Here is a 130,263-nt window from a genome sequence, read left to right on the forward strand (position 1 = left end):
TTATCTTTCTGAAATTCTTTTATTCTTGGATGATGATTACTCTGTTGATATTTGAGGGTTATTTATGAAAACCCCGTTAATTTGTGTTGAACTGAATGAAAATGGCTCAAAGGGTTAGCTTAGGGGTACTCGTAGCCTCAAGCACCGTGTGACACTCCAGGACCCATTTTTTGGGGCGTTACAGGATGTAAAGCAAAGGGAGTTAGAATTTATAGTTGGCGATTAGGTGTTCTTGAATGTGTCTCCCATAAAGGGAGTGATGCGGTTTGGAAGGAAAGAGAAGCTCAGTCCCCATTATGTGGGTCCATATTTAATTTTGAAGAGAGTGGATAATATGGCTTATGAGTTAGAATTTCCTTCTTATTTGGGTTCCGTTCACCCGACATTTCATATTTTGATGTTGAGAAAGTGTGTGGATGATCCTTCCTTGGTTGTTCCATAGGAAAGTATTGGTGTTTCGGACTACTAGTCATATGAGAAGATACCAATTGAGATCTTAGATCAGCAATTCCATCGGTTGTGGACAAAGAATGTGGCTTTGGTGAAGGTCTAATGGAGTATCCAAAAGTTTGAAAAAGCTACTTGGGAAGTTGAAGAGGACATAAGTCCAAATACCCATTATTGTTCCTCGTTTCGGATAATCGTGCTTAAGGTATGTGTTAAACTTTACTTCTTTGTTTTCTGTCTTTTTTAAAGGTAAGTGTGGTTGTATTCTGTGTTAAATCATTCTAAGGAATGCCTCATTCCGTTATTCAAGGACGAATGATCCTAAAGGGGGAGGATGAAACAGCTCAAATTTTTGGTCCTTTAAAATTTTTTAGCTTTGAACTCACTACCAAGTCTATGACTCTCCTTACAAGTCGTAATGTGTCATTGCGAGTCTTAGGGACCCAAATCGTAGCTTGGCCAGAATGTTTTCCTGGGGTTTCTGTTGTGACTATAACTAATGGCTACAAGTCGTGAAGACTCAAAATGAGTCGTATAGTCTCATCTGTAGCCAAACCAGTGTGATGCCCAAAGTATTTTGTCCTGACTATGACTTGGACCCTACGAATCATAGAGTCTCTTAGCAAGTCGTGGGGTTGGAGCCGTAGGGTTACCAAAGGAGGGGTCCCTCAGCTACTGTCCAGATTATGACTCGTGGTGACGAGCTGTGGTGAGGCCTTATAAGTCATATAGTAACTTGTAGTCACTGGTGATAATTTTTAAGATTTTTAATTGAGGGCATATTGGATATTTCCCCCTCCCTCACTTAATACCCACAACCATAAAACACCCTTGAGACGTTATTTTCAATACTTTAGCACTCAAAGCACTCTCTCAAACTCCATAAATTCTCCAAGGTCAAGATACTTAGGATTTCCAAGAATTTGGTCATCTAAGAGCTTAAGGGTCAATTTCTCTCCCTAAACCTTGGTATTTCAGGCATGTAACTCTTCCCCAATTCTTATTTTATGACAAAACATGTGTTTTAATCAAGTTTAATTGTATGGATTTGAATATGGGTTTTGATATAGTTGAGGGTTTTGGAATGTTTGGTCCTTGAATTGTTTTCCCATGGTTTTTATGAGTTATTCATGCTTTGAAATTAATGTTTGAACTAATGGGGTACATGGGTATAGGAATTGGAATGAGGGGTCAGGGTTTTCCCCAAATTGATGTTTTAAACTTGGAATTAGTTTTGAATAATTGTGTTCCCTCAACCCACTTATGTAATTGGCTTTAAATTGTGAAATTGTCACTCATCTTGACTTACTCACTCATGATATTGCACTGCATAAATGGTTAGACAATGACCATAGATTTGTAAGGTTGCGTTGGCTTTGTTTGATTTAATGAACAAAGGGAGTCAAGACATTCCCCCAAGATAATAGATTGTTATGGCATAGAGATAAGCTTGCAAGTGTAAGGGTATGACGATACCCATGGTATGCCTTAATATTTGATTCCTTAGTTAATAAATAGGTTATGTGAAACTTGTTTTAAATTGTGCTTAACGGGGGTTATGTAGCTAAGTCATGAAGGTAAGGATCTTGAATAACTTATACTGGAAACTCTTGTTTGCCGCCATAAAGTTTGGTCTTGATGATCGTGTGCACAATTCACACTATTGATATATATTTGTATCTTGGATTGACGTGGGGTTGAGGTATTCCCTTGTCTTCTTTGATACCTTTGGTTCGTGCGGCTAACACATACTAGGGCCCTTTCAATAGGGGAAACTGAACCCATATAGCACGTGGGTGCCTGTTACATGTTAGTGCTCAACCTACTATCTGTCTCCAAACGTTGTATCCCCATGCGATGCAGGCACCGAAGATACTTCTACTTTTTTTGCATAGTGTTAGGTCGATCAGCTCGGTTCATCGGTCGTTTGTGAAGAAGTGGTGAGCTTCCATTCTCTGAAAGATGATCATTCCATCGATTTTCTTTCATAAACTAGAATTGAAAAGTTCACATTAACATTATCATTGACATTGTCATTATCAGAGTCGGGGGCATGTCCCGATGTTGGTTTTTTTTAGATTTGTAGAGGCTTTGTGGATATTATGTGGAATTGATATTGATGTGTGACATCTTTAAATGCATTTAATCTTTTTTACCTTTTCTATCGTGTTAGATGTTTGGATTTCAGCCACTACTGGGTGTGTTATGTACTGTTTGGTTAGGCAATGGGGGTGGTCTATAATCCTCGGTGGACTTGAGATACCCGTTATTGTTAGGCCTTGGTTCGAATCTTGACACATACTAGGCAAATAGATGGGAGAAACATCCATAAACTTACGAATAATACAAATAAAATTCTAAGAAGTAGGTGAAGCAACACTAGTATCTTGAATATGGGCAAAAAGGATATCACTCTCTTGGGACCCCAAGCTATCCTCGGCATACCCGGTAGAGCTAGAGTCAAAATCTTAACATAGCAGTCTAGAATAGAATGATAAAGAGAAATATAATCCATACCCAAGATAACATCAAAATTTACCATATCTAGGATGATCAGATCTACCCAACTCTCACGCTAGCAAAGGTCACAACGCAGGATCGATACACCCGATCCACCTTTAAAGAGTCTCCTACAAGAGTAGATACATGGATAGGCACAACAAGAGGCTTACTAGCAGAATCAAAACCCGAAGCAAAATATGCAAACACACAGGAGAAAGTCTACCCCAGATCAAATAACACATATACGGATCTGAAGCAAAAGGGACAATTCCTGTGATAACAACATCGAAATACTCTACCTCTGGTCTGGTGGGTATAGCATAGCACTATCCACGTTCTACACATGGATGAATAGACCCACACCACCCCCGCGAGCACCATTACCATGCCACGCTCATCTCTTATAGTACCTCTATCTCTCTAAGGGTCACCTCTCAATGTCGATAAAAGAGTAGGCCTAGAAACATAATGAGGACAGTACTTGGCCAAATGCCCAAACTCATCACGCACATAGCAAAATCTAAGGCGCAACTAAATAGGAGGAGGTACGACTGAGCTAGAATGATTGCCCTGAAGTACTAAACTAGAAGACCTACTATCTGAACCATGCAAAGTTGACTGCACTAGTATACCATGATACCCGCGAGAACCTCTAAAATCTCTACCTCAAGGAGTGCAGCCACTGAACTCACCCTGATGTCGCACCCTCTTGGCGCCTCCCTGAGAAGCTCAGAGAATAGACTCAGTCATCTTCGCATGATCCACTATACGCCGAAACAATGCCCTCGACACTACTATCTGGGTAGTATCCAGCTGAAGTGAAACATTCAATCCGTTCACAAACTTCTGAATCTTTTCATACTCGGTGGCAATAAGCAAAATAACATCAAGAAAAGGCATGAAAACGTGCCTCATACTCTGCAACAGTCATGAAGCCCTACTAGAAATGATCAAACTCATCTCTCATCTAATCCCTTAGACTGAAAAGCACAAACTTGTTCAAAAAAGCCGCAGCAAATTGATCCTTAAGTCATTTTTGGAGAACTCAGAGGTATGCAACTAACAAGTGACCTCTACCAATCCCTAACTACGTCTCTCAACTGGTAAATAGTGTAAGTGACCTCGTCCAACTCGAGCGATCTAAGGTTAGCAACTTCCCACGACAATCAATCTAGAAATCATAGTCATCCTCGACCGCAGCACCACTGAACTTGGGTAGACCTAAATGAGTTAATCTCTCAAACCTCTTCTGATCCTTAAAAGACATAATTGTACCCGTAACAATAAGAGGCATAATGAACCTTGTTGGCTGATATCCCACCTGAAGGGGTAACATAGATGAAGGTTGAACCCCTGATCTCAAAATACCATACTCGAATATCTGCACAGAAGGAGGAACAACACTCGGAGTCTGTAGAGTACCACAACTGGAGGATCCCCCCTCGGAGTCGAAGGAACACCATAGGCACGCTCTGGCACAGATGGAGATTCAACTTGGATTGAAGTTTAGTCAAATTAACTTTCATAAAACGTGATAAGTACGGGGAATAACTTTTAGGAGTGCTTGGGACAATTAAGGACGAAGATTAAATTGCTTAGACAATTAAGCCTAAAACTTATTCTATTCATTTATTGTCTTAAATTTAAATAATAAGCCTTAGACAATTAGGGATGATTAAATTCCTTACAATTAGCTTCTTACATGTTCAAAAACTATGCAAAAAATACTAAAAGTTACAATCCTTCTCATATTAATATGATGCAAAAATACATACTAAAATGTTACAACTCACATATTTTTTTAACATGTATTTTTAAAAAATTGACCAACATATAACATCTATCTAGTAAATGATGGTTAAGTAGCTACGAATATTGGTCAATATTGCATGGATATATGCCAATAATAGAAGTAATATGTAGTAAACTATTTAGGGAAATGACAAGCTATGTATGCCAATAATAAAATATGTAGTAAAACCATGTATGCCTTCTTTCGTTAAGCTTGTTCCTCACTACCTAAAAGTTGTTTAATCTCAACAAAGCTACAGTAGAGATTGAATGCCCTAAATTAAATTTAGAAATGGGGGTCGCCCCACCTAATTTTTTAAAATTCTTGTAAACAATATAAAATAATTATGAAAACAGGGTTCGCTCGTTTTTGAATAAACCCTTTGAATTATTTTTCTTAAAATTTACATAGTAGATGGACGTTTACAGTACTAATAAACAGCTCGCCAAAAATGGCAGAACTGTGGTACATGTTTAAAGGGAGTGTCTGTTTTGATGTATCGTGTTGAAAAAGTACCCCTTTCGACTCCAGACTCAATATTCAGTTGGGATATCTAGAGTTTGGAGATAGCAGACTGTCATTACACTCTACAGATAATACAGAATTCAAAAGAAAAAAAATGACACCCCAAAAATCCTTAACAATTCAAAGAATACTGTGTTATCTTGAATGGTTCATATAAAATAATTATCTAACAAGAAAATTCAAGATTGATATCATTTCACATGTAACAGTGGACGTTTATAATATACAGAAAAATCAAAATTCATCCCACGGTTTAGAATAGTGTTCTTGGGAAATTTTTGTGCAACCATGTAAGATGGAGGGTGATAAATCTAGTGAAAAGTGGAGATAAATACCAACAGAGATCCCAACAAACATTTTTAAAAGACGAGGGGATCCAAAATTAAAAATTGGGAACCCTGTCTTTTGACAAGGCATCCGCTATTTCATCCTGTTGCTAAAGTCTAATACTACCTACTCTCAAGTAATATACAAGATCCTCACTGCAAAAACTAACGTTGAATTAATGTATCCCGTGTCAATTCACAGCTTGTCAGACGCAGCAGCTGGAAGTGAATCTATGTAAGTCGACACCCAGATATACCCAGCAATCAAGATGATTTTTACGTCCTTTACTCGGACTATCATGTACAACGGCACACCCCTCAACTAGTTCCCAGAAAATAATTATATTGACGAGCAATCGAATAAAATCTCTCAAGAAGGCTGGCTCTAGGATCTGGAAGGGTCTTCTCCACTGTGTTAGGGGACAAAAAGTGGAAGAATGGTAAGGGCTAGAAGCTGAAATCCATACAATGGGAACGGAAACACCACCAAAGGTATGCCCAGAATCAAGCCGCTGAGGATGATTTTGAAACATCAGTCTTGTTACTGCGGCACATACAATCTGGACATGGGACTGAATATACCGAGTCAGATGGTCTTTTAATCTCAATTCCCTTTGAATCACTATGTGCTCGTATATTTAGCATTTGCCGCTTGAAGCTTTTCCACCTGGAAACAGCAGTGCAAGGGTAAATACATCAATAAAGTCAGATAAAACCAACAACAAACACTGCTATCTACAAAAAGAACAGCCCAATGCGGCCGACTGGCATCTTGTATGTGTATAACAGAATGAGCTTTTCGATGAGTGGACATGGAGAGCAACCCAAAGTGATTAAACCGAAACTATATCTTTTGAAATCAAAATACATCTGATGACACGAGTGTTTCTATTGAATTAAAATACAAAGACTACTAGTACGGCTTTCCTGCTCAAGGAGCTTTAACATTCTAATACACACTTTTACCACCCAAATGGGTTTCAGAAACTCATCAAGTTTCTTTAGAGGCAGTCCAACCAACTAGTGTCGTCTAAATAAAAATCATGCAAACATATCAAAGACTTACCCAATATTTGTGTTATCAAATAACAAAGCTAACTTCCTCTTGTCTGGCCTAATTGTCTTCGAGTGTCCACCATACAAGAATCTTCTATGACCCAACAGAAAGTGGGGAAAATTTCCTCCTTGAGTTGTCACAAATACTTCACTATGAAGACACACAGTATAGTCTATAGCAGCCATCCTGGAAGAGTAATTCTAGAAGCAATAATTTGAGTCAGATGTGCGAAAAAGGTAAGACAAATGACAGGGAGAAGGTACTCAAACAATTCAAACCTGAAATGGGGCGAGCTCTTCGGGGGATGCTAGCATCTCTTTCGTTTGTAAAAGAGGAAACATCTCTAAGAGTGATTTCATGTGTCGCTCTGAGTCATAGATCTTTCCAGAAGCTAAATAAATAGATGTGCTTTTACCAAACCCCATTCCTCGTAACATCAAACCAACCTAATTTAAGTGTGGGAAGAAACTTAGCCACAAAAAGATGAGGCACCAAGGAAAGCATGATACATGATACAAGAAATGAAAGAGCCAATAGGAGAAGGAACCAAAGCTGGAACAAGCTAATAGAAGTATGACAAAAATCATATACCCCTCTAATTATGTAGAATATTAAACTTCCCCTCTACATGGAAAGGCATTCTCCCCCTCTATTACAATATCTAATGATTGACTAAAACTAATAAGTGGCTTTATAAAAGGTAAAGTCTAATTGGTTCTTCAAATTATCAATCTGCCCCTAGATGGATCCTTGTTTAGTTTCAAGTTCTTTTCTTCTCTTAAAGCAAATAAAATTCAATGAAGTATCTTGCATAATTAGATACCCTGTTTGGTAAGTAGAACTATCTCACCCAGATTCGACCTGACATTCCATTTCGTGAGTGTTGCAAGTTAGTTTATGGACTCTCTGTGTAATAGTCCCAGATGCATATACATAAAATCAGTCCCAGGAAAAGAATTACTTTTTGAGAATCAAGGTCATGAACAGATTATGGGAAACAGAGACGCAGGCGGCTTACGTCTGGATATTGTATTTTGGTAGAAGATAATTTGGTGCTTTGGAAAAGCAAGAAATAAAATGTGATTGCTCGATCTATACGGAAACTGAATACTGAGCAATGGTTGTGGCAACTTGCGAACTAATTTGGAATAAACAGTTTCTCAGAGAATTGAAGTTTGGAGAATTCAAGTCAGATGAAACTTGTGTTAGATAACCAAGTTGCTTTTCATATTGCACCAAATTGATGTTTCATGAGAAAACTAAACACATTGAGATTGTTTGTCACTTCATCAGAGGAAAAAAATACTCTCAAGAGACACTATTATAAAATTCGTCAAGTCAAATGATTAGCTCGCAAATATTTTCACCATGTCCCTAACTGGTTCTCGTATCAGTTACATTTGTAACAATCTTGGTACATCTGATTTATAGACACCAACTTGAGGTGTGTTGGAATCTTGTGGATATTGTTGAATATTTTAGGATCTTGTAAAAATAGTATGACTTTATTTACTCCTACAGTTATGTATTTTTATTTTCCTTCCTTTCTTAGAATATGTACATAGAGATCTAAACCCCAATGGATTGAGGGAATAATACAAGCTGATCTTTCTCTTTTTTTACAAGTACATCTTACGCAACTATCGTATCTTCGTTTGAAATGGTTATGCAGCTTACTTATCTTTGCAAGCATCTGTTGCACATCACTTTGTCAAACAAAACTTTTCAGAAATATTCTTTGGTAAAGATAATCTGGCAATGGACTCATTAACTGTTCAAAGCAAGCCCTGAAGATGAAAGGAATACAACCTCGAGAACAAAAGGTTCTACTTTTACTCAAGTTATTATTTCCAGTGTTTCGTCAGATAAGAAAAAAATAAAGGATATGAAAGTCAACTGAGTTGATTATAAAAAACAGAATAAGGAAGTCAACTGAGTTGATTATACAAAAATAGATTAAGGAAGTCAACTGAATGTTGACCCAACAAGACAAGAATATTACCTCTAATGGCGTTAAGGGACACTTTCCATTGATCCTGATTGCTCCTGGATGAATCACTTTACCACGTTTTGTAAATTTTCCCCTCCATCCTCTCTCTCTTGCTGCATCCATATCTATTTTCTCTTTACCTCCACCATCATATATACAACAAGAGAAAGCAACCATATCCTGAACGAAAAAGTGATCAAGGCTAAATACCCTCGGAAGTCTATGCTATGAACTACATAAAGTAAGCATGCACATCAGCTTGCACTAAATGAAAACTAACCTCCTCAAAGCGAAGATGCACAGATATATACTTCCCACTATTATTTGCACTTCGGTCTTTCATCCTTGCAACCAATGTTTGTCCTAAACTTAAAATGGGATTTGAAAATCTCAGGGCTTCGTAGTTTGCCAGACATCTAAGCCGCTGAACTGCTGGGGGAGCATCGAATGACAAACGATTAGCAAATGGGGATATCCTGACGATCCTGCGTTTAACAGAAACAGAACATTCAGACAAAGAAAAAGAGAGAAAAATAATGAAGGCGTGTCACCCAAACAAGGCTTGAAATAGAGATAATAGAATCTAGTAAAATACAAATTAAATTATGTAGTAGCATGACCAACAACTTAACTATAATTAATAGAATAGAATTCTACAGAAAGTATAACATCCAATGAAGTATTGCATTAAAATAGATGCCACATATAATATACAGTAAATGTTTCTCTTTACTCCAATCTGAAACCATCGTTTGAGCTAATATTAGACAAGTTTGAACACTTAAGAAACCATCATGAAAGACTTCAATCACCTACTAAACAAAAAATACCTCAACATCAAAAAGCATGCAAACTTTCCACACCCTGACCGTTTATTTTGATTATTGCAGGTTGGCAATCGCAGGCCTAACACACTGATCACAATCTTGAAGAACACTATATAAAGATCCAAACTTGAAGAATGAAGATTTGCGCAAGTTCACTGAGACTTGCTCATCTTTTTCTTCTTACTCAAGCACTATATTCTTAAGTTTACAAATATAATATAAGATAAGAGAGAAAGGAAAACCAAGTTTGAAGGTGTGTCAAAGAACATTGTTTGATGAGTGTTAGAAACCCAATGGGGGTGTTGGAGAGAAAAACAAATCTTTAACAAAGAAAGGAAAGAGCAGAAAGCATTGTAAAGTTTCATTGATCACTGCCATATTTATACATAAAATCATAACTGAAGAAGCTCAATAAAAGGAGTAAAATAAGCTATTATTATCTCTAACAATTATGGCCTAAAGATCAGCAAATGTAATAAATAAAATTCTGCAAGATTGCAGCCTTATTTAGCTAAATTTAAATCCTACTTTAAAGTTGTATTTTGAATTACAGCAGCAAATACGGCTAATGTCCAGCTTTTGAGGCACTAGTCTTAACACTCCTCCTTGACTCAAGAGCAGTAACACCAAGTCTTAGTCTTTCTTTGAGAAACTCGAATCTTGCTCTAGGTGGAGACTTAATTAAAATATTGGCATTCTGGAAATTAGTTCTGCAGTGCACTATGTTTATGTCTCCATTCTTTTGCACCTCCCTTATGAAATAAAGCTTGATCTTGAAATGACGTCTTTCCATGAGAAACGGGATTATTTACAATTGAAATTGTAGCTTCATATCCACAACGATTTCGGTACTCTTCCTTTATTCCAGGTACAAATCTGCCAGCAACTTCCAAATCCAAAGGGCTTGATTCACAGCTAAAGTAGCTGCAATGTATTCTGCTTTAGCTGTAGATTGAGCCACAACATCTTGCTTTTTTTGAACACCAAGAGAATATTCCAGAACCAAAACTAAAACTGTAACCTGAGGTGCATAAGAAAAACAAAGACAACCAAATATTTTCAGATTTGTTAGCAAAGGTTTGTAACCAAACCAAGCCTCAAACGGTGTCTTCTTTTGCAGAGCCTTAGTTGGCAATCTGTTTAGCAGAAATACTGCGGTATTGGCAACTTCAGCCCAAAATTTCTTTGGCGGCCCTTTCTCATGGAGAAAACACCTTGCCATCTCCATTAGCGTCCTATTTTTGTTTTCACTACTCCGTTTTGTTGAGGAATATAGGGTGCCGTTAGCTGATGCTCAATTCTTGCTTCATTACAAAAGTTATTGAACTTTTCTGAAGTATACTCGGCTCCATTATCTGTTCTTATCACCTGCATTCTGCAACCACTCTGATTTTCCACAAAAGCCTTAGATTTCAAGAATACATCAGCGACCTCAGATTTAAAATTCAAAAACTAAATCTAACAATATCTAAAACAATCATCGATAAAGGCATCAATATAGTACTTAATTCCCTTTAAAGATGGTGTTTTCTAAGGTCCTCCTACATCCGTGTGAACAAGTTGCAGCTTATTTTTTGCCCTCCATGATGAATTCTGAAAAGAAAGCCTTGTTTGCTTCCCATACTGACAAGCTTCACAAGCAGGCAAATTTTTCTTTAGTTGATTTTCTTTCATGAAGTGTATGGCATCATGATGATAATGTCTGAGTCTTCTGTGCAATAACTCGAAATCATTTTCCAACCTGACAACTGTTGCTTACTTCTCGTCTAATAGATTCAAGGAAAAACTCCTTCCTCTCATCTTGACCTTGAACATCTCCTTATTATCAGAATCCTTAATGACACATGCTTTTTCTTCAAACAACACTTTGAAACAAATTTCAAGTAACTTCCTAACACTTAAGAGGTTTTGATCAAGATCAGGAACAAAGAAAATATCAGTTATAAGTTTCAAACCTGTAGGGCTTTGAATTGCAATTGTTCCTTTGCTTTTTCGTCAAGATATTCTCCATTTCCAGTTTTTACTTTGGAAATAACAGATCTACCTAGCTCTTTAAAGAGCTCTTGATCACTGGTCATATGATTTGTGCATCCGCTATCAATCAACCAATTTTCAGAAGTACTTTTACTAGCAAAACAAGTTGCTACAAACAATCGCTCTTCTTCATATTGATTTACAACAGCTTTGGCTTCTTCTTGTTGCGTTTGTGACTTGCACAACCTCTCCGCATGGCCTAGTTGACCACATTTGTTGCACTTGACATCTGGTCTCCACTAATATTTCTGTTGAGAATGATTTGTCTTTTTGCAATGAGGGCAGCGTGGATTACTCCCCGCCCCCCCCCCCCCCCCCCCCGATTGTTGTAATTATTGTCTTGCCTTTGCTTCTGGTTCTTTTTCTTTCCCTCGTATAACTCGTTATGTGATTTAGCTTGAAAAGCACCTTCAACAGAACCTTCTTTCCTCATTATTCTCCTTTGCTCCAATGCCTGCAAAGCTGTAACAAGTTCTGCCAAGGTAATGATTGACAGATCCTTAGAATTCTCGAAAGAAGAGATTGTGGCTTCATATTTCTCAGGAAGTGTGACGAATTTTTTTTTGAACAATTCTTTCATCAGTAAAATCCTTACCAAACAATCTCACCTAGTTAGCTAAGTCAAGTAGTTGATCTGCATAATCTTTTATAGTTTCTAATTCTTTGATTGATCTAAAAGAAAACCTCATAATGAGCTTAATATGAATCTTCAAACTCTTTGTTATCTAATGAACGTATTAATTAAAGTTATATATATACTGATAATGTACGGAATTTTAACATTATTAAGGCAAATTAAATAACTATAATAGGTACTTACTGGATTTTCGGATTTTGGTTACTCTGTTTTCTTGATTGATCTGACGCACTCTCTCTCCAACGTTTCACCTTTAACGTTCCAATCTTAATGTTTACTTTTTCGGACCGGCAGATTCCGACGCCAACGACGGTTTAGGCACGCCGGCAACAGGTAAGGGGTACTATCTCTCTCCCTCGTTCTCTCCCCCCAGTTTCTCTCCCCCACCCCCCCAGTTCTCCCTATCTTCCCCCCTCTCCCTCCTCCTTTTGTCAGTCTCGTCACTACTATCGCCGGCAGGGTTAGGGTTCCCGCCGGCTTGACTCCGGCGCCGGTGTAGGTGTGCATCAGCGGTCAAGCAGGTTGGTACGCAATAGCCGTCTTACAGATTTCGACAATACATATTCGACGATCCGGCGACACTCTAGCACCGAACCAATGGCTTTTTCAGGCGACCTTAATCTGGCAACCAACTATCGACATCAAAATTAACAGAACCAGCAGCCCACAGGCGTACCGGTGACATCTAAACTTTGATTTTAGTCACTTCATACAGCTTGGTTTATTTATATTATTCTGGTTCTTGCTTTTTCTTACTGGTTTCCTTTTCTATTTCTTGTTTCCTGTTCGTGTGATTAAAGTGGTGATTGGATACTTAGCCTATTGGTGGTTTTTGGTTATTGTTATTGTTGTGTTGTTCTGGCTGCTAGGACAGTTAGTGTACTTTGTGAGTGCCTTCGCCTACTGTTTTCATACTGTGGCTTTGTCCGTTTGTTTGTTGGCGAGGGGCTTTATTTTGGTTTTTGAGTAGTGGCTAGAGGGGTTGATGCTGGATTAGGGTCATGTCCGAGGGGGTTGGGGGTGAGGGCTATTTTGGGAGGGGGTGAGGAGGGGAAGGCAGGGGCAGGTGTAGGGTATAGGTCGGGTGTTAGGGCGGGTTTGGTAAGGGGTTTTAGAGGTACGCAAGAGGCGAGAGTAAATAGGTTGAGGGTAAGGTCTTGGAACATTAGGACCCTTCAGGGTAAGTACGTAGAGCTGGTGAAGATTCTTAAGAAGAAGAGGATTAATATTGTGTGTGTTCAGGAGACTAGGTGGGTAGAATCTAAGGCTAGGGATGTGGATGGGTACAACTGTACAAGTTGTGGTACTCGGGGAGTGAGGGGCGTCGAAATAGAGTGGGCATTTTAGTGGATGAGGAGCTGAGAGGTCAGGTGGTGGAGGTTAAGAGGGTCAGCGATAGGCTGATGAAGATTAAGTTGGTCATAGGGGGTTTTATGTTGCATGCGTGTAGTGTGTATGCGCCGCAGGTGGGCTTGGAAGAGGAGGTGAAAGCAAGATTTTGGGAGGATTTGGACGAGGTGGTGAGAAGCATGCCTAGCTCGGAGAAGATTGTCATAGTAGGGGACTTCAATGGCCACATTGGGGTATTACCGGGAGGCTACGACGATGTGCATGGAGGTTTTGGTTTCGATGATAGGAATGGTGAGGGAGCTGTTCTGTTGGATTTTGCGAGGGCTTTTGGGCTGGTGGTAGTGAATTCGAGTTTTCCGAAGAAGGGGGATCACCTGATTACCTTCCGAAGCGCGATAGCTAAGACTCAAATTGACTTTCTACTGCTTAGGAAGGGGGACAGGGTGTTATGTAAAAACTGTAAAGTCATTTCGAGTGAGCATCTTTCGACCCAGCACAAGCTTCTAGTGTTGGACTTGTCTATCAAGAAGTGCAAGAAGAGAATATCCAGGGAGGGTCGACCGAGAATTAAGTGGGGTAGCTTGACGCCCGTTAGTGCACTGGAGATAGGGGAAAAGGTGAGGGGTTTAGGGGTGTGGGAGTGCAGGGGGGACGTGGATGTTATGTGGGAGAGGGCGGCCAGCTGTATCACGAAGACTGCTAGAGAAGTGTTGGGGGTCTCGAGGGGTCAGGCAGGACGTCATAAGGGGGATTGGTGGTGGAACAAAGATGTGAAAAAGAAAGTGGAGATTAAGAAAGAGGTGTATGTTAAGTTGATTGAAAGTAAAAATGAAGAGGAGAAGCGGGTGAATAGGGAGGTTTACAAAGTAGCAAGGAAGGAGGCTAAGTTAGCAGTTACGGCTGCTAAGTCGGCAGCGTTCGAGAGCTTGTATACGGGGTTAGAGGAGAAAGATGAGGAAAAGAGGTTGTATAGGCTTGCTAAGGATAGGGAGCGGAAGGGTCGTGACCTCGATCAAGTGAAGTGCATTAAGGGGGAGGATGGTAGTGTTTTAGTGGAGGATGTTCACATTAAGAGGAGATGGCAGGAGTACTTTCATAGCCTTTTGAACAAGGAGACGGACAGAGGCATTGAGTTAGAGGAGCTGGAGCACTCGGAGAAGAGCCGTGATTTCAGTTACTGTAGGTATTTTAAGGTTGAGGTTAGAGAGGCTGTTCGTAGGATGCGGAGAGGTAGGGTGACGGGGCCAGACGAGATTCCGGTGGATTTTTGGAAGTATGCTGGTGAGGCAGGTTTGAGGTGGTTGACTGTTGTTTAACGGCATTTTCAAGACTGCGAGAATGCCTGAGGCTTGAAAATAAAGTACGATGATTCCATTATATAAAAACAAGGGTGACATCCGGAGTTGCAACAACTATTGGGGTATTAAGTTGTTGAGTCACACTATGAAGATTTGGGAGAGAGTGGTTGAGAAGAGGCTGAGGAGGGTCGTGTCCGTTTCGGAGAATCAATTTGGATTTATGCCTGGTTGCTCGACGACAGAGGCAATCCACCTGGTGAGGAAATTGGTAGAGCAGTATAGAGAAAGGAAGAGGGATTTACACATGGTGTTTATCGACCTAGAAAAGGCATATGATAGAGTCCCGAGGGAGGTTCTTTGGAGATGCTTGGAGGTGAGAGGGGTTCCGATGGCGTACATCAGAGTTATTAAGGACGTGTACGATAGAAGGAAGACCCGGGTGAGGACGGCGGAAGGAGACTCAGAATAGTTTTCGATCGAGATAGAGTTGCATCAGGGATCGACTCTTAGTCTATTCCTTTTTGCGCTGGTGATGGACGTGTTGACGCGAAGTATTCAAGGCGAGGTGCCTTCGTGTATGTTATTTGCGGATGATGTAGTGTTGATTGATGAGACACGGGGGGGGTGTGAATGACAAATTGGAAGTCTGGAGGCAAACCCTTGAGTCTAAGGGGTTCAGGTTGAGTAGGTCAAAGACGGAATATTTGGAATGCAAGTTTAGTGACTTGAGGCAGGAGGACGAAGTAATGGTGAGGTTGGACTCCCAGGACGTTTGTAAGAGGGACAGTTTTAAGTATCTTGGGTCTTCGATTCAAGGGAATGGTGAGATTGACGAGGATGTCTCTAAGCGTATTGGAGCAACATGAATGAAGTGGAGGCTCGCCTCGGAGGTGTTGTGTGATAAGAAAGTACCCCTTATGCTTAAAGGCAAATTCTATAGAGTGGCAGTCCGCCCGGACATGTTGTATCGAGCGGAGTGTTGGCCAATCAAACGCCCCCACATCCAAAAATTGAAGGTGGCGAAAATAAGAATGTTGTGTTGGATGTGTGGGCTTACTATAAGGGACAGGGTAAGGAATGTTGTGTTGGATATGTGGGCTTACTATAGGGGATAGGGTATGGAATGAGATTATCCGGGAGAAGGTGAGAGTGACTTTGGTGGAGGACAAAATGCGAGAAGGAAGGCTGAGATGGTTTAGGCATGTGATGAGGAGGAGCACGGATGCCCCAGTTCGTGGGTGTGAGAGGCTAGCTTTGGATGGCTTCAGGAAGGGTAGAGGTAGGCCAAAGAAATACTGGAGGGAGGTGATTAAACATGACATGGAGCAGCTTCAGCTGACTGAGGATATGACCCTAGATAGGAAGGTATGGAGGGCGCGGATAAAGGTAGAAGGCTAGTGTGAGTGTGGGTTATAGCATGCAGTTAGGAGAGATTTTGTGTAGCCGAGAAAGTAACCCTAGGACTGTGTACATAGGTGGGTGCCCTTTTTCTTATGTCTTAGTTCCTATTTGTCTTATTTCGTGTCGCCAGTATTTTCTCATATTTTGTATTTCTACGATTACTATTTTTATCATTTCTTATTCATGATTTTCTTTTATATCACCTATTCCCCCCCCCCCTTATTTACTATTCTTTATCTTGAGCCGGGGGTCTATCGGAAACAGCCTCTCTACTTGTTTTTGTTGTAATTCTTTCATTCTCTTCATTTCAAATTCCCGAATCAAATTCATCACTTGCATATTCTGCACTCTTTCATTTCCTTGGTATTCCGTTTCGAGATACGCCCAAATTTCTGCAGCGGACTTCATTTGCATAATTCTGGTAAGAATTAAAGGGGATACTGCAGAGAAAAGGAATGCTTTGGCTTTCGTTTTTCTTGTCTTTCTCTCCTTGTGATGTTTCATCTGATTCACTGTTAGATTAGCTCCAAGCGGAGTTACTTCATAATCCTCTTCTACTGCTTCTCATAGATCTCTAGTGCTTCAAGATGAACCGTCATTCTAATTGCCCAAGCTTGATAATTCTCACCATTGAAGACAGGTGGAGTTGGAAAGCTTGTTTCAAAATTCATTTTCTATAAACTATTTAAGATCACAGTTTAAAGAAAGAATTTGTGCTCTTATTCACTCTCTTCTCATAGGTCCATCAAGATGTGATACGAGCCAAATGGCCACTTTAGCTTTTGATGACATCTTCGGAGGCCAACATAAAAGGACTCAAGACTTGGTCACCACGAGGGCACAAGAACCCGTTTTGAGCATGTCATAAAGCAAGGTTGTGTGTGGAAGATTGTGCGGGGACTTACCTTGATGACTATCCGAGAGCTCCAAAGGATTGCATAAGTCGAAGTGTGAAGAGGAGCCTCAACACTACAAAGTCGTTCCTTCCATTGAAGTCCAAACACTCCATGGCCACCCTTCATTAAGGGTATTTTGGACATTGCATATATTGTAATGTGCACACCATTGCCGCCCCTGCATCTTGGTCATTTTTTCTATCTTGTAATAGGCTATAAATAGGATCTTATTAGTTCATTTCCTTAGTTTATGAATGATGAAGAATTGATAAGAAACTTTTGAGAGTGAAAACCGAAACTAGGTTGCAAATTCATGTGTAGATTCACTTGTGTTGCATGTTGGCTTAGAAATGTTGGTGCTTGAAGGGATTGATGTCCCTCTTGTGTCTCCATACGAGTTTGGTGATGTCTATGTAAGCCTTAGGGGTCTTAGAATTTGATACATTCTAGGGTTCTTAGAGTTTATGTATTCCTTTGTCAAACTACCTATCTTTACATTTTGTTGTTATCTTATGTTCTTGTTGTGTTGTTGAATCCGTAGTTTGTGTTCATCCTGTTATTGTTGTGTTGATGGTTGTTTTGCATCTTGTGTTAGGTGTTTTCGTATCATTTGGTATCAGAGAAAGGCTGATTTTGTTCCCACAAAATCAATCTTGGGCTTGCTTGCTTGAAAATTCAAAAAAAAAAAGAAGTGGTTATTCTTGTTTGAGTCTTGGCCAAAACTTGGAGTCTAGATCTAGGAGTATTTTGTGTGTTTTGAGTGTTTTTCAGTGTTAGTTTCTTCTTCACTAACACTAACAGAGTCGATATCCAAGTTGAACTCCTACTTGTGTTGTTGTGCAGATTCAAAGTTTGGCCGAAGTGTTGTTGTTGTGGATTCAAGGTTTGAACATTATTGGTGTGTTGTTGTTGTGAATCAGAAGATTAAAGGTGTGTTGTTGAGGATTTGTGTTTAAAAAGAGTTGTTGTTATTTGGAGGTTCAACTTGAACCTTGGTCTTCAAACCTTTAATGAAGATTCTTGGTGTTCCTGACCAGTCTTCATGTCTCGTGACAAGAACCTTCAATAGTAGTTGTTTGATCTTAAGACCAAGTGGAAGAGTGTCGTCTTTCTTGTTTGTCTTGAAACAAGTCCCAAAAATATACCAAAGAAGTAAGGGGACAAAAAGCTTTCCAAATATCTTATTACCAAAAGGGAGTAAGGGGTATTTTTCAAGACTAACCAAAAGAGGAAAGAGTCAACCACCCTTCAAAAAGTTGTTTTGCCCAAAAGGTGCAAAGAAAGTCAACCTTTTTTTAATGTGAAAAAGGCTCCAAACTTGTTGTCCTCCCCTCCAAAATCGGTTTTACTCTTCCACAAGTTGAAAGTTGAACAAAATTCAAAGTTGGAAAAACAATAATTTTTCAAAATCCGCAACCACTTCAAGGTTGCAACGTCACCTAAATTCCGTACAACACAACAAATTTTAGGTTCAAAAATTTGGATTCTTAGTTTTGATTCTTGTTTCCTTAGTCTCCCTTGTTGATTCCTTAGTCTCCGTTTCTTCATGTCTACATTCCGTGTGTCTTTTACCCTTTTGATCCGTGATTACCACTCAACGCCTCACGCAGTAGAAGTCAACTTACAACACTTGTGATCAAGTGTGAGGTATCCAAAAGAGAGAAGTGTCTCAAAAGTTTCTTATCAATTCTTCATCATTCATAAACTAAGGTAAATGAACTAATAAGATCCTATTTATAGCCTATTACAAGATAGAAAGACAAAATGACCAAGGTGCCCTTAATGAAAGGGGCAGCCATGGTGTGCACACTACAACATGTGCAATGTCCAAAATACCCTTAATGAAGGGTGGCCATGGAGTGTTTGGACTTCAATGGAAGGAACGGCCTTGTAGAGTTGAGGCTCCTCTTCACACTTCGACTTGTGCAATCCTTTGGAGCTCTCTGATAGTCATCAAGATAAGTCCCCACGCAATCTTCCACACACGGACATGTTTTATGACATGCTCAAAACGGGTCCTCCATGCATGTTCTTGTGTCCTCGTGGTGACCAAGTCTTGAGTTCTTTTGTGTTGGTCTCCGAAGATGTCATCAAAAGCTAAGGTGGCCATTTGGCTCGTATCAAGATGGCAATGCTCTTGATACCAATCTGTTGGAGAGAAAAACAGATCTTTAACAAAGAAAGGAAAGAGCAGAAAGCATTGTAAAGTTTCATTGATCACTGCCACATTTATACATCAAATCATAATGAAAAAGCTCAATAAAAGGAGTAAAATAAGCTATCATTATCTCTAACAATTATGCCTAAAGATCAGCAAATGTAATAAATCCGATTTTGCAAGATTGAAGCCTTATTTAGCTATTTAAATCCTACTTTAAAGTTGTATTTTGAATTACAGCACCAAATACAGCTAATGTCCAGCTTTTGAGGCACTAGTCTTAACAGGGGGGTCTTGTTTTGTTGACAGGAAGAAAAAAACACAAAGCAGCCGTGATCACTCAAACATTTACAGGATCTAAGTGCAATGACCCTCCCGGTCATTTTTGAGTTTTCAAGTGTTTTACCTGTTTCGACCTTTCCAGTAGCTTATATATAGTGTTTGTCGTCGGCTGGGATAGGTGGTTTGGTTCCCGAAAAGTTCGATTGCATTTTAGTTGACTTTTTTTGTTTTGGAGCATTTAACTTGTATGAGTTTAATTTTAGTCAACATTCTTGTAAATCGAACACGAATGGGATTTCCGACAGTTTCCTAGCTTTGGAAGGTAGATTTTGAGTTAGGGGGACCTTTGGTGCGAGTTGTGAAGCTTTCGAACTTATTTCGGGTACTTGATTAGGTTTTTCATTGATTGTTAGGTCCGGTCAGCTAAATCATCACGATCACGAGGAGAACCATAACGTTTGCGATGCTCTGGGCCAGTGCGGTCCGACGATCGCGATAGGGTCCTCGCCTTCGCAATGAAGGACCCCTAGCAGTATATAATTTCCTTAGCTTCATTTTCTCCTCATCTTCACTCGAATTTTGATCATCATGGGAGCTCGGGAGCTATTTCTAGTGGGTTTTTCAACTGATTATGTCCGGTTAATTTCATAAAATCCTCCCTCATGTAAATTCCGATTAATTCTATATTTAATTCTGTCCATTTCCAACTCAAATTCTTGAAATTCTTTCTTCAATCAATAGGCTTTCTAGGTTGTTTTAAGCCTCAAAACAAATTTCCTTGTCGCCCATGATACGGGCATGGTTTCCTTACCTTAGGGGAGGGCAATTGCGTAGAAAAATTTTGTTTTCGTCGATGGCCCCGAGGATCGATTTTTGACCCAATTTTAAGCCCAGATAGTAAACCATCAATCTGAATATCATTAATCTCATACTAACGTTCATATTACATATTTGATAGAGTGGTTGTGATCTGAGGCTTATGGAAGGGGAACACATTAATGTGACGATTCTCAACTTGTCATTCGACCATAAGGTAGGTTACGACCTCCTTTTCTTTAGACTTAGCTCGGTCAGACGGTGTATGTTATTAATTTCATGTTGGTTAGGGGATTGACTAGTTAGAATTAGGCCTACATCGAAATTATGTATTTATTGGCTTATTTCGAGTACTTTAGGGTAGCATTTTGCTTAAGCCTGAGTTTAGGATGTTTATTTTAGTACTGGAACTAGATTAGGAATCCATAGTCTAAGTTCAGGGTCTGATTTCGTGGTAGAGTCGGGCTTTTATGGTCCGTTAATGTTAAATTGTATTTCCTTCCGCGTTTTTCCTTATGTTGTGACATTATGGGGCCTAAGACCCGAGGATTAGACTAGGATTGGATCTTGATTGGTTATGGCTATGATGTGAAGGGAAATCTTCTCTATTTCGTGTATACATATTTATACATATTTTTATATCGGTATCTGTACATGCACGCTCATACATTCATATATAAGGATTATAGTATATCTCAGAGGTAAAATACTAATATTCGGCTTTTGAAAGGAATGTACCACTTTTACCACTGATTTTGGGCTTTTGAGAGAATTGTACCAACTTTACTACTAATTTAGCTTTTGAAAAGATTGTACCACATTTAAATTCAGTTTAAGGGACGTTTCCTAATCATTTTCCTATTTTCTTTTCTATAATGAGTCTGAGGCACGATTTCGGGTGTCGCATTTGTTGATGAACTCAAGGGATTTTCGGGCGGCCCAAGGGATGATTCTGCATTTTACTTTTCTGCATTCGCCATATCTTGCATGGCATCTGTTAGAATATTAGTAAGAATAGGAATAGTATATAAAATCCTACATGGAAAAAAATTATAATGTAGTGTTTATAAATAGGGTCTGGATATAATTATGTAACCACACAATTTTCAATAATATTTTTTTCTCCATTTATTCTCACATCGTATCAGAGCCAGGTTGGTGAGAAACTTCAGAAAAGAAAACTCAGTTACCGTGCATCAAATCCGGTGACTGATTTGTGTCATTTTTTATTTTGTGGGTTGTGTGAAAAATACAACACTACCAAGAGGATCGGAAAGCTCAAGCAACAAAAACCCGACCAAGACTGCCGAAATAATACTAGCCACGCGCCCCCACGCACCTGCCGGAATTCTGAATTTCCAACGAGATTTGTGTCACGCACCGACGCGTGAGCCCATCTCCGATCGATCGAATTTTTGAGTTGTTTTTCTTTTGTTGGGGTCGTCGATCTATTCTGACTCCGACCAATTACTCTTTTCCAAATTCCACCAAGTCTTTTAAGATTCCGATCACCGGAACCTAAATTCCGGCGACCTCATATTCTTTTTCGAGGAATTTTCAGACATTCAAATTATGTTTCTTAGGATTTTCAAGTCAAATTTCCAAAATTTCTTTTGGGCATGGTATTTTTGGCTCCAAAAATATTGGAATTGGAAGTTCAAAGTCCTATGATCACTTCTGAACCTTTAATGGGAAGTTCAAATTATTTAGCCTAGGCTTCCTTGGTTGAGTTGTGGTGCAAAGTTAAGTGTCCAAGATCACTTAAAGAACTAGGCTAGTGTGGTGGATGAAAAGGCAAAATCTAGTGCGAAAGATGCGAAAGCTAAAGATTAATGGGAGAAAGTTGACGCTCAATTATATAGTCTCTTATGGCGATCTATTGATTCCAAGTTGATGCCCTTGTTTCATCCGTTCCATACGTATTATTTAGTTTAGGAAAAAGCTCGTGTTTTATACACTAATGACATATCTCGAATGACCAACTTGAAGAAACAAGAATCTGATATGTCTACTTGGGACAAGTACAAGCAGTCATGGAAGAATTTGATACATCTATGCCCATCACTGCGGATGTGGAATAACAACAAGAGCATAGACAGATGTTTTTAGTTCTTACACTTGCAGGACTTTCAACTGACCATGATGTTGCACGTGATCTGATTTTAGCTAGTCCTACGGTTCCTACAATTGATGAGTTATTCTCTCGTCTACTTCATCTTGTCGCGCCTCCCAGTCACAAAGTAATTTCATCAAAGAATAGAAAAACGAACATATCAACCTATGGAAAATCGGCGAAGAGGAGGTCGTTCTGAAAAATCTCGATCGAAGTGTAGTTGTCATAAAGTTGGACACACTCAGGATATATGTCATAGTTTGCATTGTCCACCACCCAGTTATAATCCTATTGCTATAAAGAAATATAATGAGTTCCTTCGGAATCAAGCAAGTAAGCAGACATCTCCACAGCCTAATCGACCATCCAATAATGCTCATATTGCCCAAACAGAATATGATGAGTTCCTTCACTATCGAGCAAGCAGGCATCTCCACAAGTAGCCTCGGTTCCCTGATGCTTCTGTTGCTGGTAATCCTTTTATTTGTGTTTCACCGTCTAGTACTCTTGGATCATGAGTTGTGAACTCAGGTGCTTCTGATCATACTTCTAGTAACAAATCACTTTTGTCTGATATTATTTATTCACAATCTCTTCCTGCTATTACTTTAGCCAATGGGATCCGAACAAAACCAAAAGGAATTGGACAAGCCAAACCCGTATCTTCTATCACTCTAGACTCTGTTCTTTATGTCACTGGTTTTCCTTTTAATCTTACATCTGTTAGTTGTTTGACACGTGCCCTTCATTATAGCATAACTTTTTTTTATGATTCTTTTCTAATGCAGGACCGCAATACGGGACAGAAGATTGGCACAGGACATGAAACACAAGTCCTTTACCATCTTACCTCTTCAAATTTCTTCACAGCATGCTCCGTTACAGACCCTCCAAACTTGATCCACAAACATTTAGGACATCTGAGTCTATCCACGCTACAAAAGATAGGTGCTTAGTTTGTCTAGTTTATCCACATTAGATTGTGAGTCATGTCAACTTAGGAAACACACCCATGCTACTTTTCCACATAGTATTGAAAGTCGCTCAGAGTCTATTTTCTCATTAGTTCATTATGATGTTTGGTGACCTAGTAAAGTCAGTTCAGCCTTAGGTTTTTGTTATTTTGTTAGTTTCATTGATGATTTTTCAAGATGTACTTGGGTTTTCTTAATAATAGATCGTTTTGAGATATTTTCTATATTCAAAAATTTGTGCTGAAATACAAACTCGATTTGGTGTTTCTATTCTTACTTTTCACAGTGATAATGTCTTAGAATACTTATCCTCTCAATTTCGGAAGTTTATATCTCATCAAGGATATTCACCAGTCGTCTTGTCCATACACCCCTCAGCAGAACTATATAGCAGAAAGGAAGAATATGCATCTTCTTGAGACTACTCGCACTCTTCTCATTGAATCTCATGTACCGTTGCATTTTTTGGGCGATGAAGTCCTTGCATCATGCCATCTAATTAATAAAATGCCATCATCTTCCATTCAGAATCAGGTTCCGCATTCCATATTGTTTCCACAGTCACCTCTCTACTGTATCCCCCCTCGTGTCTTTGGGAGCACATGCTTTGTTCATAACTTAGCCACTGGGGAAGATAAATTAGCCCCTCGGGCACTCAAGTGTGTATTTCTTGGTTACTCTCGAGTTCCAAAAAAGGTATGGTTGTTATTCACCGGATCTTCGTCGCTATCTTATGTCCGCCGATGCCACCTTTTTTTAATCTCAACCTTACTATACATCTTCTGATCATCCCGACATTCTGAGGTCGTACCCGTATCTCCAGATTTACATGTACCAACCTTTGAGGAATCGATGATTACTCCTATATCTCCAGCTGCAGTGCCACCACTTACTTCTACATCTCCAGCTACAGTGCCACCATTTCTGACTTATCATCATCGTCCACGTCCAATATTAGTCCCAGATGATTCATGTCATGCGCCGGACACTGCTGCTACTGCGGACTTGCCTCCTCCTAGCCAATCAGTTGCACTTCAAAAAGGTATGCGTTCCACTCATAATGCTAATCCACATTATACTTTTTTGAGTTATCATCGTCTATCATCACCTCATTATGCTTTTATATCATCTTTGTCCTCTGTTTCCATCCCTAAGACTATAGGTAAAACACTTTCTCATTTAGGATGGAAGCAGGCTATGATAGATGAGATGTCTGCTTTGCATACGAGTGGTACTTGGGACTTTGTTTCCCTTCCGGCAGGTAAATCTACTGTTGGTTGTCGATGGGTTATGCAGTCAAAGTTGGTCCAGACAGTCAGGTTGATCGGCTTAAGGCTCGCTTTGCTGCCAAAGGATACACACAAATATTTGGGCTTGATTATAGTGACACTTTCTCTCTCGTGGCTAAAATAGCATATGTCCGTCTTTTCTTATCTATTATTGATGTTCGTCATTGGCCTCTTTATCAGCTAGACATTAAGAATGCTTTTCTGCGTGGTGATCTCGAGGAACTAGTCTAGATGGAGCAACGACCTAGTTTTGTTGCTTAGGGGGAGTCCAGAGGAGTCTAGTAGCCTTGTATGTTGACTACGCAGGTCACTCTATGGTCTGAAACAGTCTCCTCGAGCCTGGCTTGGAAAGTTTAGCACAGTAATTCAGCAATTTGGCATGATTCGTAGTGAAGCTGATCACTTAGTGTTCTATCGGCATTTTGAACCAAATCTATGTATTTATTTGGTGGTTTATGTTGACGATATTGTTATCAACGGCAATGATCAAGATGGTATGACTAAGTTGAAACAGCATCTCTTTCAGCATTTCCAAACTAAAGACCTCGCTAGACTGAAATATTCTCTAGGTATTGAGGTTGCTCGGTCCAGATCAAGTATTGTTATTTCTCAATGCAAGTACGCCTTAGACATTCTTGAGACAAGAATGATGGGATGTAGACCCATCGACACTCCTATGGATCCAAATGTTAAACTTCTGCATGGACAGAGGGAGCCACTCAGTGATCCTGAAAGGTATAGGCGGTTGTAAGTCAGTTTATGACTTCCCCATGTGATAGTCAGTTTATGACTTCCCCAACATATCCTTTTTTGTGAGTGTTGTAAGTCAGTTTATGACTTCCCCATGTGATAGTCATTGGGATGCGATTCGTATTCTGCGATATATAAAGTCAGCTCCAGGTAAAGGACTACTAATTGTGCAGGATCACCCTCTGATAGACGCTCAACATCCGAATATTGTGTTTTAGTCTAAGTTGCTCGAACTCGGGTGCGGTATCTGAGATGGGTGCAAATTCGAGAGTCGAATTCGTCAAAATATAAATTTTAAGACTCGGGGGTGCGAATCCGAGTGTGGATACAGGTGCGGGGATTCGTCTAAAAAAAATTAAATATTATAAATATAGAGTTATAAAGATATTCTAAAAATACTTTTTTAAACAAACACAAAGAAAAATCCAAACTTAAAAACATCAATTCAAAACTAACAGAACAAAAAGAAATGTCCACTATCAAGTTACTTAAGTTAACTAGTCTTCCGCATCTTCTTCAACTTTTTCCAAATCTTCAAATTCTTCGTCAAAAACCACTCCTTCTAATTGAGGCTCATCTATTGATAGCTCGGTTAAATTATTAAATGTATCCTCAACTTCAAACTGATCTCCACCTAAATAAGTTAAAAAGAATGTATACATTAAAAAGTTTTTATAATTGAGAAACTAATAAAGAAAATGTAGACATACCTTCTTTATTATTTCTCTTCCTTACGAGATAGCAACCGTAGATTATAATGTACAAACACTAGATCTTCGGCTCTTGAAGCTGCTAACTTATTTCTCTTGATGTTGTGAATCATAGAATATGTGCTCCAATTTCTTTCACAACAAGAGGAAGAAGCCGGTTGAGTAAGCAACTTGTAAGCTAACTGTTGCAAAAGTGGCGTTGAGACACCATGATTTCCCCACCAAGAAAGAGGATCTTCATACTCCATAGCATCAATCACATGAGGCTCACCAAAATAACCACTCATGCTACAAAATTTTCCATATTCCAATGAAACTTGTTTCATTTGATTAGAATCAAAGTACCTTTGAAAGCACTTTATTCTATTCGATGCAATTTCTAAATCTTCATTAGGAGCTACCCGTTGAATTCCATTCTCTCCTTGAAGCCATGATTGATGATAGTATTTGGGAACCAAAGAATGTGTCATACAATGTAAAGGGGTGTTGCTTTTGTTCCACCTAGCCACTAGAACACCATGAATGAAATCAAAGAAATTTGATTGGCCAGAAATGAAATCTTGCCCCTTATGCTCAAAGATTATTTTTTTAACCTTCTCAATCATTGAGTCCCACATATCATAAATGAGATGTAATTTTGGACCATCTAGATCGGCATCTCTAAGCATATCTACAATAGGTTCCGTAAACTTCAAAAAGTAGTCAATATTATCCCACTTCTCATCATTCATTATAAAGGACTTTATTTCACGAGTTTTGGCTTTAATTCCCTTATCCCCTTATAATTCTTCCATTCATCATCCATGACCATCTTCTCTAAAGAAGATTTCACTTTGCGAATACGAGTCATCATAGTAACATATGAAGCAAATCTTGTTTCACCAACTTTCAATAAACACAAATCTGAATGTTTTTGAAAAATCACATGTTCCATGTCATGATTCATAACAAAGTTTTTCAAATTACTCACTTCACTAAGTAACTCTGAGATCCATTGGCAATTAGCAAAGTGAGATGATTTATCAGACTGTTGGCACATACTTTTCAAAGCTAGATTCAAACAATGAACACAAGGAGTCCAAAATATATGAGGGTATTTTTCCTCCACCATAGTACCGGCAAGTTTCATATTACTTGCATTATCTGTAATGACTTGAACAACATTATTTGGACCTACTCTCTCTATTGCTTCAATAAACAAATTAGCAATATATTCTCCACCCTTCGTGCACCCACTAGAATTTATTGAATTTAAAAACATTGGACCCCCATTAGATGATGCCAATATATTGATCAAAGGTTGTCTTTTAGTGTCAGACCATCTGTCCGAACAAATCGACAACCCTTTCTTTTTCCATGTATCTTTAATTGGTTGCAACTTTCTATTAATGTGAGTCTTTTCTTGATCTAAAAGAGTTGTTCTCAACCTATTATATGATGGGGGAATATAACCGGGGATGGAATTTTCAGCCAAAAACTTCGAATATTTTTTAAAGTATGCAGAATTGGCAAAATTGAAAGATAAACCTGATGCGTAGAACATTCTAGCCGTTAATTTGTCGGTCGTATTCCTCTCATGGATGCCAAAAGATTTTCCGATAGCTCTACTTTGTAAACTTTTTCTTTTTTTATGCTGAAGTAAATCAGTGCCCTCCGGAAGATCTACACAATCAACTTCTTTTCTTGCATTAACTTGAACGGAAGATTTTTTCTTTTCAGCTTGTTCGTGCTCCATCTTCAGCATTCTCAATGTATCACCTTGAACTTCGATACATATTTAAACTCCTTGACCCGATAATCTTAACAGATGTGCTGTAACTTTATTATATGATCCAGTAACTTGTTTATTACAATAGTTACATGACCATGTTCTATTTCCACCACCATTGGGAGCAGTTGAAATTACTTTTACATGATTTCATAGTGGTTTGTCATCAAAATCTACTCCTATACTTTTTGTTGGTCTCATAGGACCTTTTCCCTTTTGACTACCCGATGCAGATGATGTCATATTATTTGATAAAGAATAATCAAATTTTTAAGTTAAAATTTCTTTTGACAGACGTTCTATTTATAATGTTATGGATGAAGACAATTTTAGACCTTTCCCAAACACATAGGGATTAGGATTTATTTATTTTAGTTAATTTGCTATTTTTAGTTATTTTGGTCTTCTGATTTTACTTTTCAATTAGGAATAGTATTTGTACTAAAAACTTTTTACAAAATTATAACTCACGTTTATTTACTAGAAATTAAAAATAAATATAATTAAGAAGTTAAATTTAATACTGTCAAAGTAAAATACACTCACCGATAGATAGTGCTGCAACAGATTATTATTAATTAATTATTAATAGTAAAGGAATTAATTATTAATTAAAATTAGTAAAAAGAAAAGACAAAAGTTTCAAAACACACTTTGACTTGGAAAAAAATAACCTGTCACTGTGTAAACACGACTGCGTCGATGATAAAGTACGACGATGATTTCCAGTACCTTGAGGTGGTACGACGTCTGCGCCAATGATTTCCGGCGACGTCTATGATGATTTCCAGCGACGTCAACGATGATTTCCGGCAACGGCACATCGACAATGCCGTCTCTATTCAGGTGGTAGTTGGTCAGGACTTTTTCAGGTAAGTTGCCGGTTAATTATTCAATGTTTCCAGTTAAATTTCTTCTTTATTTCGGTCAACGTCTCCGAAATCGGTTGACCGAATCGAAGACGGCGGAAGTATCCGTCCCCGCCTCAGTCTCTTGTCGAGACGGGTTCGACGGCAAAACAGTCGAGTCCGAACAACATAGGTTTTAGTAGGAGGTAATTTGGTGTCCTGAAAGAGTAAGAAACAAAGTGTGGTTGCTCGATCTAGTGCTAAAGAAGAATATCGAGCAATGGTTGTAGCAACTTGTGAGCTAATTTGGATCAAACAACTGTTGAGAGAACTAAAATTTGCAGAAACCATTAAGATGGAACTGGTGTGTGATCATCAAGTAGCCCTTCATATCGCATCAAATCCAGCGTTTCTCATTGAGGACTAAACACATAAAGATTAACTGTCGCTTTGTCAGAGAAAATATACTCTCAGGAGATATTGTTACAAAGTTTGTGAAGTCGAGTGATCAACTTGCAGATATCTTCACCAAATTCCTTATCGTTCCTCGTATTAATTACATTTGTAACAAGCTAGGTACATATGACTTGTATGCACTAGCTTGAGAGAGAGTGTTAGAATATGAGTAGGAATAGGAATAGTATATAAAATCCTACTTGGAAAAGGATTATAATGTAGTGTCTATAAATAAGGTCTAGATGTAATTATGTAAACACACAAATTTGAATAATATTTTTTTCTCCATTAATTCTCACAACATCATCCCATACTGCAAGGTATCATACATATTGTTGGCTAATACAAGATTTTCAGGGAAGATATTAATCATATCAAGAACATTAACTTTATCTTAAAAAAAGAAGATATTCATCATCATATCAAGATTTGATCCTATAAGATCTTAAGGCAATTGTTGTAAGCTAGAATATCAGATCTATGATTCTCTCTTTACGTAAAATATTTTATTCTGTACAATCCCAGATTTCATGGGATCTAGGTGATTCTACTCCACAATCTCCTATGTATATAAAGCCATGTATATTACACAGAAATATATGAATGAAACTATCCAATTATCTTATTCCACATGGTATCATAGCTTTAGGCTTATTCCTGACCAATTTTATTTTATTTATCCCGTCTTGAAAAGTCCTTTTTCTATCTTTATCTGCCCAAAGATGGAAACCATTCAAAAACCATGTCTGAAAAAGGGTACTGATCAAAATATTCTAGCCACCGAAAATGTTTCTGCAACCATCGCAAAACATTCAAGCCTCTTACCGGTTGAATAAAAAAAAATACCTAAAATGGGCTCAACTAGTTAGTACCTTTTTAAAGGGTAAAGGGAAATTACGACATCTGCTTGGTTAAGGACCATCTGAAAAAGACCTCATGTTTGATGCATGGGATGAACAGGATGCAACGGCGATGTCTTGGTTAGGGAACTCCATGCTTTCAGAAATAAGTGATAGTGTTATGTTCTTGAGCATCGCTAAGGAAATTTGGTATGCAGTGAAAGAGACGTACTCTAAAGTACATGATGCTGCTTGGATCTATGAAATAAAAACAAAACTTTCTGCAGCAAAACAGGGATCGGAGATCCCTGAATAACTTTCTACAGCAAAACAGGGAGCTCAGGTTACTGAATAACTTTCTGCACCAAAACAGGGAGCTCAGGTCACTGAATATTCTATCTTTTTACAGGGGTTATGGCAAGAAATAGATCATTATCAATATGAGAAATAATGGAGAAGAATATTATGAATTGTGTATCTAAATTATTACATTGAGATTCTATTTATAGATACTACATTAAACTCTTTTTCCAACTTGGACACTAACATCACAATCTTTTTCCAAGTAGGATTCTAAAAACTATTCTTATTCCTACTCATATTCTAACTCTCCCCCTCAAGCTAGTGCATACAAGTCATATGTACTGAGCTTCTTACAAATGTAGTTAATACGAGGACAAATGAGGGACTCAGTGAAAGTATTTGCCAGTTGATCACTTGATTTCAAAAATTTTATAGCAATATCTCTAAAAGTATCTTCTCTCTCATAAAGTGCCAATCAAACTCAATGTGCTTAGACCTCTCATAAAATACAGAATTTGATGCCATACGAAGAGTTGTTTGGTTATCACACACAAGATTCATTTTACTGATTTCTCCAAATTTTAACACTCAGCAACTGTTTAACCCAAACTAGCTCACAAGTGTCTACCGCCACTGCTCGATATTCTGCTTATGCACTAGATCGAGCAACCACGCTATGCTTCTTACTCTTTCAGGACACCAAATTACCTCCTACTAAAATACAACATTCGGACGTAGAACGTCTATCACAAGGTGATCCTGCCAAATCAGTGTCTATATATCCAACAATTTGCTCATAATCTAGATCCTCAAAGAGTAGTTCTTTACCTGAAACTGACTTAATATATCGCACAATGCGAACAACTGCATCTCAATGACTATCACAGGGAGAATCCATAAACCGACTGAAAACACTCACAGGATAGGAAATGTCAGGTTTGGTCACTGTGCAATAATTCAACTTACCAACTAGACGCCTATATCTTTCAAGATCATTGAGTGGCTCCCCTTGTCCTGACAAGAGTTTAGTATTTGAATCCATGGGAGTGTCGGTAAGTTTACAACCAATCATTCTTGTCTTCTCGAGAAAGGCATAGTTGCGTTGCGAAATAACAATACCTGATCTGGACTGAGCAACTTCATACCTAAAAAATACTTCAGTCTGTCGAGGTCTTTGGTCTAGAAATACTAAAAAAAGTGTTGCTTCAAATTAATGATACTATCTTGATCATTGCCGATAATAATGATATCATCAACGTAAACCACCAAATAATTACATAAATTTAGAGCAGAATGCCGATAAAACACAGAGAAATTTATTTCACTATGAATCATGCCAAACTTCTGAATTATTGTGCTAAACTTTCCAAACTAGGCTCGAGGAGATTGTTTTAGACAATAAAGTGAACGACCGCAAACAGCACACCAGACTAAACTCCCCCGAACAACAAAACCAGGTGGCTGCTCCATATAAACTTCCTCTTCAAGGTCACCATAGAGAAAAACATTTTTAATATCCAACCCAAAAAAAGGCCAGTGTCCAACAGCAACTGTGGATAGAAACAGAGATGCAATTTTATCCACGAGAGAGAGTATCACTACAATCACGCTCAAATATCAGAGTGTACTGATCTTGGGTGTATTTATATACCAAAGTGTCGTATTTTACCCATATTTAGCTTAGTCTTAAGAACAAATGCGTATGTTTGCACCTTGTGCAATATTGATATATATGAACTAAACAATGTAATTCGCTTGTTTGAAGCTAAAACAAGGCTGCAAAGAAATCAAAATGATCGGAGAAGCATGCACGAGCACGATATAAAATACGGGGGCAGTGCTGCAGCTAAATGAATCTCTGAGCTGCACAGCTAGGCTCCTTGGAAGTAGGCCCATGACCGCAGAAATCTAGGAGTCGACGGGATTTCATCAAATTTTAACCAACTTCTAATGGGCTTACACTTTAAAGGGGTTCGCCTCTATAAATACCCTAAGGACGACTTACATTCTTGAACTTACAATTTCTGACAGAAAAATAGAGAGCACAAGAGTTTTTATGAGGGTTCATCATTTTGTGACTCAACTACTCCGTATTTTGGTATGATTAGCTAATACCCTTGTTCTGGGGTTACGGCTGGAACATGATTGTTTTAGTATTTTATTCAAATAAATAAAGTTTGTTTCTCATTTAATTGTGCTTGTGTTTTTAAGCTTACTATTTTAGTGTCTGACCAACATTAGAATAAATGGATAATTCTTGTATGAACAGACTATGGGAATAGAAGGATCAAACGAAAAACATGAGGAAAAGATCATCTCTTACTAAAATAGGGTTGATTTGCAACTAGGATAGCAATATACCTAGTTTGCCTTATTTGGTTATGAACGAGATGAAAATATAAAGCATTTGAACTAGAGACTTACATGCCCTGATCAACGATGTAGTTTTGAGACTAGTTCAAATAGGTGATTTAGAGGATGATCATTCCTGGATCGTACACTTAACCACAAAACCTGCAATTCGAGAAATAACATTTATTGAGATGAATTAATGTTATACATAATTGTGGTAAATATCGTAGCCCTGAAATTTCTTTCAATGTTGTTTACAACCTTGCTCAAAATCGCCATTGTCATATTTTATTCTTTTTAGACACTATTAGAAAGCTATAATTTCACAAACCCTCTTGATAAATCATAGCACTTGTCTGAAATATCACTGGATATTGAATTAAGTAAATTGCTGCGTGCATAATCCTTATGGATTCAATATCCGACTCCCAAGGAGCCACTATATTACTTGCTAGACCACGTACACTTGCGTGTACGCTAGGCCGCAATATGTACCCCTTAGCAACATAGCGAACCTTAAGTCGATTAATTTGGCCTTCTAGACCAACTTTCACTGCATAAACCTAACGACAACCAACAATTGATTTACTTGAAGGGAGAGGAACAAGCTACCAAGTATCACTCATATGCAAAGCAGACATCTCGTCAATCATAACTTGTTGCCTTCCTAGATGAGAAAGTGCTTCTGTTGTGGACTTAGGGATGGAGACAGAGGACAAAGATGATATAAAGGCATAATGGGGCGTTGATAAATGATGATAACGTAAAAGGTACAATGAGGGTTAGTATTACGCGCGGACCGTATACCTTTTCGAAGTGCAATCGGAGAAGACACGTATGTGGTAGGTGCAGAGTCACGTGCAGGACGGGAATCATCTGATGTTGTACGTGGACGATAATGATAAGTCAGTAATGGTGGCACTGTAAATAGAGTTGTAGAAGGTATTGTAGATTTCTCAAAAGTCGGTGCAGGTAAGACTAGTGGCACTAAGGTATTGTAGATTCCTCAAAAGTCAGAGCAGGTAATACTGGTGGCACTATGAATGGATATGTAGAAGCAATAGTAGGATCCTCAAAAATCGATATAGGCAAGACCTCAAACATGTTAGGATAATCAAGATCAGAAGATGTAAAGTAGGGTTGAGACTCAAAGAATATGACATTAACTAACATAAGATACCGATGAAGATCAAGTGAGTAGCATCGATATCCCTTTTGTACTCAAGAATAACCAAGAAAGACCCATTTAAGAGTACGAGGGATTAATTTATCTTTGAAAAAATTACATAAAGTGCATCCAACAATGTTACATTACAAAATATAGCCCATTGTACATTACACTACCAATAACGGCCAAATTGTATAGGCCCAAAATATTTTACAATCTATAGCTCAATGCTCATTTAATGCATAATTAATAAAGTGTTTCAGAGTTGTTCATTATTGCTACAACTAATGAAACATATAAGGGAATACAAGTCTATAAAATTCATATACCAAGCATATAACAAATTTACATTATAATTTCATAGTTGTAGCACAAATTTTTTGGATGTTCACCCATTATTGAAGCTCCAAGCTTCAAAATCTGAAAATCAAATTTTCACAAATAAGCTATGTTTCAAGTGGGTATGATTATCGGTTATGTATTGAGGAGCCCAAATCTGATGATTTGGATGATTTGATGCTGTTTTGAAGTGTTTTTGAATGAATTTGGTGCTTGAATTCGTGGAAGAAGACGAAGTCTATTTTTTTGTATACATTTGTATATTGTACTCTATATTGTTATAAATACAATACAATCTTTTTAATTCGATGATTTTCTTATTCCTCTTCATTTTATACACACTTATACAATGTACATTGTTTAAACATTATATATCCATATGGGTATATATAACATTATGCAATATAATAAAAAGATTGTATTGGATATACAACAATATACATATGTATACAAAAAAATTACTTTTCATTCCATGGCCAAATCCACATTGTGGCTATAAAAATGTAATGTACTTTTTTAGGCCACGAAATTTCAATGTATAAATGTTATGTGTATTTTTTTTGTAATTATCCCTCTATCTTTACTGGGTTGAAGTTATGAACTAAACATGTCCTCCCAAAGACACGAGGGGGAAGAGAGTATAGTGGTGACTGAGCAAACAATACTGAATAAAGAATTTGATTTTGAATGGAAAATGAGGGCATCCGATAAATTAAATAGAAAGATGTGATAACTGCATTGCCCCAAAAACACGACAGAACATGGGATTGAATGAGAAGAGTGCGAGCAGACTCGACAAGGTGCCTATTCTTCTTCTCTGCTACTCCATTTTGTTGAGGGGTATATGGACAAGAAGTTTGATGAATAATTTCTTAATGAGTCATAAATTGTTGAAATTGGGAGGACAAATTTTCTAAGGCGTTATCACTACGAAAGGTACAAATAGAGACACCAAATTAATTTGGTATTTCAGCACAATAACGCTTGAATATAGGAAACAATTCAGAGTGATCTTTCATTAAGTAAATTCAAGTACATCTTGAATAATCATTAATAAAGCTAACAAAATAACGAACCTGAGGTTGAACTGATTCTACTAAGACCCCAAATATCAAAGTGAACTAAAAAAAAAACAGACTCTTCACGATTCTCAGTACTACATTGAAAGATAGTTCGACTATGTTTCCCAAGTTGACACGACTCAATCTAATGTGGATAGACTAAACAAACTAGGCATCATCTTTTGTAATTTGAACAAACTAGGATGTCCAAACATTTGTGAATTATGTCCGGATAATCTGTAACTGGACATGATATGGAGGAGTTAGGAGAGATAAGGTAATAGAGACCTTGTGATTCATATCCTACACCAATTGTTTGTCTCGTACTACGGTCATGCATGATAAAGGAGTCCTCAAGAAATAGTATGCCACAATTTAGGACACGAGTCAAACGACTGACCGATGCAAGATTAAAAAGACAACTAGGGACATAAAGAAAAAAATTAAAGTGACAGAGGATAAGGGGTTAGCTAGTCCAACACATTTTTCTTTAGTTTGGTTACCATTGGCTAAAGAGGCAATTGGAAGAGACTGAATAAATAGTATTTGATAGAAGTGATTTACCACCAGAAATATGATCAGAAGCGCCAAAGTCCACAACCCATGAGCCAAAGGTAGGAGATTGTGCAGTTGAATCTACTGGTAGAGATATCTGCTTACTTGCACGATGCTTACTTATACAATAATGAAGATACTCACTATATTCCTTTTTTAGATAGAGACCCATTGATTACCTGTGGTGTTAGACTGAGCAACATAAGCATTTTTAGGTGGTCGATCATGCAAAGAATAACATATTTCATGAGTATGTCCAAGCCTATTATAATAACTACGATTCGGTCGAGAAATGTCGCGTGTGTCCAAAACAACCTCCCCCTCGTCAATTCTTCATAGACTGTGACTTTTGATTTTCTAATCTCCTCATTAAGGGTTCACATTTACTCATAGGACTAAACTGAGAAAAAAAATTGAAAATATGTTGCCAAAATCTGAAAAATAGGTGGTCAGCCGCCGGAGAATTAGATTTGATTGTCGGAAACTGATCACAATCAAGAGATAACTATATGGACAACCTCTGAATGAAGAAGCGACCTCACCGAAAAAAAAACTTGCTGAAGGAAAAGCTATAAAGTCACCAAAACTAGGGGTCCGATGATCGAAATCTGGAAAAAAATTAGAGGACTACGGTCGGAATATCTGGGTGACCTAACAGAAAAGAAACAAACTTAAAAAACGATAAAAAAATCTCTCACGCTACCAGCGTATCATACAGTTCTCATCGAAAAATACACCTCCGGCTAGCGCGTGGGAGCACTTAACTTGGAGTTTTCCGACGGTTTTAGTCAAGTTTTGGTTGCCTGAGCTTTTTGATCCTCGTGGTAGTGTTGGATTTCGCACAACACGCACAATACAGAAGATAACACAAATCAGTCACCAAAATTGACGCACGGTGCCTAGGTTATCTTTTCTTGAAGTTTCTCACCAATGTTCACATTTTATCTGAGAGGTAAGTCCGTGTTTAAATTCAAAAGGTGGTCCGCTTACATGGGGTACCTGTGTCCATTATTTCAGACCGAGAATCTCAGTTCCCTTCTAGATTCCAGAGGACATTTCAGGAGGAGTTGGGTATCCAGGTTGACCTTAGCACCACATTTCACCCAGACTGATGGCTGTCAAAGCAGACTATCCAGGTTTTGAAGGTCATGCTCCACACTTATGTGTTAGTTTTTGGGAGTCAGTAGGACCAGTTTCTACCTTTGGCGGAGTTTGCATATAATAACAACTTCATTCGAGTATTCAGATGGGCCCATTTGAGGTGTTGTATGGTAGGCGATGTCGATCTCCTGTTGGTTGGTTTGAGAGTTCTGAGGCTAAACCTCGTAGCACAGATTTTCTTCGCGAGTCATTGGACCGAGTTCGGGTGATTCGGGACAGGCTACGAGCAACTGAGAGTAAACAGAGGAGTTATGCTGACCGCAGACATTGTCCATTGAGGCTCAGAGTTGGCGATAGAGCCTTTCCCATAGCTTCTATAATGTTGTTTGTTATCTTTTGAGATGGGTGGTTTGGTTCCCGAGGATTTTATAGGGTTTTAGTTGAGTTTTTCCATTTTGGAGTTTTTAACTTCTACGAGTTTGACATTAGTCAATAGTTTTGAAAACTGGATTCGGATGGGAATTATGACGATTTTGCTAGCTCCGGGAGGTGGATTTTGGGTTTGAGGGACCTTTGGTTCGGTTCCCGAGGCTTCGAACCCGTTTCTGGAACTTGGTAGGAGTATGACTTTTAGCTAATTTGGTCAAGTGTTCACGTTGGTCAACATTTTGTCCGGACGACCTCAGTGGGCCATTTCGTCGATTCCATTGAGTGTAATTTGGAATATTCAATATCGGCACCACGTGCTATGCAACATAACCTAATCCGTACAAATGAATCATTATACATCATGTGCTATGCAACATAACTGTGTAATTATTATGCTAAGCCAACCTTGTGCAAGCGGACTATCTCTCGGATTATGTTGCATCATGTGCTATGCAACATAACCTAATCCGTAGCTTTACCTTTAGCTGGGTAAAGGCGGGAAGGAGGGTAGCCGACTTTCAGTACTTTCTGCCAAAAGAGAGATTTGGAGAAGAAAAAATTGGTTGAGACACAGGATGATAGGGCGGGTAGCCGACTTTCAGTACTTTCTGCCAACTAGATGTCAATACTAAGTAAGATCCTCATCGCATAAGTAAGAAAGTTCAGCTACAGAGGGTAAAGAAAGGGGCGTTCAGCCACTTAACCGTAAGGAGGGGGCCGGACGAGAGTTCTAATAATTCTCCTCCTTCCGATGCGTGAGCGTCCCATCTTTTTCTTACTTGAATGAAGAAAGAAAGAACCTCTCTTGTCGGCCCCAACCAGCAGTTCGCTTTCCATTTCCGAATACCAAAGAGCGATTAAGAGAAAAGCAGTGTGGAAGACTTAAAAAGAGGATTCATTCTTCTCTTCCCTCTCCTAATTATAAAAAGATTCTCGCTAAATAAAGGCCATGGCATATCCAAAATTTGGATCATCACATATTTGGTTATATACATGGTATTTAAAATCTAAGTTACATGGTATGATATGAAAATGGTTGGTCCCAAATCAATCATATGTATACTATATAGGATTCATTACGTAAGCAATTTAGATATTTTATCATGATTGTCAAGCTTACATCGATATTTTATCTCCGGCAGAAATGCAAGGTAAGGCTGCGTACAATATATCCTTCTGATCGGGTCCTTCCTTAGACCCTACGCATAGCGGAAGCTTTCATGCACCGGGCTACCCTTTTTTGTAATGCTTAAGTGTATTGTTGCTTTATGTATTTAGTTAGTTATATGTGATGATTTTGTTTTCCTTTTTTTAAAGTAAGGACAGGTATATTTGTCAATATGAACGATTGGTGCGTGGAATGAGTTGATAATATATGGATGTAGCTTTTGAGATCCTACAGGTACAAGATAAGGCTTCCGGGACATTTAACCCTACCTATGAACTGCTCATGAACCTAATTTTGGGTCATGACATAGACATACACTCTATTTCTTTGTCATCCAAGAGGGTGGACAAACCTAAACAATTATCAAATCCTATGTTGCTCATACTCTTCAAAAATGTCGACGAATGTGTGTCGGATCCTCCAAAATAGTGTATTTTTCAACGATCCAATAGGGGTGTGGCAACATTTTTGGTGTCACTGGACTACTAGTTTGGCAAACCAAATAGAAGACCACTTCCAAACTAGCAATAACAAGTATGCTATATGTCAATCTCTGTTATTATCATAGGAAAGTTATTTCTTAATTTGAGATTCTACAGGTACAGGATAAGGTTGTTTGTGACAACTCAACCCCTTGTTTCGAGAATTTACGTCAAGTTAATATTAACATTTGGGACTTGGGATGGTTTGTGTTGTGACATGAGGGGCTCAAGTGAATTTCCACACACTTGGAACCTTTTTTCTAGTTGCAGATTATCAATTGGCCCACCACTATCGTGGAACTAGGCTTATGATCGTGAAGGGTGCTGGCCAATTTATTCTTCACCACAGCCGACAGTCGGGAGTAAAAAAACCTAGATCACGATAGGATCTAGGGTTTGACCAGGTTCTTCGACTGTTTGCGAACACAAGAAGAAAATCGTGAATGCAGAGAGGTCAACAAGGTAGACTTCCGTGATCGTGATACTCAAGACCGTGATTGCAATGGATAACAATTACATAGGTTCCCAATCGCGATGAAGGGACCTAGGGTATAAATAACAGATTCTCATGAAACAATAGCTATTTCTCATCATTTTATGGCGAACTAGCTACCACCTACTGGATTGATCGAATTCTCTTAGAACTTCAAGGGAATGATTCTACACATTCCCATTATGATTGGCAAACTAATCTATTATTTACGTTTAATGTGATTATAAGTATATCTTTTAAGGTAGAAACATGGAGAAATTATGAGGAATTGAAAAGTTTAGCCCTACGACTCTTCAACCTAAATCATTGATTTTAAAGGGAAAATATTATCAAAATTTGATTTGATTAGTGTTCTGGAATCATATCGCCAAGGAGGATATGTTGAAATTTGATTTAGTTACCGCAGTAACTTGTAGCATAATAAGTAGGGGTGGGCATTCGCTTTGTTCGGTTTGATTGTTGAATATCGGTTCAGTTTTTCGGTTTTCGGATTGACGAAAATGACAACCATAACCAAACCAAAATTATTTCAGTTTGGTTCGGTTTTACAAATTCGATTCGGTTATTTCGGATTTTTATTTCGATTTAAAGATTAAAGTAGTGAGTATTTAAAATTGATGATTTTTCTAGAAAAATAATCCTTTTTTAAAACCTATTTTTTATTCCCAAATATAATTAATTCAACATGGATGAAATAACCTCACCGAGTCATCACCGTTGGCGTGACGATAGTGGCCGCACTCCGCAGCGACTGTCGTAGGCGATGTTGAAATTTCAAATGAACTGACGAACTGAGGATGGATAAACACCGCTGCAGCCTTCACGTTAATGTTAGGGTCAAAAGCAAAACGTATATTAGGATTTAGGATTACTAAATGATTATAATTTATATATTTATATGTTATATCAAATTATATTATATTTTTAGTATATTTACATATATAATAAAATAAATATATAAATTATAATATATTATTTATATAATTTCGATTTTTCGGTTTATCCGAATTATTTTTTTGAAAGTCCGAAAACCAAATTGTTTAACCAAATTTCTAAAATTTGAAATCGAAATCAATTCGGAAAACCAAAAAAACAAACCAAAATTAAATATCGTTTTGGTTTTCGATTTTTTCAGTTTAAACCAAAATATGCCCAGCCCTAATAATAAGTTGCTAGTTTTAGGAGAATTTGAATTTTAAATTCCCATTAGATAGATTAGTTTGTTTAGATATTTTAGTTTGTTTAAATTTTGAATTATGCAAGTTTTATAGTAAGTTTGGCTATTTAAAGCCCTCATATGCTTAAGAAAATTATTAAACAAGTGGTTTGGTGAGTGTGCGTTTGTTTTATAGATTTGTGTTAGCCCAAGTATTGTATGGGCTTTTTTCAATTAAGTTGATAAACCCCATAATTTTGCTTAAAAAAAATGCTTAATAAAATTATTGAAAAGTCATTTCAATTCATTGAGAGTCATTTAATCCCTTTTTATTGCCCCATCTTTTAGAAAAACCAAAGAGGTATCAGTGCTTCATTGATCTCATGAGATCAGTGAGTTCTTTTGAAGAACTACCATACCATTTTTAACTCATCAGAGCTATTTTCAACCAGACTATTTCAACAAATCTTTAACCTATTTGAAAAATGGCAAGAAGCAGTCTCTTGAATGCCCCAAAAATTTTCCCTGGCGAAAACTATCAATTTTGGCCAATGAAAATGAAATTATATTTCAAAACCTATGCTTTATGTGATATTGTGAAGGAAGAAAAACACTTACAACAACATTTTGCAAATCCTACAATTGTCCAGATGAAAACACTTTCAAACAAGACAAGATCATTGATGGTGCTTTTTAAGCACAAAACGAAAAGAAGAAAAAGAAAAAAGAGAAAGATCAGAATCAAAAAATGTGCAAGTTAAAAAAGAAAAAATTACAATCAACTGTCAGAGCACAGATTAAGGAGCAGTTTTTTAAATTGCAGTAACTAAAGCCAAGGAATAATGCATGTGAAAGTGTGTATTGGCCTCAAGAATTATCTCCTCTAAACATATCAGTGAAACCTTTCAGGTAAAGGTGAAACCAATAGCCGAGCACAGGGGAAACCGAGCAAATTAAATTAGTTTTATTGAAAAAAAGTGACATCATAAATAAGCACCTACTAAATGTCGTGGGTACAACATCATATGTATGGAGTGTTAAAATTTGATTTCGTTATCGCAGTAACTTTTAGTATAATACGTTGTTGGTTTTAGGAGAATATGAATTTTAAATTCCTATTAGATAGATTAGTTTGTTGAGATATTTAAGTTTGTTTGAATTTTGAATTATGCAGTTTTTAATTATAAGTTCGGCTATTTAAAGCCCTCCTATTCTTAAGAAAATTATTGAAAGTCATTTCAATCCATTAAGAGTTACTTAACACTTTAACCCTTTTTTGCTGCCTTATCTTTTGAAAAAGCCAACAGAATCCGTTGGTGGTGATGGTTCAGAAATTCCGACCTGCTAACCCAAGTTGGCTTTTTTTGGGTCAACCTCTGACGGCGAGTTTTGACTTGCTCTAAAAATTAAGAGAATGTTCACCAAAAGATTTTTGGCCATTCTAATCCATTTTTGTGTAATTTGAGGTGGTGATCTGGAGATTGAGTGTTGTTCTGCTTTATAGGGAAGGGTGCTTGAGGTGTGAATTTGAGGTGAGACGTTAAGCTTTGATGCTTGCTTGTCAAAACCTGCTTTGAAATTGTGTCTTGCCTGCCTTGTCCATGTGTTGGGACAACCGGGAGCTTGGCAAAAGTGGTGTTCCTTGACCAGCCACAAATGTATTATTTTGTGAAAAATACAAAAAAAAAACATTTAATAAGTGAATTGTGTTGCGGCGTGGCCTTGGGCCATGGCGCTGGAGCAGCAGTATCATTCCTTTATTGCTGTGATATATATATACTAAGGGCACACGCATGGGGCATAATATATTAGAGGACTCTACATATTGATATAGTATGTTTTACGGGCATTATATATATGTTGTAGTGGACTGTCAGAGTGTTGTGTTATGGTTGATTTTCAAAAAAGGTAACATCAACAGAAATAAGGTACCGCTACTGCTGGAGATCAGTTGAGTAGCATTGGTATTTATTATGTACCCTCGGGTAACCTAGAAATACATACTTGATAGCATGAGGAGCTAACTTGCCTTTTCCTAGAGTAAGGTTATGGACAAAGTACGTGCTTCCAAATATACGAGGTGGAAAAGAGAACAAAGGTAAGTGAAGGAACTGAATAGAATGTGGCACTTGAGCCTGGACTATGTTGCTCGGACTCTTCAAAAATGCCGAAGGGTGCATGTGGGGAGTCTGAGAAACATAGATCCTGGATAGCTGAGGAAGGCAAATGAATTATAAGATAAGAGGATGTGAGAACTGCATCCCTCCAAACACGCAATGGAACATGAGAATGTATGAGTAGGGTGCGAGCAATCTCAAGGAGATGCTTATTCTTCCTTCCAGCTATCCCATCTTGTTGAAAGAGTGTGGACAAGATATTTGATGAATAATCCCATGACAATTCAGAAACTACTGAAATTAAGAAGATAAATATTATGGAGCACATCACTAGGAAATGCATAGACAGAAGTCCCAAATTGATTTTGGTTTTCAACATGGAAAATCTGAAAAATGGAAAACAACTCAGGTTGATTTTCTATTAAGAATATCCAAGTGCTTCGAATAATAATCAAGAGAACTGACAAACTAGCGGAATGTCATGGTAGAACTAATCTGACTAGGACCCTAAACATTTAAATGAACAAAAGTGAAAGGAGAATTTGCCCGATAATCAGGATGCGGAGGAAAAGGGCAATGAATATGCTTATCAAGTTAACATGATACACTCAAAATTGGACAAGTAAGAGAAACCAGGTATAATTTCTGAAGCTTTGAGATACTAGGATGTCTCAATCGCCTATGCAATATATCAGAGGAATCAGCAATAGGACAAATTGTGGGCAATTTAGGACAGATAAGTTAATAAAGTTCATGTAATTCACATCAGGTACCAATCAACCACCCTGTACTGCATTCCTGTATGACGAGCTATTGAAGAATGTCACTAACAGCTGAGTGTTTGGGATGAGCTAATAGGTATGAGATTAAAATTACAACCAAGAACATGAAGAACTGGATTCAAAGTTAAGAAAGGAAGTGGACTAGATTAACGTATTTCGGTAGCCATGGTTTGTGGATAAATAGTAAAGAAAAGAGATTACTACCAGAGATGTGATCAGGATGCACCATACCTGATGACCCAAAGACTTATCGAAGAAGATTGAAAAACACATGTGCCACTGTTACTGGTCTGAACAACAGAAGCACTCTTAGAGGATGTCTACTTACATACCTTGTTACGAAGAAAGTCAATATATTCAGGTACAGAAACCATCCGACCATTCAAAGTATTGGATCAAATTTTCTCATAGGTGTGACAGAAAATCAACATAAGTAATCAAGAGCAAGTAACCCAGGAACTGCTGATTTTAATGGACAGAAGAGAGAGGGAAATTTTAAAGCTGAATCGAAGAAGATTGAAAAACACATGTGACACTGTTACTGGTCTGAACAACAGAAGCGCTCTTAGAGGATGTCTACTTACGTACCTTGTTATGAAGGAAGTCAATATATTCAGGTACAGAAACCATCCGACCATTCAAAGTATTGGATCAAATTTTCTCAAAGATGTGACAGAAAATCAACATAAGTAATCAAGAGCAAGTAACCCAGGAACTGCTGATTTTAATGGACAGAAGAGAGGGAAATTTTAAAGCTGAATCTGGTGAATCATACGCTTCAGCTGAACCCCAAAGTGCAAGTTAGAGGTTGCCGGAAAAGCTAGATTGTCGCCCGAGTTCGCATAGAATATCTGGTTGGACTCCAAAAAGATGGGTGATCCCAAGGACAAAATCTGAAATCCGGAAAGTGCCGAAAGAGGGAAATATGCCAGAAAGACTATTGTAGTCGCCAAAGTAGTGTTCTGGTGATCTGAAATTGCAAAAAGTTACACTGGCGGTATTGGTATGATTGGCCGAACCCTCAGGGAGAAGAGATCTGCTTTAAAGAGTGGCTGGAAAAGGCATCACGTGTCCGATGTGTCACCTGAGCCTATACTGCTAAGTGGTGCGTGGTGGCTCCGATATGGACTTGGCTCTTTCTATGAGCTTGTAGTTACCCCTTCAGCACTCTCCTGGTGCTGCTTTTGATATGAATACAAGATATAACCTTTATCACAAAAAAAAAAAAAAGAAATAATCTCCCGAAATGATTTCCTAATAATCGTAAGTGACTTGCATAATGCATGCATAATTTTAACACATTCAGGCGCAGGCCATGGCCTCAATTTTGCATCATGAAACACACCCATTCTTTTTGTCATTACAAGAAGATGAGACAGACTCAAACATAAAGAAGTGTCAAAGGCTCTCACAGCAATAACATTTGGGCATAATCTATTTATATGGAGTTAATGTGGAAGTGGAAGTCAATGGGGAAAAAGGACAGCAAAAAAAAATGAGGCTCACAGTTCATATCATTAGTCTAACTAGTTTGGTAACCTAATTAGGAGACATTTCCAAACTAGGAATTATAATGAGTTTGCTTATGTTTAGCACTGACAGATATTATCACAGAGAAGTGATCTCTTATAGTGATAGTTCTCTGTTAGTATTGCTACTTAATGAAAGCTGCTCAAACCAGGAGGGAATAGAAGAGACAAAGAAAGAAAAAAATATATAGAAGCTCACTTTTCTTCAAGCAGCTTAGGATGAACTGTGTCCCCATAGTAGTAGATGGAGGACCATGCCTTGATCCTGAAGTTGTACACCTTGGTCATATTGTTATCAAACCGTTCCATAATAAGATCAGGAACCTTGTCCACCACCCTTACATCATTTTTTAGGGTTTTAACAAAAAATTCTTCATCATAAATATCGCTGAATTTGCTGTACATACAAAATGAAACATTTTAATATCAGTAATGAAAAAGTAACAAGCGTATATTTTCCTCCCACCCCCCCAAAAAGGTTAATAGATTCTAGGAATAATTTCAAAGACTCCCTTCAGGTTTCATTTCGTAACACTGACATCTATTGTGGTTTACGATATTAAGCGTACGTCCCTTACTTTTAAGTTTTTGTAACAATTCTATTAACCTATTTATGATTATTGATTTAAAAAAATGTTATATGACCACTTTACCTTTTTAATATTATATTCTCCTAATTAGTTAGTATTATTAAAATATCTCAGTTATAAATTCATTAAGAAATCCTCATCTACACATACCAACTTATTCACGAGTGGCTTCATTTTCCGGCAATAACCAGAATGATTTTATCATCCCTCAATTTTTGTTCTTTAGAAAGCACATTGTAAGAAGTATCAAAAACAATAGGATCAATAAAAGGCAATGGTTTTTTCTAAATTGAAAGAAAAAACAGAAGATTAAAGATTAGGCTATACAAATCACATACAACTGAACTTCAGGTCATGATACCTACATGGAACAATCAGTTCCACTAATCATCTGAGAAACCTAAATATCGTTAATAGTTTAGCAATTGGCTTTGTATCACCTGGTTGATATGGGCCAAAAGACCTCAGATCCTTATCCGGAATAGTCTTATGTAACGTTCTGGGACAAACACATTTTCCTCAGCCAGTTCTTCTGCGAGGTTGCTTGGAAAGTTATCTTCAGATCATCATTGGCTGCTGCCAGTCAACCACTATTAACGACTTGCCCAGCCGTAATAAACTAAGAGAGTTAATTTTGTATTATAAATGAATTCTTTAACTAAGATGCTTTGATAATATTAATTAATTAGAAGAGTATAATATTAAAAAGGGTAAAGTGGTCATATTGTACTTTATTTTATTTTTTGATGAAGTATTATAAATGGTATCAAGAAGATGCATATAGCAAAATAGTTACAAAAGAGAGATTGTTAGCTCTGTTACAAAGAGACTTATGCTAAGGATACAGAGCCTATAAAGTCCCAGAACTTCAAATGAGAATTTAAAAGGAATAGAGTGACACAGCTACACAAATCTAAAAGATCTCTAGCCTTAAAGAAGTGGTTTGGAGTTAATATACAGAAAACATCTTCTATTCCTTTCATTGCAAACACACCAAAAAATACAAGCAGGTTATTTTATAGATTTGTTGGATGGATTTATCAACTTCCCATGAAATCCAACTAATGCAGGCATCCTTGGTACTGTGAGATATGACCCAACTAAAGAAAATTGTAATGAACATGCTCTAAATATCAGCAGTCACTCAGCAATGTAGGAGGAGATGTCGGTTGGTCTCAAACTTTGTTGACACATTAAGCATCTACTAAGATTGTCTAGAGTCAAATAGGCTTCATGCAATGCTATCCAACTGAATCATAAGACATGAGGGTGCTTTAATTTTCCAGATACGTTTCATTGCCAAGTGTCCACCATTTCATTTTGAGAGCACAAAGTTCTACACCCTGTCCTCACTGTATAATGCCCATCTGATTTTGTCCGCATCTTGCTCATTTATTAATGTGCAACTCTCCAATATAGCAAGCATATTAAATAAGTCTTCCAGTTCCCAGTCTTGGAAGCTAAGTTGCTTGGACTCTTCACTTCTGATGCAGCATCCGTGTCGACACATGGGTGTGGGTGTGGAATCCATACACAATTTGGTCAACCGGTTTTGGGTACTTTGACCAAAATCGATGGAGAAACTCTTGACAGATTCAATGATTTCTGTAATTTTTTAAAAGAAAAAAAAAAAGAAAGAAAAAAGCTAAGGTGAAATTGAAGAAATTGGAATATCTTCTTTATAGAAATTTCAATGGCATTCCTTTCCTTTTATCTCCTTATTGGATTCTCCTCTTGATCAATATTTCTCCTCAGGATTTCCATGTAATATCTCATAATTTAGGCTTTATTAACTCTATTTTTAGGTATTTGAATAATTTTCAGCCGAATCCCCGCACACGCATCCATACCTAGATCCGTATCCCTACAACAACAACAAAAAACCCAGTGTATTCCCACATAGTGAGGTCTGGGGAAGGTAAGATATACGCAGTCCATACCTCTACCTCTAAAGAAGTAGAAAGGCTGTTTCCGATAGACCCCCGGCTCGAGACACGGAATACTACACAAAAACATAGTAAAGCATAGAACAAGATGGCATAACATAAATACGACACCCACAAGTAATAGAAAACAGAGAAAAGTAAACAGATTCGTAATAAAGGATGAAACAAGGTATCATAACAAGAATAATACCCCCACCAAGTAATTCCCTACACTAGCGACCCAAATTGACCCTAGCCTTGTGCCCTAATTCGCGTCCTCCAGATCTTCTTCGGCCTAATCATATCATCAGTGAGTTGCAACTGCTCCATGTCCCGCCTAATCACCTCTCCCCAGTACTTCTTCGGCCTACCCCTACCCCTACCCCACATAAAACCATCCAAAGCTAGCCTCTCACACCTACGAACCGGGGCATCCATGCCCCTCCTCATCACGTGTCCGAACCATCTCAATCGGACTTCCCGCATCTTATTCTCCACTGGAGTCACACCAACCTTCTCCCTGATAGCCTCATTTCGAACTCTATCCCCCCTAGTCAGCCCACACATCCAACGCAACATTCGCATTTCCGCCACCTACATTTTTTGAATGTGGGAGTTCTTAATTGGCCAACACTCCGCTCCATACAACGTGGCCGGACGGACTGCCACCCTGTAGAATTTGCCTTTAAGCTTGGGCGGCACCTTCTTATCACACAACACCCCCGAAGCGAGCTTCCACTTCATCCATCCCGTCCCAATACGGTGCGAGACATCCTCGTCAATCTCACCATTACCCTGAATCACAGACCCGAGATACTTGAAACTATCCCTCTTACATACCACCTGTGATTCCAACTTCACTACCACCTCATTCTCCAGCCTCACGTCATTAAACTTGCATTCCAAGTACTCTGTCTTGCTCCTATTCAACCTGAACCCTTTAGACTCGAGAGTTTGTCTCCACACCTCTAACTTATCATTCACATCCCCCCGCATCTCATCAATCAAAACTACATCATCTGCAAAAAGCATACACCAAGGCACCTCTCCTTGAATACGCCGCGTCAACACATCCATCACCAAAGCAAACAAAAAGGGACTAAGAGTAGATTTTTGATGCAATCCTATCATGACAGTGAAATGCTCTGAGTCTCCTCCCGCTATCCTAACCTGAGTTTTAGCTCCATCATACATGTCCTTAATTGCTCTGATATATGCCACCGGGACTCCACTCACCTCCAAGCATCTCCAAAGCACCTCCCTGGGGACTTTGTCGTATGCCTTCTCCAAGTCGATAAACTTCATGTGCAGGTCCTTCTTCCTTTCCCTATGCTGTTCCACCAGCCTCCGTACCAGGTGAATTGCCTCCGTCGTCGAACGGCCAGGCATAAATCCAAACTGGTTCTCAGAAATAGACACTATCCGTCTCAGCCTCACCTCGACCACTCTCTCCCAAATCTTCATAGAGTGACTCAATAACTTAATACCCCTATAGTTATTGCAACTCTGAATGTCACCCTTGTTTTTATAAAAAGGGATCATAGTACTCCATCTCCAAGCCTCGGGCATTTTCGCCGTCTTGAAAATTTCGCTAAACAATCCAGTCAACCACCTTGAACCAGCCTCGCCAGAAAACTTCCAAAAATCCACCGGTATCTCATCAGGCCCCGTCGCCCTACCCCTTCGCATCCTGCGAACAGCCTCTCTAACCTCCTCTACCTTGAAACATCTACAATAACTAAAATTCCGACACTCCTCTGAGTGCTCCAGCTCCCCTAATGAGATCATGAGGATCCAATCTCTAAATCCGTACCCATATCGGACACACACACCCGAGTACGAGCAACTTAGCTTGGAAGTGTCTTCTAAAGATGGAGCCCAAGTGTTGTTGATTGGAAAATTTAGGTTGCTTGATATTGAGTAGAGAGTTGGACATTCATACTGAAAAGTGGTGTCACCTATCCATCTGTCTTTCCAAAACTCAACATGCAAGCCACAACCAGCTCGGTATTTACAATGCTGGTCAAATTCTTCCCAGAATTTAGCAATGTTCTTCCAAGGGTCAACTCCTAATGGTGTTCTGGAGACCTTTGTGCATCAGTGTGACTGAATTCCATGCTCTGCAAAAACCACCTTTTTCCATAGTGCTTGATCGTCCCTATTGAACCTCCATAAGCAGACATCTAGTTTGGATGGCCAAGTTCTTGATGCCTAAACCACCCAGGTGCTTAGGGAGTGTGACTTTTGGAAACATGACTAGATGAAATTTGCAGGACTTCTAGTTTCCTTCCCATAGAAAGTTCCTTTTCCTGTTCTCAAATGATATATTCAATTAGAGTTGCCATATTCTTAATGTCAGTCAGGCTTAATGCATTTCACTGATTTACACAATCATATGAAATAATCAAGAGTTTTTCACCAGTAACAGCGTTAGCATGCTTCGACACACTTTCTGAGTCGTACAGTGATTATATGTGCATTTATGAAATAACAAAAAATCACTGGCCCCCTGAAAGTATTATTTAGAACAATAGAAGAGAAAATCAACCTTGGATCCCTCCAAATGCTATGAAAGTGGAAATGTGGAATGATCAGGGTCGCATTAAGATAGCCTGCCACGGCAACAGCATTGCATATCTAGAAAACACAAAAGCAACCAGAGGTAGGCATGGCATTCACTGAAATGAAGCTTCAGCATTACAAGAATAATCATATTAGACAGAGTACTTACTGATGTTCTCTGCTGATTCAGACCACCATTTGCCTCAATGTAAATGTATCCATTTGATTCAGGTAAACCTAAAGATATTCTGTACAAGCTTAGTTGACACACTACCAAAGATAAAAAAAATAGATTTACTGTAGCATCTATAAAATTCTGCACACACCTATGATTATCCCAAAAACTAACCTGCATACAAGACACCACTTACTACAGTATATAGATATATACTGCATAACCAAACATTAATGATAACTTTCATTATGAGGTAAGCAAAAGATCTATTAGAAAGAAAAGAAATCAGGGTTGCTCAGTAGCTGTCAGAAGGAATCAAGCAACATATAGAACTAATATGCATCAGCAGGAATCATGACAAGAATTCCACTATTGCATCAAACTAGCAGCAGACTTTAGATGCAAAAAGGTTTTTTGATATAGTTCTCCGTGATGAAATCTGAGACATGTTTTCTGCTCTATCACTTTATAGTATCACTCTCACAGAAGAATCTGAATTCGGCAATTTAATTACAGTAATCAACGGACTCAGTGACAGGAAGAGGACAGATGTTCTCAGCACAATTTGTCCTACTTCTGCTTAAGTAAACATCTTTCTTTCTGATCAAGGTGATCAACTGAAGGTTGACCAAGACATTAAAATACATTAGTAATTGATGCCACAATAATGAACACACTTCTGTTGGATCCTTAGAATCAGAAAACAGATACTCCTAATTAAAGTTCCCCTGAAGATCTAGAAATTATAATACTTCTCATTCAAGAAATAGATTTAGATGGGAGTGGGAGCAATGAATGGGACACCCTATGCTTCCAACTTGAGCTCTGTGCGCGTAATCAAACAGTTATGAACAAAAACTATGATAACTAAATTGCATTCTTTCGCATAATTAGATAGTGGATGCACAGGGTGCTGCACACAGTTTCCCAATGAACTCAAAAGTGCAAAGATCATAAAAGAAATTATATAAGTATGCAGAGCCCCTAAAGTGCAAACAACTATAGTTTACTCTGATATTCCTCCAAGTTTAATACTAAAATCAGTAACGCAGTCAATCAACTACCTCTATTCCCAACTAATAGAGAATATATATATCCCCAAATGCAACTGTAACCCAAAAATTAGAGTTAGTGAACCGAGGTCTAAAATTTTAGATCTTTACATTGTTGACATCAACTAATTTAGATGAACAAAGATCCGATTTCATCATAACTACCCTTTTTTAAAAAGAAATGGTAGAATAACAAGTTACTCACTATTAGGAAGGCATGCAATGGGATAATCACAACATTAAAAATGGTACACCTGATGATTATCAGGAAATAAATTGCAAAGAACTAGGAACTAATTTTATTTTTGGAAGCTTAGTTCCAACGAGCTTGAGGTTCTTGAGGCCTTAGCTTTTTAGTTAAACTGGGTCTGATTCGCTGATAGGAACCATTTTTTAATAGAAAGGTAAGAAGTTTAATAAATAAGTACCAAGAAGGTAATGTAATGGTAAAAGAGAGGATCTTCTCCTTCTACAAATTAAAGGAGTACATACGAGCAGATAAGGAAGCAAATTTGAACCATTTTCTTCTTACACCAAATAAAATGCTCTTAGACTTTTTGATTTTATAGAGGACACGTGAGCAAATAAGGAAGCAAAGTTGAACCATTTTCTTCCTACACCAAATGAAATGCTCTTGAACTTTTTGATTTTATAGAGGACATGTGTCCTTTCTTTCCACAAAAGCATGTACTATTCCTCTTACGGCAAATGCTCCAAAATATGCAAATAGAACTGTTTCCAAAGCTGTCTATTGTTGTCGTTTAGAGCTAACTGTATTCTCCAGGTATGATCCAATGTTCTACAAAGAAATTTGGGAACATAAACCAAGCTACCACATGAGATTGCAACATAAAGAGAAAAGTGATTGATAGATTCCAAAGTCTCCTCACATATATAGTACCTATTCCAAAGAGTAATTCCTATCTTATGCAAATTGTCTCGAGTTAAGCACGCATTACGATTTAGAGCTGCAATCAACTTGAACCATGCTGCTCTGGGAGGTGTTATCGTCCTCCAAATCATTTGCCGAGCCAATTATCAGTGTACATCTTCCCACGCACCATCGCAAACTATTTTAACATGCATTAACAGCGAATTTGCCATCATTCTCCCCTATCCAAATCAAGGAATCTTCTACATTCTCATCAAAATTGGTGTAAAAATTGGATCTTGGGTCTAACTCAACCTTAAAAACTAGCTCATGAGGGGAGGATTGTCCAAGTTCATATAAGGAGACTAATTACCCATTCTTTATCCAGTGTGGGATACTTAACACTGCCCGCACGCCCAGACCTCATTAACTGAAGCATGGACAGTATAATATGGGGGCCCAACATCAGTGAACAAAGATTTGGGATGGGTCTGGCTCAAATACCATGTAAAGAATGGATCTTGGGCCAACTCAACCTCAAAAGCTAGCTCATGAGAGAAGGATTGTTCAAGTCCATATAAGGAGACCAATTACCCATTCCTTTTCCAATGTGAGATACTTAAAAATTGGTATCTGGCAGCTTCAATATATTAAGCTCATTATGGAATCAAACTCCCGATCATCAAGAATTCTTCTCAGATTCAGATTCCAGCGACTAATTGAAAAGCATTCAGCCACTGTACACACGTTATGAAGCACAATTTCGTAGGTGTCTGGGAATACCTCCTTCAACAGCAAGTCACGCAGGGCACATCTTTGTTATTACATCCATTTCAAACCTTTACTATGGCTTTGACATAGTATTCATTCCAAAGGCTCCTTATATACTTCCATACAGAATTGCCATATTGTTTTCTCACAAAATTTGTGCCCCGTTCATTGCATTTTGCCATACTTGGTGATTATAGCCTCCTTCCATAACTCCTTATTGTCATTGAATCTCCAGTTCCACTATAAGAATAAACTTTCATTTTGTAACTTATGTTTTTAAAACCCAAACTTTCAAGTTCTCTTATCACATGTGATTGTGTTCAATTTAACTAAGTTGCTTCTTATTCTATTCAACTTCTTTTCCACGCATAGGAAATAAAGACATCTAGTGATACAAGCCGAATCAGTTCCAATATTTTGACATCTATGCTTCAAGGACAACACCTAAGGATCCAAGACTTGATCATCCTAGGGAAGCAAGTACGTGTTTGGATGATAGTGTGGAACAGTGTGGCACACGGAGGACTTATATCTAATGATACAATCAACGGGCTCATTGAGCAGCATCATGTTTGGATGATAGCTTGGAGCATAGGAGGTGCATTGCTAAAAGTGTCAATTGGGCCGGCTTGTCATATATGGTCACTTTTGGGCCCATTTTGTAATAAATAGCCCATGTCTAAAAATAGTTCACATGTATAACCCTCCAAGTCATTTTCGGCATTTCCACACATCTTCAACGTTTTGAGCTTTCCTATAGCTGTCTGTGACTTGCTGGAGCTGACAGTTCAATTACCGGGCAGTTCGTTTGGTTTTTAGACTCAATTCCCTGTTTTGACGTCTTCACTGATAAAGATTGGCTATCGGGCGAAAACTTAAGTTTACCGACCTCGTATGCCAATTATGACAGCTCCATCATCTCTAAAACGTCGATTTTAGGCTATGGGGACCTTTGGTTCGGGTCCTAAGGATTTTGGACTCATTTTGGGCTATTGGTCGAAATTTGGGTATGGCCCCACTTTTCGTCGAAACAACCCCGAATGGAATTTTTAATTGAGTCATTGAGTTCGGAATGTCGAATTTGATAAGGTAGCATAGTTCGTTTGCGTTCACAGAATTTCAAATGAATCCCCAGGCGTTGGTGGAAATTTGGAAAAATTCCAAGTTTTAACTGGCGCATCCGCTAAAGCGGACCTTTGGTCGATTTAGAGAAGGCCGCTAAAGCGGTCAACCGATCGCTTTAGCTGCCAAGGCCCCCACAACCAGGTCACTTAAGCGGTGGTCTGTCCACTAAAGCGGATGCCGCTTAACCAGCAACCTGCCCGCTTTAGCGAAAGACTAGGCCCAGCCAAATATCGCTTTAGCAGTGACCGTTTAAGTGGTCAAGTAGCCGCTTAAACGGCACCTGGGAGGTTAATAAATCCCCGTCTTGCCACATTTTCTCTCCATTTTTCACAAGTCTCAAGAGCTAGAAATCTTAGAGTGGGGAAAATTGGGAGTGTTCATTGGAAGATTTTTTTGGGTGTTTGTGAACTCGGATTAACCATTTCCTCCTCAAAATGTTAGTATGTTTTCGTCTAATTCTTGGTTTAACTCTTCAATTTAGTCCCAAAATCCCTAGAATCTTGTTGAGTAGATTGTGGTATCGTTTGAGCTCAGAATTTACCCATTTTTTAGGGTAAATATTCCTTGAGTATAGGGGGATATGTTCACGATTTTAAAAGTGTGATTCCGCAAGCGGGCCTCGCATGAGATTTTGACTTGATTTTGGACCCGAAGCATAAAAATGCAATATGGGTACGGTTGTTCTCGTATTGATGAGTAGATTACCATTTTGATAGAGTGGACCTGTGAGAAAGCTTCTCAGAAGAGGAAATCATCGATTAAGTAGATTTCATCGGGCTTTTTTTTGGTGCCTAGGTAGGCTAGGATTACGTTTCTCTTAGATTGGGCTTTATTATAGTATCCATATACTGTTGTGCTAGATTTGGATTGGGAATTAGGACTTAGAGATATATTTAGTGTGAATCGAAATATTAGTCGATATAGAGGTCATAATTAGGCGTAATTGACTTAGCTACTCGTTCTTTGGTAGAATGGTTATTTTAGGACTCAATAAGGCTTATTTAGTATCTTGTAGTGAAATTTGACACTCTAGTCTAAGTTGGGTAGAAACTGCCTTAGAGTGGATTATCGGGGTTAGAAGTGGCCCCCTCCGACCCACCTTAGGCCAAGATTGCTATTAGTTCCTTGTAGACTTAATAGGCCTTGTGTATTATTCTAATTGCATTATTGAGCCCGAAGAGGTTTTAGGCACATGATGGTTTATTTACATCGATGCTTGAGAGATGATAGTTCTGGTTCAAGTCCAGCCACTTATGATATTAAGACCAGTTCGATTTCGGCATTATCGATGATATTATTTCTGGTTCAAGTTCGGCGATTTATGATACTGAGCCCGGTTCGATTTCGGCATTATAAATGATACTAGTTCCCATTCAAGTCCGGCATTGAGAGATTATTTATGACGATTTGGGACCGGTTCGAGTCATGTGTTTACGGTATGGGAAAATCCACAGTTATGATTTCGAGACACGGTTAATTATAATAGTTCCTGTTACTACTCTTCCTTGATTGCATGCTCCGGGCTTATGGGGGCCTGCATTAGGTTATTTACTTTATTGCATCTTTTGGGCTTATGAGGAGCCCATTATTTACTTTATTGCATCTTTTGGGCTTATGAGGGGCCCAATTATGTAGTGATAGTTATGTTTTCTGTAGTATTATTATTCCGGTTATTTACTTTCATTATTTGGAGCGTTATTCCACGTTTGTAGTCTTCTCTTGACTTAGCTTATTTATCTCGCATTTTATCGTATTTTTATTATGATTTAGCACAGTTGGTTGATAATGCCTACTGAGTACCCGTATTTTTGGTACTCATACTATGCTTCTGTACCTTTTTGGTGCAGATCCAAGTAGTAGTTGCTACCGTTGATGTTGTGATTATATTGGTTAGAGTTCGGAGACAGGGTGAGCTCTCGAAGCCAGAGTTGACCTTTTCTCCATCTTTTGTTTTTGGATAGTCTTTCTGTTTCGAGACTGTTGTATATTTGCCTTTGATAGTACTCGTATTTTTTAGATTAGAGGCTCTTGTACCAACTATACTAGGTGATGGGATGATATTACTTTCTCTTATTTCTCTTCATTTATGTAATTGTCTTTGTGTTTATGCCTTGTGATTCAGTTACTTGCATAATTTCGGCATTTATGCCATATTCCACCAATTAGCCCATTACGTGTAGTTCTGGCTACGATTTGTCTTACCTACTGGTAGGGTAAAGTAGGTGCCATCATGACTTGTGAAATCGAACTATTCCTCAGAACGCATCTCAACCATCCAAATTCCAATTTTTTTTCAGGTTCCAACTTCTTAGTTTCAATTCTTGATTCCTAAACTAATTAACAGCTAGTATTTGATCTACTTAGTTTATTGATTAGTCTTTGAGTCCATTCTTTCTCTATCCTATTTCTTTGTGTGCTTTTATCTTTTGTTTCCTAGTTTAACTTCTTTGATTCTAGTTCTTTAGTTTTAATTGAGTCGACTGTATTTACTTCGGTCCATTTCTTAAGTGTACTAAGGACCATGGGTGAAGCAACCTTTGATACCATCTTGGAGGCATTCCTAGGGATGCTACAAGATGTAAAGAAAATGAGTGGAACATCGTCACGCATCTGAAGATTCAATGACACATATGGAAGGTTCGGTGGCAAAAATGGAGAACTGATTCCATAAACAAACTCCCTCAAGCAGACAAAACACTTTTACTATCACTACCCTGAGAATCATTCACCATAAGTGTGCTCCAAGACCTCAAGATGTTCCCTCACCACAAACCGATATGAACCAAGCTCCATAAAACATTGTTCGACCACCCCAAATCCAATTATGCAAAGACACTTTCCATCTTAGGTCCACTAACCACGATACTAGCATTTTACCTAGTATCACTCCTTCTCTTGTGCAGGTTCACAAACAAGTATGTCAAAAAGAGGATGCAAGAAGAGTGCCTTACGAAAATATGCTTGAAGGCCTAAGGGAGTTCTTACCAAAGGATTCCAAACTTGGAAAGTGTGATGGCAAGTCGGTAAAAGATTTGGATTTGAGGTCGAATCTTTTTCAACAATAAGAGGATGATACAACTCGAATTAGTTCCAATCTTTCAAGATCTACGCTTCAAGGACGACACGTAAGGATCCAAGACTTGATCATCTTAGGGAAGCAAGTATGTGTTTGGATGATAACTTGGCACACAAGAGTAGATTTATCTGATGATACAATTCATGGGCCCATTGTGCAACATCATGTTTGGATGATAGCTTGGAGCATAGGAGGTGCATTTCTAAAAGTGTCAATTAGGCCACTTTATCATATATGGTCACTATGGGCCCTTTTTGTAATAAATATAGTCCATGGCTATAAATAGATGGGATTTTCCTTTTCTCGAACTAAGATGATTTTGGATGGGTTTACACTTGAGAGTGTTTATTGAGCTTGTTGGGAGCTTATTGACTTGTTTGGAAACGTTGGCTGTGAGGGAATTCAATTCCTCTCTCGGACTTCATAGGAGCTAGGTGCTTGATTAGGTTTAAACGTTGGAGGTCTTTGGTTTAATATACCTTTGATTGCTTATGTTTCCTGTTCTTGTGTCTATCTATTTATCGTCTTTTCTTTCTTATCTTTTGATTTTCATAGCTTGTTCGTCTTTTCCGTATTTGTTTCGTATCATCTAGGGGGTAGGAATCTAATCAAGTATACTATTTATCAGGGTCAACCTGCCACCAAGAAATATGCACTATTTTTCTCCGGATGCCAGCTTTTTTCTGCACTTCTCAACTACCCCTAGCATATGTTAATATATTTCCATTTTGCACCCAAAGGCATCCCAAGATAAGTAGCAGAGAAGTTGTCCGTGTTGCATCTTAAAATGCCAGCCAGATTACTGATGATATTGTCAGCATTTACAGAAGAAAGGGAGCTTTTGGCCCAATTAACATGTAGCCCAGACATAGCCGTGAAGCTAATAGGAGCTTTCAAATGCAACATTTGTTCTTCATCAGCTTTCATAGAATAAGGGTGTCATCACCAGAGAGAATGTGTGACACCTCAACATTTCTAAGGCATACTTTCCATTGCAAATGAGCCCCTTCTCAAGAGGCACTACTAAACAAATTGATATTTCATTTTATCGTAATTCTTTTCCAATTGCTTTGTCCATATATTTGTCACTCGTGCTTATAATTTATAGTCTTGAACTAGACATGTGTACTTGTATATTTCTCCCTTTGTGCTTTTTATCGTTAAAGCCCGCGCTTTATTTGCACTTTGTGCTTAAAACCCCAATGGACCTTAGAGCTTCTTTGCACTTTTTGCTTTTGATAACACTACCTCTCTCAAGTCATAAATTACAATCTTTCTTTAACCATTTTGATGCCTGATCGAAGGGGAAAAACAGTAGTCTCTGGTTCTAATAAAAGTAGACAAAAGATATAAGATTATGCATTTGCACATTGTAGAACATACAGCAGTAACCTGAATGTTGACTTTGTGGAAAACAAGAAATTCAAAGGGGAAAAAGGAAAGAGTACTTGAGCATAAAAAACATGAGTGAGATAACTTCAGTTCTCAGATTCTCTACCTCTTGAGGACTTGTCAATGCATGGTCTCCATTCACCACCTTTATAGGAGTTCTTCCATATTGTCGATATCTACAGGTATTGAGTACTTCATGCAAGCAGCATTTAGATAATGAAAGAAAAAAGGTACACAAATTTACATCACACAGGAAATACATTTAATGATCAATTTTGTGGCCATCATGACAGCACCAAATATAACGTGGTCAAGCCCTCTTTACAGGAGATTAAAATTAACATATTCCATTATGCATTCATCAAAGGAGGTAAAGGTACAAGGAAACATGAAATAAATGTCATAATTGAATATCAGCAACCTGGCTTCATTAGGACATAAGTTGGCTTCCTATTTCAACTCACATGATCAAGAAACAAACCAACTATCTTTATGCCCTTCTTCATACTTTCCCTACAAAGAACTACCTTCCCAAATTCTCAGTAATTAGCTGTCATGTCTGATAAAGTTTTTCACTCAAAAATCAACTGCTAAAGAAAGGGCGTTAATCTTGTCACTCATATGTATCCCTAACAATAATCAGCCCTTCACGGACGCCCTATGAAATGTTATACACAACCGAGCTCCATGTATAACCAAAGCACTGGAGTTCGAACTAGAGAACACTCATTCAATTTAAACAACTTCTGCTGCCTTGCATTTTAACTTTTGGACTTGAGAAATTAGAGGGAGAAGAGAAGAGAATTTGTCTCTTGATTATTCCCTCAAGTTAGTGGTTTTAAATAGTGTTACAGAGAATGTAAATAAAGAAGAAAACTAATAAGAATTATCACACAATATTCTAAGTGCCTAATTGTGGGATTTGAGGATATTCCCACCTCTACACTATCTAAATATAGAGATATTCACTAATCATATCATATTTAACACTCCCCCTCAAGCTGGAGAAGCTGGAGCGTATAAGTCATATGCTCCTAGCTTGCCACAAATATAGTCAACTCTGGATCTTCGAAGTGAGTTTGTGAAAATATAAGCCAATTGATCTTTTGAGTTGACAAAACTTATGGAGATATATCCGAACTCAATCTCCTCTCAAATGAAGTGACAATTTATCTCAATGTGCTTCGTTCTTTCATGAAATACGGCATTAGAAGTGATGTGTAGTGCAGCTTGGTTATCACAAATCAATTTCATTGGTTCAACTCCTCCCATCTTCAATTCCTGGAGAAGTTGTCTCAACCATATAAGCTCACACGTAGCCAATGTCATAGCTCGATACTCCACCTCTGCACTTGATCAAGCCACAACATCTTGCTTTTTAGTTTTCCAAGATATTAGATTACCTCCTATTAGAACACAATAACCTGAAGTGGACCGCCTATCAGAAGGAGACCCACCCCAATCAACATCAGAATACCCAAACAATGTTCCTTGTCTTAATACAATAAACCTCGTCCTGGAGAGCTTTTGGTATATCGCAGAATGCGAATCACTACATTCCAGTGACTATCACACGGTGATTGCAGAATCTAGCCAAGTATACTACCAGCAAATGAGATGTTTGGTCGTGCGATTGTAAGGTAGTTGAGTTTGCCAACAAGTCTCCAATATTTGCTAGGATCTTTTAAAGGCTCCCCTTGTCTTGGAATAAGCTTAGTATTTGGATCCATGGGAGTGTCCATATGTTTGCAATTCAACATACCAGCATCTTCCAAAATGCCTAAAGCATATTATTTTTGCGTAATAGCAATACCAACACCAAACTATGCCACCTCAATGCCTAGAAAGTATTTTAGCTTGCCCAAATCCTAAGTCTGAAAGTGACTTGAAAGGAGTTATTTGAGTTGAGAAATTCCTTCATGATCATCACCTGTGATAACAATATCATCTGCATACACAATTAAAAAAAAACATTTGCCATGAGATGAATGCCTATAAAAATGGAGTGATCAGCTTTTGTTCGAATCATTCCAAACCCTTGGACAACAGCTCAAAACCAACCAAACCATGCTCTAAGAGATAACTTGAGACCATAAAGAGATCGGTGAATTCTACATACTAGTCCAAACTCCCCTTGAGCAACAAATTTTGGTGGTTGCTCTATATAAGCCTCTTCAGCAAGTTCTTCGTGAAGGAATGCGTTTTTTATGTCTAGCTATAAAAAAAAACAATGTTTCATTGCTGCTATAGATATGAGAAGACAAACCATCTTGAAATCGGTGAGAAAGTATCTCCAAAGTCAATGCCATAAATCTGAGTGTATCCCTTGGCAACTAATCTCGCTTTGAGACGATCAATAGTTCCATCTAAACCTACTTTAACTGTGAATACCCAACGGCAACCAACCACGGTTTTGCCTTTCGATAAAAGGAACAAGCTCTCAAGTACCATTATCATGCAAAACAGTCACCTCTTCAATCATAGCTTGACGCCAACCTGGAGAAACATTAACCAATGTTTCTGCCACAGTCTTACGAACTTTGACAGTGGACAAGATAGTAATAAAGGCATGATATGAAGGTGACAAACGATGATAGCTTAAATAAATATAAATAAGAGCTTACTTGGGTGAACAACAGATGCAGATGAAGGGTAACAATTCCTATCAATCAAGTCAACATCCATGATGTTCCAATTGTGGTAGAAATCACAGTGGTCATTGTTACGGAACAAATAGGGCTTGTTATACTTGTGGTGAGCAGGGACATATCGCTAAATTTTGTCCTACGGGAGATTCAAGTACTGGTCAAGCTACTACTCAGGTGCACAAGCCCGAGCTCAGCCGGCTAGAGCCTCTTCGCAGGGTGCTTATGGACAAAATCGTCAGGGTGCACTGTTGATTAAACAAGGGGTGGACCATCGAGATTCTTCCCTATGGCTAGACAAAATAGCGAGGCATCTAATGCAGTAGTCACAGGTATTATATTGTTAATTCTCTTGAGGGATATTCCCTTATTGATCTTTGTTCTACGTATTTGTTTGTATCTCCATATATTGCTTTATTCTTAGAAAGAAGAGTTGAGACTCTTATTGTGTCATATATGGTTATGACCTTAGTAGGAGACACTTTATCAGTGGATAGAGTTTATGGAGATTGTAAGATATTTGGTTAGTGCAGAGACACCATAGTTGATCTACATTATGTGTATGGACTGATTGGCATCATATTATCCTTTGATTGATTGTTATCCTAAACTTATACGTTTCTATTTTCCTGAAAAACCACCTTTAGTGTGAAAGGGTATGACCCGTGTGACTCAAGGATAATATTTTATGTAAGGGCACGTCCAATGGCTGATCATGGGTGTTTATGTTTTATTGCTACTGTCCATGATGCATGAGCTGAGAATGTTACTATTGGCAGTTTTTCTATTGTTCAAGAATTTGTTGGTGTGATTACCTAAATTGCTCATAGTTCATCTTGTTTTTCATTTGTCCGTGCAAGTTAGATTTCCTCACTTATTGACGTTTCTTATATCATTGTTATGTTCAAGGACGAACATTATTTTAAGTGGGGGAGAATGTAACAACCCAGACTTTTAATGAGGGGTAAATGGGTAATTTAGCATATATTATTAATATTAATTAATAGAATTAAAGTGGGCAAGCCAAAAGACAAAACCCTCTCCCTTATTCTTGGGGATGCACATTTTGTTTAAGGAGTAAAAGATTCGGAAACGTTTTTTTTGGTTTTCAGAAGAAGCAACATCTTCAGAGTAGAAAAGAAGAAAATTAGGGCAATTAATCTCCTTACTCTTGGAAGAGAATGAGACAGCGACGTAGAATAACATTAGCGAGCAACACCTGTGAATCATCATATTTATAAGGTATGAGTTTTGTTCGTAGCTCTTTAATGTGGAAACTCTTGCCTACCATTGTAATAGATATAGTGGTGATTGGAGTAATGATTAGAGAAATATCTATCCATGATGTGATAATGATTGCTGGATAAGTAATTATTAGCCAATGATGATGATGGTGGAATTTTCTTTTAGCAATTGGAGGTTGGCCACTATTGGCTACTATGCGGCTATATAGTTGCTATTGAAGTGCAAATTTCTTTTAAAAAATTTCCATGCACAATTCAACTATATGAGATTAGGAGTTAATTTATTGGATAGATGATTTATTAATGGGTTGTGTTATACAGATAATTTTATCTTTAATTCTTAGTTTAGCTTCAAGTTCGAAAATTAGGGATATGAGAATTGGTCTCGACTAGCATAATTAATATCGTCAATTAATATTTCTGCATAGATTGAGGCTATTGGAAGTTGTTTAGTTGGTGTTCTACGTGTCACAAGGTTGAGAAATTTGTCATTAGCAAGGTAAGTGAGACTTTAAGCTTTGGGTGCTTGCTTTTCAAATTTGTTTTAAAATATATTTTTATTTGCCCGGTCCATATGTTGGGACGAGCGTGTGCTTGGCAGAATCGACGATCTTCAAGGCCAACCGCTTATACTCTATGTTTAAGAATACTAATTCTCTCTTTACAAATTATTTCGAGATGTGATATGATTGTGTACTGTGAGATTGGGGCATTGTGTATGCTTCTTAATTCCATTGGGGCATTATGTATGCTTCGTTATTCTATTGGGGCATTGTGTATGCTTCCCTTGAGCATTGTGTATGTTTCCCTAAGCATTGTGTATGCTCCTAATATATTTGGTGCATTGCGTATATTGCCCGAAACTCCGATTGTTGGCTAATTACTTTAATTACAAATTATGATAAGTGCTTTGTATGAATTATATTGAGGTATATGGTTTTTTATGAAGGATTGTTGGGCTTCGTTGGTCACCTCATTATGATATAATTCCTGTATGTAATAACTTTATGTTCTTGGTGTTGTTGTATTTTCTAATACTCATCCCAGGAGTACTTAAAGTAACGAGCCAATGATCTTACTGAGTTATATTTACATATAGCTCACTCCTTACTTATATGTCTGCACATACTACCTCGCAAGGTGAAACTAGTGAGTGACGGTTCCTTCGTAAGGATTCTATTGCTAAGGTGCGCCTTCGCATTGTTCGTGGAGGCTTTCGTTTCAGCTTTGACTATTTAGTTTATGCTTCTTTTCATTGGGTTTGCATGCTTGAAGTTTGAACCCATGTAACTCTATTTTAGATTCTCCATGTCTAAGTGTGGGATTTGGGACAAAGAATTAGTTTTCGAGTGATTGTTGAATTTATAGTTTGATTATGAATTTTTGTTGAATGATTATTCATTATTTATTGATGCGTTGGAGTTTCACATACCCTATTTTAGTACTTATTAACTGGTAAAATGTAAGGAAGATTGGTTCTCCCAGCAGGTGGTGTTACCGGGTGCCAATCACATCTAGGGTTATTTTCAGACGTGACACATCTGATCTGCATCGATACCTTAAGCTACTTGATGTCACATTCTTTGAATCTCAACCTTACTAAAACATCATTTGATCATCCTGATATCCCTGTGGTCTCAAGTCTTATAGCTTGTTTGGTCAAGCTTCTAAAATCAACTTATTTTGAAAAGTGCTCATTTCAAAAATGTTTTCAAGAAAGGCACTTTTGATGAGAAACAGTTTGTGTTTGGCAAATTAATTTAAAAAGCACTTCTAAGTAGCAAATATTCTTTGGCCAACCTTCTTAAAAGTGTTTTAAGTGTATTTTTTAAAAGTGTTGTTTTTCAAATAAGAGCTTTTAGGAAGAAGCTACTTTTTTAAGCTTATGAAAAACTTCTACTACTCCCTAGAAGCACTTATTTTCTCTCAAAAGCTTGGCCAAACACCTCATCTTTAAAATAAGCACTTCAAAAAAAAATAAGCTTTCCAATTAAGATATTACCTATTCTGACTTTTGAAGGAGCTATGATGACTACTACATCTCCAACCATAGTGCCACCAATCCTGACTTATCATCGCTTTCCGAATCTATAATTAGGACCAGGTGACTCATGCGTCAAACCCTACACCTACTGCGGACTTGCCTGCTCTTAATCAATCGATTACACTTCAATAAGGTATATAATCCACTCATGATGCTAACCGCTATTATACTTCCTTGAGTTATCACCATCTATCATCACCCTATTACTATGCCCTTGTATCATCTTTGTCCTCTATTTACATTCCTACAACTACAGGTGAAGCACGTTCTCATCAAGGATGAAGGCAGGCTATGATTGACAAAAAGTTTGGTTTATATATGAATGGTACTCTGTTAGCTTGTTTATTTTCTTACAGGTAAATCTCCTGTTGGTTGCAGTCAAAGTTGGCCAAGATGGTCAAGTTGATTAGCTTAAGGTGCCTTATTGCCAAAGGGTATACTCAAATATTTGGGTCAGAATATAGTGATACTTTCTCTCTCGTGGCTACAATAACATATGTACGCCTTTTTCTATCTATAGTTGTCGTCCGCCATTAGCCACTTCATCAGTTGAACATTAAGAATGTTTTCTCCAAGGTGATCTTAAGGAAGAAGTCTATATAGAGCAACCACCAAGTTTTGTTGCACAAGGGGAGTCTAGTAGACTTGTATGTCAGTTGTGCAGATCACTCTACAGTCTGAAACGATCTCCTCGAGCTAGGTTTGGGATGTTCAACACATTACTTTAGGAGATTCGACATAACTCGTAGTGGAGCTGATCACTCAATGTTTTATCAGTATTTTGCACCAAATTTGTGTATTTATTTGGTGGTTTGTAATTGATGATATGATTATCACCGGGAATGATCAGGATCAGATCACTAATTTTGAAGCAACATCTCTTTCAGCAATTTCTAGACTAAAAACCTCAATAGACTAAAGTACTTTCTAGGTACTGAGGTTGCTCAATCCAGAGCAGGTATTGTTATTTATTTTGCAACGCAAGTATACATTAGACATTCTTGGAGAGATGGGATGGGATGTAGACCCATTGATACTCCTATAAATCCAAACGCTAAACTCATGCCAAGATAGGGAGAGCCACCAGGTATAGGTGGTTGGTTGAAAGTTGAATTGTCAAGGATTTGACATCTCTTTTCCAGTGAGTGTTGTAAGGCGGTTTATGACTTCCCCTCGTGATAGTCATTGGAATGCAGATGTTAGTGCTTCATGATATATAAGGTCAGCTCCTGGTAAAGGACTATTCTTTGAGAATCGAGACCATAAGCATATTATTGGATATACCGACGTTGATTAGGCAGGATCACCCTCTGATAGACATTTTACATTCGGATATTGTGTTTTGGTATCAGGTAGTTTGGTGTCTTGAAAGAATAAGAAATAGAGTGTGATTGCTCAATTTAGTGTTAAAGTAGAATATCGAGCAATGGCTATAAAAACTTGGGAGCTAGTTTGGATCAAATAACTGCTGAGAGAACTAAATTGTGGAGAAGTCAGTTAGATGGAATTTGTGTGTAATAATCAAGCAGCCCTACATATCGCGCATCAAATCTGTGATTCCATAAGAGACTAAGCACATTGAGATTGACTATCACTTTATCAGAGAAAAGATACTCTTAGGAGATAATGTTATAAAATTTGTAAAGTTGCGTGATCGGCTTGCAAGTATCTTCACCAAGTCCATCATCGGTCGTATTAGTTACATTTGTAATAAGATCGATACATATGGCTTAAATGCACTAACTAGACAAGGAGTATTTGAATATGAATAGTACATAGAATCGTTCTTGGATAAGGATTTGTAATATAGTGTTTATAAATACAATGACATTGACACAATAAAGAACAAGCCAAATTCAGTTAGAGTTACAGATCTAGACAAAACTCTCCAAAACAAGCAATTCTATTAGAACGAAAACAACCAAAGATTTTATTGAGCTGACTCAATAATTCTCCACAAAACCAAAAGTTAGAAGAATTAAAAAAAAAAAATAAGACTCTCTTTAGTCCCTTTTACCTGATATGTCAAGTTTCAACAAAGTCTGAAGGGCCAAAACATCACGCATACAGTCATCCAAGTCATTTTCAATAAAAATCACACATATCATATGTCTAATTCATAACAAATCAGCTTTACCCAAAATAAGAGAGGCAAAGGTTCAATAAAACTAAGAAACCGAAAATGGTAAAAAGCTAACCGCATCAGCAGTGGAACTATCGGACTCCATTTCTGGTCGGAGATTACCATAAAGCTGTGGGCTACGGTAAATGGAGCCAGGTGCATAATGTGGAGCTGGAAGGTTGTAAAAGGAAACAGTATCCATGTATAAAAGAATTCCGGAGATGTAAATGAATGGGGCAAAGAGAAAAATCGTTTGTCTTTGAAGAAGAAAGGAGAGAAAATGCCAAGCAAGATGCTGGGGAAGGGTTTTCGGACCGACAAAACGAGGAGGGGGTTTGGAACGGCGGTGAGGCGACCGAGAGCGGGGAGATGATGGTGCTGATGGGCTGCTCTGTCCACTGCTCGGTAGCCTATTATATGCGTGCATGTCTTGTTTTCTGCTGTCACATCATACATTACATACATACACAACTTACGTCGGATGTATCGGTAGCGTAAGGGGTTAGAGGGGAACGGGGATAAGTAGGTGTTTGATTCTTCGCGCAAGAGAACGACCAACGCACAGGCATAATAAAGCGGAGAAACGGGTGCACGTTACATGAGTGAGGAAAAGGATGAGGGTATTTTGACAATTCAATTAAGGCCAACATTTACATGCCATTCAAAATTGACATTTTTCCTAGCATGGCAAAAAATTGTCTTCTTGGCTAAGCGAATTTCACAAGTTTTACCCGTTCTGAAGCTAGCTAGAGCTAATTAATTCTTTTTCCTACAATTTTGACGCATTACATAAGTGGCGGGATTTATCCGCATTCCTTACAGAAAATTATACTTCTATTTATATAAGCTTAAAATTATTTTTCATGTCATTGAACCCCTTCAACTAGTTCTTTTGTTCACATTTTTCAATTTTGAACTACTTTAATTAAAATGTTGGCTCCGTCATTGATTACATAAAACATGGGAGATTGTGGGAAAAATAAGCTAAAAGAGACATAGAGACATATGAAAGTTAAATTAACTAAAAGGAGACACATAGCTAGTCAAAATCAATTAAGTGAATTTGGGACCTAATTATAATTTGTAAAATATTGAAAATAAGTATCACAATATTAAAAATTATTTTCTCTCTTCATATTTCAAATTTTAAACTTTTTATTCCCTCCTTTCTCTTTTTCTTCATCTTTCTTTTTTTCTTTTTTTCCTTCTCACCTTCTTCATCTTTTTCCTCCTTAACGTATTTGTCATTTTTCTTCATCATTTTTTCCCTCCCTTATCTTCTTGTCGTTTTCTTTTTCTTTTCCTCTAAGTGTTTTTCTTTTTATCTTCATCTAGAATTTTTATCTTTTTATTTGTGTGTTTTCATCTTCATCCACTTCTTCATTCAAATTTGATTGTCAGAATTTTTAGATAATATTGGGTGAAAAAAGTTATAGCCATCGAAAAATAATTGATAGTTGTTAAGCAATTGAAAGGTGTTGTTTAAACAATCAAGAGTTTTTTAAGCAAACGAAAGATGTTGTTTAAACAATTAAGGATTGCTTAAACATCTACTAGTTTTTTAAAGTGGTGGGGATGTGAAGGATAGGAGGTGGTTTGGGGTCCAGAGGGAAAATATTATTTAAACAATCGGAAATTATTTTAGAGGGGAAATATTATTTAAACAATTGAAAATTATTTCAGCAAACGAAATATATTATTTAAAAATTTGAGAATTGCTCAAACATCTGCTCGTTATTTGGAAGTGGTGATGATATGGAAGAATGGAGGTGGTTGGGGGGGTCGAATATAACTGAGGGATGTAGAAGGGAGAAGGAGAAAAGTAATGAGATGTTTGTGTATATTAAAAAATATACGGGTGTTTGAAAATATATGTCAATATCACTAATTAAAAAAGTGTCCTTTCTACTATATACTTAAGAGTTGTGTCCTGTATTCTTTATTTTTAATCTTAAAAGTCCTTTTTAATTCCCCCTCTCGGGATTGCGATACATATAAAAAGACAATACACCAATTTTGTGATACATTAATAACTAACTTGGAAAATTTAATTTGTTGATATAAGGCAGAAATCAAGAAATTCCTTAATATAATGCGAAAATAAAAGAATGTATCTTTGTTTGATTAATTTCATTCTATTACGATTTTAAAATAATAAATTTATTAATTTCATTAATATAAGATAAAAAAATGTATATCGTGATTATATAAATTTTATTTTATTTTATTATACTTTAATTAATAAATTTATTAAGTTGATGTTAATAAATTTATTAAGTTGATGTATCTATTATCAATGTGGTGTATCCAACAAACTAAAGATCTAGATACATGTATATACAGCTGTGCATTATACATTTATATGTATCATGAACACGTACTAACCTTCTAGATGCATAAAAAAATTGACGATTATTGATAAAAGGATGGATACAAAATAATCATAGCATATGTATCATAAATACATAATAACCTCTTAGATAAATACAAAATTTCAAATTTATGATACATGGTGCACATAGATATATTTATATGTATCAAGAACAATATAGTTGTGCATATATACATTTATATGTATTATGAACACATACTAACATACTAGATACATACAAAATTAATAATTCTGATACACGCGAATGCAAATATATTTATATGTATCATGAACAAAAAAAATACATTATTTTTTTAACTATGATATATAAGCCAGAAATACATTCATATGTATCATAAACATTAAGTTTCATATTCCATATGTATTAGTAGACTATGATATATTGGATTGCAGATATATTCATATGTATCCTGAACATATAATTATATTCGTTTTGACTATGATACATATACACAGAGATGTGTTGGTATGTATTATAAATAAATAATATCATTATCACGATTCAATTTCTCAGGTCGTGAAGACACGTACTTTAACCCATTAGTATGTAAGTCAAATCGTAGCCCGATATGACATGTAATGGGCTAGTTGGTGGAAAGTATAATGAATACCGAAAATTTAAGCATATCAATAGATTGTAGGCGATATCATATAAAAATAATAGCGCGCGCACACACACACATATATATATGTATATATGTATATATATAAGAGAGAGAGAGAAAGAGTAAAAGAGTATCCAACAACCTAGTAAGGTTGATACAAAAGCCACTAATCAAAAGAAGGAGATTACTAATAGTGTCAATATACAAATAGTCTCGAAAGAAAAGACTATCCCAAAAGTAATAGAAGGAGAGTTAATAAGCTTCAGCTCCAAAAGCTCACCATGTCTAAGACTCTAGAACGTGTTGGATAGAATATCAATGGAGACAACTAGTACTAACAAGAAGTATAGTATAAGTACTAAAATAATGGGTACTCTGTAGGCATCTTCACCGACTAAGTTAAATCATAATAAAAGCATAATAAGATGTGAGGATATAAACTAACAAGAAACAATAGCAAACTGAAAATATGCTCCGTCTGACAAATAATAAATAACAAGGTAAGTAGTATAAAAAAGAATACAGGATAACTACAGCCTGGGCCTCTATAAGCCTAGAAGACACAAATAAGAGAAAGATAATCTAATCGAGATCCCATAAGTTTGGTAAATGTAATCAAGATAAAAATACTGATAATAATAATTGTAAAGCAACCAACCACCTAGTATGTAAGTCAAACCATATATGTGAATCATTTTGCACCATAAACACCGAACTCAAATCGGATCCTCACTATAATAAGTGAATTATAAATGCTGGACTCGAGTTGAACTCTAATATCATAAGTGAATAGTAAGTGTCAGACCCAAATCGATATTTAAATACCATAAATAAATAATAATTGACAAACTCGAACTGGTCTTTAAATATCATAAATGGATAGCAATTGGCAGACTTAAAACGATTTTTAAATATCATAAAGGATAGCAATTGTCAGATTCGAACCAACCTTTAAAGTAAATACAGGTTACCAAGTCTAGTTAAAATTGAAAAGATTTCTTAATCATCCTAGGGTCCAAAAATATATGTAAAATATCAAAATAAGGCCTCCTAGGTCGACAAGGAGCAAATTAAGATATTTGACCTTAAAGAGGATTGGTAGAGCCTGCTACTAAATCCCAAAAGTTCATACTAAGGTGGTTTCTACCCAAAATAAGAATTTTGCTCTTCATCGTCATACTCTTTCATTATTTTAAATGATTCCACAGACAAGATATTATCTAAACATAATGTAGAAAAGTGTTTTGGATGATTGACCTCGATATCCATCTCTTCTATCCTTTCTTTTCCCTCATTAAATGCCCTAATGTCTTGACGTATGTCACATATGATATCATCCGTTGTGTCTATACGATCCTACATTAGTTGAAGAATAGCTTCAATGTCACTCTTACTAGTGCTTCATTCTTCCTTTTCTTGACCATAAGACCTGTCATACTCATAAGAAGAACTAGAACTTGGGTTAGCGCAATAGGGGGAGGGAGAATTTGAGCAATCACTCTAATGTCCATCTTGACCACCACATAAATAACAATTATACTCCCGGTAGGATGGAGATGGTGCACATATCTCTCTCCGAAGAGCATATCCACAATCTTACCAAAATTGAGGTCCATCACAATATGGACATAGATCATTAAGATAATATTTCCAACCACCAAGATCATGTTCATTCCATGATGCCATATAAGAAATAAACAAAAATAAAGAAAATCTACCTAACACACAAAACAAAGGAAATCACAAACAAATATTTACAAGTTCGAATTTAAGCAAGTAAAGTAAAATTCCAAACCATCTCAATACGCCAAATTGTTCCCCGACAACGACGCCATTTTTGATAACACTCAACTTACACGTCAAATTAGTGTAAGGCGGTCGTCGTCAATATATTTACCCAATTTTGGAGTCGGGTTGAATCCACAGGGAACAATGTGAGTGACGATTAAGCTAATTTGAAGCTATAGCTACAAGTTTAATTCAAACAAATGGTACGAAAATATAAAATTAAGATGGGGGTTTTGAATGTATCAAGTAATGTTGTCACTTCAATATTAATGTTTGTAAGCAATATAAATAGGAACCCAGAGATATGTTCACCAAGGGTTTCGGGAATTGACAGATACTAGGTAATGCTAGAGATTCTCGAAATAATTAGAATAGCAGAATATCCTTGACGATTATACTATCTAACTTATCTCTCGACCTCACCAGACAATTTATTATCTAATTCTCTCGAACTTAGATAACTTATCGATTTCTAATAGGATGTTATCTCAGGTAGATTAATCCAGTTACGACATTAATCATTAAACAGAAGGTTGGTAGCTTCCGAGTCCCTGTTGATAATTCACGTCCTCTAGTCTATTTCTCCATTATAAACAAATAAAACCTAAGGCATAACCTAATGTTTGCAATAACTAGATTTCAGTTAAAACAATAGAATTTCAAGATGTTCCACTACTCTTTGAATCCGTTAAACACCTAGTATCATATCAAACCCTAATCCATGGATCCCATAATCCCGGCTAATAGAATTAGCCGCTCATCATTTGATGAACGAAATCACAAGTTGAATTCATAATGATAAGGATAACTTACGATTAGATGGAAAACAACAAGCAGTTTCTTTGATTAAATCACAAGGTAGAAACCTAAAAATAGTTGATAAAAACAAGAAGAATAATTGATGTAAGAGAGCAATGTTACGTGCCTCTCTTCCCTAGGTTAATTGTCTGATAAATGAATTATGAATTAAAAATCCTAAAAGATGCTATTTATACTAAAGTCTAATTAAGGAAATAAAATAACAAAATCACAGCTGGGCTCGAATTCAGGTGATAGCATATTGGTGTTGATCGTCAGGCTTCTGACGGCGTCTTAGATATGTCGTCAGAAGTCGTGTCTTCTTAACCTATTCTGCTTTACTCTGATGATGTCTTCCGATAGATTACTAGAGGGGTGACGACGTGTAGAAAATATCGTCAGACCTTCAGCTTATTTCACTATGTTTTGCCCCACTTGATGGCATCTTATGACATCTTACCACACTTATGACGACATATTGAGAATATCGTCACCTTCATCCAGAACTCTTCTTCACTGTTCTTTCTGACGCCTTTTTCTGGTAGCTTACCACATCTGTGACGGCTTGCAAGAAATGCCTTTAGACTCATATCAGCTAACGTGTACCAGATTTTACTCTTTTGCTCCATTGTTATTTATTTCCATGCATCTTGACTTTCCTACAAAATCTTAAGAAATAACATAAAAAAGACCAATAATTACTTAAGAACTTATAATTATTTCAAGTTAAAAAGTCTTAAATATTCTACCGAAATTTAGCACATCACCCACCGTAGGCTGAAGACCACCCCCTTAGCCCAACCTTCATAGCACAATAAATAAATACAACGAAAGCCAACCAAATAGTAATAAGAAAAATTGATAAGTCAAATGGAAATTTTAAGAATCTAAAGCAAACAACCATCAATCCCGATACTTGTCTACAAAAGCCTCTTAAACCAGAAATACCATCTATGTCAGACATGGCCCTGGCTATGAAAAAATAAAATCCAAATATGCTAAGAAATAAGGAAGAAAGTGAAATGATCAGGCCTTTCGAAAGATGGAGGCTCATCACTTCACAATAGATCCACATGAGTACCAAATCACCTAATACTGCACAAAAGCAATAGAAAAGTCTTATGAACCTTCATGATGTAGCATCCAGAGATGGTCAGTGGGGCAAACACTTGTATGCAACTCAAGGGAAAGAGATAAAATAATGTTCTTGCCAAAAATCAGTCAAAATCACATGCACAATATTTATATACATACATATATAGGATGTTGGGATAGGAACAAGGGTTATGAACATGAGAGTTTAAATTATTAGCCTGAACTATGTAGCTCGTTCTGTCCTAAAGGTACCCACGGGCTATATGGTTCCAGCTCTCCCTGCTGGAAGGGCCCTAGTGCGTGTTAGCCACATGAATAAAGAAAAGTCCAAATACACCAAGGTGACAGCCATAAAAATATAGTGTGTATCCAGACATGCGATCATATAGACCCCAACATCGGCAAACATGATTTCCAATGTTAGTCCCCCCGGACTACACCTTCACGATGACCTACACAATTTTCTTTAAGCCCAATTTAAAATATTTTGCACATAAACCCAACCATTAACTAGAGAGTCTTTTATTAAGAAATTTACCAACTTGGTATAGTCATACCAATATGCTTGCAAGCTAGTTCAATTATGCCAAATCAGTCCACGTAACCATTAGACTCCCAAGTTTTGTTTAAAATCCAAAACTAAACTCCCAAGTTCCATTTAAAATCCAAAACTATGGCTATCAAGGGCATTCTAAAATCATTGTTATCCATTTATCCTTTAAGGCAATGTAATGTTTTCAAAGGAAAAGTTAAACATGTGAATATTCACATTTAAAACCAAGATTGTAAAGTGGGTTGAGGTTAATGCCATTATCAAGATAAATTTTTATAAATATGGGGAAACCCATGTTCTCCATTCCAATTCTCATAACAATGCACCCATTTAGTCCCAAAACCTATTAATTAAAGCATGGAATGCATATTTATACACGGGGAAAACAATCTAAGTAATATTCATTCAAAATCCCTCAACCCAATTCAAACCCATCAACTAAAATTGCATGAATAATGATTAAATAAATTTCACGATGTAAAATTCATGTTAGAGAATGAGAAACATACCTAAAATACCAAAGAATTTGAAGAGAAATCGAAGTTTGGATCTTGAATAATGAATTCTCTTTAAAACTCTTAAGCTTTCTTGGGTTGGGAGTTAAAGAAGAAAAGAATGAAGTTTGATCTTTGAAAACTGAAGAAAAATGGTCACTTTGATGTTATAAAGCCATTTAAGGGGTAAAATACCAAAAGCCTCTCACCCCAAGAAAAAAAACAAAAACTGAATGAAAAATACAGCACATCGCTATCGCGGAAGCTTACTACCTTGGAATCCCAAAATAGCCCTGAACCTCTTTCAAAAATTCTAAAACGTTTTCAAAACACCCTTTTAACATTCCTTAACATAATTCAAGTTAAAAATTAACATTACGCCTATGGGAGGGTCAAAAATAAATTTGTTAAAATTTTTTTACAAGGTCTTAGATTACCCCCCTTTGGATCATTCTTTCTTGAATGTGGAGTTAGGACATTCTTAGCACGATAACAGCAAGAATATGTCAGAAATAATGAAAAATTCAAAATGCGATAAGAAGGCATATGAAAATCATACCTAATCATTTTCCTAGAACGTAAGGAATAAGAACGAGTACTTGGCTTTTATATCCTCCTCAGCTTCCCATGTTGCTTCTTCCACATTTTTTTTTCTCCAAAGAACTTTCACTGAAGCTACATCTTTTGTCCTCAATCTATGAAGTTACCTATCTAGTATCTCAATTGGGACCTCCTCATAAGATAATATTCAAAACACCAACATCCTCAGTAAGCACTATCAAAAAAGGGTCACCCACACACTTTTTCAACATAGGCACATAGAAAACAGGATAAATAGAATCCAAACTCGCTTGTAAGTCTAACTCATAAGCGACATTCCTAATTTTCCTCACAATCTGATACATACCAATGTAATGAGGACTAAGTTTCCCCTTCTTCCAAAACTTCATAACTACTTTCATAGGAGAAACCTTTAAGAATACACAATCACTAACTTCAAAATCCAACTCCCTCTGCCTCACGTCCGCATAAGACTTTTGGCGACTCTAAGCAGCCTTAAGCCTTTCTCTAATCACTTTTACCTTCTCCATGGATTTGTGAACTATGTCATGGACAAATAACATAGTCTTACCTACCTCAAACCATCAAATAAGAGACCTACACCTTCAACTATAAAGAGTCTCGAAAGGGGTTATTTGAATGCTCGAATAATAACTTTTGTAATAAGCAAACTTAATTACAGGCAAATGGTCAGCCCAGTTTACCTTAAAATCAATCACATTAGCTCTTAGCATATCCTCCAAGGTCTGAATAGACGTCTCCTCTTGTCTATCTATTTGAGGGTGAAATGCAGTGTTAAGGTTCACCTAAGTACCTAAACCTTTCTAAAACAAATATCAGAAGTGAGAAGAAAACTGCGTACGTCGATCTAAAATAAAGGACACTGGTGCCCCATGCAGCTTGACTATTTCATGAATGAACAACTTAGCATAATCCTTCCCTGAGTATTTAGTCCTCACAGGCAAGAAGTAAGCAGACTTAGTCATTCTATCCACAATGACCCAAATAGAATCAACTGATTGCAAGACCACGGAAGACCTATGATAAAATCCATATTGATGATCTCACATTTCTGCATGGGCAATTCTATCTCTTGAGACACACCACCAGGCCTCAAATGCTTATCTTTAACTTTCTGACAAACCATACACTTAGCCACAAAGTTCACCATATCTATCTTCATATTATTCGACCAGTATATTCACTTCAAGTCATGATACATCTTGTTTTGCATATAAATGACTATAGAGTTTTTTCACAAGTTTAAATACTTTCAAAAAAGTTTTTAAACTCGAGAATAGAGTTGCCACTTAATTTATTCAGGAAAATTAAGAAAACTTTTTAAATTATTTAGATGATCCAAAACAAAAAAATCATTCAAGTGTCAAAATTTTAGGTAAACGGTTCCTATTAATACTCTTTAAAGGTTATTAGGCACCAAGAGTATCCACTAACTTGCGGTTATCTGGACTATTTGAAAATGATTCTTTTGACTAACTTAAGAAAAGAAAAATTGACTGTTAAAAAGAAAATCGATTAGGAAAATACTTTTTAGTTTTATGCAAAGTCAGTTTTTTAACGACTTAGTAGGAAATTTAACTAGGTATGAAAGAACAAATAACAAATAAATATAGAGAAAGGGAAAAGGGAGGAAATAAGTGATTTAGGCTCTTCAACCCAAATCCATCAACCCTGTCCTAATCTAATCAGGCTTTTGGCTCATATTCACCTGTCCTAATCTAAATATAGGCTTTGGCCCATAACCTGTCCTAAACTATCTTTTTGGACCTTTTGGCCCCTAGTCGGCTTCACCTATATTAATTCACAACTTTGGCTTCAAGGCCCAAATAAATAAATAAATAAATAAAACAAAGCAATGACATAATTGAGACTTTTGAGTCTCTTAGAAACTCTAAGAGTGGGTTTTTGACCCATCCATCATCTTCTTCTATCTTCTTGCACCGATATGCCACATAGACAACTTTTGAACTTTCTTTCAGAATAAATGGGCCTTATTGGCCTATGTACTAAATGCAAAGAGTCTGATTAGACTCCAAGATGGGTTCATGTAAAGAAGAGAAAACAAGAAAAATGAATTACTATATCACATACAAAGTTTACAAATATTATGAGAGATACTCATACATTGATTCATGAAAAAAAATATCCAGGTCATCCAAAGAAATAAATGGAAGATTCTCATGATTCAAAGCAAAACAAAAGCCTAAACAATTAAATTTTTAGGGGGATCAAAGAGAATGAGGTAAAATAAAGGTATGAACTGGATATCTTAAGAGATTTATTGAATAGGCAAAGGGAAGGGACAATACAGATGCCAATTCAAATAAACCAAAAAACTAACAAATTGTAAGCCAAGAAAATCCTAGTTTATTATAAGAGTTATCGCCTCATGTCTAAGGTTTGATAAAATTTAACTAGGTTCAGGGTCGGAGGTAATTGGGTTGGGTGGTGGGCTGGATTGGGTCGGAGGTTATTGGGCTGGGTGGTCAGAGATGGGTAGGATGGTTTTTGGGTTGGATGAAATTATTATTGGGTTGTTAAATGTTGTTGTTCCTTGTTGAAATGGGTTTTGCTGAATCAAAAAGAATTGAAGGGGTTTGGGTCGAGCTGGGTCAATTAGTGTTAGGCTGGGTCGGTAGAAAAAGAAATAGAGAGGATGGGTTTTAGGTTAATTTAATTAAACAACTCCAATCAAATTAAGATTTAGTCATCTTATTTAAATTTTGATTAAATGAAAAATAAGTTGGTCACTTTGTATCGCAATTGTGGCCAATCTAGTTTTAATTATGATCAAATTCAATAAGTTGGCCAATATTAAATTATAATTCAACATAAATTAATACCAAATTTAATCCCTAGCTTCTTGATTTAATAAAATCAAACACATATTTATCCAAATAAATTATTTTTAAGAAATTATATTTAAATTGAGATTTTAATTATTTAAACTTATTTTCAAGATAATCCCCCCTTGATTAAAATTTTATAATCCGTAAAATAAATATTTAAGCAAAAAAATTACGTAATTTCTCATAACTGAATACGATAATATATAATCGCTACTTAAAATGATAAAATTATCTAGATAAATACTTTGAAAAATTTTATTCGGATAAAATAAATGTTGTAATTTTATTTGACCATCGAAGAAATTCAAAATCAAACTTAGTTGTGGAGGGCAAAAATCACGTTTCAAAAATTGCCCTCTCCCTTTGGTGGGGTGGATGGAAGTAACCCTAGACAAAGTGATTAGATGTTCCAAATTTTTTTCTGACCATAAATTCATTTTTGAAGGAAGTTGATTTTCGCACGATTTTTGAAATTATGGTCGGACCTCGGTGTCGGGTTTTCTACATATCTCAGATTACATGAGAATTCAGGCCACTTGTAGTTCATAGAGCTTGACTTAAAATATGATTTTAAAAAAAAATTGATAAGCTATCTTGGTTTTGGAGTTTTTGATGAAACCAAAAAGCTGGGGAATAAATAAATTTAGGGGAGGTTGGAATGCAGTCTAGTTTTCAAAATAGAGCCCAGCCTATATATCCCCGAGACTCGGGGAATCAAATTGCTTTTAGTTCGACTCAATCGATAGAAAAAATTGTCTTTTATTTAGACTATCTTTGGCTCGGGATAAGTGACAAGTTTATCAAGTTGCGAAAAAAGGGCTTGTAACCTCTTCACCATGAATGTGGGATCCTTCATATCCATAGGCAAGAACTTACCTAGACAAAATTTTCAAAAATCTAAGTATGTTCTCACCCGAATTTGAAAGAAAAAGAAGGTTACCCTCGGTATGAGTTTAGAAATATTCCGAAGGCAAGATAAAAATGGAATATGCCAGAATCCCTATATGCGTTCTAATAGAGGTATGGTTTGATGGTGGTGGGGATCATCCTTTAGCTCGCATCTAAAGAGTTTGACGTCCCTCTCTAGACTATGTCCCATTTTGCTGCCAAGAAAAAATTCCACGTTGTGCTTCGTCCTTTTTGGAGTCGTCCGCACTTGTGGTTTTGATTTAAGATTTTCATCTTCTCGGATGCTCTCGACAATAACTCAAACAATATTGTTAGTAATAAACACAATTCACGAAAGAGGTATATAGTTTTTTACCATACCTTTATGGTAGTTGTTATTCAAAAAGTGATGGCGTCCCCTCATGTACCTGTTTGGGGGCAATAACTTGAAATAATAAACACAACAACCCTCTTGGTTGTTGAATAAAATCACTCCAAGGTGGGGTGGCCCTTTTGTACGCCGATGACATTTTATGCAGAACGGTCCCTGCAATCGTGTAATCTTGCTAATGCGGCAACCCCTTTGGTAATTTATAATGCTTTTTGTATATGGCATGATAATCTCTTTGGTTATAGACAATTATCCTTTGCATATGACCTCGGGTAAGTCTTGTGCATCTTTGGTATCGATACGACTTATAGATTTTCCTAGAATTGTCAATCTTTGGTTAACCTTGTACATTATTTGATGTTGGATACGAGGTGACTCACAAATATCCTTTGAATTTCTAGATTTCACGTAATAGCATACATTATCTGACCTTGGATAACATATGGCTTACATATATCCCTCTAATCGCTAGATCTCAAGTATTCTAGCACATCATCCGACCTTGGATACAATATGACTTATAGATATCTCTCAAATTGCTAGTCTTCAGTTAATCCTGTACATAATCGATCTTTGGATATGACGCAGTTTATAGAACACCTTTGGACTTATTAATTTTATAATCTCACATATTCTCCGGTAAGGATTTTGTTGCGACTTATGGATAATCTTTAGACTATCGATTTTTGAGTAGCCTTGCACACTATCCGGTTAGGATGTCACTGCAACTTACGAATGACCTATAGGCTATCAACTATTAGGTAATATTGTGCACTATCCTATTTCAAATAATATGAATTATAGATGATGCTCAAATCACGTGTTTTTGAAGCATTAAAATAATGATTCATAAAATGATGAGATATCCTTGACGCCAGAGTATTCTATCTTCACATGTTAACAACTATTAAACACCATAATATCCTTGATGCCAACGTTTATGACTAGCGTGTCCGCAGATATTAAATGCCATGGTATCCTCAACGCCATCATTTGTCTCATATGTCAACATATATTAAATGCTGATGATATCCTCGACGTGAGCGTTTGTGTCTCGTGTGTACACATATATTAAATGCTGATGATATCCTCGATGCTAGCATTTATGTCTTCCATTTCAACAAATAGTGGTGCTCTAAAGCATCTTCCAATGCCAAACCTTATTGTCTTACATGGCGACCAGTTATGGAGACTTAGTTGAATAGAATAATGGCCCTCTTGGCAATGAATTGATATGAATTGGCCCTCTTGGCAATGGAATAAAATGAATTGACCCTCTCAGTAATGGCATGAAATGGCCCTTTCAGCGATGATATGAAATGACCCTCTTGGAAATGGCATGAAATAGCCCTCTCGGCAGTGAGATGATATGATATGGCCTTTTCGGCAATGGCATAAAATGACCCTCTCAGCGATTAGATGATATGAAATTATCCTATTAGTAATGGCATGAAATGGCCTTCTCGGCGATGATATGAAATGGTTCTTTCGGTGATTCGAAAATAGTTTCACCTGAGTCTGTTTGTCTGTGTTTTGCTTTCTACATGTACCTGTACTCAAGGTAGACTATTAGTAGACACAATTTCGCTCTCACTAGCAACCAAGTCAATCTTTATGATAGTTTAATGACAAATACTGAGCATCATAATTTGAATGACTTATTCCGCTATTAATATTTTCTTTTTGAAGAACTAATTAAGTAGCAGATCCACCGGATGCAAGTAAATGGGGAAAAATCCTTATTTGGGGTTTACTCAAATACCATTTGGTTCACTTCAAGGCGAATTTTGAGGATGAATTTGTGCTCTTCCTCCTATTGAGTGATCTTTTTGATTGTTCTATTTATTGTGCCAACCCTTTGGAATGCACATGCGCTCAAGATAAATATTTAGTAGACACAAAGTCACTTTTGCTAGCGACTATTTTTTGGAAAATTCTAAATACGATATTCCTAGAGAAGATAAGACCCTATGTTTGTCCTTCATGGACTCAAGAAATTAGATAGGCAATTCAAAAGGTCCTCGATAAATGAGTATTAAATCTATTTTTGGGGCTATTAGAAAATATCATTCTTTAGTATTATATGCTCTGGTGTTCCTCGCAACTTATTGCAACTCAAACACATATGCAAGTGCACGTGACCATACAAGTAATGAAGTGAGTTAGACAATCAGATATCATTCTCACAAGGACTAAGCAACTAGAAATTTAATCAACTTTTAGTTTTAGACAATGAGTATTAAGTGTTGTAAAGTATCAAGATGATTTTGAACTTGAGAATAAAAATATAAATGAATTAATTAGAAATAAAAGTTTATGACTAAATCAAGGCAAGTAACGGTTGTAAACAATAATGATAAGAATTCTAGGGTTGAGGCTTTTCGAATAATCATACAAATCTCCATTCTTATAGTAGTCTAATTCGTTATCGGGTTGTTGGTTCGCAAGGGGTAGGCAACGATTTTTGTTTGCCGACCTGAAATCTTCTATCTAATGAATATTACAGTTGCAACTCCCGTAGAGATACAACAATTTTTCTAGATTCATTAAGTACTCTTCTTGCAATTGAACCAAACAAGGCTTCTAAGTATATCCCTATCCTAGATGCTAATTTAAACCCCTTATTTTATAAAAGGGTAAGAACCTTGATCCTTAATTTCCTCATTCTAATCTATGATTCTTCTCCCAGATTCATATAGAAATATAAATTTATTCTAATGGCAGCCAAGTATTAAAATAGTAAGCTCAAGACGTTAAGAACAACCCGGGTGATAATCCAAAAAGAACCTACTATAAAGAATATCAAAGACTAATCATGTTCTTGACCTCAACCCTAGAACAAGGGTGATAACTCTCAACTTACACCTCAAATTAGTGGAAGGCGGTCGTCTTCAATATATTTACCCAACTTTGGAGTCGGGGTCAAATCCACAAGGAACAATGTGAATGGATATTAAGCTAATTTCAAGTTATAGCTCCAAGTTCAATTCAAACAAATGGTACGTAAATATAAAATTAAGATGGGGGTTTTGAAAGTATCAAGTAATGTTCTCACTTCAATATTAATGTTTGTAATCAATATAAATGGGAAACCAGAGCTATGTTCACCAAGGGTTTCGGGAATTGACAGATACTAGGTAATGCTAGAGATTCTCAAAATGATTAGAACAACAGAATATCCCTGACGATTATACTATCTGACTTATCTCTCAACCTCACCAGATAATTTATTATCTAATTCGCTCAAACTTAGATAACTTATCTCTTTCCAATAGGATGTTATCTCAGGTAGATTAATCCAGTTACGACATTAATCATTAAATAGAAGGTTGGTAGCTTCCGAGTCCCTGTTGATAATTCACGTCCTCTAGTCTATTTCTCCGTTAGAAGCAAATAAAATATAAGGCATAACCTAATGTTTGCAACCACTAGATTTCAGTTAAAACTACAGAATTTTAAGACGTTCCACTACTCTTTGAATCCGTTAAACACCTAGTATCATATCAAACCCTAATCCATGGATCCCATAACCCCCACTAATGGAATTAGCCGCTCATGATTTGATGAATGAAATCACAAGTTGAATTCATAATGATAAGGATAACTTATGATTAGATGGATAACAACAAGTAGTTTCTTCGATTGAATCACAAGGTAGAAACCCAAAAATAGTTGATAAAAACAAGAAGAATAATTGATGTAAGAGAGCAAAGTTACGTGCTTCTCTTCCCTAGGTTAATTGCCTGGTAGATGAATTATGAATTAAAAACCCTAAAAGATGATATTTATACTAAAGCCTAATTAAGAAAATAAAATTACAAAATCACAGCTGGGCTCGAATTTAGATGATGGTATATTGGTATTGATCGTCAGGCTTCTGATGGCGTCTCAGATATGTCGTCAGAAGTCATGCCTTCTTAACCTATTCTGCCTCACTCTGACAATGTCCTCCAAGGGTTTACCAGAGGAGTAGCGGTGTGTAGCAAATGTTATCAGACCTTCAGCTTATTTCACCATGTTCTGTCCCACTTGACGGCATCTTCTGATAGTTTACCACACTTGTAACAACATATTGCTAATGTCGTCACCTTCATCCAGCAACTCTTCTTCACTATTCTTCCTGACACCTTTTTCTGGTAGCTTACCACATCTGTGACGGCTTGCAAGAAATGCCGTCAGACTCATATCAGCTCACTTGTACCAGATTTTACTCTTTTGCTCCATTGTTATTTATTTCCATGCATCTTGACTTTCCTATAAAATCTTAAGAAGTAACATCAAAAACACCAATAATTACTTAAGAACTTACAATTATTTCAAGTTAAAAAGTTTTAAATGTGCTACAAAAATCTAGCACATCAACACCCTCAACCTAAAATAATTGCTTGTCCTCAAGTAACTACATAACACCATACTACGATGCTTAACCAAGAGACACATAAGATACCTATCACAGTTGATTATCCAGTTTATCTCAAAACTCATGTCACTCTCCACGTTCAATTACTTATAAATCCAATTGTGCATATCAATGAAGATTAACAATGTGACCCAAAGGAATCAAGATATGGCATCAATTCAGCAACAATAACCATGCATATGTACAAGCTACACTACCCAAACAAGTAAATAGATAGCAATGCAACCGATATGTCCTTACAATAAATAAGTCCCTCCTCACTCATATATGAAGCATGTTAATGCGGGGACGGTCAAGAGACACTCATTCTCAAAAAGAAATTCCAACCAATGTGTGTCAAATACCATATGTTTGCCCTTATTTTCATTGCCAAGGTGTCCAGACAGGTAAGTTAGGATTACTATAGGTCTTTTCTTTGGCTTGTAATGTAGGGTAAGGGCTGGTATGATATTCAATGGTGTTTAGAGTGACTAAGCCTCCTTGGCACTACGTTAACTTTTGGGGTTCACTTATTAACCTTTTTGTTCTTTTTCTCCTTTTCTCTTTTTCTTGATCACACATTATTCAGGATGGATGTGGCTTTTCTTTTTCATTCTTTTTCTTTTCTTATTCTTCTTCCACACCACCCAGCTTTTTATTCTTTTTCACTTATTCTTTTTCTTTTATTCTACCTTTCTTCATACTCAGTTTACATCATGCACCCCTATGATAGCCACCCTCAACTTAGGTTGTTTACCTAAGTCTAGGTGCACAGTGTCCAAGGAGGACCTGGGCCAAAACAAGTTCATTATGATCTAAACGAGAAGGTGATAGGTATCATAGAAAGAAATGGTCAATTCAGGCTCAAAATAGGGATCAAGAGATATCATGCATACAAAGAAGGTCATTTAGGCAAAAAGTGAATTAAAAATCAAAACAACCTATGATCCTTTCCTAACCCTTATCTTTCAACCAAGGTAAGACTAACCGGGCAAGTTCTGGATTTAACACACAAAGGGAACTAAGTAGTATCTCACACGCACATGGCACAAAGGTGCATCACAAACTACTACCTATCTGGTTCATGCAATTGTTTAGCAGTGGATATCATGTCACTAGTACTAATGCCTAATAAGATACACAGTGGTCACACATAAATGTATATCACATAGTTATAAAACAGACCAGCGAAGTGGTGTTTATCAGTCTAAAAAATCAACAAAAATATGTCAACTACTCTACATACTTATTTTTCTCCAGTTAACCACAACACATCACAAAACAAACACAGTACGCCTAAATATGCTGGCTCTACTAGGAACAAGACTCTGGGGAAAAGAGGCACGACAACAAAAACCCCAGGAGGACATCATCACCCACAAGTAGCTCTACCCTCAAATTAAAATCATGCAATGTCTCTAGTGCTTCACACCAAAACAAGAGAGTTAGAAATATACCTGTGGCACCATGGGTGCGAAGATCTGATGTCAATCACACAATACTAATAAAAACAAAAAAATACTTTAGGTTGCCTCCCAAGCAGCGCCTGGTTTAACGTCACGGCTCTACTCAGTTATCTTGACTACTCAAACTTCGTCAAGATATCTTGTTCATAATTATTTATATCTTCACTTGAAGGATTTGAAACGTCGGTCCAAATTTTGATCAATACATCTTCGGGGTGTGTTGGGTAAATGTGAGGGCATGATGAGGAATGTTCTATCATGCCACTTCAAAGACTTGAACTGCGTGCCCAATTTTGCTTCAAACTTTGTATGGGATCACTTGGCAATGGTGAGAATCTTAAATAGCCACTAAATGGACATCGATATTTAAGCTCCTTGGCCTTCAATATTGGGGTTGTATTATACCCTTTTGGAATGACAAACTCTAAAATGTAAGAATCTTTCTCCTCATTTTCAAAATTCATCATTTGCTTGGGTGATTCGACTTTCATCACATCCACTAAGCATAATTTTGAAAAGTGATTCGAATGAGGAGTAACCCTCAATTTCGGAATAACTTCCCTATTAGTATTTTTACCCCATAATGGACTAGAGTCTTCACGAGGGTTGTGCTTCATTTCTTCTTTTGACTCTAATAACATTTCCTCATCCTTGGCATCTTTATTAATGAATGGTTCGGGTGGTTGGGAAATCACCAAAGGTTGCTCAAAATCAAGCTAATCATCAACATCGGATTCCTGCTCTTCATCCTCACACTCTTCCATTATTTTAATTGATTCCGTATACAAGATATTATCTAAACATAATGTAAAAGAGTGCTTTGGATGATTGACCTCTATATCCATCTCCTCATGAATGATTGGCCTTATGACTTGATGCATATCACATACGATATCATATGTTTCTTTCTAGAGATCCAACATTCTTTGCAATATAGCTTCCATGCCACTCTTTCTGGTGCTTCGTTCTTCCTTTTCTTGACCATGAGACCTGTCAGACTCATAAGAAGAACTAGAATTTGGGTTAGCATAATAGGGGGAGGGGGCATTTAGGCAATCACTCCAATATCCATCTAGACCACCACATACAGAACAATCATACTCCCGATAGGATGGAGATGGTACACGCATCTCTCTCCAGAGAGCATATCCACAGTCTTGCCAAAAGTGAGGCCCATCACAATATAGACATGGATCATTAAGATAATATTTTCAACCACCTAGATGATGTTCATTCCACGATGCCATAGTAATAAGTAAACTAAAATAAAATCTACCTAACAAAAGAAATAAAAGAAAACTAAAAACAAATATTTACAAGTTTGAATTCAAGCAAGTAAGCTAAAATTCCAAACTAACTCAATACGCCAAATTGTTCCCCAGCAAAGGTGCCATTTTTGATAACGCTCAACTTATACCTCAAATTAGTGTAAGACGGTCGTCGTCAATATATTTACCCAACTTTAGAGTTGGGGTCGAATCCATAGGGAACAATGTAAGTGGCGATTAAGCTAATTTGAAGCTATAGCTATAAGTTCAATTTAAAAAAATGGCACAAAAATATAAATTAAGATGGGGGTTTTGAAAGTATCAAGTAATGTTGTCACTTCAATATTAATGTTTGTAATCAATATAAATAAGAAACCAAAGCTATGTTCACCGAGGGTTTTGGGAATTGATAGATACTAGGTAATGCTAGAGATTCTCGAAATGATTAGAACAACAGAATATCCCCGACGATTATACTATCTAACTTATCTCTCGACCTCACCAGATAATTTATTATCTAATTCTCTCAAACTTAGATAATTTATCTATTTCCAATAGGATGTTATCTTAGGTAGATTAATCCAGTTACGACATTGATCATTAAAAAGAAGATTGGTAGCTTTCAAGTCCCTGTTGATAATTCACGTTCTCTAGTCTATCTCTTCGTTAGAAGAAAATAAAACCTAAGGTATAACCTAATGTTTGCAACCACTAGATTTCAGTTAAAACAACAGAATTTCAAGATATTCCACTACTCTTTGAATCCGTTAAACACCTAGTATCATATCAAACCCTAATCTATGGATCCCATAACCTTGGCTAATAGAATTAGACGCTCATGATTTGATGAACGAAATCATAAGTTGAATTCATAATGATAAGGATAACTTATGATTAGATGGAAAGCAACAAGTAGTTTCTTCGATTGAATCACAAGGTAGAAACCAAAAAATAGTTGATAAAAACAAGAAGAATAATTGATGTAAGGGAGCAATGTTACGTGCCTCTCTTACCTAGGTTAATTGTCTGATAGATGAATTATGAATTAAAAACCCTAAAATATGCTATTTATACTAAAGCCTAATTAAGAAAATAAAATAACAAAATCACAGCTGGGCTCGAATTTAGGTGACGACACATTGATGTTGATTGTCAGGCTTCTGACGCCGTCTTAGATATGTCTTCAGAAGTCGTGCCTTCTTAACCTGTTCTGCCTCACTTTGACGATGTCCTCCGATGGCTTACCAGAGGAGTGGCGGCGTGTAGCAAATGTCGTCAGACCTTCAGCTTATTTCACCATGTTTTGTCCCACTTGACGGCATCTTCTGACGGCTTACCATACTTTTGACGACATATTGCGATTGTCGTCACCTTCATCCAGCAACTCTTCTTCACTTTTCTTCCTGACGCCTTTTTCTGGTAGCTTACCACATCTCTGACGGCTTGTAAGAAATGCCATCAGACTCATATCAGCTCACTTGTACCAGATTTTACTCTTTTGCTCCATTGTTATTTATTTCCATGCATCTTGACTTTTCTACAAAATCTTAAGAAATAACATCAAAAACACCAATAATTACTTAAGAACTTACAATTATTTCAAGTTAAAAAGTCTTAAATGTGCTACAAAAATCTAGCACATCAAAGGGTATTTAGCCACTCATGTTTGAATTAAAGATAAAAAACAAGTAATTAATCATACCCAAAATTAGTATTGAGGTAAAAAAGTTCAAAAGAAATAATAAGAACCCTAAAAGAAAGAATTCTATGCTTTTCCGCCACTGCTATACTTGCCCAAAAGTCATTGGAATTGTCCTCACGTGTTCTTTTTATACTTGGAAAAATTTCACCATATCTGAAGCCTTGACGCGACACATCGATAATCGCGTCAACAAAGCCATCGCGTCACATCTACATCACGTTGATGCACTAGAATTTGCCTTTAAAAATCAGACTAAGTCAAGTTCTTCACCACATGACGCGACGCCTTTATATCGCGTTGTCTCACTAGAATTTGCTCCACAAAATATGACTAAGTGCCAAAACTTTACACATTAACGCAATGCGTTGACATAGCATCGATGCATTGGAAGTTGCAGATGAAATATTTTTGAAGGAACAGAACTTACGCATCAATGCGATGCATTGACATCGCATTGATGCACTGGTAATTGCTCTTCAAATTTTGGCTAAGGCACACTTTTTAGCAGTCGTCGCGATGCGTCGCGATAGCGTCACGTCACTGGAATTTTTCTCCAGTTCCTCCCTTTCTTTTCGTCAATTCTTATCTCCTTTCTTTTCTCCTTGCTCTCATGCATCTACACATGTTTTTGAATTTGATCCGCATGGTCTTTCGCATCTTCATGATATGTATCCAATTTTCTTCCGAATCCATGGGAAAATTACCCTGTATCTTTAATCACATCGGTTAGCCACGAAACATAATTTAGCTCATAATTCAATATAATTAGCACAATTTGCATTGTTAAAACAAGTCCAAATATGGGTAAATAGTGGTGTTTGGACATATAAATACACTGAAGATTACCACCCCACACATAAAACCTTGTTCATCCTTGAACAACTTTAAGCAGCACCATTATCAAACATTCTAATCACAACCTAAGAGTCATGCTAGTGTTAGGTGCATGAACACTTTATTTCACACCTCATCATCCCAACAATAACATTTAATTCATTGGCAAACTTAATAAAAGCACACAATCAATTAACTCAATAAGTAATCCAGACTTTAATCCGCATGCACCCTCACAACAAGAAAGTTTTCCCATCTCACTCATAATTTAACAATTTTATTCAGGCGAGGAATATCAAAATTCAATCACTCGCTCTCAATAAAGAATTCATACATAATAGGTGATGAACCATAGGCTTGCCCGTAATGTATTACTCCACTAATAGTCGGATGTTGAAATGTAGGATCAATATGTCTTTTTATGGTTGTAATGCAGGCTAAGAGACAGGTTGGAACTATTTGGGAAACAGTGACTAATCTTCCTATGAACTTTAATTCATAACCACCTTCCATCAGAATCACATTTTGTTAACCCAACTTTTCATTTCATTATCTTTACACGTCCATTGTTTCACCCCAATCTTTCTAAGCACATGAACACCACTACGGTAGTAGTATTTTTCTTTTTACATCATAATTCAATTTTTAGCTTTTCTTCGTACCCCAATTCTTGTTACGCACCCCTATAGTAGCCACCCTCTACCTATGAAACTTGCCTTAGTTGAGGTGCACATTGCCCTTAACGGACTAGGGCTAAAATAGGTTCATTGTAACACAAAAACTGGGTAACAATAACTGAAATTTTCATCACATATTTTTTTCTAACTCCTAACCATCAAATTAAATGCACAACGAACACTTCTCAGGGGCTTCACTTTCACCTTTTTTCTTCTTAGTATTTCCATTCCCTCTTATTACAGCATCTGTATCAAAGCACTTAGGAAATAAGGATCGAATTAAGGTCTATCAAAGAAAGGATTCGGCTACGGATGAGTCTACCAAAGAAATCAGGCTATAGGTTCAACGGGGATAACTAAGGTTATGCACAAGGGTAGGTAAATAAATTCTTTACAATTTGGTTAACAAAGAAATGCCTAAATCACTTACTACACCTAACACCCTTTATTTTGTTTTGTAAACACACCAGGAAAGTTCTGTCATTCCTATACATGTAGAATATAAAGAAATACTCACTTACTCGGTACATGCTAAGAGTCAAATTGGATTCTTATGGTTTTCGATATTACACTTTATCGAATTCAACATTTAGCCAATCAATTCAAACTACACTTGTTGGGATTTAACATCTAAAAACATCTCATTTTGTTTTAATACAATTTCATTTATACTTAAATTAAAACATTTTTCCCAACACACCGCATTTTTCAAAGGTCGCAATCAGGGTCCTATCATTTTCTCAGCTTCTAAAAACGCACTCCCCTTAAGATGGTCGTCATCCATCTATCATAGGGGAAGCCAACTAACTGTGATGTTGCATAACGAGAATTGTCAAAAAGGGCACACATAATACTTATAATCTAAAAATTCCCGCAAAGGGTGAAAATAGAATACTATAAATAAAGCAAACACTTTTATACTAAATTTGCCAAAGAGGGCAATCATCTTGCCAAAAAGGGAAATATTGTCAACTTACATCCGAAAAAACATAAGAACAAAAATAAAAATTGTCCAACCAACACAACAAAAAACCAACATTATTCAGCTCTTAAAAATAAAAGAGATAAAGATGAAGAAAATCACTAACCAACCACCCCACACTTAAATATAGCACTGTCCCACTGTTAGCAATATGCATAAGACAAGGTGGCATCATACTCCCTGCTCAGTCAAACGAGACCATGGCCATCACATCAACATCAGCATCAACACCATTATCATAACCAAAGTCATCACTAAAATCTCCATCATCAGACAACTCCTCGTCTTCAGATTCATCATCAGAGTAAGCCATGTGCCTCTCCTCATTTGTGGGGACGTCACTATCTACTGGCTCATCAAAATCTGGGCCAATTCACAGCAAAGTCCGAGCATGAGGTCCTAATGGATAGTCCAACTCAACCGTACAAATCACCTGTTGGGTGGCTGGACGTCCCCCAGTCCTCAACTGCAACATAGTCAGCCCATACAGATGGGCTGTGATCACATCAGTACGAGATTGATGCTCAGTCATAGTCAAATTCACATCATGAGGAGCTTGTCCCTTGGTGCGAGAAATATTCAATGGTCTATCACCAACAGATGGTAAATAATCTACCTCCTCCTCGGCCACACCTTGTTGCCTTAAAAATCTGGTCCGCATCCCTTTGAACCCATATCTACAACCCTCTAAGAATTGAGCCTTCATCATTGCTAAAAAATAATGACACTCACATTCACATCCATATTATCACACATCAAAGAATAAATAAGAAACACTTTATCATGAGCCACCTCCGTCATATATTTCTCATGAATAAGACAATCATAAATTATTCTGGCCCATAAATGTACCTCCTTGTTTAGATGAGCAAATGGAAGTGATACATGCATACCTCCCTTTTTGTGGAGAATCCACCTCTCCGTAGATTGAGTGCCGCATAGAAGATGTCGGATATGCTGATATAGTAGATTAATGATCATTCTTTTCAGTGGCTCTGGATCCGCAAATGGTGCACCTAGCAACTCATTAATAGTATTCGCAGTGAAAGTTATCACATGACCACGCACCTCATCCTCAGAATCTTTCGAGTTCTAATTCACATAGAATTCCCAAACTAGGCATGCACCTGGCTGCTCAAAGAGAAAATTCATGTGCTGGGCCTCTATCTTTCTCACCATTGATGGATATTCTTTCATCAAGCTTTCCCTATTAATGAATTAATCGGCTGAATATTTTGACTCTTTATGTTGAGAGTTCTAGTTTCGTTCTGCAGCAACCACAGCCTTAGTTCTGAACCTCTTTTGACCCCTAGGAACTATGGGGCTGCAGGCACCCGGTCAATTTTACGACTCCTCTTATGCCTAAGATCATATGGTCCAGCTGGACTCTTTCCCTTGCTTCGTTATTGATGGCTGATTGAAATTGTACCTATCAATAATAATAGCCCACAAACATATAAAGAAAGTACCTTAAAAACTAGCCACCACTAAGTGTGAAATTTACCCCACACTTAATTGCTAGCATAGGTTCATATCATCATTTATTCAACATTAACACACAATGACATTTTGAAGTTGGCATAATTCACAATCTCAGCTCAATGACTAATGAATAATTTTCCACAAAAACACCTCCAATTATGACTATATAACCTCTCTTTACTAACACTAACTTCAGTCCCTCATAGCTACTATTAAGGTGTTGTGAAATTGAAATTCACCCCACACTTAGTTGTTATCATATAGTGAATCAAACACATCCCAAATTATTGAAATTCAACACATAGCACAGCAAAACACTCAATTATCAATCAATTTAGATCTCAAACCCTTAGAGTAACCAAATCAATTAAATTATGAATCCAATTTCATAATGCACTTGCTTTCCACGTGAGAAATATCAAACCAACAATAACCTCATGTCATCATCACCTCCTAATGTTATCGCACAAGTTTGAAAATTAACAATTAATGAAAGTTCCAATAAGTTAAACACAACCCTTGAATATGTCATTTTAACTCAAACAAATTTTCAGATCATAAAACTTATAACAATAGTAAAGCACATGGGTTCATAAGACTAAAAAAATAAAATAAAAACTTACCTGGTATTGGTTGAAAAGAAGTAAGATAAAGTTGATGCTTTTTGAAATTTGACAAAAATTGACTACACTCTAATGGGAGCAATTTTAGGTCTTGGGGAAAAAGAGGGTAGCGTAGCTAGGGTTAGGGAAAAAGAGTGGAATGGGTTAAGGTCATATATATAGAAGTGACCCAAAAATGAAGAGTCGACGCGACACGTCATATATCGTGATGGATAAGCGACGCGACGGGTTGAGTTCTCAATAATTTACTGGATTTTTCTCCAAAAAATTTATCCAAGCGTTATCTAATGAGCATCGACGTGACGCATCATGTAATGTGTTGAAGCTTTGAAGCGACGCATCAAGATCGTGTCAGTTTATTAGAAATAGCCTTAGAAAATTTTCTAAGTGTGGGCTTGATGCACATCGATGAGACGTGTCAAGATAGCATCGGTCCACTGGAAATTGCATCCAAAAAATTTTCTATGGCTAAATTTCCCATACTTTAATGCATATTTTCTTTCTCTTTACCTTTTTCTCACCATGTATCACCTATTTACTTACTCAAAGGCCCATGTTCATCATCTTCTTATCTTCTTTTTCTCCACTAAGTTTTTCATTTCTGCACATCAATCAAAAACAACAAAATCATGTAAGTTAAAGTGGGTTGCCTCCCACCAAGCGCCTTATTTTTGGTCGTGGCATGACTCATCTTTTGTATTCTTCTTTTTGTTCTTAAACTACTAAAAATTAAACTACCTATTATAGTACATTTGTGGGTTGCCTCCCACACAACGCCTTATTTTACATCGTGGCATGGCTCAACTCAATACTACTCATCAGCAAAGATGATCGACTCCTTGTGCTTATCTAGATGATCCACCCTGTAATGCTTTATGCACTGTCCATTCACCTGGAATTTTTCCTTCTTCTTCTTCTTATTCCACAACTCCACAGCTCCATTAGGTGTATTTGTACCACTTCAAAAGGTCCAGACCATTTCAATCGCAATTTACCCGGGAACAACTTAAGCCTTGAATTAAACAACAAAACAAGTTATCCGAGTTCAAACACTCTCTCTTCAATTTATTTATCATGCCACCTTTTGGTCTTCTCATTATATAGTTTGGCATTTTCATAGGCATAAAGCCTAAAATCATCAATCTCATTCAGCTGCAATAATCATTTCTCCCCCACGGTTGTCATCTCAAAATTTAAATTTTTCACGGTCCAATATGCTTGATGTTCTAGATCCAAAGGTAAATGGCATGCTTTACCATAAACCAAGCGATATGGAGACGTCCCAATGGGCATCTTGTAAGCTATTTTGTAGGCCCAAAGTGCGTCATCCAGCTTCTCCGCCTAATCTTTTTGCTGTCCATTCACAGTCTTCTGTAGTATCTACTTATTCTCCTGGTTGGACACCTCAACTAGTTCACTTGTTTGGGGATGATACACAGTAGCAACCTTGTGCCTGATACCATATTTAGCAAGAAGATTTTTAATCCAGGTGTTGATAAAGTGCATACCTCCATCACTAATTATCGCTCTAGGTGTACCAAATCTGGAAAATATATTCTTCTTCACTAATTTTAGCACCACTCTTGCATCATTAGTCGAACTAGCCATAACTTCCACCCATTTAGAGATGTAGTTAACCACTACAAGAATGTATAAATTGCTTTTTGAAGGTAGAAATGGGCCTATGAAATCGATCCCCCAAACTTCAAAGACTTCAACTTCTAAAATATTATTGAGGGGTATCTCATGACGCCTAGATATAGTGCCTACCCTTTGACATTAATCATAATTCTTCACAAAAGCAATTACGTCCCTAAATAATGTAGGCCAGAAAAAACCTAATTACAACACTTTTCTAGCAGTCCTGTCACCCCTATGATGTCCACCATAAGGAGATGAGTGATAATTTTCAAGAATTTTTGAAAATTTAGCCTCTGGGATACACCTGCGAATAAATCCATCTGGACCTTGCTTAAAAAGATATGATTCATCCCAAATATAAGCACGTGAATCATGGAGCAATTTTTTCCTTTGTTGTGTGGTGGCATCAGAAGGGTACACCTCATAAGTATCAAATTCACAATATCAGCATACCATGGGAACTCAACTGCATCTAAAGACAATAATTTTTCATCAGTAAACTCTTCCTTAATTCTAACAGAGTCATCAATAATATGGTTTTGACTTTTTAGCTGTGACAAGTGCTCAACTACTTGATTTTCAGCTCTCTTTTGATCTTAAACCTCAAGATCAAATTCTGGTAGTAACAGAATCCACCAAATCAGTCAAGGTTTTGCATCCTTCTTATTCACAAGATACTTAATAGAAATATGGTCAGTATGAACAATGACCTTAGTGCCAACTAAGTAAGATCTAAAATTGTCAAATGCATACACCACTGTCAACATCTCTTTCTCTGTAATCGTGTAATTAACTTGAGTATCATTGAACACTTTTTTAGCATAGTAGATCAAGCAAAATACCTTTTCTCTTCTCTGACCCAAAACTGCTCCCACAAAAACATCACTAGGATCACACATCAGTTCAAACGGTAACTCCAAGTCTGGTGTAATCAAAATAGGTGCTTCAATCAACTTCTTCTTTAGTTTTTCAAAAGCTGCTTGGCCATAATCCCCAAAATCGAACTTGTCCTCTTTGTCCAATAATTTGCACATGGGGCTTGCAATCTTTGAGAAACCTTGAATGAACTATCTATAGAAACCTGCATGTCTCAGAAAGCTTCGCACTTCTTTGACTATGACTGGATGTGGCAACTTTTCAATCACTTCAATCTTTACCTTATCTACTTCGAGTCCTTTACATGATACTTTAAGGACTAGGATAATTCCTTCCTTAACCATAAAGAGGCATTTTTCCCAATTTAGCACCAAGGTTGTCTCTTCACATCAAGCTAAAACTTTGTCAAGATTCTGCAAGTAATTTTTAAAAAAATTACCGTACACAGAGAAATTATCAATGAATACCTCCACAAAGTATTCAACCATGTCGGAGAATATCGCCATCTTACAATTCTAAGATATAGCAGGTGCATTGCATAGGCCGAAGGGCATGCATTTGAATGCGTATATGCCATAGGGACAAGTGAAAGTGGTCTTCTCCTGGTCTTTCGGTGCTATGATTACCTGATTATAGCCAGAGTTCCTATCAAGAAAATAATTATTCTCTTGTCCTGCCAATCTATCCTGCATTTGGTCAATAAAAGGAATAGGATAGTGATTTTTACGAGTAGCTTCATTTAATATCCGATAGTGAATACAAATCCTCTAACCGGTCACCATGCATGTGGAGATCAACTCATTATCATCATTAGTTACCACAGTCATCTATCCTTTTTTTGGTACACAGTGCACTGGACTCACCCATTTGCTATTAGAAATTCGGTAGACAATACCACTATCTAATTATTTAATCACTTCTTTTCTAACCACCTTCTTTATCACAGGATTCAACCTTCTATATTGCTATACTCTTGGTCTGTGACCCTCTTCCATGTAGATGTTATGCATGCAAAATGCTGGATTAATTCTTATAATATCAGATATTTGCCAACCAATCGCCTTTCTTCTCCTCTTTAGAACTACTATGGCTTCTTTTACCTGCACATCTAATAACCCTGCAGATAAAATAATAGGCAAAGTATATTGATTACCAAGAAAAATATATTATAAATAAGGAGGGAGAACCTTAATCTCCAAGTTAGGAGCTTCTTCAACTGAGGCCTTGGGTGATGGACCAATTGGCCTAGTTAATGGCTCGAAAGGCTCTTTGTTCGTCTCAATCACTGCCAAATTCATAACTTGGACCAATTACAATGCTTACATATCCCCATAAAGATCATGACCCATCAAAGTTTGCTCTAATGGATCATCAGACAACAGCAAATGCCATTCCAAAGCAAGATCAATAACTGATATAGATGACAAATCCTCATATATAACTGGCAGTTTCAGCACCTTGTACAGATCAAAGACTTCTACTTTATCATGCGCTCACATTGTCATTTTCTCGGCTGCTACATCAATTAGTGACTATCCCTTTTCTAAGAAGGATCATCCTAAAATAAATAAAACCACTGGATCTGCCTCAAAGTAAAGAATTACAAAATCCACCGGGAAGATTAAAGATCCTACTTGCAATAACACATTTTTAATAATTCCATCTGACCTAGAAAGTGATCGATCTGCTAATTGTAAAATAATAGTAGTGGGTTTGGGACTCCCAAGACCTATCTCCGATACCACGATGTAGGCATAAGATTTATACTAGCTCCCAAGTCACATAATACCCATGCACTAATGGTCTGTCTAACGGTAATCTGTAAGGTAAAACTACCTGGATCCTTAAGCTTTATGGGCAATTTGTTTTAAATCTTGGACGTACACTCTTGAGTAAGTGCAACTATAGCATATTTGGTCAACCAATTCCTATTCACAACTATGTCCTTCAAATATTTTGCATGTTTTGGCACACTCTGTAGAATGTTAATAAGAGGAAGATTCACTTGAACCTGCTTCAAAAGATCTAAGACCTTCTTGTAACTCACTTCCTATTGATGCTTTCTTGCCCTTTGAGGAAGAGGTAAGGAAAGAGTCTTCTTCTCTACATGAATTTCTTTACTTGCTGCTTTTTCTTTAACTTCTTTCTCTGCATTGTCTTTAGCACCCTCATCATTAATTGTGGGACTACCCTGCTCCTAAACTATTTTCTTAGTTTGGACTCCACTCCTTGTTGTAACCATATTTACCTTCTTAGGATTTATCTCTGTATCACTAGGTAATTTTCCTTAAGGTCTTGTATTCTGTGCCCCTATTATTTGACCCAACTGCAACTCTAGATTTCTCATAAGAAATTATTGACTCTTTAACTTAGCTGCAAACTGTGCCTGTTGAGTCTTAATTTTAGTTGTAAATTACGCTTGTTGAGCTATAAACTGCTTCATTAATTCCTCCATATTTCTAGTTTGAGTAGTAGTAGCTTGATTGTTCTGAGCCAGCTATTGATTTGGTTGCATTTTTCCCTTGTACTGATTTGCATTCTGTGCCTAATTTCCACTCCATGAGAAATTGGGATGGTTCCTCCAGTTGGGATTATACGCGTTATCAAAATTTTGTTATTCCTGCCAATTTGCATTTCCCACATAGTTGACAAAATTTGGATTAATAGAACATACATCTGTTGTGTTCTTACCACTTCCACAAACCTCATACCGATAATTCACCTATTGGACTACATTCACTATGGCTGCTGGTTGTGTAACACCTAACTTTATGTTATTAAGCTAAGTAATCATATGATTTTGCATGGCCGCGATCTGTGCCTGTAATGTAGTAAATTGATATACCTCCAATACCCATTCAAACTTTCTAGAAGTACTCCTCAAATTTGCATGCCAGTCAGGGTTACCTTATGAAATCTAATTCAGCAGTGTGTACAATTCTTCATATGTCTTCTTGAGATCCTATCCACGTACTGCTGAATGCAACAGAATTTTTGTATTTGGCTCTAGTCCCTCAATGAAAGTATGTACAAGAACATCATTTGAGTGATAATGGTGAGGGAAATTTCTGAGCATAACCTTAAATATCTCCCAATCTTGGTAGATATTCTCTCCTTCTTTCTATCTATAACTTAAGATCTCGCTCCTCAAGTATGCAGTCTTCCCAGATGGAAAGAATCGAATAAGGAATTTTTGAGCTAAATCTTCCGATGTAGTAATGGAGATTTATGGTTCAGCATGTAACCACCTTTTTGCTTCCACCATTAGAGAGAAGGAAAAGAGCATCAACTTCACATAATCAGAACTCACCATTTCAAGAATGTAAGTATCGCTTATTTCTAAGAATATCTGTGCATGCTGTTGTGGATTTTCATGTGTAATGCTATGAAATTGCCCGCTGAATTTAGTAATCACACCATATTCTGCTTCAATTTAAATCGACCTCCTAGTTCGGGCTTGAGAATTCTGCTCATCACATTGTTTGTGAGTGGGATTGCCTCCTCACAAACAGGTCTAGTAGCTGGTTGAGTAGGAATAACTGGAATAATAAGAGGCAAAATATTTTTGATATTTGGATCAAATGGTTCATTTCTTTATTTAGGCATTCTTCACCTTTGTTGAAAGATCTGTTCTGGTTCTGCAAAAGGCTCTACCAATTCTCTATTTCTCACCAGTCCTAGATTCATCTAAACCTACAAAAATTCAGTCGCTAAGATCATGTTGTTAACACCTAAACTTAATATCAAAAACCAAAAATATAGCAATTTACTAATTATATTAGTCCCCGGCAACAGCGACAAAAACTTGTTGCGACTCAGACGTACACGCAAAGAGCACATGATCGTACAAGTAATATAGTGATTTAGACAATAAGATATCGTTCCCACAAGGACTAAGCAACTAGAAATTTAATCAACTTTTAGTTTTAGACAATGAGAATTAAGTGTTGTAAAGTATCAAGATGATTTTAAACTTGACAATAAAAATATAAATTAATTAATTAAAAATAAAAGTTTATGACTAAAGAAAGGCAAGAAATGGTTGTAAACAATAATGATAAGAATTCCAGGGTTGAGGCTTTTCAAACAATCTTACAAATTTTCATTCTTATAGTAGTCTAATTGGTTATCGGGTTGTTGGTTCGCAAGGTTTAGGCAACGATTTTTGTCTCCTAACCTCAAATATTCTATCTAGTGAATATTGCAGCTACAACTCCCATAGAGATACAATAATTCTTCTAGATTCATTAAGTAATCTTCTTGCAATTGAACCAAACAAGGCTTTTAGGTACATCCCTATCCTAGATTCTAATTCAAACCCCTTATTTTATAAAAGAGTAAGAACCTTGCTCCTTAATTTTCTCGTTCTAATCTATGATTCTTCTCCAAGATTTATATAGAAATATAAATTTATTCTAATGGCAGCCAAGTATTAAAATAGTAAGCTCAAGACGTTAAGAACAACCCAGGTGATAATTCAAAAAGAACCTACTATAAAGAATATCAAACAGTAATCATGTGCTTGACCTCAACCCCAGAACAAGGGTATTTAGCCACTCATGTTTGAATTAAACATAAAAAACAAGTAAGTAATCATACCCAAAATTAGTATTGAGGTAAAAAAGTTCAAAAGAAATAATAAGAACCCTAAAAGAATGAATTCTATATTTTTTCGCCGCTACTATGCTTGCCCAAAAGTCCTTGGAATTATGCTCACGTGTTCCTTTTATACTTGGGAAAATTTTACCAGATTTGAAGCCTTGACGTGATGCATTGATAATCATGTCAACAAAGCCAACACGTTGCGTCAACATCGCATTGATGTACTGGAATTTACCTTTAAATATCAGACTAAGTCAAGTTCTTTACCACACGATGCATTGACATCGCGTTGTGTCACTGGAATTTGTTCCTAAAAAATATGACTAAGTGTTAAAACTTTACACATCAACGCGAAGCGTTGACATCATGTCGATGCACTAGAAGTTGTAAATAAAATTTTTTCTAAGGCATAGAACTTACGCATCGATACAATGTATTGACATCGCATCGATGCATTGGAAATTGCTCTTCAAATTTTGGGTAAGGCTCACTTTTTACCAGTCATCGTGATGTGTCGAGATAGTGTCGCGTCATAGGAATTTTTCTCCAGTTTATCTCTTTCTTTTTGTCAATCCTCAGCTCCTTTTTTTTCTTCTTACTCTTGTGCATCTACATATATTTTTGACTTTGATCTACATGGTCTTTCGCATCCTTATGATATGTATCCAATTTTCTTTTGAATCCATGAGAAATTTATCCTGTATCTCTAATCATATCGGTTAGCCATGAAACATAATTTAGCTCACAATTCAATATAATTAGCACAATTTGCATTCTCAAAACAAGTCTAAATATAGTTAAAAAGTGGTTTTTTGATATATAAATATGCCCAAGATCACAACTCACTTGGGGATTTTTTGAAAAAGATTCCTAACTTTGCGTATTGATCCCTGCATCCACAGAAAAATGATTAGTCTTGAGTAAAAGTACTCTGTGTTGACCTCCTTCGATCCTCAGTTTTCTCCTTGCCATCTTTTGGGTACTCCATCATGTTGGTAATTTCACCCCAAATCCCCGTTCCAATAGATGCATAAACAATCACTATGCAAAAAGATTTGAATAGTTTTTTTAAAGCAATCTTAGTTTTAGAAACTAGTGTCAAAAATTCTTGTAGAAGCTTTAGAAAATCTCTGCCAATCATGTCATATATTAGCTCAACGAACGTCTTCCTCATGGTTCTAACTATATATGATGTTTGACAGAGAATTGTTAGGGATTTAGTATCGTTGGGGCTTTCTATCAGAAGTTCTATCGTAGCTGAAGATTTAGTCTACCCAGACTTTGTCCCAGTTGGTGATTTCCAAGACTTGATTTTGACCTCTGGTGCTAGGGGATTCAGCATCGTTGAAGACTTTCTCAAAATTTTTTCCCCAGTTTAAAGTTGTTTGATATGATCTCAGCTAGAGAGGATCTGAAGTCTTTGCAGGTGATACGAGCCAAATATCCATCTTGGCTTTTGATGACAACATTAGAGGCCAAAGCATAAAAACTCAAGCTTGGGGGTAGCCTAACTGAGAGAACAAGTGTTGAAGTGTGAAGAAGAGCTTCATTACGCTCCATGGACATATCTCATTAAGGGACTTTTTATCATTGCTTTGGAGCATAAGAGGCACCTATGGAGTGTAGGACTTCATTAAGGGCCTTTTGGTCATTTCATTATGTAATTGATTAGACTAAGACTATAAATATCTCTCATTAGGTTTATTTTCTCTAACTTTAATGATATTTGGGAGAAATACTCTTTTGAGTGTATTTTCAAGTGTGGGATCACTTGTGGCAAACATGGAATCGTTTGTATTGGTTACTCATTTAGAAACGTGGATTGCTTCGGGATTTCGGTTCCCTTGAGGTTCATGTGAGAGCTTGGTGTTATTTATATGAATCTTAGGGGTCTTAGGGTTTGACACACCCTTAGGTTCTTATTGTTTGTATAATCTTATGTCAAGTTACTATCCTTCATTTTATTGTATTTATGTGTTTTTGCTTTTTGTCATCTTACTCTTGGCTTTGCCTTATTCACTTAGTCTAGTTATCTCTTATTATTATGTGTTTGTGGCTGATCTTATATCATTTGATATTAGAGCAAGGTTTGATTTTGTTCCAAAAAAATTAATCTTGGAATTGTTACTTAGAAAATCAACACAAAAAAAGAGCCAAAATCTAAAAATAAAAAAATAGTGTTGTCTCATTTTTTCTTTTGGACGAATTTAGATCTCGATGATTTTGTGTGTTTTGATTGTTTCTAGTGTTACGTCCTTCTTCACTAACACTAAAAGAGTCTAGAATCGAATTTGAGCTTGAATGTGTGTTGTTGATGTTTGTTATAGAGGATTCAATCTTGAACGTGTGTTGTTGATGTTTGTGGTTCAGATTTGGTCTTAAAATCATGGTATTGTTGTTTGGGAGTTCACGTGTGCTTGAAAATTTAAAAATCATTCAGTTTGGAGGTCATTAGCTTAAGGTGCACTTTTGAGTATTCTTGGTGTTCTTTACCATCTTCATATTTTTTTGAAGAAGATTCTTCAAAAGTGGTTGTTTGATTTAAAACAGAGTGGAAAAGCGTGTGGTCTCTTATTTGTCTTGAAATCATATCCCAAGAACATACAAAAGAAAAAAAGGGACAAAAGAGATTATTACTAAAAATGAGAAAGGACATATTCCAAGACTTACAAAAGAGGGAAAAAGTCAAAAGGCTTTCAAAAAGGTGTCTTACCAAAAAGATGCAAGGGAAAGTCAAAGTCTTTTGAATTTGAAAAAGGCTCCAAGTTTTGTTTTTTCCTCCTATAGCTAAATCCCACTCTTCCAAATTGAAGATTGATCAATACAAGTTGAAAACATTAAATTTTTCAAAAAAATTTTACCAACCAAAGGGCCACGTCATCAATCCGTACAACTCACCCTTAGGCTCAAATTTAAGATTCTAAGTTTCTTTTCCCTGTTTCTTTAGTTTTATTTCTTGATTCTAGTACTAATTCATAACTAGTAATCATCTACTAGGTTGTGGATTAGTTTTTGAATCTGTTTTCTTTGTGTTTACGTTATTTGTGTACTTTTATCATTTTTGATTCGTTGTAGTTTCTTGATTCAATTTCATTCGTAGCTTTGTTTAATTGAGTCTCCAAACAAGAATCCTTTCTGACCTCAAGCCATAATTGGTACCAAGTAATCTTATTGGAGTATAAATGAGATACTACACTTGCAATGCTAATTGAGTGACTTTTCAAAAGTGTGAGCTTGAGATCTTTGTGAGGTTGATTTACTAACCTTAATGTGTTTGTTGTTTTTGTTTTAGAATTTTTGCTAGGTACAATCGCACCGGGAGATGATGATTAAGGTATTTCGGGAGAGGTAAACATGCAATCTTTGATGGCAGCCTTAATGAGCATGAAACATGATGTTAATAACAGATTTAAATCACTTGAAATTAGAATGGAAGGTTCACTTTCAAGAAGAATGGACACCTTGGAAGTTCGTCTAGACTTCACCCACTCAACTCCTAAAAACTACCATGCCTCATCTAGTGGGCATGCTCCCAACACCGCCCCTACTATAACTCTGAAAACACTTTACCAAATGTTTAATACGCTTAGACAAGTACACGAACCCATCAACCAAACTCCTACGTATCCAAACAACTGAAACCAAATCAACCAAGAAGCTTTACAAAATGAAGAACCCAAAGAAATATCGAGAGCCCTACTTAACTGAAGCCAACTAATCTAAATTGATGATGTGTAATGTGAGGATCCTTATAGAGGTGAGGAGTTAAATGAAGTGGCTCTCTTTGTGGAATTTATGTGAAATAGAAGAGGAGCTCAAAGAGGAGGACATAGGGGCTGAAAAGAAAGGTTTGGTTCGATTATATATGGTAGAGGAAACTTGGGACACCATCTCCAAGCTCAAGAAGGTCATCAATGGGATCAAGTAGGGAATATGGGTAGGGACATGAGTGTCAACTCCATCAAGACCACTCTTTCTGCATTTAATGGAAATAGTGACCCATCTATCTACCTTGATTGGGAACTATAATGCATTAGGATATCCTAACTCAATGAGTTAACTCCACATAAGAAAGTCGCCCATAAAAGTGATCAATTTGAAGAATGTGCATCTACTTGATGGGAGACAAAAATATTGCAAAGAGAAAGAAATAACAATCCTAACCTTCCAGATTGGGATAACTTAAAGGCACTTATGAGATAGAGGTATTTCAGGAAAAGGTTCAAGCAAGAACACCTAACAAGGCTCTACAATTTGAGGCAAAGAGATAGAAGTGTGAAAAAATATTATGAGGAGTTTCAAAACTTGAACCTTCATATTGATATTGTTGAACCCCTAAATCATTGCATATCTCAGTTCAAGAGTGGTTTAGATTATGAAGTTGTTTCTCAACTAGTTGTCCACAAGTTTGATCGAATGGAGGACCTTGTTGAAGTGACCATTGAGGTTGAAAGGAACAATAATGACAAGAAGACCTTTGATAAAGGTTACCAATCTTGTATTTCCTCCAGGTAGAAGAGAATAAGGATTACTACAAGTCCTTATAAAAGAAGCTCGTTGATAAGAAAATCCAAAGGTATCAACCACGGCACGAAGGTAATCCATCTTCTACTCCTAATTCTAAAGATGTTGTTTGCTTTAAATGTCAGGTTTGGGTCATAAGGCTAGTGAATGCCCTAACTGAAGGAACATTGTACTGGTCGAGGGTGGTCCTTACTTTGTTGGGGGTAAAGTGACCCTAAATAATGTTGGTGATGAAATCCATCAAGAGGATGATGGCATTGATGGTGAAAATAAATTAGTAGAGAAAGAACAAAGTGTGTTTGTACCTTGTGGATTGATGATGAAGGTTCCTAGTGAAGATGTTTGGCCTGTAGAAGGAGATTTCTTGAATTTTAACCTTATGATTAGGAGGGATAGGAATTGTGAAGATGGGGAGCCTCGGGTTCAAATGGGAGAACTTAGTGCCAAAACCAAGCACTTGTTATTCTCTACATTCTTCCCTAGCCCTTTACCAACTTCCAAGTTGATGCCTAAGAGGATGAGTTTTCATGGTGTAAGTTTAGAAAGTAAGAGGGAAAGTACAAGTCTTTTCTCTAAAGGTATGTACCTATCCCCTCCTATTTCTAGCTTTCCTTAGAATTATGATGACATTTACCCTAGAATAGACTATGCTATAAAGACATGTGATTTCAAATCCTACCTAGATGGTATTGATTTCTTGTGGAATAAATTGAATGTGCATGGTATGTATAGCCTTCCTATTTCGGGTGGCAAGTCTAATTATTGTTCCAAGAAGAATCTACGGTTTTCACTTGATAAGTAACTCTTGTTCCTTGTTTTTTGTCACTCTTATGTAGATAGAAAAATTGATTCTTTTTTGGAAAGGTGTTTGGGATTTTGTGATTGGAAGGGTATTCTACATTCCAAAGACCCCTTGATTTTACCCTTAGTTTTTGCAACATGTGATGATTTGCTTGGTAATTTTGTTAATGGGACTAACTTAGGGGAATTTCTTGATACTTTTCGTAGCCAACTCTTTTACACTTTGACTATTGACTTTTCTTCCACTATTTTGAAAGATGCTTGGTTATATATGAATTGTGTACAGCCTTGGCATGATGCTATGATTTATGGTACTAACCCTAACCCTCATTCTATGCGGATATTGTGCTTGTTTGTCCTTTATTTAGTTTTGGAAGGTGTAGATTCAAGGTCAAATCCTTTTATAGAAGGGGAGGATGACATGAGCCAAATAGCCATCTTAGCTTTCGATGACAACATTGGAGGCCAACGCATAAAAACTCAAGCTTGGGGGCTGCCTAACCATGAGAACAAGTATTGAAGTGTGAATAAGAGCTTCATTGCACTCCATGGCCACCCCTCATTAAGGGCCTTTTTGTCATTAATTTGGAGAAAAAAGGAACCTATGGAATGTAGGTCTTTATTAAGAGCTTTTTGGTCATTTCATTATGTAATATATTAGACTAAGACTATAAATAGCTCTTATTAGGTTTATTTTCTCTAACTTTGATGATATTTGAGAGAAATACTCTTTTGAGTGTATTTTCAAGTATGGAATCACTTGAGGTAAATATGGAATAATTTGTATTGGTTACTCATTTAGAAACATGGATTGCTTTGGGATTCCGGTTCCCTTGAGGTTCACGTAAGAGCTTGGTGTTGTTTATATGAATCTTAGGGGTCTTAGGGTTTGATACATCCTTAGGTTCTTATTGTTTGTATAATCTTATATGAATTTTCTATCCTTTATTTTATTGCATTTGTGTGTTTTTACTTCTTGTCATCTCACTCTCGGGTATGCCTTTTTCCCTTAGTCTAGTTCTTTTATTATTGCATGTTTGTGACTGATCTTGTATCAGCGGGTCTTCATCTTTTTTTTTGATGATTATCTTCCTGTTGTGATTTTTTAAGATTCTTTCTAAAATTCTGCCCCAGTTTCCATTTCCTGGGGTTATATGACCGAGCAATTGGGTCGCCTATGTATGCCGTTGAAATAGAAATCAGGTCAAACGTAGTTCAGGACTACACTAGTGGTATATAGAAAAAATCTAATTCTTTGATTGAAGTCGACATAGGCCGCCTACATATCCCTTTCTTGGGAATTCAGGTCATCACGTAGTAGTTCATACATAAAAAGAAAGGATAAATTCTCCTAAGAGGTTGATCGAAGCCGACATAGGCCGCCTACATATCCCTTTCTTGGGAATTCAGGTCAAACGTAGTTCGTACATTAAAGGAAAGGATAAATTCTTCTAAGGGGTTGACCGAAGTCGATATTGCCTGCCTACGTATCCTTTTCTTGGGAATTCAGGTCAAACATAGTTCGTATATTAAAGGAAAGGATAAATTCTCCTAAGGTGTTGACCGATGCCGATATAGGCTGCCTACAAATTCCTTTCTTAGAAATTTAGGTTAAACGTAGTTTGTACATTAAAAGAAAGGGTAAATTCTCCTAAGGGGTTGATCGAAGCCGACATAGGCCTCCTATGTACACCTTTCTTAGGAATTCAGGTCAAATGTAGTTCTTACATTAAAGAAAAGTATAAATTCTCCTATGGTGTTGACCAAATCCGGGCTTAGGCTGCCTACGTATCCCTTTCTTGGGAATTTAGGTCAAATGTAGTTCGCACATTAAAGGAAAAGAAAAATTCTCCTAAGGGGTTGACCAAAGCCGACATAGGCCGCCTATCCCTTTCATGAGAATTCAGGTCAAATGTAGTTCAAACATTAAAGAATAGGGATTCTAGGCAGTTACATATCATAAAACAAATACTATATAACGGCGATTACTAATAAACGAGGGAAACAAGAAACTTGCGAACTATGTATGGTCCTTGCCAATTTGGTGCGAGCTTGCCTTTGTACTCTTCTTGGTGAGGAATTATGTGTTTGAGAACCAACTACCCAACTTCAAATATTTGAGCTCTTACTTTCTTGTTGAAGGCATGGATCATCCTGTGTTGATAAAACTGACCATGACACACGACAACCGTTCTCTTCTCATCAATCAACATAAGTTGTTCATAGCGAGAGCGAACCCTTTCTTCATTACTTAATCCGGCTTCTTAAATAATCCTTTAGGAAGGTTTCTCAACCTCGATAGGTATCACAACTTCATTCCCATAAACAAGTAGATAAGGGGTTTCCCCAGCATTCTTGATACCAAACGGCAGTACCCAGTAATGATAAGCACCTCAAGGCTTAATGAAAGCTACCTTTTTTGCATTTTCTTTATCTATTAATATTTGATGATACCCAGTGAAACAATCCATGAAAGACTGCATTTCATGCTTCACATAATTATAGATGAGGATGTGGATGTTGGGTAGTGAAAGATTATCTTTAGTATTGGCTCTATTCAAATCTCTGTAGTCAACACAAATTCGGATCTTGCCATTTTTTTCTGGTACTGAGACACTATTGACCAGCCATGTTGGATATTTCCTGACCTCCACAACCTTAGACTGAATTTGCTTCATCACTTCTTCCTTAATGTTGAAACTTAAGTCCGACTTGACTCTTTTCATTTTTTGCTTAACTGGATCAAACTTGGGAATGATTTGTAAATTTTGCAACACAATGTTAGTGCTCAATCCCATCATATCTTTTTAGGAACAAGCAAATATACTTATGCTAAGTGAACACTAACACTTGTCTCTCTAATTTCATCATGATAGCCCAGGTTGACTATTCTAGTTTCCTCCAGGCTGGCTTCTCTTGACTTTTAAGCTCCTCCATATATTTAACTAACTACTCCTCATCACCTTCTTTCTATTGATCATCATTCCCATCTCTCTATTCGTCTAACCCTTGACATGACATGACATTGGCAGGTTTTGAATTACTACTATAGAAACAAAACATGTTAGATGATAATAAGATAATAAAAAACACTAATACACTAATATAATCATATTTGAAAATAACTTCTTAAATAAAGGGTGGCCTTTTCATTGAAATTTGGGAAATGAATACAAACTATGTCTCATGACCTGCACAAATACGGCCCCATGCCTTTTTGAAAGTAGTAAAACACAAAAAGAGAATTTGAGACATAAATGGGTGGATAACGGGGCCTTCTATGGATCATCATTAATTTTTAAAACTACTAGTAACTGCCCTTTTATCTACCACGATGGGCGACGAATTATGAGTGGAGTGGAGGTCTAATTTTTCAAAGACTCTCCTGGTGCAACCTTATTCACCCTACCAAGATTGTCATCTTTTGATATCTCACGCACAGGAAATGACAGGTACAAGAGTGGCAATAATTTAGACAGACTCATCTTTGACTTTTCTTCAATCTCATCCTCCTCTCTTGGTTGGTATCCTAACCCATGCTTAGATTATTTTTTTGGGATCGTAATGGGCTCAATAATTCCTTCCAAATTCTTACCCAATACACTTAAGGCAACCATGACCTTATCTATCTTCTTCTCTCTTTCTGTCTTTTTGGGATTTTTTGAATCCACCTTAGTAATAGTTTTGCTAGATACCCATTCACCTTTATTTTTTATCATGCTAACCTTGGATCCCCCATGATTAGGCAATGGATTACTGGTGATATTTGGTGTCGGCGCCTGAAGAGTGATAATCTTCTGATCAATCAAGTCTTGGATCTTGTGTTTCAGGTTGATGTAACTTCAGTGTTATACCCGACCGCTCCTGAATGATAAGCATAGACTTGATCGGCTTGAAATAATCTATAATTTAGATTGGTAGGTTTTGATGTAATAGGCTGTAAATAACCAACTTTTTTTAATCTCCCAAAGAGATGGGTACGACTTTCAACCAATGGAGTGAATTTTTTAGGAGGTTTCTTTTTGAGGTTTAGACGTAAGGGGTTATACTAGTTTTGGTTAGTGGTAGGAGGTACTTGATGATAGTTTGGAGGCTCTTGGGTATTTATTTGGTTGTTTGGAAAGGTAGCTTGAACATGATATTGATAATTTTGTTGTGGAACTTGGTACTTGGGGAGCTTGGTATTTGGATTGGATATTTGGAAGTGGAGCTTGGTATTGGGATTGGATATTTGGAAGTAGAGCTTGGTATTGGTATTAGACATAGAATAGAGGCTGAAAACTTGGTGATGGTGGAGAGGAAAGAACATTCCTAGGCTTGAATTTCTTCTTCAATTTATCAATAGAATTAGTAGAGACCGCGTCACAACCTCTCTTTTTTTCTTTAGGAATGCATAAGATCCAGATAATGTTGGGGTTTTGACAATTTTTCCTATTCGAATGCCTTCCTCAAACGATTTCCCAATCTTTTCCAAACCTGCGAAAGTTTCCCGGACCGTAAATACCATTCTGGTATAAAATTCTCCCTCTTAAACGCGAGAGAAAACCAATACTATTTCTTCCTCAAACATGAGAGATTGTACTTTAGCATCTTTTTTTCTCCAATAAAAGGCATAGTCTCAGCAATACTCATCATTCTTCTCTTTAATCTGATCTAGTAAGTATCGGCTATCTCAATGTAAATGTAAATCTATCGAGAAACCTTTTAGCCAACACTCTCCAGTTAGACTATCTTTTCAGTTCTTGAGAAGTGAACTAATATAATGCTTTGCTGCTTAAGCTTAGGTTGAATAAGCGCATCAATAATGCCTCATTTCTTCCTACCCCAACCATTTGATCATAATACCTTAATAAATAGGCCATTGGATTTTCGATACCATTGAACACTTTGAATTTAGGGACCTTATACCCTTATGGTAGATCTACTCTGGGGTGTACACACATATTATCATACCCCAAAGCATCATTATCGCCTTCCCTATGAGATTTCTTGATCCTCATAATCTCTTCATTCATGGACAATAACTTCTTTTCATATTCAGTCCTCCTCTCCTTTTTCTTCTCCTCGCAATGGTCTATCTCGGGATTGGGAAAAGGATTGTAGATGTCAGGGGATATGATGACATGAGAAGGATTTAGAAGGGTAGCTTGATTTTGAGGATGAGTAGAGATTGGGTGGTAGGTGGGGTGTACATCTTGGAAATTGAGAACATTTTGTAGAATTTGAGAGTAGTTTGGTGGAATCTGAGAGGGATTTTACAGATTTGGAAATGAGTTTTATGGATTTAGAGATGGATTTTGCGAATTTGGAAGAGTATTTTGTGGGTTTGATAAAGGGTTTTGGGGATGTGCGAATGAAATTTTTGGATTTGGAAACAACTTTTTTGGGGTCAAGGATGAATTTTGTGGATGGTAGGCAACTGGATTATTTTTTCGATTGGTATTTTGGATAACATAAATTGGATGATTATTAACTATAGGATCTGTGGGTAATTAGGAAGCGGAGGCAGATGATATGTTATTTGGATGGTTCCCGATATTAGGTGTACTGAGAGGAGGAATTTGGAGTGGAGTTCCATGTCCTCCTGAGGCGGGAGCATTGACAGTGACGGCCAGATTAGCCAAATCTCTAGTACAGTTCATCTCCTCTCGAAGCATTTCTGATTTTCTCTCAAGTTTAGCAATCATCTCACTTTGGTCCGTAATCACATTGTCCCTGATGGTCAACACATTATCTTCGTCGCTTCGAGTCACTTTTGAATTATGGTCAGAGGATGGGATTTTATGAACTTTTGTTCGAGTGAAGTAAGGATGTTCTGCCAGTTTGTTTCAACACGGAGTAGTTTTTTGTTATTAGTAAAGTAAAATAACGCAAAGGCAGATATGTTAGTTCCCATATGTGATAAATAATGCAAGATATTTGACAAGAAGTAACCATATAGAGTTGTTTGCCTCATAGGCAAACTGATCCACGGGAGAATAGTCGATAAATTTATCTTTGATTCAAACAAACACACATAAACACATAAGGCAGTATATCACATAATTATAATAAACGCATATCCTAGTTGGGGTGACTCTTTTGAGCCAAGGGTTGGCCTAGCGAATTTTGAAGGAACGATATGCTTCTTAAAACCAATCCATTATCCCCCAAATCTACATAGATATATATAAAGAGGGCACAAACACCTACAAAAGTAATATAAGAGAGATACAATTCTTTAGGGAAAAGGAAAATAACATGAAAGAAAGAACAAGTCCCGCACAGGGGATAGAAAAACTAGCTCCTGGATTCTCATTCATTGAACTTCGCCTTTAACTTTGTCCACTTCTTGTCATAGGCGACATTTGTTGATGATCAAGAGATTCTCATATAACTATGCTCTATACTCATAGATCATTAGTCTAAGAAATCATACAGTAGTCCAAATTGAAAAACCTCTTGCTTTCTCAATTGGTGGATCATTGAAGAATCCTCACATAAAAGCAAATAAAGTAAGTCTTCCCCTACCCCTAAACGTAATGGATTGGATTAATCAAATATATATTTCTTCAAAACATAAATATGGTTCGTCTGTAATTGACTTGAGGTCAATAAAAGCAGGGCAATTCTTCTAATGGGCCCAATACACCCTCGAGTATTGGGTCATCCTTGGCTTATGCCTAAAAGAGGGTTTTGGTTTTTGCTTTATCCTAGGTGTCTAGAGTGGGTTTGGACACAGGTTCCCAAGCGGACAACTAGGATTTAGAAATACAAACAGCCTTTGACCGCCTAACGTGCCGGTAAACTATCATATTCCCAACACTTGATTTGTAGTTGAACAATAGGGGTCGGCACATCCAAGAAACCCCAAAACAGTTTAATAATCATCATGCGGGATTATGCCTTGAAATACAATAGTTAAATTTTGTAGAGTTTAAACATATAAGAACATAAACAGTTTAATAATTAGTCAAAGAAGCTAATTCAAATATTTGGTTAGAACCTAGTTAAAGTTCCTCAGCAGAGTCACCATTTCTGTTTTGTGGAGAAATGACTATTGAGTTTTTTCACAAGTTCAAATACTTTCAAAAATGTTTTTAAACACGAGAATAGAGTCGCCACTTAATTTATTCATGAAAATTAAGAAAACCCTTTAAATTACTTAGATCATCCAAAACAGAAAAATCATTTAAGTTTCAAAATTCAAGGCAAGCAGTTCCAATTAATACTCTTGGAAGGTTATAGCACCAAGAGTATCCTCCAACTTACGGTTATCCGGACTATTTGAAAATGATTCTTTTGACTAACTTAAAAAAAGAAAAATTGATTATTGAAAAGAAAATCTATCGACAAAATATTTTTTTGGTTTGTGCAAAGTCTGTTTCTTAACGACTTCGTAGGGAATTTAACTAGGTTCAAAAGAACATATAGTAAATAAACATAGAGAAAGAGAAAAGAGAGGAAATAAGTGCTTTAGTCTCTTAAGCCCAAATCCACCAACCATGTCCTAATCTAATCAGGCTTTGGGACCATCTTCACCTGTCCTAATCTAAATATTGGGATTTAGATCATAACCTATCCTAAACTATCTTTTTAGACCTTTTGGCCCATAGTTGGCTTCACATGTATTAATTTACAACTTTGTCTTCGAGACCCAAAAGAATAAATAAATAAATAAAATAATAAAACAAAGCAATGACATAATTGAGACTTTCGAGTCTCTTAGCAACTCTAAGAGTGGGTTTTTGACCCATCCTTCATCTTTTTCTATTATCTTGCACTAATATGCCACATGGACAACTTCTGAACTTTCTTTTGGAAGAGATGGGCCTCATTTGCCCATGTACAAATGCAAAGAGTCCGATTGGACTCCAAGGTGGGTTCATGCAAAGAAGAGAAAATAAGAAAAATGAATTAATATATCATCTACAAAGTTTCCAAATGTTGTGAGAGATACTCACACACTGATTCATGAAAAAAAATATATCCAGGTGATCCAAAGAAATAAATGGAAGATTCTTATGATTCCAAGCAAAACAAAGCCTAAACAATTACAGTTTTAGGGAGCTCAGAGAGAATGAGGTGAAATAAAGGCATGAACTGGACATCTTAAGAGATTCAATGAATAGGTAAAGGGAAGGGACAATTAACAGATGCCATTCAAACAAACCAGAAAATTTACAAATTGTAAACCATAAAAATCCTAGTATATTATGAGAGTTGTCGCCTCATGTCTAAGGTTTTAAAAATTTCAACTAGGTGCAACCAGATTCAACTTTTACAGATTGGAGAAAAGAAAAGAAAGAAGAACTAATTTAAAGTAACACACTACTAATCAAGTAATATGAACCAAGGAATAATTTAGGAAATAATTTCAATCCCTTCAAAAGACAAACTCGAAACAAATTAGGATTTTTATACTGTTAATAGAATGAGTGAAAGGACCATGACATATGGTATCTGAGTCGACATGACAACATATAAATTAACTATCCTAAACTATATAATCAATATCAAACTAGTGCGTTAAGAATGCAACAACTAGAACTTGAAACGATATGACAAAAATCGTGAGTTATATTTTTTGACCCTATTAAGAAATTGAATTAGAAATCAAAAGCCAATAAATGTCAATAAAGGAGAAATAAAGCAACAAAGGCATTCGAACAAACAGGAAAAAAGAGGAAAAATAAGGAAAGAATCCACTTATGTGAAACAATTAAAAATAGAAACTTTAAGTAAGAGATATTAAACAAGATTAGAGATATTAAACAAGATTCTTCTTCTTATTTTTCCTATGGTTGTTAGGATACATTAAACACTTCGCGTTAGCGAATCAAGACTAGCATTACGATGCCAAGAAAATACTAACCTATCAGTTCTAATTCCCATTGAAGTAAGGGACCTGTATAATGTATCCTTCATCCTTTCTTGACATTTTTTTTCCAATAGGAATTTGAGGAACATCTTTACATGCTCTTGATAATTCGAAGACAAGCATGAAACAAGGCAAGTAATGGGTGAATCTGTAGCAACATCAAACTAAGGCAACAAATGAGACTTAAAATAACAAAGGGTCAACTAAATTTTAGTAAAACACAGATCACAGTATTTAACTCTAAGTATAATAAGCCGGTGACTAACAACCGGAGATTGCAAATACTTTGAAAGTAATACCAGGACACAAATTGTGATACTAATGCATTGAGCTTCCAGTTGAATTGAAGAACAATAACTCGAGATAAAAAAACTGTGCATCGAACAAAGTCAAGACTAAGGCAGTGTTTTAAATCTTGCCATAAAAGTTTATCAAATGATAATGACGCCTTAAACAACATATCTATAGTGGGTAGATTCTAAAAGAAATAATAACAATTATCCAACAACATTGCCATGAGATGATAAACTCAAAACGATCGAATTGAAACATAAGACATTAACAGTGGAGTAAGAAACCATGTAAATATTGACAAAAATTTGCATAGTAACAAAATTATAGTGAATCCTGTGGCCATCATAGCCTCTACAACACACAAATCCCAGCACACAATAATAATCCTACTACTCAAGCAATATTGCTACTATATAATAATCGAGAAAACAAAAGAAAATAGGGACACTAATATAGGATGAAGTATTACCTATTTTGGAGCAGCAACATAAGACTATAAGCTAAGATCAGGATCTCGAACACCACCGAAAAGCTCCGCGGCTACTCCAAAAACTTTCAGCAGTCCACGACATTTTTTGGAAAAGTTTTTATGCTAAGAAAAAGACAAGATTTCTTGCTCAAAAGTTTTTCACCTTCAAGACTTGGTTGTTTTTTTATCCCAAATGAGGTATTTATAAGATGAATTTTGGGAACCCAATTCTATTTCCACTGATGTTGGAGGAAAATGAAAAATAAGAGTATTTTTGAGTTTTATAATGGGAAATTCGAATTTGAAGTTGACGATAGGAATGAGCTATAGAATAGTACAAAAATGATACAAAATGATTTGCTACTGAGATTTTATGGTCATATGATTCGTTGTTGCTAGAATCATGGGTCAACTTTGGGTTTATGGGTTCACTAATGTTGAATTGCTGAATGGGTCGAGTTCTGTCAATGTTGGGTATCGTTGGTTGCCAAAGTCAAGCTGGATCAGGTTTTGCTATTGTTGGTGTTTTGTTATTTCCTGGTCGTGTATTTGGCATTGTTGTTTGTTGTTAAAGAAGTGGGGATAATGGTGGGCTGGATCGGATCGGAGGTTATTGGGCTGGGTGGTCCGCGAAAAAGATGGGTAGGATGGGTTTTGGGTTGGTTGAAATTGTTATTAGGATCTTAAATGTTGTTGTTCCTTGTTGAAATGGGTTTTTTTGAATAAAATAGGATTAGAGAGGTTTGGGCCGATTTGGGTCAATTAGTGTTGGGCCGAGTCGGCAGAAAAAAATGGAGAGGATGGGTTTGGGTTAATTTAATTAAATAACCCTAATCAAATTAAGATTTAGTCATCTTATTTAAATTTTGATCAAATAGAAAATAAGTTGGTCAATTTGTATTGCAATTGTGGCCAATCTAGTTTCAATTATGATCAAATTCAATAAGTTGGTCAATATTAAATTATAATTCAACATGAATTAGTATCCAATTTAATCTCAAGCTTTTTGATTTAATAAAATCAAACACATATTTACCCAAATAAATTATTTTTGAGAAATTATATTTAGATCAAGATTTTAATCATTTAAATTTATTTTCAAGATAATCCCCTAGATTAAAATATGATATTTCATAAAATAAACAAAATTACAAAATTTTTCATAAGTTAATACGACAATATATAATCGCTACTTAAAATGTTAAAATTATTCAGATAAATACTTTGAAAAACTTTTATTTGGATAAACAAATGTTGTAATTTTATTTGACTATCGAAGAAATTTGAAATTAAACTTAGTTGTGGAGGGCAAAAATTAGGTGTCAACACATCTTAGTTGAACCTGGATGAACTGTATATCTCGGCTCATGAGCCTCATCCAGAATCCTTTCTCGCAACCCATTCCCATTAGGAACACGCAACCTTTCTTGATACCTCAAGATGCCTTCTCCCCCAATCTCGAAAGCCATAACCTTTCGGTAGTGCACATCATCCTTAATCTTCATAAGTATGGGATCCAAAGCATGGATCTACTTCACCTTAGTACCAAGATATGATTTAACCACTTCCTGAACAACCACTTTTCCATTCTTAAAGTCCAAGAGACGAGCTCCCAAGTTAGCCAACCTATGAATATCCTTCACCAACCTTCTTTTCTCTTTATCAAAATGAGATAAACTTCCCATAAACAACCTGCTATGAGTATCTCCAACCATATTAGATTTACCTAAATGGTAGTGAAGGATTATGTCATAATCCTTAAGCAATACGAGCCACCTTATCTTGCTGAAATTTAATTTCATCTATGTAAAACACATACTGAAAAGCTCTTATGGTCCAAATAAATATCCACATGCACCCCATACAGGTAATGGATCCAAATCTTCAAGGCAAAAACCACAACCGCCAACTCCTAATGGTATTTTGGAGACCTTTGTGCATCAGCATGACTGAGTTCCATGTTCTGTAAAAACCACCTTTTTCCATAGTTCTTAATCATCCCTATTGAACCTCCATAAGTAGACATCTAGTTTGGAAAACCAAGTTCTTGATGCCTAAACCATCCAGGTAATTAGGGAGTGTGGCTTTTGGAAACATAACTAGATAAAATTTGCAAGACTTCTAGTTCCCTTCCCATAGGAAGTTCCTTTTCTTGTTCTCTAATTATATATTCAATTAGAGTTGCCATATTTTTAATGTCAATCAGGTTTAATGCATTTCACTGATCTACACAATCATACGAAATAATCAAGAGTTTTTCACTAGTAACAGTGTTAGCATGCTTCTACATACTTTTTGAGTCATACAGTGATTATATGTGCATTTATGAAATAACAAAAAATCACTGGGCCCCTGAAAGTATTATTTAAAATAATAGAAGAGAAAATCAACCTTGGATCCCTCCAAGTGGTATGAAAATGGAAATGTGGAATGATTAGGGCCGTATTAAGCTACCTTCCATAGCAATAACATTGCATATCTAAAAAGCATAAAAGCAACCAGGGGTAGGAATAACAGTCACTGAAATAAAGATTCAACATTACAAGAATAATCATATTAGAACCGAGTACTTACTGATGTTCTTTGTTGATTCAGACCACCATTTTCCTCAATATGAATGTATCCATATGATTTAGGCATACCTAAATATATTTTGTACAAGCTTTGTTGACACACAAACAAAGTTAAAAAATAGATTTTATGTAGCATCTATAAAATTTTGCACACACCTATGATTATCCCAAAAACTAACCTGCATACAAGACACCACTTACTACAATATATAGATATATACTGTATAACCTAACATTAATGATAACTTTCATTATGAGGTAAGCAAAAGATCTGTCAGAAAGAAAAAAAATCGTGGTTGCTCAGTAGCTGTTAGAAGGAATCAAATAACATATAGAACTAATATGTATCAGCAGGAATCATGACAAGAATTCCATTATTGTATTAAACTAGCAGCAGACTTTAGATGCAAAAAGGTTTGAAACCATAAAATTTTGATATAGTTCTCCTTGATAAAATCTGAGACATGTTTTTTTCTCTATCATTTTATAGTATCACTCTCACAAAAGAATCTAAATTTGGAAATTTAATTACAGTAATCAACGAACTCAGTGATTGGAAGAGGGCAAATATTCTCAACTTAATTCTTCCTACTTCTGCTTTAGTAAACATCTTTATTTATGATCAAGGAGATCAATTCAAGGTTGACCAAGACCTTAAAATACATTAGTAATTTATTCCATAACAATGAACACACTTCGATTAGATCCTTAGAATCAGAAAAACAGATACTCCTAATTAAAGTTCCCCTGAACATCTAGAAATTATAATACTTCTCATCTAAGAAATAGATTTAGGTGGGAGTGGGAGAAATCAATGGGACATCCTATGCCTTCAACTTAATAGCTGTGCGCGTAATTAAATAGTTATGAACAAAAAATATTATTACTAAATTGCTTCCATTCGCATAATTAAATAGTGGCTACAGAGGGTGCTGCGCACATAATTTCCTAATGAACTCAAAAGTGAAGATCATAAAAGAAATTATAGAAGTATGTAGAGCCCCTAAAGTGAAAACAACTATAGTTTACGCTAATATTCCCCCAAGTTTAATACTAAAGTCAGTAAAGCAGTCTATCAAATATCTCTATTCCCAACTAGTAGAGAATATATATATATATATCCCCAAATACAACTATAACCCAAAAATTAGAGTTAGTGAACCGAGGTCTAAAATTTTAGATTTTTACATTGTTGACATCAACTAATTTAGATGAACAAAGATTAGATTTCATCATGTTTCCCCCTTTTAAGAGAAATGGTAGAATAATAAGTTACTCACTATTAGGAAGACATGCAATGGAATAATCACAATATTAAAAATGGTGCACCTGATGATTATCAGAAAATAAATTGCAAAGAACTAGGAACTAGTTTTATTTTTGGAAGATTAGGTCCAACGAGCTTGAGGTTCTTGGGGCCTTAGCATTTTAGTTAAACTGGGTTTGATTCGCTAATAGGAACCTTTTTTTTATAAAGGTAAAAAGTTTAATAAATAAGTACCAAGAAGGTAATGTAATGGTACAAGAGAAGATCTTCTCCTTCTACAAATTGAAGGAGTACATACGAGCAGATAAGGAAGCAAAGTTGAACCATTTTCTTATACCAAAGAAAATGATCTTATACTTTTTGATTTTATAGAGGACATATGTCCTTTCTTTCCACAAAAGCACCTACAATTCCTCTTGCGGCAAATGCTCCAAAATATGCAAATAGAACTATTTACAATGCTGTCTGTTGTTGTCGTTTAGAGCTTAGTATATTCTCCAGGTATGATCTAATGTCCTACACAGAAATTTAGGAACATAAACCAATCTACCATATGAGATTGCAAAGTAAAGAGAAAAGTGATTGTTAGATTCCAAAATCTCCTCACATATATCACACTATTCCAAAGAGTAATTCCTATATTATGTAAATTGTCTTGAGTTAAGAATGCATTATGATTTAGAGATGTATTCAACTTGAAGTACATTTCTCTAGGAGGTTTTATCATTATCCAAATCATTTTTTGGGCCAATTATCAGTGTACATCTTCCCAGGCACCATCATAAACTATTTTAACATGCATTAAAAATGAATTTACCATCATTCTCCTATATCCAAATCAAGGAATCTTATACATTCTCATAAATATTAGTGTAAAGAATAGATCTTGGGCCTAAGTCAACCTTTAAAGCTTGCTCATGAGGGGAGAATTATCCAAGTCCATATAAGAAGACCAATTACCCATTGCTTTTCCAATATGGTATACTTAACAATTGGTATCCGCTAGCTTTAATATATTAAGATCATTATGGAATCAAATTCCCAATCATCAAGAATTCTTTTTAGATTTAGATTCCAGCAACTAATTAAAAAGCATTCAACCACTGTACACACTTTATGAAATACAATTCCGTAGATGTATGGGAATACCTCCTTCAACAACTTGTCACTCTAGGTACATCTTTGTTTTTACATCCATTTCAAACCTTTAGTATGACTTATATACAGTATTCATTCCCAAGGCTCATTAGATACTTCTATACAGAATTGCCATATTGTTTTCTCACAAAATTTATGCCTCGTTCATTGCATTTTGCCATACTTGGTGATTATAGCCTCCTTCCATAACCACTTATTTTCATTGAATTTCTAGTTCCACTATAACAACAATCTTTTATTTTGTAAGTTAAGGTTTTTAACACCCAAACTTTCAAGTTCTCTTATCACATGTGATTGTGTTCAATTTAACTAAGTTGCTTATTATTCTATTCAACTTCTTTTCCACGCATATGAAGTAAAGTCATCTATGATACAAGCCAAATCAGTTCCAATATTTTGACATCTACGCTTCTAGGACAACACCTAAGGATCCAAGACTTGATCTTCCTAGGAAAGAAAGTATGTGTTTGGATGATAGTGTGGCAAATGGAGGAATTATATCCGTTATCTAATAATACAATCCACGGGCTTATTGAGCAATATCATGTTTGGATAATAGCTTGGAGCATAGGAGGTGCACTACTAAAAGTGTCAATTGTTTGTCATATATGGTCATTTTGGGCCTATTTTTTAATAAATAGCCATGTTTATAAATAGTTCACATATATAACCCTCTAGGTTATTTTCAGTATTTCCATACATTTTCATCGTTTTGAGATTTCCTATAGCTTCCTCAAATCATTTGTGACTTGCTGGAGTTGACAGTTCAATTATCGGGCAGTTCATTTAATTTTTAGAGACAATTCTCTGTTTTGACATCTTCATTGATAAGGATTGTCTATCAAGCTAACACTTAAGTTTACCGACCTTGTATGCCAATTTTGATAGCTCCATCAACTCTAAAACGACAATTTTAGGATATGGGGACCTTTGGTTTGGGTCCCAAGGATTTTGGACTCATTTAGGGCTATTAGTCAAAATTTGATAGAAGCTTGGGTATGGGGCCCATTTTTCATTGAAACAACCCCGGATGAAAACTTTAATTATGCCATTGAGTTTGAAATGTTAAGTTTGATAGGGTATCATAGTTCGTTTACATTCACAGAATTTTGAATGAATCCTGAGGGATTGGTGGAACTTCAAAAAATTCCAAGTTTTAACTAGTGCATCCGCTAAATCAGACCTTTGGTTGCTTTAGTTAGCGAAGGCTACTAAAGCAGTCAGTTGGTCGCTTTAGCTGCCAAGGCCCCCAACCGGGTCGCTTAAGTGGTGGTCTATCCGTTAAGATGGATGCCTCTTAAGCGGTAGCCTACCCGCTTTAGTGAAAGACTAGGCCTAGACAGATACCGCTTTAGCGGTGACCGATTAAGTAGTCAAGTGGCCACTTAAGAGGAACCTGGGAGGTCATTAATTCCCCCTCTTGCCACATTTTCTCTCTATTTTCACAAGTCTCAAGAGCTAGAAATTCTAGAGAGTGTGGAAAATTGGGAGTGTTCATTGGAAGATTTTGGGTTATTTGTGAGCTCGGATTAGCCGTTTCCTCCTCAACATCTTGGTATGTTTTCATCTAATTCTTGGTTTAACTCTTCAATTTAGTCCCTAAATCCCTAGATTTTTGTTGTGTAGATTGTGGTATCATTTCAGCTCGGAATTTACCCATTCTTGAGGGTAAATGTTCCTTGAGCATAGGGGGATGTGTTGACAATTTAGAAAGTGCGATTTTGCAAGTGGGCCCCATATGGGATTTTGACTTAATTTTGGACCCAAAGCATAAAAATACAATGTGGGTACTGTTGTTCTCTTATTGATGAGTAGATTACCATTTTGATAGAGTGGCACTGTGTGAAAGCTTCTCGGATGAGGAAATCATCGATTATGCAGATTTTATCAGGCTTTTTTTGGCATCTAGGTATGCTAGGATTATGTTTCTCTTCAATTGGGCTTTATTATAGTATCCATACACTGTTGTGCTAGATTTGGATTGGGAATTAGGACTTAGAGTTACGTTTAGTGTGAATTGAATTATTAGTCGATATAGAGGTTGTAATTAGGCATAATTGACTTAGCTACTCATTCTTTAGGTAGAATGGTTACTTTAGGACTCAATAAGGCTTATTTAGTATCTTGTAGTGAAATTTGACACTGTAGTCTAATTTGGGTAGAAACTGCCTTAGAGTGGATTATCGGGGTTAGAACTACCCACCTTCGGCCAAGATTGCTATTAGTTCCTTGTAGACTTAATAGGCCTTGCGTATTATTCTAATTACATTATTGAGCCCAATGATGTTTTAGGTATATTATGGTTTATCCTAGATTGATGCTTAAGAGATGATAGTTCTGGTTCAAGTCCGGCCACCTATAATATTAAGATCGATTCAATTTTGGCATTATCGGTGATATTAGCTCTAGTTCGGCAATTTATGATACTAAGCCTGGTTTTATTTTTGTATTGTTAATGATACTAGTTTTGGTTCTAGTCCGGCATTGAGAGATTATTTATGACGGTTTGGGACTAGATTGAGTCCTATGTTTACGGTATGGGAAGATCCACAATTATGATTTCTAGATACGTTTAATTAGAATAGTTCCTGTTACTACTCCTTCTTGATAAGCTCCGGACTTATGGGGGCATGCATTATGTTATTTACTTTATTACATTTTTTAAGCTAATAAGGGCCCGATTATGTAGTGATAGTTATGTTTTCTTTAATATTATTATTTCAGTTATTAAGTTTCATTATTTGGAGCGTTATTCCAGGTTTGTCGTCTTCTCTTGACTTTGCTTATTTATCTCACATTTTATCGTATTTATATTAGGATTTAGCTTAGTTGGTTGATGATGCCTACCGATTACCCGTGTTTTTTGTACTCATACTACACTACTGTACCTTTTTGGTGCAGATCCAAGTAGTAGTTGCTTCCGTTGATGTTGAGATTATGTTGGTTACAGTTCAGAGATAGGGTTACCTTCTCTCCATCTTTTATTTTTGGATAGTCTTTCTATTTCGAGACTGTTGTATATTTTCCTTTGATAGTACTCATATTTTTTTGGATTAGAGGCTCTTGTACCAACTATACTAGGTCATGGGATGATATTACTTTCTCTTATTTCTTTTTATTTATGTTATTGTCTTTATGATTTATGTCTTGTGATTCAGTTACTTGCATAATTTCTTCATTTATGGCATATTCCACCAATTAGCCCATTACGTGTAGTTCTGGCTCTAATTTGTCTTACCTACTGGTGGGGCAAAGTAGGCGCCATCATGAATTATGAAATTGAACTGTGACACCTGATACACCCAAATTACACCTCTCTTATAAGAGAGTAAGCGGTTGCTGTCAAATATAGAACCCAACTAGGTTAGGTTCGAATCTCACAGGGAATATGGTGCTAATTAAGTTGTATGCATATTAGTTGACTTTTAATCATTCATTTCCGTAAAATAAAAAGGGGAAATTTGATTCAGTTCACAAATTAATGGTTTCAGTTTAACAAGATGAAATATGTGTAGTCGTATTCAAATTCAGAGAAATAGCAAGCTAGGGTTCTGTCCACATTGTAGTTTTCAATACCTTCTAACTATGGGCTTTACGAATTCATACATGTATCATGCTTACAGAGAAACATATTGTATTTAATAACATAATCCTAATATTTCTCAACCATCAAGGACTAATTCACTTTAGTTCTCTCCAATCAAAAGTGTTTACAAAAATAATACGAAATCTCCAAGTAGTTAATCCTGTTAAGGCATTAACATATAAAATATGGGTTGGAAATCCATTTTCTTGTCACTACTCTCTTTTCTGAGCCTGAACCTTTCTAACGAACAAGTTGAGTTTTAAGGCACGTCCTCTATGTTTGCAACCACGAGAGTTTAAGATAAACGAAGAGAGTATGATATTATAAGATCAATACATGGTGAATTAAAAAACTCAAAGTAATAGATTTGTATGTTACAAGGCTTCCATAACCCTAACTCATAAACTTAGCTACACATGAATTAAATGGAAATCACAACAGAAATATTCATCATACCAAAAAGTGAACACAATCTTGGTGGAGAAGATGAAGTTGCGTTACTCCCCTAGTATTAAGCCGCCCCTCTCCTCTCTCAAAATAATACAGACTAATGAATAATGATTAATTTTCAGCATCAAGTCTTTTTAATAATCTTTTCTCTCATAATTGTCTTCTAAGTCCCTAAAATAATTATAAATGACAAATTAGTCTTGGACATAGTTTCTTGGCACCACATTTGGTCCAACAAGCTACTTTTATCTTGTGTGATTTGTCATCCGCATTCCATAGTCCCATTATGTCTCTATCTACATCATTAATACTTGAAATCATGCTAATCACATCAGTTAGCTCAATTACATAGAAGTAGAGCAAAAACATAAAAAGCTAGGCACTTTGTTCTCCAAACTTAGCTAAAGTATGGGTAAATTATGGTGCTTAGGCGTATAAATACACCCAAGATCACCACCCCACACTTAAAGCTTTATTCGTCCTTGAACAACTTATCCATTTATGCATACTACACAAGTATTAACACCCATGAAGGAAAAACAAAATGATCAAATAGGCTCATACAACAATTATGAACAAGAAGTAAATTCATGGATCATTACTAGAGACAACCTACCCTCAAGAATAGACTCATTAAGTTGGAAAATTTATGCATACCGTTTAAGCAAATAAATCATATAAATTACCCAACCTTTATCAACTATGTGCCCTCACAACAAGAAAGTTACCCATAATCACTCACAATCATGTAATTTCTAACAAAATGGGTACAAGAATCAAGTTGCGCTCACTCTCACAAAGAATTCTCAAATTACAATTGATGACCATATGCTTGACCTTAGCGTAGTGCTCCACTAATATCAGAATGCTAAGATTAGGATCAAGTAGGTCTTTTATGGGTTGTAATGTAGGCTAAACGATGGGCAGGAACTATTTTGGCCAAAAATAGTGACTATCTTCCCTAAGTGCTTTAATATACTACATTATGCAACTAAGACCAATTTCTAACAACCAATTTACACCACTTTCATCTATCCATATCTTTTGTTTTCACATCATTCCATTAGACTTAATTAATAACACTATGGTAGGAGTATGAAACCCTTTTAAATATTTTTTTTGCACCCTTTTCACGTTACTCACCCCTATGATAGCCACCCTCAACTTAAGCGATTTGCTTTAGTTGAGGTGAACAATGTCCAAGAAGGAACAGGGCCAAAACAAGTTTGTTATAACATGTCCGAGATAAAATTTGGAACTTTTTCAACAATTTTCACTACTCCCAACCACATCAATTTCACACGTCAATAACTAGACCCTGGGGTATCAATTTCACCTTTTTCCTCTCATTGTCAAACTCCTAACTCAAATTCATTTTACATTAAAGCGCTTAGGATATTTTGGATCAAATTACAGTCTATTAAAGAACTGGTTAGGCTACATATGAGGCTAACAAAAGAACAAGTTAAAGGCTCAATGGGGCTAGCTAAGATAATGTACAAAGGAAGGTCAAAAGAACGTATGAACAATGGCTGTCAAAGAAATGCCTAAATTATCTCCTAAACTCACAATCTTTATTTTGCTTTGCACACACACCAGGCAAGTTCTAGCATCAGTTGCAACAAGGAATATACAACAGTCTTACACACTCATGGCACATGGTCAACTCAATTAGGAGCATTATAGATTCTCGACCCAACAATTACATAAATTCAAATAAAACCAACAATCACAACAAGAGTCACAACTAGACCCTAGCTGTTTCAAACGTAATGATCTATCACATACTTGTTTTATAATATCATGTGATCCACAAGAATAGTTACATGTAATTAAATGACTAATTCTCTCTTAAGACGGTCTTCATCCATCCATTATCGAGAAAAGCACCTAATTATGACTAAGTAACTAACAAAATAAACAAAATAACTAATCCTATCCAGAAATATGCTAAGGAGAAGGTCCTATTTTCTTACAAAACAAGTAGCAAAGTAACCAGCCACCCCACACTTAAGCTAAGCACTGTCCCCAGTACATATAACATGATAAAGAACCTGGCTAGTAGTACTCCTCATCCACATTAAGAGTCATGCCACCTGCATAGAGATCATCATTGGAGCCATTTTTCCTGTATTCATCACATCACCCATGTAAACCACACATAATGAAACTAACTACAGTTAAGATGAAGGTGGTGAAGTCACTACCCCATACTTAATTTGTTAGTATAAACCAATTAAGTGTTATTGTCGAGTACTCAGACTTGGCCGACATACACTTTGATATGGTGCACCAATATTAGTCACAATACAATTCACTCACTTCAATTCTATCAATTTTACTTCAATGAAACAATTTTTAAACAAAGTTATGCCTTAGAGTTTCAACATATCAATATACAAAAAACACCATCACTTTTACACGATTTAACCAACACCATGTTCTATCTAGTAAGTTGTGAAATAACGGACACACAACTAAACTATGTTAGTCAGGAACAATTCAATCACATGTAAAAACTCAAAGTACTACAACAATGGTGTCTACTACACAATGATGTTTATCTTTCCAAGATGCTCAAAACCTCTCTTTGATATAGCCATGGAAAGAATTTAATCTATAACCCTCAAGAAATCAAGTAAATATACATAAAGTCACAATAACTAAGGATTAAGAAAGTAAAACTTACCTTTGAAGATAGAAGATTTGGAAAAGAAAGGGAAAATCCTTGAGATTGTTAAGAAAAGAGTAATCTTGAAGGACAAAGAGAATGGTGAGGGAGAAATCTTGTATGGATTGGGGGTAAAATAAGGATGACTTTAGGCATTCATGGTATGGATTCTATTAAAGAGTGAAATCCAGATCGGATTGACCCAATTAAAAGTCGGGTACTAAGCTAAATTGGGAAGGGTATGTGACGCACAAGGGAAGGCAAATGTTTAAGTGTGTGTCATATAGGTCATCACACAAGTGAAACAGTGAGAATATGCATTACGATTTGCATAGTACATATTATCGCACAAGGGTAAGTGTGTGCTGCATAAGGTATCGCACAAATTAGGTTAGGCACCATATAGGTAGTCGCACAAGTAAAATAGTGAAGGTATGCAGTTGGGTGTGCAATGCATAAGCTATTGCCAACATTAAGGTGTGCACTGCATATGGTAACGCCTACTTGAGGCAGTATGCTTAGGATATGTCTTAGGCGACGCCTTTGCCATGGCCTATGTAAACTTGGGTGTCACACACCCTATAGTACACTTAAACTTGGACTCCATGCACCCCATTCTTTATATAAAGTATTCAGAAAGGTCCATACCTATCACGCCTCAACTCCTATTAGGGCGGACAGGCACCCGTAGCCGTAAAGGCCCTAGAGAACTAATTCATAACCTTGTACTTCTCATGCATGTAAATATGACAACTAAATGTTCTAACCAACATGATATTGTGTATCGATAAGAACAGTTACATAGGCAAGCACAAACTTATATATACAACACTAGGCCGTTGGGGCCACCACATCTAAAGACAAATACTACCATAACTTTACATTAGTCTACAAAGCCTCTAAAAGAAACATATACTTAGTTAGGGTCGGGACAAACCCCTGCCCTACTCTTAACCTTCTGCACCATACCAAAATATATGGAACAGACTCGGAAAGCCTCAAATCAACCTGGAGCTTGACAATAGTCACCGAATAGTTATGCTCCTACTAATGAGGTGTATAAAATGAAGTACCTATTCCTGCAGCATGAAATACAGGTCCCCCGTGAGGAACGTCAGTATGAAAAATATGTACTGAGTATGCAAGGCTGAAGGTAACAATACATGATACAAAAACTTAATAGAAATTAGATATAAGTAGTACTAGTAGACCACCTTTATAAACACTTGTGAGAATACATACATTACGTTCCTTTCTTTATTTTTACCTTCTTCCTTCATAATCTTTGTAAGCCATATATAATGCAAATGTCCAACTGATCAGTGGTAAATAGATAAATTAGGATCGGTCCATGCTAGGCTTACGTCCCTGAGCTGCCACCTATATATAAAGGTATCGAGATTGGCCCATGCTAGGCTTATGCCCCTGAGCTACCACTCATTTTACAAATTTGCGTTACTTAGTTTATTTAACCTTTGAGATTGTTACTTTGGTGGTCATCACATTATGGTGACTTGAAATAATAATCTGCTAATAAGAGACATATAAATGGACACTTAATGCAATAACAATAAGGTAGGGAGATGTTAGCACACAAATGAAATGTTTAGGAGCTTAAAATAACACATGGGTCTTAATTGAGTAAATGGAGAACTTCTGAAATTTCAAATGAAGATAGATTTGCAGGTTTAATAACAAATACGTATTGATGTATTTTGATATGTTAAAGAGTGGGAACAAGGTCGTTGGCTTTATAGGATACAATAAGCTGCTATTAGGTGTCACTTGTTACATGACAACCTTGGAAATTTACTTGATGGAACAAATGTTCGATTTCATGCCAAAGAGTACCAAATAGAGTATGCCTTACATACCTGGTTATATAACTCAGAAACTAACCCAACTTGACTTCCTGCCTTTTAGATTACTTATCTACAATAGAATATATGGTAAACTAGTATTAGCAACCAACCAGCATATTTAGGCTACTTAACTTCACCAAAATAGTAATCGGGCAGTACACACATAATCCATCAATCAAGGGCGTTATTTTAACCCTTTCCTCCTCCAATTACACCCACATACCACACATGTCCTCATAAAATCACCAAAACCACATCAGCTTCATTACACCCTTCAACCAACACACAAAATAAATCGGACAGTAACAAATGCAAAAATTAGTTTGGTGGTGTACCACCACACCTTTCTTCTATATTTCATTACAAACTAAGCACACCTTTATCCAACCTCAACCTGGCAGCCCATAACACAAACACACAAAACAGTCCACAAACAAGACCCTAATCATCCTTTAATAACAACCAAATATGTTTAATCCTCTACCAACACATGTATATAGAAAAAGGATAAAAGTGGACAACAAACATACCTTGATTTCCTTTTTAGTTTAGCCTCTTAATTTGTATCTCTTCAATAGCTTAATCCCTTCACACATACACCAAAAGAGAAAGAAAAAAATCCCTTAATAACTAAGAACAATGGACTGTCCAACTTATAGAGAGGGCTGTCCTAAAATTAATCTTAAAGAACACATAGTTTCCTTAGTACAAGCTCGTGAATTGCTCACTTACCATTATCTTGGAAGGAAGGTAAATTAAAAGAACCCTTGTGGGAATATAGGGTTACTTCATAACCAAGAGAGAACAAGAGAGAAAAATCTAGAAGCTGAAATTTTTGTCTAAGTTAAAAATGAGCAAAAATTGCTGATTTCAATCTATATAAAGGAGATGCTCTTTCGCCGACTTTCTTGACCATTTTTGGTCCATATTTTATCAAGTGAATGATGTATATACTTGACAAATATATTGGGATTTTGTGGATCCAAAGTTATTGGGCCTTAGCCACCTATTTTCCCTTCTTTTCTTCTCTTTAACTTGGGCCTTGGCAGATTTGAGTATTGAGCCTTTTTACCCATTTTATTTCTCTTCTATTCAATTTGAGCCCAAATGAGTACATTACATTAGTATAGGCCCAAATCTGGTCCATATCCATATGTCCATTAATTTGTTCCAAATAGTTCAAGTAGGCGACTCACCTACTAGCTTAATTAAGTCAAGCAAGCACCTCAATATTTTGTTCCATTTTCAGCTCCTAATCCCTTTAATCTAACCTTAAACTTATACACACTTGGTAAATTTAAACTTTAGATTCAAATACTAGATTACGATCCCAAGTTTAAATAGTTGTATCGACGTTAAATAAAAACTGCATGGGTAACATATATAATTCTATCTATGCCATTACTACTTGCATAACAAACCTCACTCGTTACCTATCCTATAATACCATATCAGGTTCCATATGATTAGAATAAGTTCAAGAAAAATACGGGATGTTACAATACCGTAGGGGCTTCACCCTCGCACCCCAATCGAGGTCAGTGGTGGGATTCAAGATTGGGCCTATCGGCTTGATCCCTACACTACCACCACAAACCTCATTGAAAATCACAAAATAAAGTTGCACCACAATATTTTTTGGTCAGATTAACATAATTCGGGTCACGAATCATAACTTGAGCCTTACACATTTGACCACTCCAACTTACCTGTAATGTTCCCATTACTCCTAAAATTACCACCATTGACATGGCTCAATTCCAAACTAAATTTGGTACCAATCACCTCCTTAGTACTTCATGCACCTACACTTAATCAAAAACAACAAAAATAATTAGAAGGATGGGTTGCCTCCCACCAAGCGCTGTAGTTTTAGTCGTGGCTCGACTCTTATTTTTGTATTTTTATTTAACATGATAAAATGAAAATAAAATTATGAGTTGCCTCTCATGCAACGCCTAATTTAACATCATGGCATGACTCGATTATCTTGACTACTCAGACTTCGTCAAGATACATCGATGATACCATTTGTACCTCATTTGTT

General features: G+C 36.6%; 1 protein-coding gene and 1 non-coding gene across 3 annotated transcripts; one reads left to right on the forward strand and one right to left on the reverse strand.

Moving 5' to 3' along the window:
* Nucleotides 1-5,389: 5,389 nt before the first annotated feature.
* LOC107842425 (protein ESMERALDA 1) lies at nucleotides 5,390-67,447 on the reverse strand. 2 transcript variants are annotated; one of them, XM_016686263.2, is made up of 10 exons: nucleotides 66,791-67,447; nucleotides 58,766-58,835; nucleotides 50,367-50,434; nucleotides 50,184-50,272; nucleotides 45,320-45,517; nucleotides 8,920-9,124; nucleotides 8,652-8,819; nucleotides 6,928-7,095; nucleotides 6,659-6,849; nucleotides 5,390-6,259 (listed from the first exon to the last, which is right to left on the reverse strand). In XM_016686263.2, exons 1-10 carry the CDS (start codon nucleotides 67,139-67,141, stop codon nucleotides 6,097-6,099), a joined length of 1,671 nt encoding a protein of 556 aa, XP_016541749.1. In that variant the 5' UTR covers nucleotides 67,142-67,447; the 3' UTR covers nucleotides 5,390-6,096. The 2 variants fall into 2 exon arrangements, with proteins under 2 accessions (XP_016541749.1, XP_016541750.1); XM_016686264.2 differs by lacking the exon at nucleotides 45,320-45,517.
* Nucleotides 67,448-98,146: 30,699 nt separating this feature from the next.
* On the forward strand, nucleotides 98,147-98,253 carry LOC124887491. Its single transcript, XR_007045264.1, has one exon. It is a non-coding gene; the product is annotated as a small nucleolar RNA R71 (small nucleolar RNA).
* Nucleotides 98,254-130,263: the final 32,010 nt, after the last annotated feature.

The sequence above is a fragment of the Capsicum annuum genome, chromosome 9, assembly GCF_002878395.1.
Source record: "Capsicum annuum cultivar UCD-10X-F1 chromosome 9, UCD10Xv1.1, whole genome shotgun sequence".
In the NCBI taxonomy this organism is placed as follows: Eukaryota; Viridiplantae; Streptophyta; class Magnoliopsida; order Solanales; family Solanaceae; genus Capsicum; species Capsicum annuum.

What these genes read in the sequence shown, in the direction of transcription:
- LOC107842425 (XM_016686263.2), bottom strand. Translation starts at nt 67,141, where the DNA reads ATGCACGCATATAATAGGCTACCGAGCAGTGGACAGAGCAGCCCATCA. An exon ending in ATAGTTCCACTGCTGATGCG is followed by an intron (nt 58,836 to 66,790) that starts GTTAGCTTTTTA and finishes CAATACCTGTAG; the next exon opens with ATATCGACAATATGGAAGAA. An exon ending in TTTGATAACACAAATATTGG is followed by an intron (nt 6,260 to 6,658) that starts GTAAGTCTTTGA and finishes TGCTGTTTCCAG; the next exon opens with GTGGAAAAGCTTCAAGCGGC.